This window comes from Fulvia fulva, chromosome 11 (genome assembly GCF_020509005.1).
Source record: "Fulvia fulva chromosome 11, complete sequence".
NCBI classification, from domain to species: domain Eukaryota; kingdom Fungi; phylum Ascomycota; class Dothideomycetes; order Mycosphaerellales; family Mycosphaerellaceae; genus Fulvia; species Fulvia fulva.
This window is the reverse complement of record NC_063022.1, coordinates 1-137,071: the sequence shown is the minus strand read 5'-3', so window position 1 is coordinate 137,071 and position 137,071 is coordinate 1. Positions and strand designations below refer to the sequence as shown.

At 49.8% G+C, this 137,071-nt stretch overlaps 34 protein-coding genes across 34 annotated transcripts; 17 read left to right on the top strand and 17 right to left on the bottom strand.

Moving 5' to 3' along the window:
- Positions 1–100: 100 nt before the first annotated feature.
- On the bottom strand, positions 101–1,500 carry CLAFUR5_12549 (uncharacterized protein; the record flags this gene model as incomplete). Its single annotated transcript, XM_047911697.1, is given in 3 exon segments — positions 101–1,173; positions 1,221–1,283; positions 1,302–1,500. The coding sequence occupies 3 exon segments, from the start codon at positions 1,498–1,500 to the stop codon at positions 101–103; spliced, it is 1,335 nt and encodes a 444-aa protein (XP_047768297.1).
- A 388-nt stretch (positions 1,501–1,888) lies between these two features.
- Positions 1,889–3,352, top strand: CLAFUR5_12548 (uncharacterized protein; the record flags this gene model as incomplete). The annotated part of the gene is made up of 2 exons (XM_047911696.1): positions 1,889–2,331; positions 2,365–3,352. The coding sequence occupies 2 exons, from the start codon at positions 1,889–1,891 to the stop codon at positions 3,350–3,352; spliced, it is 1,431 nt and encodes a 476-aa protein (XP_047768296.1).
- Positions 3,353–3,492: 140 nt separating this feature from the next.
- On the top strand, positions 3,493–8,874 carry CLAFUR5_12547 (NFX1-type zinc finger-containing protein 1; the record flags this gene model as incomplete). The annotated part of the gene is made up of 3 exons (XM_047911695.1): positions 3,493–7,485; positions 7,531–7,989; positions 8,038–8,874. The coding sequence occupies 3 exons, from the start codon at positions 3,493–3,495 to the stop codon at positions 8,872–8,874; spliced, it is 5,289 nt and encodes a 1,762-aa protein (XP_047768300.1).
- Positions 8,875–8,952: 78 nt separating this feature from the next.
- Positions 8,953–10,644, bottom strand: CLAFUR5_12546 (Lactose permease; the record flags this gene model as incomplete). The annotated part of the gene is made up of 3 exons (XM_047911694.1): positions 8,953–9,086; positions 9,136–10,147; positions 10,189–10,644. 3 exons carry the CDS (start codon positions 10,642–10,644, stop codon positions 8,953–8,955), a joined length of 1,602 nt encoding a protein of 533 aa, XP_047768367.1.
- Positions 10,645–11,192: 548 nt separating this feature from the next.
- On the top strand, positions 11,193–12,269 carry CLAFUR5_12545 (uncharacterized protein; the record flags this gene model as incomplete). Its single annotated transcript, XM_047911693.1, has 3 exons — positions 11,193–11,580; positions 11,631–12,067; positions 12,117–12,269. The coding sequence occupies 3 exons, from the start codon at positions 11,193–11,195 to the stop codon at positions 12,267–12,269; spliced, it is 978 nt and encodes a 325-aa protein (XP_047768299.1).
- A 631-nt stretch (positions 12,270–12,900) lies between these two features.
- Positions 12,901–14,009, top strand: CLAFUR5_12544 (uncharacterized protein; the record flags this gene model as incomplete). The annotated part of the gene is made up of 4 exons (XM_047911692.1): positions 12,901–13,113; positions 13,162–13,289; positions 13,363–13,593; positions 13,682–14,009. 4 exons carry the CDS (start codon positions 12,901–12,903, stop codon positions 14,007–14,009), a joined length of 900 nt encoding a protein of 299 aa, XP_047768298.1.
- A 245-nt stretch (positions 14,010–14,254) lies between these two features.
- CLAFUR5_12543 (uncharacterized protein) lies at positions 14,255–15,293 on the top strand (the record flags this gene model as incomplete). The annotated part of the gene is made up of 3 exons (XM_047911691.1): positions 14,255–14,461; positions 14,512–15,050; positions 15,143–15,293. The coding sequence occupies 3 exons, from the start codon at positions 14,255–14,257 to the stop codon at positions 15,291–15,293; spliced, it is 897 nt and encodes a 298-aa protein (XP_047767860.1).
- A 154-nt stretch (positions 15,294–15,447) lies between these two features.
- CLAFUR5_12542 (Cytochrome P450 monooxygenase alt2) lies at positions 15,448–17,159 on the bottom strand (the record flags this gene model as incomplete). The annotated part of the gene is made up of 3 exons (XM_047911690.1): positions 15,448–15,637; positions 15,690–17,010; positions 17,066–17,159. 3 exons carry the CDS (start codon positions 17,157–17,159, stop codon positions 15,448–15,450), a joined length of 1,605 nt encoding a protein of 534 aa, XP_047768303.1.
- A 1,452-nt stretch (positions 17,160–18,611) lies between these two features.
- On the top strand, positions 18,612–18,860 carry CLAFUR5_12541 (uncharacterized protein; the record flags this gene model as incomplete). The annotated part of the gene is made up of 1 exon (XM_047911689.1): positions 18,612–18,860. One exon carries the CDS (start codon positions 18,612–18,614, stop codon positions 18,858–18,860), a length of 249 nt encoding a protein of 82 aa, XP_047768302.1.
- A 62,672-nt stretch (positions 18,861–81,532) lies between these two features.
- CLAFUR5_12540 (uncharacterized protein) lies at positions 81,533–82,365 on the bottom strand (the record flags this gene model as incomplete). Its single annotated transcript, XM_047911688.1, has 2 exons — positions 81,533–81,786; positions 81,912–82,365. 2 exons carry the CDS (start codon positions 82,363–82,365, stop codon positions 81,533–81,535), a joined length of 708 nt encoding a protein of 235 aa, XP_047768301.1.
- Positions 82,366–82,821: 456 nt separating this feature from the next.
- CLAFUR5_12539 (uncharacterized protein) lies at positions 82,822–84,294 on the top strand (the record flags this gene model as incomplete). The annotated part of the gene is made up of 2 exons (XM_047911687.1): positions 82,822–82,836; positions 83,350–84,294. The coding sequence occupies 2 exons, from the start codon at positions 82,822–82,824 to the stop codon at positions 84,292–84,294; spliced, it is 960 nt and encodes a 319-aa protein (XP_047767947.1).
- A 1,393-nt stretch (positions 84,295–85,687) lies between these two features.
- On the top strand, positions 85,688–86,995 carry CLAFUR5_12538 (uncharacterized protein; the record flags this gene model as incomplete). The annotated part of the gene is made up of 2 exons (XM_047911686.1): positions 85,688–85,885; positions 85,982–86,995. The coding sequence occupies 2 exons, from the start codon at positions 85,688–85,690 to the stop codon at positions 86,993–86,995; spliced, it is 1,212 nt and encodes a 403-aa protein (XP_047767948.1).
- A 270-nt stretch (positions 86,996–87,265) lies between these two features.
- Positions 87,266–88,413, bottom strand: CLAFUR5_12537 (uncharacterized protein; the record flags this gene model as incomplete). The annotated part of the gene is made up of 4 exons (XM_047911685.1): positions 87,266–87,415; positions 87,472–87,691; positions 87,747–88,059; positions 88,119–88,413. The coding sequence occupies 4 exons, from the start codon at positions 88,411–88,413 to the stop codon at positions 87,266–87,268; spliced, it is 978 nt and encodes a 325-aa protein (XP_047767953.1).
- A 1,479-nt stretch (positions 88,414–89,892) lies between these two features.
- CLAFUR5_12536 (uncharacterized protein) lies at positions 89,893–90,310 on the top strand (the record flags this gene model as incomplete). The annotated part of the gene is made up of 2 exons (XM_047911684.1): positions 89,893–89,941; positions 90,006–90,310. 2 exons carry the CDS (start codon positions 89,893–89,895, stop codon positions 90,308–90,310), a joined length of 354 nt encoding a protein of 117 aa, XP_047767954.1.
- A 169-nt stretch (positions 90,311–90,479) lies between these two features.
- Positions 90,480–91,490, bottom strand: CLAFUR5_12535 (Atrochrysone carboxyl ACP thioesterase; the record flags this gene model as incomplete). The annotated part of the gene is made up of 1 exon (XM_047911683.1): positions 90,480–91,490. The coding sequence occupies one exon, from the start codon at positions 91,488–91,490 to the stop codon at positions 90,480–90,482; it is 1,011 nt and encodes a 336-aa protein (XP_047767951.1).
- Positions 91,491–92,050: 560 nt separating this feature from the next.
- On the bottom strand, positions 92,051–94,744 carry CLAFUR5_12534 (uncharacterized protein; the record flags this gene model as incomplete). Its single annotated transcript, XM_047911682.1, has 3 exons — positions 92,051–93,186; positions 93,235–93,414; positions 93,466–94,744. The coding sequence occupies 3 exons, from the start codon at positions 94,742–94,744 to the stop codon at positions 92,051–92,053; spliced, it is 2,595 nt and encodes an 864-aa protein (XP_047767952.1).
- Positions 94,745–95,720: 976 nt separating this feature from the next.
- On the top strand, positions 95,721–96,140 carry CLAFUR5_12533 (uncharacterized protein; the record flags this gene model as incomplete). Its single annotated transcript, XM_047911681.1, has 2 exons — positions 95,721–95,734; positions 95,783–96,140. 2 exons carry the CDS (start codon positions 95,721–95,723, stop codon positions 96,138–96,140), a joined length of 372 nt encoding a protein of 123 aa, XP_047767950.1.
- A 516-nt stretch (positions 96,141–96,656) lies between these two features.
- Positions 96,657–97,284, bottom strand: CLAFUR5_12532 (uncharacterized protein; the record flags this gene model as incomplete). Its single annotated transcript, XM_047911680.1, has 3 exons — positions 96,657–96,858; positions 96,908–96,985; positions 97,046–97,284. The coding sequence occupies 3 exons, from the start codon at positions 97,282–97,284 to the stop codon at positions 96,657–96,659; spliced, it is 519 nt and encodes a 172-aa protein (XP_047768159.1).
- Positions 97,285–99,567: 2,283 nt separating this feature from the next.
- Positions 99,568–100,005, bottom strand: CLAFUR5_12531 (uncharacterized protein; the record flags this gene model as incomplete). Its single annotated transcript, XM_047911679.1, has 1 exon — positions 99,568–100,005. The coding sequence occupies one exon, from the start codon at positions 100,003–100,005 to the stop codon at positions 99,568–99,570; it is 438 nt and encodes a 145-aa protein (XP_047767949.1).
- A 6-nt stretch (positions 100,006–100,011) lies between these two features.
- Positions 100,012–102,108, bottom strand: CLAFUR5_12530 (uncharacterized protein; the record flags this gene model as incomplete). Its single annotated transcript, XM_047911678.1, has 1 exon — positions 100,012–102,108. The coding sequence occupies one exon, from the start codon at positions 102,106–102,108 to the stop codon at positions 100,012–100,014; it is 2,097 nt and encodes a 698-aa protein (XP_047768156.1).
- Positions 102,109–104,008: 1,900 nt separating this feature from the next.
- Positions 104,009–105,076, bottom strand: CLAFUR5_12529 (uncharacterized protein; the record flags this gene model as incomplete). Its single annotated transcript, XM_047911677.1, has 1 exon — positions 104,009–105,076. The coding sequence occupies one exon, from the start codon at positions 105,074–105,076 to the stop codon at positions 104,009–104,011; it is 1,068 nt and encodes a 355-aa protein (XP_047768346.1).
- A 252-nt stretch (positions 105,077–105,328) lies between these two features.
- CLAFUR5_12528 (uncharacterized protein) lies at positions 105,329–106,243 on the top strand (the record flags this gene model as incomplete). The annotated part of the gene is made up of 1 exon (XM_047911676.1): positions 105,329–106,243. One exon carries the CDS (start codon positions 105,329–105,331, stop codon positions 106,241–106,243), a length of 915 nt encoding a protein of 304 aa, XP_047768345.1.
- Positions 106,244–106,317: 74 nt separating this feature from the next.
- CLAFUR5_12527 (uncharacterized protein) lies at positions 106,318–106,683 on the bottom strand (the record flags this gene model as incomplete). Its single annotated transcript, XM_047911675.1, has 1 exon — positions 106,318–106,683. The coding sequence occupies one exon, from the start codon at positions 106,681–106,683 to the stop codon at positions 106,318–106,320; it is 366 nt and encodes a 121-aa protein (XP_047768352.1).
- A 1,196-nt stretch (positions 106,684–107,879) lies between these two features.
- Positions 107,880–108,635, bottom strand: CLAFUR5_12526 (uncharacterized protein; the record flags this gene model as incomplete). The annotated part of the gene is made up of 1 exon (XM_047911674.1): positions 107,880–108,635. The coding sequence occupies one exon, from the start codon at positions 108,633–108,635 to the stop codon at positions 107,880–107,882; it is 756 nt and encodes a 251-aa protein (XP_047768351.1).
- A 199-nt stretch (positions 108,636–108,834) lies between these two features.
- CLAFUR5_12525 (putative 20S rRNA accumulation protein 4) lies at positions 108,835–110,157 on the top strand (the record flags this gene model as incomplete). Its single annotated transcript, XM_047911673.1, has 2 exons — positions 108,835–108,951; positions 109,009–110,157. The coding sequence occupies 2 exons, from the start codon at positions 108,835–108,837 to the stop codon at positions 110,155–110,157; spliced, it is 1,266 nt and encodes a 421-aa protein (XP_047768354.1).
- Positions 110,158–110,467: 310 nt separating this feature from the next.
- Positions 110,468–111,412, bottom strand: CLAFUR5_12524 (Eukaryotic translation initiation factor 3 subunit K; the record flags this gene model as incomplete). Its single annotated transcript, XM_047911672.1, has 2 exons — positions 110,468–111,029; positions 111,243–111,412. The coding sequence occupies 2 exons, from the start codon at positions 111,410–111,412 to the stop codon at positions 110,468–110,470; spliced, it is 732 nt and encodes a 243-aa protein (XP_047768353.1).
- Positions 111,413–111,699: 287 nt separating this feature from the next.
- Positions 111,700–112,281, top strand: CLAFUR5_12523 (uncharacterized protein; the record flags this gene model as incomplete). The annotated part of the gene is made up of 1 exon (XM_047911671.1): positions 111,700–112,281. The coding sequence occupies one exon, from the start codon at positions 111,700–111,702 to the stop codon at positions 112,279–112,281; it is 582 nt and encodes a 193-aa protein (XP_047768348.1).
- A 100-nt stretch (positions 112,282–112,381) lies between these two features.
- On the top strand, positions 112,382–113,632 carry CLAFUR5_12522 (uncharacterized protein; the record flags this gene model as incomplete). Its single annotated transcript, XM_047911670.1, has 1 exon — positions 112,382–113,632. One exon carries the CDS (start codon positions 112,382–112,384, stop codon positions 113,630–113,632), a length of 1,251 nt encoding a protein of 416 aa, XP_047768347.1.
- Positions 113,633–115,025: 1,393 nt separating this feature from the next.
- Positions 115,026–117,076, bottom strand: CLAFUR5_12521 (SEC14 cytosolic factor; the record flags this gene model as incomplete). The annotated part of the gene is made up of 3 exons (XM_047911669.1): positions 115,026–116,132; positions 116,188–116,949; positions 117,020–117,076. 3 exons carry the CDS (start codon positions 117,074–117,076, stop codon positions 115,026–115,028), a joined length of 1,926 nt encoding a protein of 641 aa, XP_047768350.1.
- A 325-nt stretch (positions 117,077–117,401) lies between these two features.
- Positions 117,402–119,282, top strand: CLAFUR5_12520 (F-box only protein 21; the record flags this gene model as incomplete). The annotated part of the gene is made up of 2 exons (XM_047911668.1): positions 117,402–119,065; positions 119,117–119,282. 2 exons carry the CDS (start codon positions 117,402–117,404, stop codon positions 119,280–119,282), a joined length of 1,830 nt encoding a protein of 609 aa, XP_047768349.1.
- Positions 119,283–119,416: 134 nt separating this feature from the next.
- CLAFUR5_12519 (uncharacterized protein) lies at positions 119,417–119,837 on the top strand (the record flags this gene model as incomplete). The annotated part of the gene is made up of 2 exons (XM_047911667.1): positions 119,417–119,560; positions 119,619–119,837. The coding sequence occupies 2 exons, from the start codon at positions 119,417–119,419 to the stop codon at positions 119,835–119,837; spliced, it is 363 nt and encodes a 120-aa protein (XP_047767928.1).
- A 2,431-nt stretch (positions 119,838–122,268) lies between these two features.
- CLAFUR5_12518 (uncharacterized protein) lies at positions 122,269–122,772 on the top strand (the record flags this gene model as incomplete). The annotated part of the gene is made up of 1 exon (XM_047911666.1): positions 122,269–122,772. One exon carries the CDS (start codon positions 122,269–122,271, stop codon positions 122,770–122,772), a length of 504 nt encoding a protein of 167 aa, XP_047767906.1.
- Positions 122,773–123,229: 457 nt separating this feature from the next.
- Positions 123,230–123,412, bottom strand: CLAFUR5_12517 (uncharacterized protein; the record flags this gene model as incomplete). The annotated part of the gene is made up of 1 exon (XM_047911665.1): positions 123,230–123,412. One exon carries the CDS (start codon positions 123,410–123,412, stop codon positions 123,230–123,232), a length of 183 nt encoding a protein of 60 aa, XP_047767981.1.
- Positions 123,413–127,470: 4,058 nt separating this feature from the next.
- Positions 127,471–128,079, bottom strand: CLAFUR5_12516 (uncharacterized protein; the record flags this gene model as incomplete). Its single annotated transcript, XM_047911664.1, has 2 exons — positions 127,471–127,709; positions 127,755–128,079. 2 exons carry the CDS (start codon positions 128,077–128,079, stop codon positions 127,471–127,473), a joined length of 564 nt encoding a protein of 187 aa, XP_047767982.1.
- Positions 128,080–137,071: the final 8,992 nt, after the last annotated feature.

The window sequence follows — 137,071 nt, the reverse complement described above, 5'->3', positions numbered from 1 at the left end:
CACGAAAGTATGAAATTGCGTGAGAACAAGGCTATTCCCGAGCACCTTCTCTTTCTCCCTGATCTCAGGCCATATGGGACACACAGACCTTGCACGACCATCAGTACTTGCATCGGCCGCAGTACCCACAGTCTTCCGTACAGGCTGTGTAATCAGGATCTCCTTCAACGTCCGAGTCGACATCAACGCCGCCTTCAGCGTCAGACCCGGCCTGATCCCCTTGACTCTCCGAGCTGTCTGAACCCCCATCTGATTCTGCACCACCCCAAGCGAGCTTGAGGTCTTCTGGCATGACTCGTGGGAAGCTGCCATCCAGTTTGCGCATCTCGAGGACTCCTTGCTGTTGCGAGCAGACTTCGAATGCTTCATCGGGGTGATGCCTGGCGTACGACACGATCTCCGCCACCAGAGCCGAGAGGACACGAAGTTCGTCCACATGGTCGTTCTCCCACTGCAAAATCTGCTTACGAACATCTTTCACTTCGATGTCGTTGAAGTTGCCATGTTGGTGGTAAGCCATGATGAAGTTGGGAATCTGACGTACCCACAGTCTGTCAAGTTCGCCGCCGAGGATATCTTCTGACTTCTTCTTGTGTGAGCGTGTCTTGATGTCGAAGATGGCCTTCTGAGGGATGACTTTTCCACCTTGTTGCATACTGATGCCATCATGGTCGGGCAACATGGTCGATACAGCTCGAGAGTCGCTCGACGACTCTCCAAGGTACCCGTCGCCTTCATAGCGCACGACGCATGTGAAGCTATCAAAGTTGTATTTGATGAGACGCTGATGTGATACAGACTCGCGGACGCAGGATTCGAGAGGCGTGTACGCCTCAGGCATCGTATGACCATAGCCTCGGACATCTACAATCTTCTCGGTCGGGCTGTTCTCTCTCCGGATGAAGAACACGGTATCCTCTACCGTGTCGACGATGAATCGAAACGACTTGTCAGCTTGGCGGGCGAAGCGCAGAAGACTCCCCATTGTGCTTCCGCAAGCAAAAATGTCGATCTCGCGTGTATCGAGACCATGATTTTGTGCAAGTACTGCACGAACTGCGGGCTCGATGGGATGCTTCGGATACTGCGCGGCGTTGATGTCTCGAAAGTACTCGCTGGCATCTTCTTCAAGGTGTGGTGTATTTTCTGGGGGGGACCACTTTGGCGGTACGCCTAGGTATATCAGTCGCTGTACTGCCCTGGTCGTGTCGGATACTCACCTGGAATGACCATTGTAGGTACGTTTCTCTTCAGCCAATTGAACGAGGCCAGGTACTGACAATCTGTTATGCGAGACATACTGTGTTTGAGGACCTTCTGCTTGAAATCCTGCCATTGGTAAGTGCAAAGAGCAGCACCGAAAGGCGGCGCTTGCCCCCCAGCATTGTTTACAGATTTACTCTGCGTTTGACCGCCACGCCAGTTGTGCCCACGGCTGCCTCTTCCACGGTATCCGCCACGAGGTTGGAAACTATGTCCAGATGTCCGATTGCCGTACATCTCGATGGTATGTGGACAAGTGTACCTGTTGGAATTGAGTGTCTACACTAATGAAGAATCGCAGGAGTGGACATGTTTCTGTGTCACACACAAGCATGCCATATGCAGCTGTCTAGCTCACTGGCGGGCCCTTGCAGCATGCATATCCAAACTTGACGGCAGCTCGCGACAATGAGGGTTCCGAGACAGCGCATCCTTGCGCTTTGTGATCAAAGGCTTAGACAAGAAACGCGCTAGTTGTCCGTACGGTATTTTGGCCCAGCAAGGGCCGTTTTTCCTGCGTAAACACCAAAACGTGGACTTCCATATTGCTCGTTTGTCGGCTCGCCAGTCTCACAGTCCAATAACGACCTGCAAAGAATCACATTCAACCACCGGGATAATCATCATGGCCGATAACAGCCAGCCACGAACGACACATTCCCGCGCCGAGAAACTCACAAAGCTGCTTCATGCTTACATCGTCGGCCTTCGAGCTATTCAAAGCGTCCGAGATGTGCAGCAATTCATCCAGGCTATTTGTGACCAAGCAGATCACGCAGCATGCATCGAGAAGCTTGGGTGTAGTGCTTCAGGCTTGGAGGCACTACGCAAAGGCTTACGTTTTGACACCTCTATCGACTTCATCAACGGTCCATTGCACAACTTTCTCGTATACTTGGCTGTCCCAGAGGTCAAAAGACTCTGCAATGGTGACTTCCTCAAGCGGGTGCTCGAGGTGATCGTCTCGCCACCAAGCCTCTGGACTGTAATGACTCTAGCGCAGCAGAACGACGAGCTGTCCGCTCCTGCAGAGTTGAGCTACGCATGGCTGTTGCTAGAGCTCGTCGCGTGACCCGAAGGCACTCCCGTGGATGTTGACAGTATCGCGGCCAACATTGTTGCAGAGAAGACTTTCACGAGTTCCGACGATCGTGCATTACGTGCTATTGGTTATCGCATTGAACACATCCTGCAAACCAAGAAAGGCGGCCAATCACCTTCCATCGCTGGTCCTGGAGGTCGACATGACAACGATTTTGTAGATTTTCGCCGAATCGCGATATATCCGACAGAGGATGAGCTGACCAGCAAAGATCCTCCATACTACAGCGCCGCTCACGCGTTGACTCAACTTCCAACAGAAGAAAGGGTAGCACACCACCTCGACAACCAATTTCGCCTTCTTCGTGAAGACTTTCTGGCCGAGCTTCGTGATGACTTACCCAACAAGGCTCGCAAAGGAGGACCGCACCGTCAGAGTATGAGGCTCTCTCGCTTGACCTTTGCTGGAGTGCACAATGGCGGCGAGCGGTCTCGACTACCGACTTCTATCGCCATAGCCGTCAGGGCTGGGCTCGAACGCCTGACATATGCAGTCGATCGGAAAGCTTTCCTGAAAGACAACTACAACTTCATCAAGCATCAATCCTTCGGCTACTTCACTGATGGCGGCAAGCTGATCGCTTTCGGTACAATCTGGCGAGATCAGGACCTTTTATGTCAAGACACACCTGTCGTTGCCATTCGCACACCCGGAGCTGGTGCCTTCAAGAGAGTGCTCCTCCAGCTGGCCACGTCGGACACGCTTCAGTTCGTGCTCATCGACACTGCGGTGTTGGCGTATGAGCCAGTACTGCAGTGTCTGCAGACGAAGCTCGAGTTGCCGCTGTGGGAACAGATCTTATGCCCGGAAAGCCCACACAGTGATGTGGACCGCACACACGCAGAGAGAAGTTTGGCGGACATTGCAGATCAGATCGAGAGAAGCTCTGGGAGTGATCTTCAACTGATCTTGAGCCTGCCAAAGCCTTCACGCCTGGACACCTCACAGATGACATCGCTTTTGTCGGCCCTGCGTCAGTCTCTCTAAGTCTAATTCAGGGCCCTCCAGGTACAGGCAAGAGTTTCATAGGCGCGTTAGCAACCAAAGCTTTTCATGATAATACCTCGGAGAACATACTGGTTGTCTGTTACACGAACCACGCACTCGATCAATTCCTTGAGGATCTCATGGATATTGGCATCCCGTCCTCTAGTATGGTCCGACTCGGATCCAAGTCCACAGCTCGCACCCAGCCACTGAGCATCGGTCAGCAAGCACCACCTGGCTTCCGGAGCCGAGAGAATTGGGACACTATTAACCGACTCAATGAGGAGCTGACCAACCACGCCAATACACTGGATCAGTCTGTGATCACCTTTCGAAGCACAAGTGGATCCGATTCGCAGCTTTTGGAATACCTGGAGTTCTCCGAGGAGGACTACGACTTTTTTGAAGCGTTTGTCGTTCCGAAAGCCGATGACGGGTTCAGATACGTCCGTGAAGACGGTCGCGAGATCAACAGCCTTTACCTGCTGCGTAGATGGTACCAAGGCAAAGATCCAGGCATTTTCAGCCAGAATGTATCACCTTGGCACATTGACATCTGGAACATGGATGGCGCCTCCCGTCGTTCGAGAGTGCAGGAGTGGCGACTAGCTATGCTTTCTGAAGCAGCTGATAATATCGTCGCCCACGCACATGTCTTTGATTCAAGCCAGCAGACTTTGCAGGAGGCCCTGGGACGGCAAAAGACCGAGGTGATACAGCAAAAGCGCATTGTGGCTTGCACAACGACTGCTGCGAGTATGTACAGCAAACACCTACAGAGCGCCTCACCAGGCATCGTCTTGGTTGAGGAGGCTGGAGAGATTCTCGAAAGTCATGTGCTGACAGCCATGACATCTGGGACGAAGCAGTTGGTGCTTATAGGTGACCACCGACAGCTGAGGCCTAAAGTCAACAACTATTCCTTGACAGTGGAGAAGGGTGACGGCTTCGACCTCAACCGCTCTTTGTTTGAGCGATTGGTGTTGGCTGGTCTACCACACACGACTTTGACACAGCAACATCGCATGTGCCCGGAAATTTCAAGCTTGGTCCGGTGGTTGGCTTATCCAGATCTCCTAGATGCCCCCAGTAAAACACAGCGCGAGCCTCTTCGTGGGCTGCAGAAAAGAGTAGTCTTCGTGAAGCACGAGAAACTCGAGCTTCATAGCCATGTTGCAGATCGACGCGATCAAGGCGCAAGCACCAGCAAACAGAACGAGCATGAAGTGGCAATGGTCAAGAAAGTTGTGAAGTACATGGCGCAGCAAGGCTATGGCACAGCTTGCCAGGTCGTCCTCACACCCTACCTCGGACAGCTGGGTCTTTTGCGCCGAGAACTTGCAAAGGACAACGATCCGGTGCTCAACGACATGGACTCTTTCGATTTGGTTCGAGCTGGTCTACTATCTCCAGCCAGCGCATCTCAAAAGAAACAACCGCTCAAGCTCAGCACTGTCGACAACTACCAGGGTGAAGAAGCCGACATTGTTATAGTGTCGTTGACACGCAGCAACCCCAATGGTGACATCGGCTTCATGATCTCTCCAGAGCGTCTTAATGTGCTGCTCTCACGAGCTCGCAAAGCCCTCATCATTATCGGGAACCCAGCAACCTTTCTGGCCAGTAAGAAGGGAGGAGAATTATGGTCATCGTTCTTCGCGTTGCTCGCCGAGACAAACTCCATCCTCGATGGTCTACCAGTGCGATGTGCTCAGCATCCCGATCGAGAGATGATGCTGTGTTCGCCTGAGGAATTCGATCAGCTTTGCCCTGACGGAGGGTGCGCAGCTCCATGTGGCGTAACATTGAGCTGTGGACAGCACCAATGTCAACAAAAGTGCCATCGGAGAACGGACCACTCTCGCATGCAATGCAAACACCGTGTGCAGGACAAATGTCCACAAGGTCATAAGCTGACGTGGACGTGCTCGCAAGGCCACCCCGTCTCTTGTCGGACATGCGATGCAGAGGCAGCGGCTCTGCTCGCACAGCAACAACGTAACGCTGAATTGGACAAGGAACTTCAAGCACGGCAGGCGGCATACGCTTCGGAACTGGCTAAGATTCAGGCCGAACTCGACCACGTTCGCCTAGCTGCGAAGGACAAGCGTGAACAGGATGAGCAGAGCAACGAACTGACGCAGCGTCGCAAAGATCTTGAAAACGCCAAAGCTCTCGCTGCTCGGCAGGTAGCTGCAGCTGAGACGTCTAAGAAGCAGAAGTCGACACAGGCGGGTGCTGGTGCCAAACAACCGAAAGTCTCGTCCACGATACCTGAATCTAGCAGCAACGAGGGTGATCGCGATTTTAAGTCTGAGGCCACACTTGATTGGGAGCACCAGAAGACGATCGAGGGCGCAAAGAACGAGGCTATGGACCAGCTGATGGCCATGATTGGCCTTGAGGCAGTGAAAGAGCAGTTCCTGGAGATCAAGTCTAAGGTCGACCTTCTGGTCCGCCAAGATCTGTCAATCACTAAGGAGAGATTCGTTGCCGCTTTGCTCGGCAATCCTGGGTCAGGCAAAACAACTGTTGCTCGTTTGTATGCGAAGTTCCTATGCTCGGTGGGCGCTCTTCCAGGAGACAACTTTGTCGAGACTACAGGAGCGAAGCTGGCCAGTGAAGGTGTTCAGGGATGTAAGAAGCTACTTGAAGATCTGCTCAACCAGGGCGGCGGCGCCTTCTTTATCGACGAGGCGTATCAGCTTACATCAGGCTCGAACTTTGGTGGCGCAGCGGTACTGGACTATCTACTGCCAGAGGTGGAGAATCTTACCGGCAAGGTCGTCTTCATTCTGGCTGGATACAACAAGCAGATGGAGAAGTTCTTCCAGCACAACCCTGGCCTACCAAGTCGGTTCGCTCGGCGAATGCAGTTTGACGATTACGAAGATGATGAACTGCTAGCCATCATGAATTACAACCTGACAAAGCGTTACGAAGGCCGCATGAAGCTTGAAGACGGACATAATGGACTCTACGCACGCATCGTGGCGCGACGTATAGGTCGTGGTCGCGGAAAAGAAGGCTTTGGCAATGCGCGTGAAGTCGAGAACGTGGTTTCCATGATTGCTTCTCGGCAAGCAAAACGTCTTCGTAGAGAACGCAAGGCACGAGGCAAGAGAGAGTCTCCCGATGACATGCTCTTCACCAAGACAGATATGATCGGTCCCGAGCCAAAGAATGTCCTGGCAGGTAACAAGTCCTGGCTCAAACTGCAGAAGCTCATCGGGTTGGACAGCGTCAAGGAATCGGTGAGAGCGCTGCTGGCTAGCATTCAGAACAACTACCAGCGTGAGCTCGCAGAAGAACCATTGGTAGAGTACAGTCTCAACAAAGTCTTCATCGGTAACCCGGGATCCGGTAAGACATCTGTCGCCAAAATCTATGGCCAGATGCTTGCGGACATCGGTATGCTCTCAAGTGGCGAAGTCGTCATTAAGAAACCCGCAGACTTCGTGGGAAGTGTCCAGGGCGCTTCTGAAGCAAACACCAAGGGGATTCTGGATGCTGCTGTTGGCAAAGTGCTCGTCATTGATGAGGCGTACGGTCTCTACGGGGGCGGTCAAGGAAGCAACTCTGACCCATACCGCACTGCTGTCATTGACACGATCGTGGCTGAGATCCAGAGCGTACCAGGCGATGATCGATGTGTGCTTCTACTGGGTTACAAAGACCAGATGGAGGAGATGTTCCAACACGTGAATCCTGGACTGGCACGTCGCTTCCCTATTGCTTCTGGGTTCGTCTTTGAGGACTTTAAAGACGACGACATGGCAGCAATTCTCGACATGAAGCTGAAAGACCAAGGATTTGGTGTTACTGAGCGTGCTCGACAGGTAGCTCTCAGCATCCTCCAGCGTGCCCGGAATTGCCCTCACTTTGGCAACGCTGGCGAGGTCGACATCATCCTCAATGATGCCAAGATGCGGCAGCAAAAGCGCATAGCTGGAGACGACACTGCTGCTACCGGCATGTTTGAAGCTTCCGATTTTGATCCCGACTTTGATCGAGGTGATCGCGCTACTACGAACGTAGCAGCTCTCTTCAAGGACACTGTGGGCTGTGAGACCATTGTAGCACAGCTACAGGGCTATCAAACAGTCGCTGCTAACATGAAAGAGCTTGAGATGGTGCGTCGATCTCCAGACACTTTACGACTTGCTAACACTTCACAGGATCCACGAGAGCAGATACCCTTTGCCTTTTTGTTCAGAGGCCCACCAGGAATCGGTAAGACCACAACTGCCTCGAAGATGGGGAAAGTGTTCTACGACATGGGCTTTCTTTCGAAAGCAGAAGTGGTCCAATGCTCGGCCTCCGATCTGGTTGGTGAATATGTTGGCCAGACCGGTCCCAAGACAAGAAAGCTTCTGGAAAAGGCTCTGGGGAAGGTGCTTTTCATTGATGAGGCATACCGACTATCCGGAGGCATGTTTGCACAAGAGGCTCTTGACGAGTTAGTCGATGGGTTGACGAACGAGCGGTTCTTCAGAAAGCTTGTTGTCATTCTGGCTGGCTACGACGCCGACATCAATCGACTCATGTCGATGAACCCGGGACTCACATCGCGCTTTCCAGAGACGATCACATTCAAACCATTGAGACCAGAAGTCTGCTTGGACTTGCTGATCAAGGTAAGCAATTCTTCCCTCCCGGTTGGAGACTTGCTAACAATTGTGCAGACGCTTGCAAAGAAGAAGGGTCTGGACATCTCGCCCATTGAGAATCTGCCCACGCATGTGAGGGATGTAGTGCTGGAAAAGTTTTCGAACCTCGCAACCCAAGCCAACTTTGCCAACGCTCGTGACATCCAAACACTTTCCAAGACGATCTTCGGTACCCTCGTAAAGGACTTCAAGAAGAAGGCCGGTGGTATGACTGTGACACAAGACCTGCTTTTGAAAGCACTGAATGACATGATCGTGGAACGAGCCAATCGAGCAGCGGATGCGACGACTGCTGGAGCTTCGAACAATCTGTCATCGACAATGCCGCAGTTGCCGCGATCCCTGACGAAAGAACCTCAACCACAGCGGAAGATAGTGACGCGAAGCATGTCCACCGCGATGTCAGACATGGAGCTTGCAGATCAGGGGCGAGCGCCAGACTCGGCAAATCCTTCTCCTACCGAGGCCAACGACCAACCGCCTGCTTCATCCATCACCGTCCAGCGAGACCCCGGCGTCTCGGATGCCATTTGGACGCAGCTTCAGATCGACCGCATGAAAGCCGAGCAAGAAGAGCGTGAGTTTGAACGTCTCAAAGATGAAGAACGCAAATTGAGAGCATGGCTCAAAGCCTGCGCCGATGCAAAGCGTCAGAAAGAGCTAGAAGAGATAGAGCGGAAGCGGAAAGAGGCGGAGGAAAAGCGACGTAAGGAGGCATTGGCTCAGAAGAAGTTGGAACAGATGGGATGCTGTCCGGTGGGGTATCAGTGGATCAAGCAGCAGGGTGGGTGGAGGTGTGCAGGTGGGTCGCATTGGATGGATGATGGAGCTGTGGACCGGATGGTAGGATGACCGCTTGCGGGAAGGCAAAGGGGACTTTCGCAAGATGGGCGATATTCCAGCGACGGGCAATCACTTTGCGTAGAACGTCTACTCACACTGCAGTCCTCTCGATCTTGTCTTCTGCAACGATGCTTTGGGTGGCCACGGTGCATCGAAGACTTCTTGCAATTGCTCCATGGTCCGCCCTTTCGTTTCCATACCGCAGAAGTACCAAGCAAACCCTGCATGCCAACGTCAGTCCAGCATCAACCAGATTCGCCCAGCACTCACCATAGACCACATTGAGGCACACAAACACAAGATAATACTTCCAAGCTATAGCCTTGAACGCAACAGCCGTGATATACGTATTGTAGAAGTTGGCCGTGTTGTTCATAATGACATGAATTCCCATCCCGGTCGCGCGAGTATGGTTGTCCAGCGTCTCAGCACAATATGTAGGGGTTAATGGCGTGTACACGAAGCTGTAGGCGCAACCGAACAAGAAGATGAAGGCTATGCCCGCATTTGAAAGAGATTTTGCGTGGCTGGTGGGTGCTCTGGAATGCTCAAAGTACGATGAGAAGCCCGTGACTGCGGCAAAGAGGATGGCGAGAACGAATGACCCGACCCAGAGCTTGGTGCGTCTACCAATTTTGTCGTTGGTTGCTGATCCAAAGACGGCTCCAGTACAGCTCACAATGCTGTTAGCGAACGTCAGCAACAGTCGTCGATCGGTCGACGCCACACCAAGCTGCGTGTACATGGTCGGTAGGTAGTACGTCAGCACCGAGTTGCCTGACAGCTGCGAGCCGTAACTCATCAGCGCGACCATTGCTATTCTCCAGCAGGCATTGTGCGTCTTGACCAGATCTCTCCAGTCCCACCAGCTCCGCATCTTTTGTACTGCAATGGATTCTTCAAACTCCCTAAGCTCAAGCTGCACCATTGGATGCCGCATATCTCCAGCGCCATGATACTTTGCGAGGATACGGGCTGCCTCTTCGTGTTTACCACGACTGCAGAGCCACCTTGGACTTTCTGGTATCGAGAACGAGCCCAGCAAGATGAAGACGGGTGGAACACACTGCAGACCCAATGGTAGTCTCCAGCTTAGCTGCGAGGTATCCTTTGTTGTAGCGTAAGTGACACCAGTCGCCAGTATTGAGCCAGAATAGAAGAAAGTGTTGTAGTAGCCCGTAATCCTTCCTCGCCATTGAAGAGGTGCCAGCTCAATGGCATATGTCGGAGCAGCAGATGTCCCCAGTGATATGCCCAGTCCGAGCACGAATCTACCACGAATCTACCACCCAAGAGGTAAGCCTCGCTCTGCGCTGCAGTCACAAGCACAGCACCGATCATGATGATGACCGCTCCAATACCCATGCCAGCTCTTCGACCGAAGACGTCGCAGACAAAGCCGGTGAACACGGCGCCCACCATGCTGCCAATTGTGTAGATGGCGAAGATGATGCCAGTACTGGAGCCAGTCTCCTCTTTGCGGAAGTATGCTTGATACTGATTCATGGCGTTGATTGAACCAAAGATGGAGCCATCGAACCCAGATGCTGTGGCGTTGAGGCAGGCTGTGAGGAGGATGAGATAGAGTTGCAAAGACTCTTTTGACAGCAGGTTGAGAGGTGCGCCATTCGTAGTTGCTTGGATAAAATCGGGATTGCCTTGAACGTTGACCACTTCTGGGATCTGTTTGGCATCACCTGTTGTATCCTCGATATGGCTGATGAATGTGGCGCCTTCTTTGGACTGCCCGGCAAGACTGCTCTTCGTCACCGGCTCCATGTTTGATGTCTAAGATCTGGCCTAGGGGCAATAGGCAAAGCACTATATCGCGACCCCCGAAACCTCCCCAGACATCACAGACAGTGAAGCAAGGTAGCAGATAGCACAGCTAGTGCTCTTATCATGCACGATCCATGGTGTGGTTACATTTGTGGCCCCCAGCCTGCAGCCACGCGGGCACATGGTTCAAATACCGGCTTGGCTGGTATGATCTTGTACTGCAGATCTAGAGACCTCGTATTGTGCTTCTTGCTATCTGCCTGGGCTCATCCTGTTGCTGTCGTCGATGCAAATATGGCTCAACAGCTGCGCTCCAGCCATCGGCCTCCACTGGCCGAGATACTGCGGCAAACAGACATTCTCGCCATTAAGCTGTTGCGCCTGAAGCTTGAGTACAGCCATGATAGCCTGTAGTGATCTGCAGTGGTATTCGTCGCTTTCAATCTGGGATCACCGCAGCACATCTTTGTCAGCGCCAAGAGCCCCAATCATCACGACATCGGTACAACTAATCTTCTCTTATCACATTCCATACTATCATCATTGCCATGTCCAAGCCACAGCTCCTCGCCGATCTCGAAAGAGACGGCTACGTAGTCATCCCGAACATCATCCCCCAGTCATCCTGCGAGAACTTCGTCGAACAGGCATGGCAGTGGCTCGAAAGCTTCCCTCATGGCTTCAAGCGGGACGACAGAAGTACATGGACTGCTGAACATCTACCATCTGGTCATCGGAAAGGTCTATACAATCGCTACTGCGTCAATCATGAGGACTTTGTCTGGAAGATTAGAGCCGAGCCGAACATCGTCAAAGTGTTCGAGCAGGTATGGGGAACTGACGACTTGATTGCGAGTTTCGATGGCATGAATGTATCGTTGCCTGTCAACGACAAGACCGGGAGAACTGATGTTGAGATCACGGAAGCTTGGCCGCGTCAGTGGTTCTCGCTCCAGTCTGATTGTAGGCATACTGACTTCTTGCAGATATCGACCAAGACCCTCGCACCATTGAAGATCTAGAGCTGTACCAAGGCATTGCGAATATGGCTCCCAACGGTCCTGAAGATGGTGGTCTCGTTGTTCTGGAAGGATCGCACAAACTTCATCAGCAGCACTTCGATGAAGTAGGAGGCTTCAGATCCGAAGAAGACATCGGAGTCGGCAAGAATGGGTACAACTTCATCTCCAAAGATGCCGACTGGTATCGCGCCAAAGGCTGCAAGGAGGTGAAAATTTGTGCAAATGCTGGCGACCTGATACTGTGGGACAGCAGAACGATCCACTGGAACTGCAGTCCGACCGGGTCGCAGACTAGGTTTATCAGTTATGTCTGTTACTGTCCGAGGAACAAAATGTCGCAGGAGTTGCTTGCGAGGAAAAGAGACATCTTTGAGGCGAGAAAAGGTACTACGCATTGGCCTGTAAGTCGACTCGATCCCTATATGCATATCTTGATACTGACGACGCAAGCAAATGAACGTGGTTCCAGCAGATCTTCCGGAGTACCATGACGCGAAGCCTCGAAGACCAGATGGGTCCTTGGATACTGCTGACCGGACGCAACCGATACAGCAGCCAGAAGTGACACCTGCGGTGTTGCGACTTGTCGGCGTTAGAGCATAGAATCCTTCGTCATAAAATGGACTACCGAGAAAGACCATTTGTCTCCACGGCCAAGACGGGACTACGGTCTAGCTGAATGCAAGGCGTATCTTCATCCCGCTCTGTGCTGCGTCTTGAGGTTTGGACGATTTTCCATTTTTTGAGGCAGTCTAACAGCCGGCGCTCCGTCGATTCTTTCATGTTGGGCGATTGCTAATTCAGATACGTATTCACTCAATGGGACTAGGAGAGGCCGACAAGTCTCTAAGGCATGCCGAAGTTCCAGTGCGCTCGACCTGTGCGAAATGTAGGGACTGATATTCGAAGTATCAGTACAACGTTCACAGCCTAGAGTGCCACAGCAAGTCCACATGAAGAACAGAGAGACTTGGAGCAACAGAACAAACAATGTCGCGTCAAGCTGCGTGAGGTCGAACTTTAACTCGAGAGAGGTGAGCGTAGCAAGGCCTGATATGGGCGTGGGGAAGCTGTCACATGTAAAAGTGACGAATAGTAATTCACACCCACCACTAGCGCGGGCAACTTGGTGCACAGGCCTTGAACACACAAATACGTTTTCAGCTACACCTCATCATCTACCTTGCGTTTTAACACTGCGACCACACATCCGAACAACACCACGACTCTCGAGATGGCGAGAACCATGCAAACAGCGAGAAAGACCTGCCCGAGAATGAGTGTGGCGAGCACTGGTGCCTATTCGACTCGTTCCCATGCGCCAACTCCGAACGTACCAGCTGCAAATGACTATGTCAACAAGGCTATCGAGTCCACCGAGGATGGACGAGACGATAGCCCACTCGACATCATCGACATTGACTCCTTGGACTCAATGAGCTCCGAAGTACGTGTCTCGGCCATGCGGATTGTATCTTCATATGGATGCTAACAGTCTCGATCAACAGCCACCACGAAAGCCCATCAATCGTCCACTGACTCGATGGTCGCTGTCGAGGTGGGCACTGGAGATGAAGCGCAGACCTTCCATGTGCATGCTGCGCAGCTGTGCAAGTCGTCTGAGTACGTCCATGCGCTATGCATATCATGGACCTCATTTCCACATGGGTATGACTGACATGATACCACTATGTAGGTACCTCAAAACAAAAGCCAAGCCGGAGTGGTCCAAGGGCAAAGCAACCGTCGACCTCTCATACCAAGATCCCGGCGCTTTCAACATCTACGTCAACTGGCTGTATACCGGTCAGATCCTCTCCACAAATGCAAAGAAGTCAAACACCTCGGAGGAGTGGCTCGGGCTGGCACGTGCCTTCACACTCGGCGAGGAGCTCATTGACCAGGACTTCAAGAACGCAATCATGAGGTGTGTTGGCGTGCAGTGTGTTGTCTTGGCGACAAATGTTGCGGATTCATCCAGAATTCGACCCATATTGACCGTCTTCCTCGTACAGCGCCCTCAGCACGACCGCATCCGGTGCTCAGGTCACCGACTTCCTCGACCGCCTGGGCGAGATGGTCACCGTCATCTACGAGGGCTCTGTTGAGGGCTCTCCGGCTCGTAACTTCCTTGTCGATCGAGGACAGTCCCTCGAGCGCACACAGCTAAGTAAGCTTCGCGGCGAGCTTCATGCGGACTACACGTTCGATCTTGCTTTGGCTCGTGCGAAGGTCGATACTCTGGTCAAGGGCAGCAAGAAGCATAAGCGTCAGCCGATCAGCACTGTCAAGGAGGGACTGTGTGACTACCACGAGCACGGAGATGGAAAGGGGTGTCTGTGAATGGTCAGGATTTACCCGTCAGGAGTGTACTCTGAGACACGATGCGATGAAAGAGCGCAGATGTACGCCTAAGCATACGTCGAGATCGAGAGCAAAGCTGAGTTTGTAGACCGAAACAAGCCCTCCATACAGCAACATGGAGGAGTTGCTTACCCACGAACTTTGAGCGTGACTCAAGCCCTGCTTCTCCATAAATTCTCTTGCCAACGCACTACATCATACGCTACTGTATAGTGTAACGGATCATGTACCCGCACCCATACAGGTCCGGAGGTTTGCGGGAAGGCGACAACCCTTCCAGGATCATACAGCGCCGCCCACCTTTACAGATGGCCGGGAACATTGGCTACGTGCCGATTCCACCATACCCACCACAAGCAACGAGTGATCGCATGCTGCTAGATCCTCTCTTCTTATTGCAAGCCCCCTATGGAGGTCAAACCGCAAATACGGTGAGCATACACCACAGCCTTCTATGAGCAGTGCAGCTGACACATCTTAGCACGCAACAGCGACCCCTTCGAAAAAGCCTGACGGAGCCGACAGGCTGGCCGCAGACAAAGCCATAGACGCTACAGAGAGGACGATCTCCGTCATCGTCGGAACGTCTCCAGACCGCAAGACTTTCCACGTCCATGCTTCCGTGCTTCAGAGGTCATCGGAGTACATGAGATCCAAAGCAAAGCCCGAATGGTCCAGGGGATCTGCTACCGTCGACCTATCTCACCAAGACGCCACAGCCTTCAACATCTACATCAACTGGCTCTACCAGTCTCAAATCGTATCAGCAACCGATGAAAATCCCAGGACTGAGTGGATGGGTCTCGTCCGCGCCTTTGCTCTCGGCGAAGAACTCATCGACCAAGCGTTCAAGAACGCCGTGATGAGCGCACTAAGTGCAACAGCACACGAGAGTCAAGTCGAAGATGTGCTACCATTTCTGGTGGAGATGGTTTTGATCATCTACGATGCCACGCCGGAGAAGTCGCCGGCGAGGTTCTTCTTGGTCGATGTTGGGAAGAGTGTGGAGAAAGAGCAGCTGTAAGTACTGAGACATCAGTGACACTGAAGCGGCATGCCTGTCGATACCTGTGGCAGCCAACTTGGTATCTCGGACTGACGAAACTGTTTAGAAGGAAGCTCCGCGGTGAGCTCCCTCACGACTTCATCTTCGATCTTGCAGTGGCGCAAGCAACACATGATACTCCGACGAGGATAGGAGACAAGCGAAAGTTTCAGTCTATCTCGACCGTCGCGCACAATGTTCAGGCATATCAGAGATAGGTGGATGAGCCGGTGACGACGTCCGTCAGGAATAGATGGGAAGTCTTTGGGGAACTTGGCCGAGGAGACTAGTGTGGGATGAAACTGCTTTGAAGTGTATCCGTAGATTGTACCTTACATTCCTCGACTCCCGCTACTGTGAGGGTTTCGGTCTTTAGTTCTTCGCTTCCCGCAGCTTCAACGTGACTGGGTTTGCAGGACAACTCGTCAGTGTGAGGTTGCTTCTCACCGGGCCATCAAGTTGACCTGGCGCAGCCTCGAGCTTGTCGTACTTCTGCAACAACCTGACCATAACATAGCTGGACTCAGTAAGAGCAAACTGCTGTCCGATGCAGATTCTTGGACTGTCAATAATGTCAGCACGAGCGTCACGGAAGATGCTTACAATTTGCTTACCCTCCGTTGAACGGCAAGAACTCCCAGCCCGCCCTCCTTCCAACGAATCGCTCAGGCTTGAACTCGTCGGCATCTTCGCCCCAGAGGTCCTTGCGGCGGTGCATGATGTGGATTGAGTAGTCAACACCGGTGTCAGCCGGGATGAAGACGGGCGAATTGCCGTCTGGGCCACCACCACGAGGAAGTGTGGTGGGCTTGTTGCTTCTTCGACTGTTTCCAGGCACCACAGTCCAGAGTCGAAGCGTCTCGTTCAGCACGTACTGGAGGTATTGACATCCCTTCAAGGTGGCGAAGGAGATGTCCTGAGGATTATCATATGTGCCGAATGTTTCCACGACCGTGGTCCGGAGCTTGTCAAAGACTTCTGGGTGACGAAGCAGCTGGTGGAAGCACCAGGACAGCAGAGAAGCAGTAGTGTCACGGCCGGCGAGGAGGATGTTCAAAAGCTGGGCACGAATCTCGTCTGGGTCGCGAGTCTGCTGTGCGATGGCCTCGAGGAAGACATACTTCTCCTTCCCAGCATGACCCTCTTCAGCTTTCTTCTCGGACGTTCCCTTGGCAAGTGCGATGTCGACGTAGTGTCTGACGAAGTCGTTGACTATTTTGTTGTTGACCTTGTACTCTTTGGGACTGTGCAGCCAATGCATATCGGCGAGTCTGAACTTCTTGGCCATAGTGGCTTGTGCTTGATCGAAGTTCTTGGAGAAAGCACGCTCGTCCTGTTTCTGGGAATCAGACTTGTTGGGTTCTGCGTTCGAAGCTTCCGCGAGCTGGCTGTCCACACTCTGGCCGAAGAGGAATTCCGTGGCAGCATCGATGGTGAGACGGAAGAATAGTGTCTGGATGTCCGTGAAGTTGGTCCAGCCGTCATTCTGTACAGGCATGACGTTGATAAGACTTTGAACATGTCGTTCTTCCATATCAAGGTCCGAAATCTGCTCACGGACGAAGTTGGGTCGAAGCATAGCTCGAGAATGGCTCCACTTCTCACCATCCTGGACGAAGATGCCATCACCGAGAGTCTGGCTCATGATCGCGTGTCGGGTTGAGCCAAGATCGTAGTCGGCGAATTGTGTAGCAAGGATAGCTTGAATGTTCTTGGGGTCAGATGTAAAGTAGACTTTGGTGCCCAGGACATTGAACGAGAATGTCGTGCACTCCCTTCCATGCAGCCTGCTCATGTTCTTTTGCCTTTCCTGGAGGAACTCCAGGAACTGCTGTTTGGCGTCGGCTGCTTGAAGCTCCTTGACATGTCGTAGACCAAAGAAGCCGCAGTTGGGGTATGCTGGAGCATCTTTGCAGCCGAGTTGTCGTGCTTTCGCTGTTGGCGTGATCAGTTGAAGAAACGAAGAAGCATATGTAATACCCGAACGTACAGCTATTCTCGATGGAAGTTACCACGATAGTCACTACCTTGTACAACGCCAGGGCCGCAAAGCCCAGCAATGGGAGGAGGATTGCTGAATGCATATTGCTAGATGCTGACTTTGAAGGTGTTGCTACACGAGCAGAGGGTTCTGTGATCCCTTTGAAGGGCGCTGGGTACCAAGCGCCCAGTACAGCGTCTTCAGGGCTGTGGGTGGAGTTGTCCAGTGCGTTGGGGCCCGTTCTTGATTTATGCACCTGCTACGCGACGATCGTCCTTGGCCATCGGAGTGTTGCGAACGGCGGCTGTCGTAGTCAGCGGAGCCATTCCTGCTCCACAAGGTCGCACTCGCACCACCGGCAGGATCTGCACTAGAGCGGAGTACCACGTTGACAGCTGTTGGCGATGACATGGTGATTATTGTGGCGGGCTATGTTCTCTCGGCTTGAGATTGAGGCCGATGGTCCCAACACGATTGCAGATGAAAGCGCTGTCAGGAAGCGTCTTGCCACTGTATTCGTCGTTTGCGAAGTCCTCGTGCGACAGGACGTTTAGACGTCAAGCAAGAGTCTGTATCGTTGCTCCAACGCAGATTACCACTTTCTAGATATCGTGGCTTGACGCCGTCGTGAATAGCCCAGAGCTACTATTATGCCGTTGCGATATTGTCGTGTGTTACGGTGTGTATCGTTGTTCGCCTAAAACCACGCCGAGCGCTGCTCGACTGCATAGCGACGCGCCGCGTTGGCGTCAGAATAGTCTAAAGATGCACGGAGCACAAGCACACACCTTGCCCTATTAAGCCGCCGTTACAGCTATCCGTAAGCTCCGAAAGCCAAAACAGGCTGGAAAATGGGGGGCAATATTAGCTAGAAAGGCCGCAGATGCAACAATACGGACACGGCATCATTATTACCAACGACAATATCCAATATCGACGTTGGTCGGCGAGAATTGAGGTTGGAAGGCGTGCAACTACGGTGTTGCCCTATGTCTGCCCCGCAAGAGAGGGGAAGCCGACCGACGGGAAGGATTCATCCGAATGCCAAGCAATGTCGGCGCAAACCTGCAACACTCGGAGCCAACTCTGGCATCCTCTGCCGTACCGTCGACCTCCCCCTCCCCCTCCAGCTCCCATGCCGACCGGCAGATCAGTCAACCATCATGGACCAGGCTGACATGCGACCTTCGCTCGAGCGGATGCATTACGCGCTGGGGACTGCTGTGTGACACCTTTATGAGAACGGACGACCCAAACAGAAGACGCGACCCGCCCGGAGGCCGTTTCCTTCCGCGACGATTCGCAAGTGTACGAGTCTGTGGAACTGATGGTTATTCTATCCCGCAAAAGGGCCAGGACAACTCGGACCCTGCCCCACCAAATTAGTTAGCAACTTGATCTTTACAGTCCCATTATCTCATTTTGACCTCACCGTCGCCAACCTCACAATGAAGCCTGGATATTAGCGGTATAGACCAATCTGAGGTGTAGCTATCCAGCGCAGCAATCAGCTTGTCCGGACACCTCACCGTTCTTGCGCGCTCGCTGCTCGAATATGGCCCCCCTTACCAACCAGGACCGCAATCTCATTCAACACTGCCTTGACGACGATTGGAAGGGTCCTGAAGTGGTGAAGCTGTTGCTAGGTGACAATAGAGGCACGCGGACTGCCATCTACAACCTGATCAAGAGATGGAAGGATACTGGCACCGTGATTCCTGCGAAAGGTGGACGGCCGCGCGTGATTACGCCTGCTATGAGGGACTTCTTGGAGGGTGTATTGGCGGAGCGAAGCACATACTAGTGTGATGAGCTGCAGGTGATGCTGGCGGAGGAGTATAAGGTGTGGGTGTCGTGTGATACGATCGAGCGGTTGCTAGAGGATACGACCTTCACGAACAAGGTGTTGTCGAGGTTTGCTAAGTAGCGAGATCCTGTCGTACGGTCGATGTTCGAAGGGCTCCTGCATAGCTACTAGCCATATCAGTTGGTGTATGTGGATGAGACATATTGTAGTGATAAGGTCACTCACCGGCGCCGTGGATAGGCGCCCAGAGGCATGCCTACGTACGACAAACAGCACCTTCACTATAGTGAGCGATATAGCCTACTACCGGCCTACACCCTCGACGGATACCTCCCTAACCCCCTTATCAAGCAGGGCAGTGTCAAGAAGCAGGACTTCATCGCGTAGTTGATGGTGGACGTGTTGCCGTGGTATGAGCCCTTTCCAGGCCGTCGCTCGGTGATAGTAATAGATAATTGCGCAACGCACGACCGTGTCGAAGTAGAAGAGATGTGCTTCGAATATAGTGTCAGGCTGCTCTTCCTACCGCCCTATTCGCCGGACTACAACCCCATCGAGAAGACCTTCCGCCTGTTGAAGCAGTAGATGAAGCGCTATTGGCGGCGGTGCCCTGAATACGGTGATGTTGGTTCGTGTGAGAAGTTCGAGCTGTTCTTGAAGGAAGCATATAAAGGGTAGGCTAAGGGGACGGATCACGCGAGTCTCTTTCGTAGCTGCTATATATATATATATATTATTCATTAAGCTGTTGTGGTGCCTCCTGGCCCATGCAGCTGTTCTACGTACTTCTGTCTTTCGAAGGGGAAACCGCTCGCGTTGAAAACCCCTCTCCTCTCCTATGCTACTGTTGTCCGTTGTTTGCCTTCCCGCTTTCCTTATAAAGGGTGCACTAGTGTCATGGGCCTGCCCTGATGACTACCTTGTCTGCATCCCCTTGGTCTCCCTCCTCTTCTCTATCCACTCCTCTGTCTCGTTGGCTAGTTTAAACTGGGTAAGGTATCCTTGTCTTAGGACCTAACGTGCTATCCTCTATACGTCGCTCTTGTTCGTAACGATCGACTAGTAGTCGCGTCTAGCTGCTCTCGCTCTCTATATGCTCCGCCCTTCTACCTACTATAGGCACCGTACGACTATATATTTCGGGTTCTACGACGGGTAGCCACACTCGTACGCTAGGTTGTCTATGTCTAGGACGTTCCTCCTATATAAGTAAGCCCGAAGCCCGATATATTCGGACCGGATTTAGATTATTACGCTTGCTTCTGCCCTTATAAGGTCGCGGTATAGGAGGTAGTTGTGTCTCTAGAAGGTTCGTAGGGCTAGGGGGCCTATTCTCGCTAGCGGGTTGCTGTTCCATCCCTATTCCTATAGGTAGCCGGCTACCTACTCTACGAGGCTCTAGGACTTTCCCTTATTCCCCTTCCTTTCCCGGGTTCTTCGTCCCTCCTCCTCCCTCGCTAGCCATTCCGGCGTTCCTTATATTTTCCTAAAAACCCGTACGTCGTCCCGCTTCTAACTCCTCCTTACGTACGGTCCTATATATAGCCGACTGTATCTCTATACGATTCGTACTATCTTATCGTAGATAGTTTACTGTACTAGGTACCCTATCGTCTTCGCCGTATATTAGATCCTTATCCCTTAGATATAGTGACGGATAGGTAGTGTCCCGGTCTCTATCTCGGCTACTCTCGTCGGTATAGTCTTATACGCTCCGAGAATTCTTCTTAAGTTGCCTACTTAGGTTCGATTAAGAGGCTGTTCGATCCGTCGCGGCACTAGCTTATCGACTCCCCCCGTGCCCTAGATTTATACCCCGTAAAGTATCGCTAGTTGAACGATTACTTTATATATTATTCTTGCTTTGTCGAAGGTCGCCCCCTATGTTGACTTAGTAAGACGTGTTATTAATGCCTCGTTTACTTATACTCTGTTATAGGCCTTCTTAATCTATAGGTTCTAGCTTAGCTTTGGGTCTAGCTAGATTCCTAGTACTCGGAGTTCGGGGGAGGGCTTCGTCTCGTATCCCTAGATTATTATAGTTGCCTATATATTATAGTAGGTCCTCGCTTTACTAAAGTGGATTAGCTAGTATTTCTCTAGGGCAAAACGGACGCCGTAGCGTCTAGCCTAGTCCTCGTATACTCTATGTCTCTCCGTAAGTAGTCTATAGTTTTCCTCTATTATTGCGGACTAGGCTAGGATGTTTATGTCGTCTACGAAGCCTAACGCCGAAGTCTAAGGGGACGTAAGTAAGGGGATAAGGTCGGCTATAAAGATTAGGAATAGGATCGGAGATAGCGTAGATCCTTAGGGGATTCCGGTCTCTACGTATACCCTATCGGATTTATACCTCCCGAGGACTATTCTCGTAGTCCTCTCTTTAAGGAAGGAGTATATAAATTTCGTGGCCTATACGGAGACTCCCTTCTGTCGGAGTATATAGAGTAGTCTTTCGTAGGAAACGTTATTGAATACTCCGGAGATGTCTAGGGAGAGTAGTAATGCTATTCTATTCCGTCTATAGTACTAGAGGGTTTAGATCTGTTCGGTTATTAGTTCTATTACTATAAGGGTTAAGCGGTCACTTCTCCCTCCTATCTATATCTCCGGGAGGATGTTATTCTCCTCGACTAGTTTTATAAGTCTCTAGGCTACTACCTTCTCTAGGATCTTCCCTACTATATTTAGGAGCGTAATCGGTCTATATAACTTAAGCCTATTATAGTTTTCCTACTATAGCTTCCGGATAACTACTATTAGGGAGTCTCTATACGGCTTCGGATAGTAGCCTTTCCGTAGACAAGTAGTAAAAAGCTTAACTAAACTCGGGGCAATTTCCTCTTTATATTCCTTTAGTAGGAGGGTTAGGATTTTGTCGGACCCTAGGGCCTTTCTTCCCTTAAGCTGTCCTATTACCGCCTTAACCTCGCCTAGCTAGACTGTCTAGTATATATCTAGTAGTTCCGGGTACGACGTACCTACTATATCCGTTAGGTCCGCGTCGACTTATATTAAGAAGAAGTAGTCCGTAAACGCCTTCGCTTTTTCCTCCGGCGTTAACCTTAGCGTTCCCGTTATATCGACTATAGGCGGGAAGTGAGGCGTCTTCTCTATCCCTCTAGCTCTTGCCTACCTTGCTAGTCGCTATATCTAGTTAGGGTTCTCTATTACGAGCCCTACCGTCGTTCTCTAGTCTAGCTATTTGTCCCGACGTATCTAGGCTTTCTTAGCTTAGCTAGCCCTTTAGTTTACGTCCTATATTACTTATATATACTCCTTCGTCTACTCTCGTCTAGCTCTCCTCGCCTCCTTTACCCTTTCCGTACACGCCGGGGTCTAGAATAGCTTCTGTCTTTAAGAAGGTCGAATATAGGGTATATACTAACGAGCTACCTCCTATACGACTATCGTTATCTGTTCGGCTTCTTTGTCGAGCTCGGCTTCTTATTCTGCTTCTGTTCCTACTTCTAGTCCCTTATTTACTCTATTATTGTATAGTCGTACCGCTAGTTCACCTCGGATTTCTTCCTACGGGGCCTTCTTCTAGTTTAGGTACGGCTCCGCTATAGGTTCCTCCTCGACTCCTACCTCGATTATTGTCTAGATCAGGATATAGTCTAATCCTACTTCAAGTAAGAGGTTCGAGCGGCACTTGTCTAGTCTCGTTACTAGCTCTCTCGAGAGGAAGTATAGGTTAATCGTACTTACGCTTAATCTCGCCTTCTATATCTCTATACCCTTTAGGGTCGCTAGTTCTATATCGCGGCTCGCGGTGATTTTAAGTAACTTGCCTCCTAGGTATACGTATAGGGGGGTGAAGTCTAGACCCTATTACGGGTAGTAAAGGTTAAAGTCGCCTACTAGGACTTAGTATATATCCCCTTATTCGAGTATCCGGTCTAGCGTAGCTAGGGTTCCTAGGTCTCTACTCGTTCGTCCTTATAGGGGAGGGTTATAGACGTTATAGATTCGGACGGTTCCCTAGCCTATTACTATTTCGATTGTCGTTGTGTCCCCCTAGTAGCCCTCCGGCTATAGTACGACCTTCTATACTTCTATACTAATAGCCTTACTTACGTAGGTATATATTCTTAGGGTGTATCCTATACCCCTACCGATTACCGTATAGTATCGTTAGTCGTTATAGGTTACCGGTTTGCTTATATATAGGTTAGCCTAAGGTTCCTATAGCGCTACGATATAGTGCTTTTAGTAGTCGAGTTCTTATAGGAAGTAGAGTTAGACCTTATCTTTACTCTTATTAACGTTATACTATATAATAGTAAGGTTGTCCTGTACTACTATTATAGGCTAGCTAGGATAATGTCTATAGGGGTACTCCGGGCTTAAGTAGTGCCTACGGTTATCGTAACTTCCTCTTAGGTTAGTAGGCCTTCGGTCGGTAGGGGTGTTCTAAAAATCCGTATCTATCCTGTCTCGTTTGCCGCCCTATTTAGCCCCCTTAGCCGTCCTAGCGGCGGGTACGTACTCGGTAGGGTGCCCCTTATTACCTCCTCCGTTCTCTTTCTTTTTGCCGCCTTGAAGCCTTTATATTAAGCGCTACCTTATAGCGGGGTAGGGTACCTCGCTAGGGTCGTTATTCGTGCTTAGTTAGCCTTCCCTTTCGCGGCGATCCGGGTTAGGTATTAGCTTAAGTACGCCGGGTGTTTCCGGCTATAGTATACGTACTATTAAATAGGTACGGGTAGATAGTAGCGGAGTAGAGTAAGAGATCAATCTTTAACTAACTAATAGCACAAGCATATAGCAATATATTAGGAACTAATATATTGATTGTATTAGATGTCTATCTAAGCTAAAGGGGAGAGAAGGTATCTCCCTATAAGCTGAGTTATTGTAGATGCCTTAGGCTACTAGATCACTTCCTAATTGTTGACTCCCTTTGAGATACTATATCTTAACACTCCTACTTATCTCGTATAGGAGGTTATAGTCTGCTCAATTCCTGTTAATTGTACTTAGACCTTTTTATGACAGGTTAAGCTAGCTTATAAACCTCTAGAAGTGTAGACTAGTCTTTGGTTTTATAAACCCGTCTATAACTATCCTAGAGGTTAGGGTGTACTTAATAGCAATAAGCCTCCTCTACTAAAGTTTCCTAACAGCGTTATAGGCAATATTAATGTGCTTCGACTTGTTATAAATATATACATCTTTTACTAGGGTGAGGGCAGCTTGATTGTTATCTCCTAATTAGACTGGTCTCAAATTTGATATAGTCTCCTAGTTTCTAGTGACTCTTAGTTAATAGGAACAGTCTCCTACTAACTCTAGATAATCCATTTCTCTTAGTAGTAAAGCTAGGAATTAGGACTGCTTCGTATATATATTTATAGCTATAAATTCAGCCTCTATTATAGATGTTGCTACAGACTTTTGCTTCTTACTTATCTAAGAAACTGGTGCCCTATAGAGGAAGAAGATATACCTAAGGATTGAGACTCTGTCTACTTTGTCTATAGTATAATCAGAATTATAGTATCTAATAAGGTGTCCTTTTCTAGACTTTAAGAACTGAAGTCCTAGATTAGGTTATAATCTTAGGTACCTAGTGATCTTCTTTAAAGCCTTTATATAGTAGGTAGATAGGTCACTTATAAATAAGCTTATCCTTCCTAAGGCAAAAGCAATGTATAGCCTTATAATTGTTACTAGCTACATCTAAGTACTATTAATACTCTAGTACTCTACCTTGTCACACCTCTTATCTATATAGCTTGAAGTTTTAAGGGCTTTATAGCTGTCTATAGGTAAGTGTGTAGGTGCTGCCTTCTTATAGTTTATTCCTATCTTAGCTAGGCTATCCCTAATAAAGTGTCCTTAGTTAAGTTTTAGAATTCCTCTCTTCCTGTCCCTTATAACTCTTATACTTAGGATCTTTTTAGGTTTACCTAGATCTTTAATCTTGAAGATCTTGCTAAGTTCTCTTTTGAACTAGAGAACATCTATTAACTTTAGTATAGTAATTAGAATGTTATCTATATATATAAGGATTATAATCTCTCTCTTCTTATAGATAAGTAGGTATAGATCTACTTCTGACTATGTGAATCTAATCTCTCTAAGCTTTAATACATAGAGTTGATTCTAATCTCTAGCTACTTGCTTAAGTCTATATAAGCTTTTAAGGATTTTAAACACTATGTTTAGTAGAAGCTCAACTCCTAGTAGTGGTAACATAAAGATGTCTTTATAGAGGGTGCTTTCTATAAATGCATTGTTTATATCTACTTAGTAAAGATGAAGATCCTTCTTATATATAATAGCTATAAACACCCTAAGGGTGTCCTGTCTTACTGTAGGTGTAAATGTCTCTATAAAGTCAACACCAAACTTCTGTAAGAAGCCCCTTATAACTAGTCTAGCCTTGAACTTTTTAATAGCTCTACTAATGCTTCTCTTAATATTAAAGACCTATCTTAATATAACTAGATTTGCTCCTTTTAGTAGAACAGAAATTTCCTAGGTGTTATTACTCTATAGAGCATCTAGTTCCTTTTAGATTGCTTCCTTCTAAAGATGTCCCTATTTCTTATTTTTTATAGCATCCTTATAGGATTTTAGAATTAGGACCTCTTGCTTGTATATAATAGCTTCTATAGTTGCTACAAAGGCTATTTCCTTAACTTCTTCTAGGAATTCGCTATCCTATAGTATTGAACTGTCTACTGATTATATAGCTACAAAGAAAGCTTAGTGAAAAGCAGCAAGGTTCTCTAAGAGGTCTATTACTTCTCCTACTTTAGTAGTTAGTTCGGGCTTAAGGACTATAGATTTTAGGGCTTTCTGTTTTATATTATAGCCCTTAACATTATAGTCAGGCTTTCTCTTTCTAAGGGATGATATAGGCACCGTTACTTGTGACCTAGTAACGTCTATTTCCTAGGGATCTAGGGAGCTTCTCTTAATTAGCTAATCGATTTTCTGAAATTCCCCTACGTTCTCCGGAGGTTAGGGAAGTTATACAAATAGCTTTCTCGGCTAAGCGACTTTAGGGCTCTTAATTAGCTGATCTATTTCGGGGGTGCTTTAATAGACGCCTAAATAGTAGGTAGATTGTCCTAAGGATACGTTCTTCCTCGGCCTTCCTAAGGGCTTCCTAGCTAGTACGCTACTTAGTAGATTTAATGTTAGAACATTAAGATCTATATCACCTCTAGGCTAGTCCTTAAAGAAGTCTACATATATGTGTTGTTTAACAGCTCTTATGTCTAGTTCCCAAAAGAGCTAGGCTTTAGCTATGTTTTTAATATACCTAATAAACACTACTTCTTTACCCCTATTTATTAGCTTGTTACTTCTTGCCTATTAAGGTTAGGATCTTGTGTCTATATAGACAATAGCTTTACTCCCTAAACTTTCAAATAGTTAATAGTCGGTTTGATACTATTAAAAGCCTTATCTAGTGAAACCTTAAACCTATCGTAATCTAGGCTATTTAGCAGTTTGTTCCTTATATAAGTTTAGGCCTCTAGTGCTTTAGGCCAAAATTTAACCGGCATTTTAGCCTCTTTAAGCATTGCCCTTATAGAGTCCTCTAAGGTTTGTATTGACCTCTTAACTAGTCTATTCTATAGAGAGTTGTATACCTTAGTCGGCTCGAGCCTAATCCCTAAATTCTTCTCCTACTGCTTTACTAATATAATAAGTTCTTTTATATTGTTAAGCCTTACTACTTTCAGCTACGCTAATGATTTCATCTCTACTTTAATCTTCTAGTTCTAGAGAGCAACTAGAGCATCTTCTCTTTTCCTAAGAGGAAAGGTCTACTTCTTCCTAGAGAAGTTGTTAACAATCTTAAGCTAGTATTTAAATCCTAGTCTTGAGATTAGTAGTAGGCTATATATGTCAATAGATACAAGGGTAAGTCTTTTAGGTCTTCTCTCTATAACTTTGCCTTTGTACTTCTTCATCTTTGCTATTAAATATACTCTATACTAGTGAAAGCTATCCTTAGGGATAGGAATAGGTTCTTTTAAGTCTATTACCTTATAAAGATTCTAGAGCAAATTCTTCCTAAAGTATGTAAATCTTCTATACTAAAGCTCCCGCTACTTTAGGTCGGTCTCTAATTGAGCAGTCACAAAGGCATTCTCTATTAGTAGTGTATATAATAAGTAATATACCCGTTCTTATAGGAGAGGAGAAATCTCATTAATAAATAGAACCCCCCTAAGGAGCTTTGTCTAGACAACAGTCTTACTAGAGGGGGAAACAAGAGAAAATGATAGAGGTTAAACACTAAACTACTTACTAAACTAGTTCTATAAAACTAGGTTTACTCTAAGCTTAGGTATAAGTAGGACATCTTCTAAAACAACTTTTCTACTAGCTCTTCTACTCATCTCTACATTCCTAATATAAGTGGCTAATAAAAACCCACCTCCTACTTTGATCTATTTCTTCCTTATTAAGGGAGTTATAGATCTGAAGAGATAGCTTTAGTCAGTTATATAGGATAAAGCATAGGAGTTAAGTAACCACTCTGACGAGGGGAACTTGCCTTAGACTTCTATAGTTAAGTAAGCCACTTCATTATACTCATTATTATTAGACATTGTCTCTAGGGATGAGCTGTATAAGTCACGTGACTCTTAGGCGGAAAAACCTTTTCTAGTCTTCTTTGCTTTAGAGGTATAAGACTAGGCCTAGTTCTTCTAGAGCGTCAGTATATTAGAGCTGAGTTTCTTCACTATTTTCTTAAGTTCTTCTATAGAGGACTTCTCTCTTAGTGTCCTCCTTGAAGTAGGTAGTAGAGTTCTCTTCTCCTTAACATATGTTATATTCTAGGAAGATAGTGGTTAGGAATGAGATCTAAGGACCTTTCTTGCCTTAGGTAGACTAGGGTAGTCCTTAATTAGATAATCCTTCTTATAGAGAAGGTAGGAGAGTAGTCTTACTAGACCTAAGGGCTTGACCTAGGTAGCTGCTATACTATACTTAGCCTTAGAGGGATCTAACCTAGCTTCTTAAGCTTTAAGGATCTTTAAGGTCCTTTTATGATCTATCTTTAGCCAAGCTATAATAGTATCCCTAGCTATATAGTAGTTAGGTAGTAGTGAGCTTAAGAGCTAGGTCATCCTTACATTAGCTTTCCTATAATACTGACCCTCTAGGTCAACATTAGTAATCCTTTTTCTAAGAGAAACTAGGTGTGTCTATATAGATCTAATAGTGAACTCTTTACTCATCTTAAAGGTCATAAATTGCTTTATAAGCTCATATATATAGGTTGGTAGCACCTAGCTATACTTGTTCTAGAGATACACCTACTTCTTAGCAGCTCTTCTAGATTTACATAAGCCCTTAAGCTCAAATTCATCTTCTTCTATAATCCTACTAAGGATACTGAAGTTGTATACTATATTATGTCTTGTCTATATTAGCGTATTAAGGATCTCTTTAGTTATAGCCTCTTCTTAGAGTTTTAGAGTCTTGCCCTTAATGTTGTTAAAAGACACTTCTATTAGGTCATCAATTATAAAGAATGCTAATTGGCTCTCTATCTTATATCTCTAAAGGTTGAACTATCTCTTCTAATTGTCCCTCCTAAGAATTAGGATTTTGCCTCCCTTCTCCTCTATCTTCTCCTAGTATAAATCTATAAATGATTAGATATAATGAAACAAGGTGTATATGTTCTAAAGTAGTAGCTCAGATCCTACTAAGGCTTCTAGTATAGAATAGGAAAGTTCGTAGGTGTAGATACTAAGGCCTACTTAGTAAAGTAAAGAAGGAGCGGTATAAGGTCTTAGGGCTAGGACATAGGTCTGTCTCTCCTAGTAGAGCTTTAAATGACTTACTTAAAGTCCTTCTTAATAGTATCTCGATGCAGTTCTGCCTATAGAGTATCTTTAAGGTATTGGCTTTAAGTAAGCTATATAGAGTCCTTATCTAGGTTACCTATTACTTAGTATCGAACTAAGCTCCTTAATAGGATAGACGGGGTAGACTTCTAATTCCTAGATGTTTTCTACTACGATAGTAAGGGATATAAGTAACCTATACTAATATAGGTTGCTCTTATTCCTATATAAACCCGGGCTTATAACCTATTAAATAGGTACGGGTAGATAGTAGCGGAGTAGAGTAAGAGATCAACCTTTAACTAACTAATAGCACGAGTATATAGCAATATATTAGGAACTAATATATTGATTGTGTTAGATATCTATCTAAGCTAAAGGGGAGAGAAGGTATCTCCCTATAAGCTAAGTTATCGTAGATGCCTTAGGCTACTAGATTACTTCCTAATTGTTAACTCCCTTTAAGATACTATATCTTAACACGTACCTTACTTCTTCTCGTAGGTATTGCTTTCCCTAGTATAGGTGTGACGGTTTATAATTGTGTTAATATAAAGTAGCTAGGTACGTAGGAAAGAAGAGCGCGAGGTACGCCGAAGATATATATAGCCGAGGCGCGCTAGTGACGCGCGGTCACGTGACCTATATACTAGCTGACTATTTACTAGGCCTAGGGCCGTAACCCTACCCCCCCTTCAAAATCGCGCTTAGTCCCTTAAGCTCGTATTATTGCTACTACGAAAGTAGTGTTATCCTCTATATCGTGATTTCTATTACTTCTATTATATATTCTATCCGCTATCGTATCGTCGTTACTACCTCGGTCGGTATTATCGTATCCTCCGCGGTAGCTAACCTAGCCTATATAAGTCGTAATCTCGTGCTTACTGTAGCGATTCACGAACTCCGCAAAAGAGTTCGTTATAGCTTCTATTACTTATATTAAGGAAGAGCTATAGTACCTATTACTAACTAATATTAGCGGTATAGCTATAGTTACTAAGTTAAGGGAAGATTACTGTTCGCGTTAACGCTTATCTTATACTTACCTACTATCGGTTATCTTTCTTAAAGTAGCCGCCTACAGGTCTTTACTTATACTAGTCTTAGGCTCGTAGCTCTTAACCGGTAGTAGAGCTATAGGTACCTACGTAATTAGTATACGTAGCCCTCCTATAGTTACTAGGTTAGACGTAGCTATTAACGAAGCGTTTATAGTATCGCTAATTATATAGTCTTCGGGTATATCCTCGTTCGGAATCTACCCTAGTAGTAGTATAAAGCCGGCTAGCCTGTCCTTCGTAGGATAGTTATAGTAGAAGTCCGCGATAGAGGCGGCGATAGTATCTATTAACTCCTTAGCGGGCTCCTAAGTAGGCTTACTATAACTAACCTATTATACTAGATACTCGTATCGTCTCTCCTTCCTTCTACTACGTAGCGCTAGTCCCGGCGGTAGTGTACTCTTTATATCTAGTATTGTATCTAGTAACTAATACGTACTTATATCGCTATTATCGTCTTCTAACTCTATAGGTACTAGTAGTAGTTACACTTAGCCTAGTATCGGTTCGTATACCGGTATTAGTAGGCTAGCGTAGAAGCCGTTATATAAGCTGCTTAGCGATCGTAGTAAATCTAGGCGATACGTATTGTATAGTAGTACTTTAGTGATCGTATAAGGTCCGGTATAGCGGTAGTTAAGTTTCTTTAACGGGCGCTTAGTACGCTAGTTACGAGTACTAAGGTATACTATATTACCTACTTCGTATCGTAGTACGATCGTACGGTGTTTATTCGCGTACTCGGCTTACGACGCTTATACTATCTCTATCGAGTCTCTTAGTCTATAGCGAAGCTCTATTATACGCTATACGAAGGCATTTACTAATTCCGCGTCTAGGCGTTATTTATATAGGAGTAGCTATATAGGTAGATTGAGCTCTATATCCGCGTACCTCGGATTCTTGCTATTATTAGCTATAAAGGGGCTTATACTAGTCGTTTTAGAGACATATGTTAAACAGGTACGAGTTGCGTAGCAGTGGAAGACGGCGGATCACATAAAAGACGAAGAAGGACCCAATGGGATAGCGTGTATCTACATACAGTATCGCCGGTGTTGGTGTAGGTGTTTCAGGAGGGACAGCTGTACTCAGGACTTGACTAGCAAGCCCTGATTACTAATCCCCCTAAGCACTCAATGTTGACCCTATGACCTGCATATTCTCAACACTCCCACTCAGGTCAGAAGGTCTCAAACAATCCCTTATACAAGCTAGAGCTGCCTCACAAAGTTTTGAAACTGCTGGCCATTGAGGGGCTTAGTCAGCCCATCAGCAACTATGTCCTTTGTGTGGCAGTAATCCACTGCAATCTTCTTTTGCCACTAGAGATTCCTGACATAGTAGTATGCCACATCAATATGCTTTGACCTGTCATGGACATGGGCATTTTTGACAAAGGTCAAAGCTGCTTGGTTGTTACCCATAAGCTTCACGGGTCTCAGCTCATCAACAGTACTGCTTGCCTTCATCCTAGGTTGGAATGAACACTCTCCAACCAGGTCAGGACACCTCATCTCTCTAAGGACTGCAGCAAGAAACTGTGACTACTTAGCTGCTGCATTCATGGCCATGAACTCAGCCTCCATTGTTGATGTGGCAACAGACTTCTGCTTCCTACTCATCCAGGACACAGGTGATCCACAAAGGAACCACACATGTCCAAGGATTGAGACTCTGTCTGCCTTGTCTATGGCATAATCAGAATCTGAGTATCCCTGGAGAATACCTCCTCCTCTTCTGTACATCAAGCCCAGGTCTGGGTATGATCTCAGATATCTGGAGAGTTTCTTCAAGGCTCTAAGATGTTGCTTTGAAGGGTCAGCAACATATGAGCTGATTCTTCCAAGGGGGAAAGCAAGGTCTGGCCTTGTCATTGTCATTGGCCACATCCAGGTACCATTGCAACTCTGGTACTCCTGTTTGTTGCACCTCTCATCCATAGTAGCTGAAGGTCTCAGATCCTCATAGCTGTCCATAGGTGAGAGTGTGGGTGTGGCCTTCTCTGGAGAGATGCCCATCTTGGCAAGGTTAGTTTGGATGTAGTGTCCTTGATCAAGCTTTACAGTACCTTGGGACCTGTTTCTGGTAATCCTCATTCCAAGGATCTTCTCAGGTTCCCCAAGATCTTTGATCTTGAACACTCTTCTAAATTCAGCCTTGAACCACTGAACATCTGACAGCTTTGGAGCTGCAATGGGGATGTCATCCACATAGGTGAGGACCATGATGTCTCTTCCTCTGTGGATGAGTAGGCATGGATCCACCTGGGACTAGGTGGATCCAATCTGTTCTAGCTTGGCAACACAGAGCTTGTTCTAATCTCTAGCTGCTTGCTTCAGTCCATACAGGCTTCTAAGGACCTTGAAGACCATATTTGGTGGAATTTCGACACCTGGGGGTGGGATCATGTAGATGTCTTCAAGAAGGCTGCTTTCGGTGAAAGCATTGTTCACATCCACCTGGTGCATCTCAAGATCTCTCTCACATACTACAGCCATGAAGACCCTAAGGGTATCATGCCTAACAGTAGGTGCAAAGGTCTTTTCAAAGTCAACACCATATTTCTGTGAAAACCCTCTTACAACTAGTCTTGCCTTGAACTCTTCAATGGCTCCACTGATCATTCTTTTCACATCAAAAACCCACTTAGATGTAACCAGGTTTGCACCCCTTGGTAGTACAACTGGATCCAAGGTGTTGTTGCTTCCTAAGGCAATAAGTTCTTTCTGGATTGCCTCTTTCCACATATGTCCCCAATTGGGGTCTCCCACTGCCTCCTTGTAGGACTTTGGGATTGGCACTTCCTGCCGGTAGGCTATGGCCTGCCTAACAGCAGCAAATGCATATCCCTCCACATCATTCAGGATTTCCTCAACCCAGCTCATAGTTGGATCAAGATGAAACATCTGAGCAATCAATGCCCTATGATGCTTGGCTTCATGCTCAGCAGAGCCATCATCTTCATCCCCCCTTGACCTCTTGTTGCCTGCAAGCTGAGGTGGCTGTTGAGGTTGATCCTCCTGAACAAGTTCCTCTTCCTTTTCTTTTCTTGGAGTCCCCTCTACTCCAATCTTCTGGTACTCTCTAATGTCTTTTGGAGGTTGGGGAAGTTGCACAAACATTGTTTTAGCAAGGAAAGAATTTCCCTTGCACCATCACTACGGATTGCAGATAGAAAACACCTTGAGCTGTTCTCTACCTGAACCTTCCATTCCTTTAGAGCTGTAGGAGCATCACTCCTAGCCTTCAAAGGGACCACCCACTTCTTCCTCAAGAAGTTGTCTACAATCTCAAGCCAGTACTTGAAGCCAAGTCTTGAGACTGCACCTTGAAAAGGCCCACAGATGTCAATGGAGATGAGGGCCAGCCTCTCTCCTTTCCTCTCTGTGGCAGGTCCTTTGAACTTCCTCATGTCTGCAAGGGAGCAGACCTTGCAGTTCTGGTGTTCAGAAGGAACAGGAATGGGATCTTTCTTGTCAGTGACTCTATGCAGGTTTCTTAGCAGTCCCTTGCTAAGGTGTGCACATCTTCTATGCTATAGCTCCCACTGGTCCTGGGACTCAGTGGCAGTCATAGCCTGTTCCAATTCACACTCAAAATGTGTACCTAACTTGGACAGATCCAAGTCATGCTCCTATAGAGAGGCATATGCTTGAGGCATAGCTTCAAGCTGCTCTGAAACACTTTGAATGAATGGAACACCCCCTCTCAGCTTTGTCTGGACAACAGGTTTTCCAGGAAGGGATTTGAGGGTGAAACTGGGCGGTTGGACAGCAAACTGTTGGCTGAACTGATTCCAAGAGACAAGGCTAACTCCAAGGCCAGGAACAAACAAAACATTCTTCAAGACAATCTGCTTCCCAGAAGGACCACCCATCACTGCACTCCCCTCATGTGTGGCATGTAGGTAGCCACCCCCAACCTTGATCCACTTCCTCTTCTGAAGAGGTTTCAGGGTCCTGAAAAGTGAATCCTGGTCAGTCATATGGGATGAAGCACAAGAGTCAAGCAACCACTCTGAGGAGGGGTACTTGCTTTTGGCTTCCACAGTTGAATGGGCAACCTCATCAACTTCATCATCCTCTGATGGTGTCTCAGGGTCTGATAAGTCTTCCTGGGTTGCACAGGCTCTTCCTTGTAAGGTCCTTCATCACCACTAGGATGTCCCTCAGGCTTGGGGATGGGGACCTCGTTCTCGGTGGTGATGATTGTCTCTTTGCAACAGAGGTGTTTCCTCTGTTGAGCTTGTCCTTCCTGACAGCATGCTTGGCTCCAGAGAGGTGTGGGCAATCCTTGATCACATGATCACCATCACAGAGATGGCAGGTGATCTTGCCCTGGAAACCTCTTCCTACAAACATTGCTGTTTCCTTGGATGCAACTTCCAGCCTGGATTCATGTGACTCAAGCAGTTGTAGACAATCTTCATATGACAGTCCTGGCTAGGCCAGGATAGTGTTCTTGGTCCCAAGATACACCTCAGGCAGGGCTTGAAGCAGATGCTTCAGCTTCCTTGTAGGCTCTCTGTAGTGAGCCTCTGCTGGGTCAACTTCAGCAATCCTTCTTACAAGATTGCCAAGGTGGACCCAGGCCTGTCTGATGGTCATGCCATCTATCATTCTGAAGTTGATCAATTCTTGAACAACTGTCATTGCATATGCAGCATGAACCTTGCTGTACTTTGCCCTCATCTTGAGCCAGATCTCTCCAGCTTGTCTCATCTATTTGCTTTCCTCCCAACTGGACTGTATCTTGACTCTTCAAGTCCAGGTAAGGGATCTGATGACTCAGATGGTGTTGAGGAGCTGGGTGTGCTTGATAATAGATGGCCTCCATCTACAACCCAAAGCACATCTTGAGCTTCAAGATGGTCTTGTATCAATGAGAACCATGTCCTCTAGTTGTCCTTGGTTAGGATAGGTGCTGCTCTCCTCCTACCAAGGGTGCTGTGTCCGGTTTCCTCCATGCTTTTATATATAGGACAGGATGGCTGCCTACAGAAGAAAGGTATTCGTTCGTACGCGATCAGATCGATAGGAGGTGAACCGAACGCGAGGTTGATAGTGGAGAGAATGGCTGTCCACAAGAAAGCGAGGAAAGTCGGTCGTAAGGATCGTGTTTCTGAGACACTGTCTGTAGCTCTCTCAGGGGAGGGTGTTCTGAGACACTACGGCTCTCTCAGATGGAACAGTTAGTCGATGCGAACGCGATGTCCGGAGAGCGACTCTTCTCAGTAAGCTCGCCCACTTGTCTGAGGTATTGGCACAGGCTCCCTGACTCGGAGTCTGACAGTGCCTCACTAGGCTCTTTCACGTCTTATATGCACCTACAGCGCGGCTGTAGCTTCCTGTGCAATGCGGGTGCGGCCTCCAGTCTGCCTTCCTTTTGTTCTGAAGAGGAATAACTCCAATACGACTTTGTCGAGGGTGAAACACCGAGTTGCTAACCCGGGCTCATAACCTGTTAAACAGGTACGAGTTGCGCAGCAGTGGAAGACGGCGGATCACACCAAAGACGAAGAAGGACCCAATAGGATAGCGTGTATCTACATACAGTATCGCCGGTGTTGGTGTAGGTGTTTCAGGAGGGACAGCTGTACTCAGGACTTGACTAGCAAGCCCTGATTACTAATCCCCCTAAGCACTCAATGTTGACCCTATGACCTGCATATTCTCAACAACATAGTTATTAGCTATAAATTCTACGAGCGGTAACTAGTCCGGCTAGTCATCTTATATATAGCTAATAAATACGCGTAGATATTACTCTATTATCTTATTCGTATTCTCGCTCTATCTATCGGTCTTAGGATAATACCCGGTAGAGATCTTACGCCTAATCTATAGTAGTTTATAAAGGCGTCCCTAAAAGGCTGAAATCTATTAAGGTCCGCGGTCCAATATAATCGTCTTTAGTAATCCGTAGCGTAAGAAGATATACTTAATATAGACGTAGGCGATGTATTTAGCTATTATTTCGAGAACTAGAATATAGTAGCGCTCCTTACCTAGTCTATTAGTTACCGTAAGGGCATTCTTGTACTATTAACCGTCGGCCGTATACTTCGCTCTAGGCAAGTCGATAACGAAGTCTATAGCGACATTATCCTAAGTATCGAAGGGGATAGGTAGTAGGGCCAAAAGTCCGTGCTATAGTTCGTTAATACTACGGCTATTACGATATGTCCGGTAGGCGCGTACGAAAGATCTAATAAAACGGGTTATCCTTAGCTATATATAATATCGCAATACGAGCCTACTCGTAGTAGTCTTGCCTAGGTGTCTGGCTACCGGTATATCGTAAAAGGCTTTAACTATACGTATATAGATAGTGTTCTCCTTATCCTCTATAGGTAGAACGAAAAGGCTATACCCGCTATATCGGTTCTTAATATATATTATACCGTCGACTAGTATTACGTACTTATCGTCTATCTTGTTCTTTCGGAGTAGTTTTACTAGTTCTCCTACCGCGAGTTAGGTAGTAGCTTCGACTACGTTATCTTGTTCGTATAGCTTACTAATATCTACTACTAGGGCTTTGTCTATAACTACTCCTTCTACTTCGGATACGGATAGTCTTAGGATCTAGCTTACGCTAACCGATAGGAAGTGTTCTAGTTTCAGTAGCACCCTATCCTATTAAGCATAACGCGGATCTGACTTGTTATATAAGATAGCGTCTTAGGAACGTCGAGTAAGGCTGTCTAGCTTCGCTCCTTGTCAGGGCGAGAGCCTGGCCTGTGAGATGCAAGGGTGAAAGCGAGAATGCAGGTGCGAAGTGCAGATGCAAAAGGGTATGGTATGATTGCTACACAAAACAAAAGACGAAGAAAGCAAGAGAGGCCTGGGGAAGGCCAGATATTTATACGCGACCCTCGCGAGTGCGTGTCCCCGCATCAACAGGGCTAACCCGTGCGAAGCCGCGCTCAGCAGCTTTGCTCAAAACCTTATTCCAACCTGCCCTACGTTCCGAGTCTTCCACGTGCTTCTTCTAGGGTCCAGCGCAGTCGCGGGTGCTCGCGGGAGTGCCGTGAGTCACACAGTCACGAGCCGAAGTGAATCTGTCAAGGTTTGGTAGAGGGGTGAATTTGGAGGGCTGGGTCCCGTAGTGAATGTTGCGGGGCATGTGATTCTTGGTGCTCACACACCAAGCTGGACTATCACTTCTTGACGACTTCTGAGCACTCTGAGGCTCTTCTGTCCCCACCTTCTGTACACTCTGTGGGGAGACCATGACAGTAGCCCCCCCGAACAAAGCTGAGTTCCTACGAAGCCGTAGTAGTTCCACATATCGAGGATGTTCAGCTTCAGTACCAGGCCTAGGCCTGATGTCATGGTCGATACACCATTGGTAAGCCCCGTCGAAAAGCTCAGATTCGAAGAGCCTGCCGATGTTGACTTCTGGGCCGTCTGCGCGGGCGTGGTATTCTTCGATTGCTTGACGATTGAAGATGATATGTTGGATAGGTTCCCATGAGGTATCCCACTCAGGGCAACCTTGCCATTCGACTTCATACTTGATCGGCGGTAGTCCTTCAACGTCGTTGGGCTCTACGCGGATTCCCCGGATCTTGCGGACGGCATAGTCGTCAGAAGGTAGGTTAACAGGCTCGTCGACTTCTACTTCATCGGGAGGACCTGGCATGTCTTGGTTTTGGTTCGGGAATGGGTCCTCAGCCGACGGCCGAAGGCGTACGGGATGGAAGACGTCGTGGATCTTTATGTTCGCAGGAAGAGCTAGACGGTAGGCGTGTGAACTGATACGCTCGGTGATCTCAAAAGGACCTAGGTTCTTCCAGTTCAGCTTCTTGGAGGGGCGGTCTGTCTTGATGTTCTTGGAGTTGAGGTAGACCATATCGCCTACTTGGTAGTCGGGAGCTGGCTGGCGACGACGATTGGCTTGATCCTCGTAGATTGCTTGTGCGTACACCATCTCGTCGTGAACTTCTTCATGGATCTGTGAGAGCATAGTAGCGAACTCGTCTGCTGCTTGCTCGTTTGCGTCTTCGGTAGGCGGGAGAGGTTCTTCTGGTTCCATGCCTGTACGAGGGTGGTAACCTCTCGTAGTATAGAAGGGAGAGTAGCCAGTAGTCTCCGAGTCCCAGTTACGAGTAGCGAACTCCACCGCAGGGATATGCTGAGGCCAATCCTTCTGGTGGTAGTCGACGAAGCAACGAAGGACCTGCTCGAGGATAGCGTTCGTAATTTCGGTCTGGCCGTCGGTCTGTGGCTGAAAACTGGTCGAGAGGTTATGCTTGATGCCCAGGATAGCACACAGACGCTTCCAGAAGTGCGAGATGAACTGGGTGCCTCTGTCAGAGGTGATGCTATCCGGGAGGCCTTGAAAGCGCCAGACGAATTCGTAGAACAAGCGAGCAGTCTCCTTTGCGGTCATGCTCCAGCACGGGATCATGTACCGGTCCTTGGAGTGACGGTCCACGATCACTAGAAGGGCCTTTGCTTTCACGCCGCTGAAGGTCTTGCCGTGAGGAAGATCGGTGATAAAGTCCATAGTGATGTGCTGCCACGGACGATCAGGAGCCGGGAGAGGGTGCAAGAGACCGTGGGGACGGTGGCGGTTAGCTTTGGCTCTTCGGCAAGCAGCGCAGTTCAGCACGTAGCGGCGGACGTCCTTCCAGGAATGCGGCCACCAGTAATACCTAGCGAGGAGCTTGTGGGTCTTGGCTACGCCTAGGTGACCCCCAGAGGCGGAGTCGTAGATGATTTGAAGAATCTCAGCTCGGATATTAGAGCCTTCGGGCTGCGGTACGTAAAGCTTCTTACGGAAGTAGACGACACCTCCCTGGAGCTCGCACTCGGACAGCGAGAAGCCCGGGAATGTCCTCGCGCCAGATTCAAGGGCCTGAACTAACTCTTGGGCGTCTATGTCGGCATCGTACGCTGTTCGTACTCGTGCCATGATGCCTTCGGGCTGCTCCTCATTATCAAACCCCTCAAAGTCTGATTCGGATGAGCCGTCGGTCGTTACTGAGCCCTCTTCATCGTCGTTCAAGTCCTCAGCGTCCGAGGCGTATTCTTCAGGCTCGGATTCATCGTCACTCTCGTCAAGGTAGGCAGGAGCGAGCACGAGAGTAGCAAAGGAAGCGGCGAGCGTAGGCTGGCCGTTCGATAGGTACTCTCGAAGCTCGGAAGAGAGGTTGTGCTCTTTGATGACTTGTTGCCCTGCGATTTGCCGGCCCCCTCTTCGATCAACTGGAGAGTCACCAGGGCGGCGGGTAAGGGCGTCGGCCATCGAGTTGGCCTTGCCGGGCGTGTGCGAGATCACGAAGTTGAACCGGGAGAGGAACTCGCTCCAGCGGGCCTGGCGACGATTGAGCAGCTTGCTCTTCATAAAGTAGACGAGGTTCTTATGGTCGGAGCTTACTTGGACGGGCATAGCAGAGCCTTCGAGCTCGGGGCGCCACTCTTCGAAAGCTTTGACGATGGCGAGAAGCTCCTTGTCGTAGATCTCGTAGTTACACTCCGTGGCGGTCATCTTCTTGGAGAGGAAGGCGACAGGTAACCAGGGGGATTCAGGCGAGCGGCGTTGTAGCAGGACACCGCCCACCACGCCGTCGGATGCGTCGGTCTCTACACGGGTCTCCAGTTCGAAATCGAAGTGCCGTAGAAGCGGGTTCTCAACAAACTTCGCTTTGAGCAAGTCAAAAGCCTCCTGGCATTCGTCGGTCCAGGCGAACTTCTCACCCTTGCGCGTGAGCTTCGTCAAAGGGCGTACCACGCCCGAAAATGCGTGGATGAAGCGGCGGTAGAAGTTGGCAAAGCCTAGGAAACCCTGGACCTCTTTGACGTTCGTAGGAGCATCCCATTCGACGATAGCGTCGATCTTCTCTTGGTCCATCTTGATGCCGTCTGCGGTAATGATCAAACCAAGGAACTTGACTTCGGTCTTCTCAAACTCGCACTTGTCGATGTCGAGCTGCAAGCCGGCGTCTGCGAGCTTCTGAAGGACCTTACAGACGTGCTCGCGGTGCTCCTCCTTGGTCTCGCTGTAGACTAGGATGTCGTCGATGTAGGCAGTGCAGAACTGATCGAGGAACTCCTGAAGGATGTCGTTAATGAAGTTCTGGAAGGTACTAGGCCCGTTACAAACGCCGAAGGGCATAACGAGCGACTCGAACAGCCCGTAGCGAGTACGGAAGGCTGTGAGATACTCGTGTCCTTCTGCCATTCGTAACTTGTTGAACGCAGCGATGACATCGAGCTTGGTGAAGTACTTGGCCTTAGAGAGGCGCTCGAGCGTCTCCTAAATCAACGGTATTGGGTAGCGGTTCTTCTTTGTAACAGCGTTCAAGCCTCGGTAGTCTACGCAGAAGCGTAGACCACCGCCGGGCTTCTTGACGAACATGACGGGACTGCTAGCGCTGGAACGGCTCGCTCGAATGAACCCCTTCTTTAGGTTCTCTTCGAGGTATCTCTTGAGGACGATAAGCTCTTCTCGGGACATGGAATATAACGGTCCGAACGGTGTCTCTGCACCTTCTTCTAGCTCAATCTTGTGGTCGTGAGGGCGATGAGGAGGCAGCTCGTCTGCGGCTTTAGCATCGAATACGTAGAGGATGTGGTGTGCCTAAGGAGGGACCTTCGTAGCAGGGTCGGTAGGTGTACGCTTCTTGTCGAGCTTCTCGAGGGCGATGTCGATATCGCGGAGAGAGGCGGCGAAGACTTGAGCTTTGGGCTGCTTAGCAGCAGTGGTGAAGGCAGCGGCGTTTACCTGGAAGATCTTGGTATACTCAGGACCGCGCTAAGGCGGCGGAGAAGGCGGAGGTGCCGGAGGAACTTCTGGAGGGAAGCTGACAGTAAGGGAAGTCCAGTCGATGATAGGTCGGTGTCGTCTGAACCAGGGGAGGCCGAGGATAAACTTCTGATGCGGTAGGGACGTAAGGAAGCTGGTGATCGACATACGCTTGCCTCCGAGGGTGATTGACGTGTGTACAACATGAGTAATCTTACCAGTGGTAGTCTCCGTGCCGTCAAAGAGTTCAAGGGTGCGAGGGTACTTCAGTTCCTGGGGTTCGAGGTTGAGAGAGGTCGCGAGTTTATAGTCTATAAAAGACTCGCCTAGTGCGCCAGTGTCCATGAGAGTGAGATTGGAAGAAGAGAGTTTCTTTGAGCCGATATTTACATTCGTGACGAACGGTTTGCAAGCGTGGTCCTTGCCCGTCTCGTCGTACAGGTCTAGCTGTGCTGTATTGATCCTCAACTTCTTTCCTCTCTTCACTTTCGGTAAACGTTGTTCTTGGTCTTCATCGCGTCGATGAGGAAGACCTAGGCTTTTTCCTGCTCAGCGGGAGCAGCAGGAGCAGGCTCGATAGCGCCGACAGCGCCGCGAACCGGGTTGCGGGCGTTACGGGCAGCGAGCTGCGGACAGTTGGCTGCGATGTGGCCTGGACCGCCGCAGTAGGTGCAGAGTCCGGCCTGGCGACGGCGAAGCTTCTCTTCGGGAGTGAGCTTACCGTTGACGAGGCCCTGGACTCGAGGGACGGCGGCACCAGCGCTGAGATCCATAGCGTCACCTACAGAGACGGGAGGGAGAGCCGTAGGAGCGGCGGCGCCTAGTGGAGCAGCGAAGTGGCTTCCGGGACCACGAGGCTGACGACCTTGAGAACGGGAAGCGAGGAGAGAGGCGGTGTGTTTCATGTTGGAGTCGAGGCGCTGGCAGGTCTCGACGAGCTCACGGAAGCTCATAGCACCGACGTCCTTGTCCTCGAGGGCTCGAAGAAGCTCTGCTGACAAACCACGGCGGAGAGTGCTCTTCTTGGTCTCTTCGTTGTAGCCGGTGAACCCGATGTCGCGGTTGAAGGCCGCGAGGTACTCGGCGAAGCTCTTGTTCTTCTAGAGGAGGTTGTGGATGGCGTTCTGGGCGGTAGCTCTACGGTCTGGATCACCAAAGGCAGCACGGAGGTCCTGCATCAAGGTGAGGACGTCCGGGCAGCCGATAGTCTGCGTGGCGTTGTCGATGTAGTGTTGTACCTGAGCCGCGGCGTCTCCCCGAAGGAGGGAGAAGACGTACGTGACTTTGTCCTTCTCTTGCGGAAAGTGGTCGGCATTAGCCAACAGCTTGATGGTGAGCTGTGTCTCAAATGCCTCAAACTTGCTCTTGTTGCCGTCGAACTCGTCTGGGTCGTTGACCTTCTTGGAGAAGTGCTGGCGGCGGTTGTCGTCGGCGTGCGGGGCGAGGTTCTGGAAGGTGTTCACAATACCTTGAAGGTATGTTGCTTGGTTGTTTGCTTGCTCGACCTGCTGGGCGGTCTCGCGGAAAGAGGAGACGGTGCGGTTGATGAGAGCGTAGGCGGTGTCGGGGTTGGCGTTTGCCCAGGCACCGAAGGCAGCGGCGTTCGAGAAGGGGATGTCAGTCCACTCACTGAAGTGGAATGGAGTGTCTTGGTTGTCGAGGTTGACACCTCTATCGGTGGCGTGGTCACCCATGAGGATGACTCGAGTGGTTGACGGTTTGTTGGTCTTTTGTGATGTCAGGGCGAGAGCCTGGCCTGTGAGATGCAAGGGTGAAAGCGAGAATGTAGGTGCGAAGTGCAGATGCAAAAGGGTATGGTATGATTGCTACACAAAACAAAAGACGAAGAAAGCAAGAGAGGCCTGGGGAAGGCCAGATATTTATACGCGACCCTCGCGAGTGCGTGTCCCCGCATCAACAGGGCTAACCCGTGCGAAGCCGCGCTCAGCAGCTTTGCTCAAAACCTTATTCCAACCTGCCCTACGTTCCGAGTCTTCCACGTGCTTCTTCCAGGGTCCAGCGCAGTCGCGGGTGCTCGCGGGAGTGCCGTGAGTCACACAGTCACGAGCCGAAGTGAATCTGTCAAGGTTTGGTAGAGGGGTGAATTTGGAGGGCTGGGTCCCGTAGTGAATGTTGCGGGGCATGTGATTCTTGGTGCTCACACACCAAGCTGGACTGTCAGTTCTTGACGACTTCTGAGCACTCTGAGGCTCTTCTGTCCCCACCTTCTGTACACTCTGTGGGGAGACCATGACACTCCTTATACTCCTAGTCGGTATACGATCTTAAAGAAGAACTGTAATAAGAACTCGGCCTACCTAGCTTGGCGTCTGTTTAGCTACTTAGATGTTATAAAGTATTCTAAGTTCTTATAGTCGCTATAGACGAGCATAGGGTAGCCGCTTAGGTCGGTAAAGTTCTCGAAGTCTAGTTTATCGATGTCGCCGGCTATTAGCTCTAGCTTCTATTCCTTAAACGCCTTAACGATTACGATCAACTCCTTATCGTAGATGTCGTAGTTATACTCCTACGTGCTTATCTTTTTCGATAGGTATACGATAGGGCGGAGGATATTGTCCTCGTTATATTACGATAGGACTACTACGGTTATAAAGTCGCTTACGTTAGTCTCTAAGACGGTACGTCTCCCGGGGATAAATATCGCTAGTACTATTCCCTTAGCGTCGGTAAATACTTGCTTTAGTCCTTCGAACGTATTCTAATATTTGTTTGTCTAGTACTATAGGTTGTCCTTTTTAGTTAGCTTTACTATAGGTAGAACTATCTTGCTATAGTCCTTAATAAAGCGTCGATAGAAGCCTAAGAATCTATTAAACGTAAGGATGTCCTTTACGTTAGTAGGAGTCCCCTATTTACGTATCGCTTATACCTTAGCTAGGTCTATTAATACGCTATCCTTACCGATAATCAATCCGAGGTACTTAGTAGACTAAGTATAGAACTCGCATTTAGAGATATCGAGCTAAAGGCCTACCTTACCGTACTTATAGAGCACCTTCTTTATATACTCGATATGTTCTTCAAGCGTATCGCTAAAGATTAGGATATCGTCGAGGTACGCGGACGTAAAGTCGTCGAGGAACTCTCTTAGGGTATCGTTAATAAACGATTGAAATGTCCCGGGTGTATTATATAGTCTAAACGGTATTACTAAGTACTCGAACTAGCTATACCGTGTCGTGAACGCCGTGAGCTATTCCGACCCTTCCGCTATACGTATACGGTTAAAGGCGGCGATAATATCTAGCTTAGTAAAGTACTTCTTCCCTATAATACGGTTGAGTATGTCCTATATTAGGGGTATAGGATACCTAGATTTTATCGTGCGTTCATTTACCTATCTATAGTCAATACAAACTCTAAGTTCTCCGCTAGGTTTCTTAACGATAAGTATAGGTAAAGATACGTCTACCCTTCCTTCGTATCTACGGATACCCTTCTAGGCCAATTATTCTTAGACCTAATAAGCTATTACCTCGTCCTCTTAGTTTGATATACGGTAAGGTCGGCTAAAGGGCGGAGTCGCGCTAGGCTTTAGTTTAATCTTATAGTCGATACCTAGCCTATACGGTAGGAGCTCCTTCGTATCTTGCTTAGAAAAGATGTATATAAACTCGTAATAGATAGGTAGGAGGTGATCCTTCGGATCGATTATCTCCTCCTTTTTCTTTATAAACTTGTTAATATTAGACTATACGTATATCTTATAAGCGGATAGTATCGGGCTAGTACGCTACGCTACTAGTACGAACGCCGCTACTCGAGTATCTAGTCGTTCGATAGTCTTGTTATCGGATAGTATCCTATAGCTAGTATCGGGCCTATATACTACTACCTTACGTATATTCCGAGCACTTATAGTATAAGCTATTAAGGGGTCCGTTACGCGGAGATCCTCTAGTTACTATTGTTCGTTCTTATCGAAAATAAACATTATATATACTTTGGCTCCCTTTTGCCTAGCTATCCTATCGATAGCCGCTTTGCTAACTTCCTAGATATCGATGTCTAGTAGTATCGGTACGGGCGGCGTCTCGGTCGATGTCTCGGGCTTAGGTCGTTACTTTATAATTACGTCGGAAGTTATAGTCTAGACTAGATCTCCTTTATCGTCTTCTTTAACGGTAGCTTAATATAGTGATCGGGTCTTTAGAGCTACTTCGAAGCTTTACTTAGTAATTATAGGCTCCTATATTACGGGTAGCCCGCGACCCCCTACTATAGCTACGTCGGCCCGGCTGAACCGCGGACCTTCCGTATCGGGTTAGCGCGGCTTAGCTTTACTTTATAACTTCGCCGCGCCTCGCGCTCCTCTTTTGTAGCTTTGTAGAATAATAGCTATCTCGTTCGAACCCTATAATACGCGCGCCCTTATAGTTTGTTCTACTACCCTACCTAGATCGCGGATCTAGGTAAGGGACGCGTAACAATAGGAATAGACAGAACCGTAGAACTCGAGAACGCGTAGAGTCGTATTAGAATATAGAATACGGTAAGGCGTATAGCGCGTAGATGCCTAGAGAACGTAACGTAGCGACATTATTAGTAGGTAGTCGCGCGCTCGTAGATAGTTAGGATATAGGCACCGTCACGCCTCCCCCGAACCTAGACAATATAACTTTATAAATAGCGAACGACGGCATACTACCGCTACCTAAGCCTAAGGGCAAAAGTAAGTAGCGTATATCTCTTTTCCCTAACCTCTCCTCTTTCCCTTAGAGTCAGACATAGGACGACAACCGGCGGGTCACAGTAGACACCGGTGTCGCGCTATAATAAGAGATTAATAAAGCTTACTAGAAGGCCTTCGAGCGAGAAGGAGGTAGTAAGATTGACTTTATAGAACTATTCGAGTTCAAGCTCGAAGAGAACCTAGGCGGCGACCTAGACGAGGTGTATCTATTACTCGACGAGGCAGAACACATTCTCGTATCCAAATACTAGAATGTTACCCTAGACAACCTTACGACCCTTATATCCTAACACCCGAAGACTACCTACGACTTCGTACTATAAGTAGTTAACACGGCGATTACTAAGGGTAGATAACTCGATATAATAGAGCGAGCTAACGACCTCTAGAACACTTAGTACACTACGCTATATACCGAATACGACCGTATCTATAAGATACTACGAGGTAAAGAGCTTGTTATATAGAAAATGGTAGTAGATCTTAAGAGTAAAAAGGATTACGACCTAGCTAAGTTATAAGAGCTAGAGAAGAAATATAAGGAAGCTAACAACCTATATAAGTAGTTTAGCGAGATCTACGAGAAGGAGAAGAAGAAGGCATAAGATACTAAGGTGAAGAACTAGGCCCTATAACAAGAAGTCGATGACCTAAAGGCTCGGCTTAAGGTAGGAGACACTATATAGAACGGAGGTAGGGGCCGCTTAGGCCGCCGACCCTCTCATTCCCGCCTACGCGAGACCTTACTCGAGTAGCTGTTACGTAGGTATCGCGAAGCTACTAGTAGAGGTGGCGGTAGCGGTAGTAGTAATAACGATAGAGACGACTATAACCGTAGTAATAATAGCCGAGGACGTAATAACGACCGTCCGCGACTAGGACCTAATAATAGTCGTGACTCGAGAATACGTAACACCCGTACCTAGACACTACTAGTTGACCTTCTAGAACGTCTCTTCACTATTAACCGTACCCTTACTCGCGGTATAGAGATCGGCAAGGGTATGCCTAACCCTAAGTACTTCAAGAACGATAATGACCCTAATTTCGATAGCTAGTATAGTAGTGTTCTCCTAAAGCTAACTATAGTAACCTTCCGTACTAAGGTAGATAGTCTACGCTTCGTGTATAGGTAGACGTAAGGTGATCCTTAGCGAAGCATTAAGCCGAGGATCCCTATGCCTAGACAGTAGTCCTTTAGCGAGTTTAAGACTAGAGAAGAGTTATTAGATTAGATAATACGCTAATATAGTATACGTAATAAAGGAACTAAGGCTATAGTTGACATTACTACCTATAAGTAAGAACAAGGCGAAACCTTTATAGCCTTCTATACACGCTACTCGAAGTTACGCGCCTAGATGTTATAGACCGATAAGACCGAGCTTATACTATTCCGTAACCGACTAAACCGCAAGTACTTTATTAAGACCTTCGGCGACCGCGAAGTCGACCGCCGCCTAGACAGTATATAAGACGTTATCGAGGAGTGTACCGTACTAGACGAGAGCTTCTACGAGACAGATCGACTATACCCGTAGAAGGAGCGCCCCCGTAGTAATAGCAACTCGAACGGTAATAGCGGCTAGAATAACTAGAATAACGGTAACGTAGTTACTAGTACCGCTACCGGTATAGTAGGTGCCTTAGTATAGCGCCTACTATAGTACGCTAGTACTAAGAAGAAGGAGGATCTACCGACATATCTATAGAACCTACCTACGCTTAACCGTAAGTAGCGCGAAGACCTTAAGAAGTAGGGTAAGTACTACCGCTACCGTATAGGTTCTTACGTATCGACTAACCCTAAATGCCTAATATATAGGTACGATAGCGACTATCGCCTACCGCGTCTACGTAATACTACGCCGAATCCGAACGCGAACCTTAGTTCCCTAGCCGCCGATCCGTAGTAGGGAAATAGTACGACCGCTACCTAAGCGTAGTAGATAGCGGTCACCCGAACTTCCTAGGACAGAAAGAGCATAAGATTAAGAGACACGGAATGCAAGAGACGGTAATAGACTATAGTAAGGAGCTTAAGATATTGGTATACGTACTAGATAAACAATAGCTAGCTATATACCCTTATATATTGTTACCCGTAATAATATAATATAGAAAGGCTCGAGGCCTTATAGATTCTGCTTCTACCTCTCTCTTTCTTGACTAGAAATTTATACGCAAATACACAATACCCCTAATCCCTTTGACGCAAAGCCGACGACTAACACTAGGAGATAGAACGGCTACTACACGGCAGATTATACACGCGGCCCTTATAGACGTAGTTATCGGCGATTATTACGAGCAAATGTTATACTACGTCACCGACCTCGAATATAACATCGTCTTTAGCCTACCGTGGCTTATAGCGTACAACCTAAACATCTTCTAGGAGATAGGCGAGGTGGCATTTAGATCGGATTACTGCTTTAGTTACTATCTATAGAATAAGACATCGATAATAGTATAATCCCTAAACTATCGCGAGAAGAAGAAGTAGGCACTAGTACGGTACGGACTAGAGCCCTTCACTAGAGAAGTAGCGAGCTTCATAGTAGGAGGGGCGGAGCTAAACGTCTCATTATATAACCTAGAAGACATAGACGATAAAGAAGTGGACTACTAGGGCGTTTCTTAACGCGCGTAGGGAATGTACGCGTACCGGCCTACGGCTAAGTACTTCTACATTATACCTACTAGGCGTAAGAGCGACGACGGAGAGCTTAAGCTAAGTGTAATAGCTACTAATGATCTAGACCAATTCTTAAACAAGCAGTTCAATTACAACCCGAAGGAGAAGTTACCGCCGATATACTACGATATTACGGACGCTTTCTTAGCTAAGGATTAAAAAGGACTCCTACCTTACCGACTAGGCGTAGATCATAAGATTCATATTAAGCCTAATAGTCTATAAGAGCTACTATACCGCAAGCCCTACGGCCTAGCTAAGAAGGAGAACGAGGCAGTTAAGAAATGGCTAGACGAGTAAACATCTAAAGGGAAGGTACGGAAAGTAGGGCAAAAGACGAGCTAGTCTCCTACACTAGTGCTAGTGGTACGTAAGCCTAGAGGTAGGCTACGTATTTGTATCGACTATAGAGGATTAAATGCGATCACTATTAAGAACCGGTATCCGATTCCCTTAATATAAGAGACGCTTAACCGTATATACGGCAAGAAGTACTTCACGAAGCTAGACATTATAGTAGCCTTTAACAAGTTACGGATAGCTAAAGGGCACGAGTAGTTAACGGCGTTTACGACACGATACGGCATCTACGAGTGTCTAGTGCTGCTATTCGGCTTATGTAACGGACCAGTATCGTTCTAATTATACATTAATAAGGTCTTATAAGAACACCTAGATGACTTTGTGTCGGCCTACCTAGATGACGTACTTATCTTTAGTAACACCTTAGAGGAGCATATTGAACACGTACGGAAGGTTCTTACTAAGCTACGCGATATAGGACTTATAGTAGACATCGACAAAAGCGAATTCTACTAATAGAAGGTGAGGTATCTTAGGCTAATTATAACCCCTAAGGGTATCGAGATAGACCCCGAGAAACTCGAATGTATTTAGACATAGGAAGCTCCTAAGAACCTAAAGGATGTCTAGGCCTTCCTTAGATTTGCTAACTTCTATAGGCGGTTCATCGAAGCATTTTCGCGTATAGCTACTCCTCTTATAAACCTAACTAAGTCGGACGGACTAAGTAATCACAAGAACAGAAGGATTCAATAGTCACTAGATTGCTAACGAGCCTTTAACAATTTGAAAGCTACGTTTAGTAAAGCCGGTATACTCGTACATTATATACTAGGTAGGGAAACGGTAGTAGAGACAGATTCTTTAGATTTTATAAACGCCGGCGTACTTTCGTAGTATAACGAGAAGGGTGTACTACATCCTATAGCCTTCTACTCGAAGAAGTTAAGTCTATAGGAGTGTAATTATGAAATCTATAACAAGGAACTATTAGCTATTATTAAGGCTTTTGAGGAATAGAGACCCGAGCTCGCCTACGAAGCAGATAATAAGGACTTATAGCTAGTCAAGATTTATACCGACTATAAGAACCTAGAATACTTTATAAAGACAAAGTAGCTAAATCGGCGACAAGCGCGTTAGGCTAAGTTCTTATTACAGTTCAACTTTAAGATAATATACCGTCTAGGACTTTAAGGTACAAAGCTAGATAGCCTAACGAGACGTAGCTAGGACCTTCCGTAGGGGGTAAACGACCCTCGGAACTAGTATTAGCATTAGACATTGCTGCCTCCTAAGCGATTCCTTAAGATCGCCTTACTATAGGTAATAGTAGAAGATGCGCCGGAAGAAGAGGAACTAGTATAGCTAGACCCTAAAGCTAAAGAGTTTATACCTATAGAACGAGATACGCCCACTAAACAACCGGCGACGCGTAAAAGTTAACGGGAAGCCGAACTCGAGTATCGAATATCGACGGCGTACGTAACCGATAACGAGCTTAAGACCGCGATTAAGGACCTATAGAAAGACCGTACTCCTATACTGCTATAGAGAGCGAAGATTTACCTAGCATACTATAAAGTAGATAGCGACCTACTATATATTCGAAATCAATACGACGGCTAGAGCTTATAGGTACTAAATGACCAAGCCTTATAGACTAGGATAGTCAAGATAAACTATAACGCTCTAGTAGTAGGCTATCTAGGACGAGCTCGTACTTATAAACTCGTAGTACGTAAATTCTACTAGCCTAGATTAGCGAGATCCGTACGTAGATACACCGTAAATTGCCGTACCTACCGTATAACAAAATCTCTACACTCCTAGCCACTAGGATTATTATAGCCACTTCCTGTTCTAGATCGGCCTTAGAAACATATTGTAGTCGACTTCGTTATCGGACTCCTAGATAGTACTCTTGACGGCATAGTCTATAACAACATTATAACCGTTACTAATAGGCTTACTAAGGAAGTCGAGCTGATCCCTATTAGCGTAATAATAGTACAGAATACGGCAAGGCTTTTCCTTAAACATATGTTCTGTCGGCGCGGGTTTCCTAATACTATTATATTAGACCGTAGTAAGTAGTAGGTTACTACCTTCTAGAAGAAATACTATAAGATACTCCGTACAAATCGTAAGCTAAGTTCTTCGTATTACCTAGAAACTGATAGATAGTCAGAACGTACTAACTAGGCAATAGAATAGTATCTCCGTATGTTCACTAATAAGGCATAGGATAACTAGGCAGAATGGCTGTGCCTTGCTTAGTTCGCGATTAACAATCACCTATCTAAGACTACTAGTATGTCGCCGTTCTACGCTACCTTAGGATATAACCCTAAGTTTATAGAGCGAGTTGACCTGAACGCTAGAAAGGAGGGAGGACTGACTACTCTCTAGCGACTAGATACGCGATCAGTAGAAACCTTTATACGTCGAATTTACGAGCTTTATAAGCACCTTTAAGAGAATATACGAATGTCGTAAGCTCTCTAAGTAGAAGTAGTAAACCGCTACCAAAGCATTCCTCTAGACTATAAGGTAGGTAATTAGGTATATCTTAGTACTAAGAATATCCGCACGACTCGACTATCTAAGAAGCTAGACAGGAAATATGCCGGCCCTTACTAGATCACGGAAGTTATGCCGGCTAGACTCTCTTATCGACTGAAACTATTAGACGCTCTAGTAGGACTTAATAACTACTTCTACACCTTACTACTATAACGAGCCGACCACCCCGATTTCCTACTACTTAAAGGGCAGCATCTAGCGCCGCTACTACCGATAACTATCGAACCTAATACTACCGAGGCTAATATAGTAGCCGATATAGTAGCAGCACCTACGTATATATACGAGGTAGGAAAGATCCTTAATATGTACACCCGTAAGCGGGCAGGTAAGGTGAAGAAGGGGTATAAGCGTAAGGTAGATATATAGTATAAGGTGAAATAGGCTAGATATTAGAACGAGGAGGATAGTAAGACCTAGTAACCTATAGAGGACATACTTAAATACGCGGCCGCCGCTATTATAGACTTTCACTATAACCGGCCGGAGTTGTCTACGCCTATAGACTTCGTAGCTCTATCTAACTAGTCCCTACTAGCTACTAAGGTGCTCGGGCTCAACATAATTAGGGTTATTCCGAAAGACACCGTTACGAATAAGTCGCCTCGAGCCTTACCTCTAATAGAATCTGCTCCGCATATATTTAATACTCGAGTAGAGCCTATAGAGCCTATAATAATACCTAACTTTATTTATAAGGATTATACGCGAGTGCTAGCCGAAGACAGACGTAGGTCTAGGGCAAGCTAGCTAACTAGGCAACATGTTTCTCGAAGGAAGCCGGTCGAGGATAGTCTTAATAGAGCGAATGCGATGTTATCGGATGACGATAGGGTACTAGAGGATAATTAGGCGTTCGCGCGATTATAGAGCTCGATAGGTAAGTAGCCTTATAAGGTAGATAACGCTTAGAGGACTAAGGCGTGTTTTAGGAGGGGGGATACTATCACGGGCAGCCCGCGACCCCCTACTATAGCTACGTCGGCCCGGCTGAACCGCGGACCTTCCGTATCGGGTTAGCGCGGCTTGGCTTTGCTTTATAACTTCGCCGCGCCTCGCGCTCCTCTTTCGTAGCTTCGTAGAACAATAGCTATCTCGTTCGGACCCTATAATACGCGCGCCCTTATATCCTACTTATCGTTAATACTCTATATCTAGACTAGCTTACCGTTCTATAGGTAATGTTCCCTATAGTACTCCGAGTCGAGGGTTATTATACTAGAGGCAAAGTAGATGCCTAGCTAATATTTATCGTGCTAAGGTCTACCTAGTACTGTATCGTATTCTAGATAAGTAACCTAGAACGTTCTCGTTTCTCTATAGCTATTACTAAGCGTAAATTCTATAGTTATACGGTGTTCGATCATTTCCGTAGCTATAGACCTATTAGCTAATCCGAGTACTAATAGGTTATTAAGCTTAGTTAAGGGTAGGTTATGTTTACGCGTATAAGAAGAGTTAATATAATCTAAGTTAGTACCGTTATTAAGGAAAGTCAATACATATTACCTATTAGCTACGCCCGGTATTACTAGGTATAAGCTAATAACTAGGTTATATTCTATTTCTACTATCCTAAGAACATATAATAACAGCTTAAGTCCTTCTAGTAGAGGCTCTACTAGTAGTACTTCTCTCAATTCTTTATATGACTGTTCTTGTTTATATCTACTTACTTCTACGCTTAAGTAGTAGACTACGTATTTCCCGCCGGTAATTCGACGACGTTAGTACCGCTAGCGTTAGTACCTAGACGTACCGGCATTTCGTACTCGAAGAGCTCGTAGGTACGCTACTATAAGCGGTAACCGGGCTTACGGTACTTCTTATAGAGGCTCTCGCGTATATAGCGAGTGTTCTCGGCTTCGTCTAAGGTCTTACCGAGACTACTCTTAAAGGGCTTAGGACGGGTCGACTAGGCCTTACGAGGTGGCTTACCGGGAGCTACGCCTACTAGCTTATCGTCCCTATCCTTACCGTCCTTCTTATTATTCTTAGGCTTCTTATTACGGGAGTAGAGGCTGTCTAAGATCTTAAAGTCTTTATCGGCTTAATAAAGGTTGTCGATTATGTCGCTAAGAGAGGCTAGCCGATACGTTAGATACTTATTAAGGTAGCGGACTATTAGCTTACGTTATAGGTAGTCTATCGCGTCTTTACCCTTTAGGCCTAGGATGTTTACGTTCTAGCGCTACTTCGGGTAGAAGGACTAGAAGGTGTCCTTACCGTCTATCTTTAGAGAGTATATACGCTCGCGGGCTCGGCCGATAGGGTTACGGTCACTATAGCGATTAGCGAGCTCTTAAATTAGGTCGTTAATACCCTTATATAACTTCTTATTACTCGTAAGGACGCTAGAGATAGTAGGAATCTTAGGTCCGACTAACTCCTACGCGTCGCTAGGAGAAGTAAGGAGGTTATAGACGAACTTTAATACTACCTTCTTATTACGGAAGACCGTATAGTCGACGATAGTCTCTAACTCTAAGAGGAACTTCTTAAGGGAGGGTCCTAATAGCTTACTATCGACAGTACCGATAAACTTCTCGGGCTTATTAATACCGCGCTAAGTCCTAAAGGGCTAGCTAAGTTCGGTATCGTACTTAACTAGAGACTCGAAGTCGTATACCTACTTCTTCTTCTTAGAAGAGCGGCGATAAGTACGGGCATCGCTATCTAACTCCGAGTCTTCCTCTAACTCTAAACCTTCGGATAACGGATCCGAGTCGTTATTATCTGTCTTACGAGAGTGTTTCTTACCCTTCTTAGTTACTCGTCTACCTTCCGCCTTATTATCCTTACCTCTTAAAGAGTCACGACCGTTCTATAGTACGCGGCGTTATAACATTACGCGAGATAGCGACGAGCGTACTATAGACCTACTACGATCCTCGAGTTACTTCTTAAGCTTGTCGACCTAGTTTTACTAGGATTAATTTAGCTCCTAGATATCGTTCTAGTAGGTTTGAGCCTCTATCTTATATATGTCGAGGTCTAATTCAAGTGCCCTAATCTTAGAGTCGTTATTGTTAAGCTATTATAGGGCTTCCTTAGCTTACTTCTTTAGAGACTTGTTTTGTACTACGAGTACGGCGCTAGAGGAGGGTTTAGGTTAAGCCTTTAGGTTATCGAGTTCCTACTAGACCGTAATAAGCTACTACTTAGCCTAATTCATCTCTACTTGTACTATACCTAAGTCCTTCTAATATATATTACGGTACTTAGTAGCTTCCTTCTTTTTAGTCTTCTATATATCGCGGTCCTTAACTAATACGTTATACTCGTTACGTATCTACTATTTGTAGCTCTTCTATTTCCCGAGTTCCTACCCTACCTTACCTAGTTGTTCGTAAAGGATAGTAGCTATCTATATTACATTCCTACACTCTTACTCGGCGCGGCGTAGGATAAAGTAAATAGCCGCTACTATGTCGGGATCTTATATTAGCCTAACGAGCTAGTTAGCGTCGAGTTAGAGGAAGTTATTAACTAGGATACGGAGGGTTTTCGCGACTTGTTATATTTCTTCTCCTTCGCCTTCCTCGGTCGCGCCGTCGTTATCGTAGTCGACTACCGCTATAGCTATACCGTTAACTTCTTAAATCTCGTCGTCGGTAAGGAGGTCGTACAAGTTAAACTTAGTAGGGAGGTAGGTAACTAGGCGCTATAAGTTCTCGAGTCTCTACTAGATAGCGTCGTTAGTAGCCTACTACTATTCTTAACTTTGTCCTTAGGTCTGTATATTTAATATAGACTCGCGCCGTACTACTAGGCGTATAGCTAGTAGCGAGCCTCGCTATCCTTAGGGTCGTACTATATTAGGTACTACTTAGCCTAAGGTAGTCTCTTATACTACGTCGTACTCTTCTATCGTACGCCGCGATTTCTTATCGCGGTTGTTAATAATCTACGCTCTTATAGATCCCGTCGTAGCTCTTCTACGGATATAGGGACCTAGCTAAGTATAACGGTTCATAATCGTATTAATATAAAGTAGCTAGGTACTGTTATAGTCTCCCTATAGAGTGTATAGAAGGTAGGGACAGAAGAGCCTTAGAGTGCTTAGAAGTCGTTAAGAAGTGAAAGTCTAGCTTAGTATATAAGCGCTAAGAATTATATACCCCGTAATATTTACTATAGGACCTAGCCCTCCAAATTTACTACTCTACTAACCCTTAATAGATTTACTTCGGCTCGTAACTATATAACTTACGGTACTCCCGCGAGTACCCGCGACTACGCTAGACCCTAGAAGAAGTACGTAGAAGACTCGGAACGTAGGGTAGGTTAGAATAAGGTTTTGAGCAAAGCTACTAAGCGCGGCTTCGTACGGGTTAGCCCTATTAATACGGGGATATATACTCGCGAGGGTCGCGTATAAGTATCTAGCCTTCCCTAGGCCTGTCTGACTTTCTTCGTCTTTCGTTTTATATAGCAATTATACTATACCCTTTATATCTATACTTCGTATCTATATTCTCGCTTTTACTCTTATATCTTATAGGCTAGGCTCTCGCCCTAACATTACGAAAGACCAACAAACCGTTAACTACTCGAGTCATCCTTATAAGTGACTACACTACCGATAGAGGTGTCAACCCCGACAACTAAGACATTCTATTCTACTTTAGTAAGTAGGCTAATATCCCCTTCTCGAACGCCGCTACCTTCGGTACCTAGGTAAACGCTAACCCCGATATCGCCTACGCTCTTATTAACCGTACCGTCTCCTCTTTCCGCGAGACCACTTAGTAGGTCGAGCAAGTAAACAACTAAGTAATATACCTTTAAGGTATTATAAACACCTTCTAGAACCTCGTACCGTACGCCGACGATAACCGCCGCTAGTACTTCTCTAAGAAGGTTAACGACCTAGACGAGTTCGACGGTAATAAGAGTAAGTTCGAGGCATTTAAGACATAGCTCACTATCAAGCTATTAGCTAATGCCGACCACTTTACGTAAGAGAAGGACAAGGTTACGTACGTCTTCTCCCTCCTTCGGAGAGACGCCGCGGCTTAGGTATAATACTATATCGATAACGCTACGTAGACTATCGGCTACCCGGACGTCCTTAACTTAATATAGGACCTCCGTACTACCTTTAGTGATCTAGACCGTAGAGCTACCGCCTAGAACGCCATCTATAACCTCCTCTAGAAGAATAAGAGCTTCGCCGAGTACCTCGCGGCCTTTAACCGCAATATCGGGTTTACCGGCTATAACGAAGAGACTAAGAAGAGTACTCCCCGCCGTAGCTTATTAGTAGAGCTTCTTCGAGCCCTCGAGGACAAGGACGTCGGTGCTATAAGCTTCCGTAAGCTCGTCAAGACCTACTAGCGCCTCGACTCTAATATAAAATATACCGCCTCTCTCCTCGCTTCCCGTTCTTAAGGTCGTTAGCCTCGTAGTCCCGGAAGCCACTTCGCTACTCTACTAGGCGCCGCCGCTCCTACGGCTCTCCCTCCCGTCTCTATAGGTGATACTATAGATCTTAGCGCTAGTACTACCGTCTCTCGAGTCTAGGGCCTCGTTAACGGTAAGCTTACTCCCGAAGAGAAGCTTCGCCGTCGCTAGGCCGGACTCTATACCTACTACGGCGGTCTAGGCTATATCGTAGTTAACTATCCGTAGCTCGCTACCCGTAACGCCCGTAACCCGGTTCGCGGCGCTATCGGCGCTATCGAGCCTACTTCTACTACTCCCGCTAAGTAGGAAAAAGCCTAGGTCTTCCTTATCGACGTAATAAAGACTAAGAACAACGTTTACTAAAAGTAAAGAGAGGAAAGAAGTTAAGGATTAATATAGTATAGCTAGACCTATACGACGAGACGGGTAAGGACTACGCTTATAAACCGTACGTTACGAATATTTAATATCGGCTTAAAGAAACTCTCTTCTTCTAATCTCACTTTTATAGATACTAGCGTACTAGGCGAGTCTTTTATAGACTATAAACTCGCGACCTCTCTTAACCTCGAACCCTAGGAACTGTTAAACAGGTACGGGTGGATGGTAGCAGAGTGGAGTAAGAGATCAATCTTCAACTGACTAATAGCACGAGCATGCAGCAATATATCAGGAACCAATATGTTGATTGTGTTGGATGTCTATCTAAGCTAAAGGGGAGAGAAGGTATCTCCCTACAAGCTGAGTCATCGTGGATGCCTCAGGCTGCCAGATCACTTCCTGATTGTTGACTCCCTTTGAGATGCTACATCTTAACACTCCCACTCATCTCGTATAGGAGGTTACAGTCTGCTCACTTCCTGTCAATAGTACTTGGACCTTTTTATGACAGGTTCAGCTGGCTTACAAACCTCTGGAAGTGTGGACCAGTCTTTGGTTTTGTAAACCCGTCTGCAACCATCTCAGAGGTTGGGGTGTACTCAACAGCAATAAGCCTCCTCCACCAAAGTTTCCTAACAGCGTTATAGGCAATGTCAATGTGCTTCGACTTGTCATGAACATGTGCATCTTTCACTAGGGTGAGGGCAGCTTGATTGTCACCTCTTAATTGGACTGGTCTCAAATTTGATACAGTCTCCTGGTTTCCAGTGATTCTTAGTTGATAGGAACAGTCTCCCACTAACTCTGGACAATCCATTTCCCTTAGCAGTGAAGCTAGGAATTGGGACTGCTTCGCACATGCATTCATGGCCATGTATTCAGCCTCCATTGTGGATGTTGCTACAGACTTTTGCTTCTTGCTTATCCAAGAAACTGGTGCCCCACAGAGGAAGAAGACATACCCAAGGATTGAGACTCTGTCTGCTTTGTCCATTGCATAATCAGAATCACAGTATCCAATAAGGTGTCCTTTTCCAGACTTTGAGAACTGAAGTCCTAGATCAGGGTATGATCTTAGGTACCTAGTGATCTTCTTCAAAGCCTTCATGTGGTAGGTGGATGGGTCACTCACAAATGAGCTCATCCTTCCTAGGGCAAAAGCAATGTCTGGCCTTGTGATTGTTGCTGGCCACATCCAAGTACCATTAATACTCTGGTACTCTGCCTTGTCACACCTCTCATCCATGTGGCTTGAAGGTTTGAGGGCCTCATAGCTGTCCATAGGTGAGTGTGTAGGTGCTGCCTTCTCATGGTTCCTTCCCATCTTGGCTAGGCTGTCCCTAACAAAGTGTCCTTGGTCAAGTTTCAGGATTCCTCTCTTCCTGTCCCTTGTGACTCTCATGCCAAGGATCTTTTCAGGTTCACCTAGATCTTTGATCTTAAAGATCTTGCCAAGTTCTCTTTTGAACCAGAGAACATCTGTCAACTTTGGTGCAGCAATTGGAATGTCATCCACATGTATAAGGATTATGATCTCCCTCTTCTTATGGATAAGTAGGCATAGATCCACTTCTGACTGTGTGAATCCAATCTCTCTGAGCTTTGACACACAGAGTTGATTCCAATCTCTAGCTGCTTACTTAAGTCCATACAAGCTTTTGAGGATTTTGAACACCATGTTTGGTGGAAGCTCAACTCCTGGTGGTGGTAACATGAAGATGTCTTCATGGAGGGTGCTTTCTGTGAATGCATTGTTCACATCCACTTGGTGAAGATGAAGATCCTTCTTACACACAATAGCCATAAACACCCTAAGGGTGTCCTGTCTTACTGTAGGTGCAAATGTCTCCATAAAGTCAACACCAAAATTCTGTGAGAAGCCCCTTGCAACTAGTCTAGCCTTGAACTTTTCAATAGCTCTACTAATGCTTCTCTTAATATCAAAGACCCATCTTGATGTAACCAGATTTGCTCCTTTTGGTGGAACAGAATTTTCCTAGGTGTTGTTACTCTGTAGAGCATCTAGTTCCTTTTGGATTGCTTCCTTCCAAAGATGTCCCCATTTCTTGTCATTCACAGCATCCTTGTAGGATTTTGGAATTGGGACCTCTTGCTTGTATGCAATGGCTTCTACAGTTGCTGCAAAGGCCATTTCCTCAACTTCTTCCAGGAATTCGCTATCCCATGGTATTGAACTGTCCACTGATTGCATGGCTGCAAAGAAAGCTTGGTGAAAAGCAGCAAGGTTCTCTGAGAGGTCCATTGCTTCTCCCACTTCAGTGGTTAGTTCGGGCTTAGGGACCATGGATTTTGGGGCTTTCTGTTTCATGTCATAGCCCTCAACATCATAGTCAGCCTTTCTCTTTCCAAGGGATGATTTAGGGACCGTCACTTGTGACCTAGTAACGTCTATTTCCTGGGGATCTAGGGAGCTTCTCTCAATTGGCTGATCGATTTTCTGAAATTCCCCTACGTTCTCCGGAGGCTGGGGAAGTTGCACAAACAGCTTTCTCGGCTGAGCGACTTTAGGGCTCTCAATTGGCTGATCTATTTCGGGGGGGCTCTGATAGACGCCTGAATGGTAGGTAGATTGTCCTAAGGATACGTTCTTCCTCGGCCTTACTAAGGGCTTCCTAGCTAGTGCACTGCTTGGTAGATTCAATGTTGGAACATTGAGACCTATATCACCTCCAGGCTGGTCCTCAAAGAAGTCTGCATGTGTGTGTTGTTTAACAGCTCTCATGTCTGGTTCCCAAAAGAGCCAGGCTTTAGCTGTGTTTTCAACATACCCAATAAACACTGCTTCTTTACCCCTATTCATTAGCTTGTCACTTCTTGCCCATTGAGGTTGGGATCTTGTGTCCATATAGACAACAGCTTTGCATCCCCAAACTTTCAAATAGTTGATGGTCGGTTTGATACCATCAAAAGCCTCATCTGGTGAAACCTTGAACCTATCGTAATCTGGGCCATTTGGCAGTTTGTTCCTCATATAAGTTTGGGCCTCTAGTGCTTCAGGCCAAAATTCAACCGGCATTTTAGCCTCTTCAAGCATTGCCCTTATAGAGTCCTCTGAGGTTTGTATTGACCTCTCAACTAGTCCATTCTGTAGAGAGTTGTATGCCTCAGTCGGCTCGAGCCCAATCCCCAAATCCTTCTCCCACTGCTTCACTAATACAATAAGTTCTTTTGCATTGTCAAGTCTTACTGCTTTCAGCTGCGCTGATGATTTCCTCTCTGCTTTGATCTTCCAGTTCTGGAGAGCAACTGGAGCATCTTCTCTTTTCCTAAGAGGAAAGGTCCACTTCTTCCTAGAGAAGTTGTCAACAATCTCAAGCCAGTATTTGAATCCTAGTCTTGAGATTGGTAGTGGGCCACATATGTCAATAGATACAAGGGCAAGTCTTTCAGGTCTTCTCTCTGTAACTTTGCCTTTGTACTTCTTCATCTTTGCTATTGAGCATACTCTGCACTGGTGAAAGCCATCCTTAGGGATAGGAATGGGTTCTTTCAAGTCTGTTACCTTGTGAAGATTCTGGAGCAAATTCTTCCCAAAGTGTGCAAATCTTCTATGCCAAAGCTCCCACTGCTTCAGGTCGGTCTCTGATTGAGCAGTCACAAAGGCATTCTCCATTGGTGGTGCACATGATGAGTAATGTGCCCGTTCTTGTAGGAGAGGAGAAATCTCATCAATGAATGGAACCCCCCCCCAAGGAGCTTTGTCTGGACAACAGTCTCACCAGAGGGGGAAACAAGAGAAAATGATGGAGGTTGCACACCAAACTGCTTGCTAAACTGGTTCCATGAAACCAGGTTCACTCCTAGCTTGGGTACAAGCAGGACATCTTCCAAAACAACTTTTCTGCCAGCTCTCCCACTCATCTCTGCATTCCCAATATGAGTGGCCAATAAAAACCCACCTCCCACTTTGATCCATTTCTTCCTTGTCAAGGGAGTCATAGATCTAAAGAGGCAGCTTTGGTCAGTCATATGGGATGAAGCACAGGAGTCAAGTAACCACTCTGACGAGGGGAACTTGCCTTGGACTTCTGCAGTTGAGTGAGCCACTTCATCATACTCATCATCATCAGACATTGTCTCTGGGGATGAGCTGCATAGTGACTCTTGGGCGGAGAAACCTTTTCCAGTCTTCTTTGCTTTAGAGGTATAAGACTGGGCCTGGTTCTTCTGGAGTGACAGCATGTCAGAGCTGAGTTTCTTCACCATTTTCTTAAGTTCTTCCATAGAGGACTTCTCTCTTGGTGTCCTCCTTGAAGTGGGTGGTGGAGTTCTCTTCTTCTTGACATATGTTGTATTCTGGGAAGATGGTGGTTGGGAATGAGATCTAAGGACCTTTCTTGCCTCAGGCAAACTAGGGCAGTCCTTGATCAGATGATCCTTCTCACAGAGAAGGCAGGAGAGTGGTCTTGCTAGACCTGAGGGCTTGACCCAGGTGGCTGCCATGCCATACTCAGCCTTAGAGGGATCCAACCTGGCTTCTTGAGCTTCAAGGATCTTTAAGGACCTTTCATGATCCATCTTTGGCTGAGCCATGATAGTATCCCTGGCTACATGGTAGTCAGGTGGCAGTGAGCTTAAGAGCTGGGTCATCCTCACATCAGCTTTCCTGTAATGCTGACCCTCTGGGTCAACATCAGCAATCCTTTTTCCAAGAGAAACCAGGTGTGTCCATGCAGATCTGATGGTGAACTCTTCACTCATCTCAAAGGTCACAAATTGCTTTGTGAGCTCATGTGCATGGGTTGGTAGCACCTGGCTATACTTGTTCCAGAGATACACCCACTTCTCAGCAGCTCTTCCAGATTCACATGAGCCCTCAAGCTCAAATTCATCTTCTTCTGTGATCCTACTAAGGATACTGAAGTTGCATACTGCATTGTGTCTTGTCCATGTTGGCGTATTGAGGATCTCTTTGGTTGTAGCCTCTTCTTGGAGTTTCAGAGTCTTGCCCTTGATGTTGTCAAAAGACACTTCTATTAGGTCATCAATTGCAAAGAATGCTGATTGGCTCTCCATCTTGTATCTCTGAAGGTTGAACCATCTCTTCCAATTGTCCCTCCCAAGAATTGGGATTTTGCCTCCCTTCTCCTCTGTCTTCTCTTGGTATAGATCCATAATAAATTGGATGTAATGAAACAAGGTGTGTATGTTCCAAAGTGGTGGCTCAGATCCTGCTGAGGCTTCTGGTGTAGAATGGGAAAGTTCGTAGGTGTGGATACCAAGGCCTGCTTGGTAAAGTAAAGGAGCGGTGTGAGGTCTCGGGGCTAGGACACAGGTCTGTCTCTCCTAGCAGAGCTTCAAATGACTTACTTGAAGTCCTTCTTGATAGTATCTCGATGCAGTTCTGCCTACAGAGTATCTTCAAGGTATTGGCTTTGAGTAAGCCGCACAGAGTCCTTGTCTAGGTTACCTATCACTTAGTATCGAACTAAGCTCCTTGACAGGATAGACGGGGTAGACTTCTGATTCCCAGATGTTTTCTGCTACGATAGCAAGGGATACAAGTAACCTGTACTGATATAGGTTGCTCTTATTCCTGCACAAACCCGGGCTCATAACCTGTTGAACAGGTACGGGTGGATGGCAGCGGAGTGGAGTAAGAGATCAATCTTCAACTGACTAATAGCACGAGCATGCAGCAATATATCAGGAACCAATATGTTGATTGTGTTGGATGTCTATCTAAGCTAAAGGGGAGAGAAGGTATCTCCCTACAAGCTGAGTCATCGTGGATGCCTCAGGCTGCCAGATCACTTCCTGATTGTTGACTCCCTTTGAGATGCTACATCTTAACAGGTCTCAATATTCTAATATTGAATCTACTAAGCAGTATACTAGCTAGGAAGCCCTTAGGAAGGCCGAGGAAGAACGTATCCTTAGGGCAGTCTACCTACTATTTAGGCGTCTATTAGAGTACCCCCGAAATAGATCAGCTAATTAAGAGCCCTAAAGTCGCTTAGCCGAGAAAGCTATTTATACAACTTCCCTAACCTCCGGAGAACGTAGGGGAATTTCAGAAAATCGATTAGCTAATTAAGAGAAGCTCCCTAGATCCCTAGGAAATAGACGTTACTAGGTCATAAGTAACGGTCCCTAAGTCTCCCTTAGAAAGAGAAAGGCTGACTATGATGTTAAGGGCTATGACATAAAACAGAAAGCCCTAAAATCTATAGTCCCTAAGCCCGAACTAACTACTAAAGTAGGAGAAGTAATAGACCTCTTAGAGAACCTTACTACTTTATACTAAGCTTTCTTTATAGCTATATAATTAGTAGATAGTTCAATACTATAGGATAGCGAATTCCTAGAAGAAGTTGAGGAAATAGCCTTTATAGCAACTATAGAAGCTATTATATACAAGCAAGAGGTCCCGATTCTAAAATCCTATAAGGATGCTATAAATAACAAGAAATAGGGACATCTTTAGAAGGAAGCAATCCAAAAGGAACTAGATGCTCTATAGAGTAATAACACCTAGGGAAATTCTGTTCTACTAAAAGGAGCAAATCTAGTTATATTAAGATGGGTCTTTAATATTAAGAGAAGCATTAGTAGAGCTATTAAAAAGTTTAAAGCTAGACTAGTTATAAGGGGCTTCTTACAGAAGTTTAGTATTGACTTTATAGAGACATTTGCAGCTATAGTAAGACAGGACACCCTTAGGGTATTTATAGCTATTGTGTATAAGAATGTAAGGGCGCGCGTATCATAGGGTCCGAACGAGATACCTAAAAAAAATACTGTTACGGGCAGTCCGCGACCCCCTACTATAGCTACGTTGCGCTCTCTAGGCATCTACGCGCTATGCGCCTTACCGTGTTCTGTGTTCTGATACGACTCTACGCGTTCTCAAGTTCTACGGTTCTGTCTGTTCCTGTCGTTACGCGTCCCTTACCTAGATCCGCGATCTAGGTAGGGTGGTAGAACAAACTGTAAGGGCGCGCGTATTATAGGGTCTGAACGAGATAGTTGTTGTTCTACGAAGCTACAAAAGAGGAGCGCGAGGCGCGGCGAAGTTATAAAGTAAAGCCAAGCCGCGCTAACCTAATATAGAAGGTCCGCGGTTCAGCCGGGCCGACGTAGCTATAGTAGGGGGTCGCGGGCTGCCCGTGATAAAGAAGGATCTTTATCTTCACTAAGTGGATATAAATAATGCATTTATAGAAAGCACCCTCTATAAAGACATTTTTATATTACTACTACTAGGAGTTAAGCTTCTACTAAACATAGTGTTCAAAATCCTTAAAAGCTTATATAGACTTAAGCAAGTAGCTAGAGATTATAATCAACTCTATATGTCAAAGCTTAGAGAGATTGGATTTATATAGTCAGAAGTGGATCTATGCCTACTTATCTATAAGAAGAGGGAGATCATAATCCTTATATATATAGATGACATTCTAATTACTATACTAAAGTTGATAGATGTTCTCTAGTTCAAAAGAGAACTTAGCAAGATCTTCAAGATCAAAGATCTAGGTGAACCTAAAAAGATCCTTAGTATAAGAGTTATAAGGGATAGGAAGAGAGGAATCCTAAAACTTGACTAAGGACACTTTATTAGGGACAGCCTAGCTAGGATAGGAATGAACTATAAGAAGGTAGCACCTACATACTTACCTATAGATAGCTATAAGGCCCTTGAACCTTTAAGCTATATAGATAAGAGGTATGACAAGGCAGAGTACTAGAGTATCAATAGTACTTAGATGTAGCTAGTAACAATTATAAGGCTAGACATTGCTTTTGCCCTAGGAAGGATGAGCTCATTTATAAGTGACCTATCTACCTACTATATAAAGGCTTTGAAGAAGATCACTAGGTACCTAAGATCATACCCTGATCTAGGACTTCAGTTCTTAAAGTCTAGAAAAGGACACCTTATTAGATACTATAACTCTGATTATATAATAGACAAAGTAGATAGAGTCTCAATCCTTAGGTATGTCTTCTTCCTCTATAGGGCACCAGTTTCTTAGATGAGTAAGAAGCAAAAGTCTATAGTAACATCTATAATAGAGGCTAAATATATAGCTATAAATATATATATAAAGTAGTCCTAATTCCTAGCTTTACTACTAAGAAAAATAGATTGTCTAGAGTTAGTAGGAGACTGTTCCTATTAACTGTTAAGAACATATAGGCCGCAGGACAAGCATATGGGTATAGGTGTGTCATGTGACTAGATCACGTGACTAGGGTTTGCTAGCCTATAGGCTAGCAAACATCCGGACACCTAGTATCTACCTATACTAACACCGGCGATACTATATATAGATATACGCTATCCTATTAGGTCCTTCTTCGTCTTTTGTATAATCTGCCGTCTTCTACTACTACGTAACTCGTACCTATTTAATAGGTTATAAGCCCGGGTTAGCAACTCGGTATTTCACCCTCGACAAAGTCGTATTAGAGTTATTCCTCTTTAGAACAAAAGGAAGGCAGACTGGAGGCCGTACCCGCCTTGTATAGGAAGCTATAGCCGTGCTATAGGTGTATATAAGACGTAAAAGAGCCTAGTAAGGCGCTATTAGACTCCGAGTTAGGGAGCCTATACTAATACCTTAGACAAGTAGGCGAGCTTACTAAGAAGAGTCGCTCTCCGGACATCGCGTTCGCATCGACTAACTATTTATTCTAAGAGAGCCGTAGTGTCTTAGAAATCCCCTCTACTAAGAGAGTTACTGTCAGGGCGAGAGCCTGGCCTATGAGATGCAAGGGTGAAAGCGAGAATGCAGGTGCGAAGTGCAGATGCAAAAGGGTATGGTATGATTGCTACACAAAACAAAAGACGAAGAAAGCAAGAGAGGCCTGGGGAAGGCCAGATATTTATACGCGACCCTCGCGAGTGCGTGTCCCCGCATCAACAGGGCTAACCCGTGCGAAGCCGCGCTCAGCAGCTTTGCTCAAAACCTTATTCCAACCTGCCCTACGTTCCGAGTCTTCCACGTGCTTCTTCCAGGGTCCAGCGCAGTCGCGGGTGCTCGCGGGAGTGCCGTGAGTCACACAGTCACGAGCCGAAGTGAATCTGTCAAGGTTTGGTAGAGGGGTGAATTTGGAGGGCTGGGTCCCGTAGTGAATGTTGCGGGGCATGTGATTCTTGGTGCTCACACACCAAGCTGGACTGTCACTTCTTGACGACTTCTGAGCACTCTGAGGCTCTTCTGTCCCCACCTTCTGTACACTCTGTGGGGAGACCATGACAGTAGCCCCCCCGAACAAAGCTGAGTTCCTACGAAGCCGTAGTAGTTCCACATATCGAGGATGTTCAGCTTCAGTACCAGGCCTAGGCCTGATGTCATGGTCGATACACCATTGGTAAGCCCCGTCGAAAAGCTCAGATTCGAAGAGCCTGCCGATGTTGACTTCTGGGCCGTCTGCGCGGGCGTGGTATTCTTCGATTGCTTGACGATTGAAGATGATATGTTGGATAGGTTCCCATGAGGTATCCCACTCAGGGCAACCTTGCCATTCGACTTCATACTTGATCGGCGGTAGTCCTTCAACGTCGTTGGGCTCTACGCGGATTCCCCGGATCTTGCGGACGGCATAGTCGTCAGAAGGTAGGTTAACAGGCTCGTCGACTTCTACTTCATCGGGAGGACCTGGCATGTCTTGGTTTTGGTTCGGGAATGGGTCCTCAGCCGACGGCCGAAGGCGTACGGGATGGAAGACGTCGTGGATCTTTATGTTCGCAGGAAGAGCTAGACGGTAGGCGTGTGAACTGATACGCTCGGTGATCTCAAAAGGACCTAGGTTCTTCCAGTTCAGCTTCTTGGAGGGGCGGTCTGTCTTGATGTTCTTGGAGTTGAGGTAGACCATATCGCCTACTTGGTAGTCGGGAGCTGGCTGGCGACGACGATTGGCTTGATCCTCGTAGATTGCTTGTGCGTACACCATCTCGTCGTGAACTTCTTCATGGATCTGTGAGAGCATAGTAGCGAACTCGTCTGCTGCTTGCTCGTTTGCGTCTTCGGTAGGCGGGAGAGGTTCTTCTGGTTCCATGCCTGTACGAGGGTGGTAACCTCTCGTAGTATAGAAGGGAGAGTAGCCAGTAGTCTCCGAGTCCCAGTTACGAGTAGCGAACTCCACCGCAGGGATATGCTGAGGCCAATCCTTCTGGTGGTAGTCGACGAAGCAACGAAGGACCTGCTCGAGGATAGCGTTCGTAATTTCGGTCTGGCCGTCGGTCTGTGGCTGAAAACTGGTCGAGAGGTTATGCTTGATGCCCAGGATAGCACACAGACGCTTCCAGAAGTGCGAGATGAACTGGGTGCCTCTGTCAGAGGTGATGCTATCCGGGAGGCCTTGAAAGCGCCAGACGAATTCGTAGAACAAGCGAGCAGTCTCCTTTGCGGTCATGCTCCAGCACGGGATCATGTACCGGTCCTTGGAGTGACGGTCCACGATCACTAGAAGGGCCTTTGCTTTCACGCCGCTGAAGGTCTTGCCGTGAGGAAGATCGGTGATAAAGTCCATAGTGATGTGCTGCCACGGACGATCAGGAGCCGGGAGAGGGTGCAAGAGACCGTGGGGACGGTGGCGGTTAGCTTTGGCTCTTCGGCAAGCAGCGCAGTTCAGCACGTAGCGGCGGACGTCCTTCCAGGAATGCGGCCACCAGTAATACCTAGCGAGGAGCTTGTGGGTCTTGGCTACGCCTGGGTGACCCCCAGAGGCGGAGTCGTGGATGATTTGAAGAATCTCAGCTCGGATATTAGAGCCTTCGGGCTGCGGTACGTAAAGCTTCTTACGGAAGTAGACGACACCTCCCTGGAGCTCGCACTCGGACAGCGAGAAGCCCGGGAATGTCCTCGCGCCAGATTCAAGGGCCTGAACTAACTCTTGGGCGTCTATGTCGGCATCGTACGCTGTTCGTACTCGTGCCATGATGCCTTCGGGCTGCTCCTCATTATCAAACCCCTCAAAGTCTGATTCGGATGAGCCGTCGGTCGTTACTGAGCCCTCTTCATCGTCGTTCAAGTCCTCAGCGTCCGAGGCGTATTCTTCAGGCTCGGATTCATCGTCACTCTCGTCAAGGTAGGCAGGAGCGAGCACGAGAGTAGCAAAGGAAGCGGCGAGCGTAGGCTGGCCGTTCGATAGGTACTCTCGAAGCTCGGAAGAGAGGTTGTGCTCTTTGATGACTTGTTGCCCTGCGATTTGCCGGCCCCCTCTTCGATCAACTGGAGAGTCACCAGGGCGGCGGGTAAGGGCGTCGGCCATCGAGTTGGCCTTGCCGGGCGTGTGCGAGATCACGAAGTTGAACCGGGAGAGGAACTCGCTCCAGCGGGCCTGGCGACGATTGAGCAGCTTGCTCTTCATAAAGTAGACGAGGTTCTTATGGTCGGAGCTTACTTGGACGGGCATAGCAGAGCCTTCGAGCTCGGGGCGCCACTCTTCGAAAGCTTTGACGATGGCGAGAAGCTCCTTGTCGTAGATCTCGTAGTTACACTCCGTGGCGGTCATCTTCTTGGAGAGGAAGGCGACAGGTAACCAGGGGGATTCAGGCGAGCGGCGTTGTAGCAGGACACCGCCCACCACGCCGTCGGATGCGTCGGTCTCTACACGGGTCTCCAGTTCGAAATCGAAGTGCCGTAGAAGCGGGTTCTCAACAAACTTCGCTTTGAGCAAGTCAAAAGCCTCCTGGCATTCGTCGGTCCAGGCGAACTTCTCACCCTTGCGCGTGAGCTTCGTCAAAGGGCGTACCACGCCCGAAAATGCGTGGATGAAGCGGCGGTAGAAGTTGGCAAAGCCTAGGAAACCCTGGACCTCTTTGACGTTCGTAGGAGCATCCCATTCGACGATAGCGTCGATCTTCTCTTGGTCCATCTTGATGCCGTCTGCGGTAATGATCAAACCAAGGAACTTGACTTCGGTCTTCTCAAACTCGCACTTGTCGATGTCGAGCTGCAAGCCGGCGTCTGCGAGCTTCTGAAGGACCTTACAGACGTGCTCGCGGTGCTCCTCCTTGGTCTCGCTGTAGACTAGGATGTCGTCGATGTAGGCAGTGCAGAACTGATCGAGGAACTCCTGAAGGATGTCGTTAATGAAGTTCTGGAAGGTACTAGGCCCGTTACAAACGCCGAAGGGCATAACGAGCGACTCGAACAGCCCGTAGCGAGTACGGAAGGCTGTGAGATACTCGTGTCCTTCTGCCATTCGTAACTTGTTGAACGCAGCGATGACATCGAGCTTGGTGAAGTACTTGGCCTTAGAGAGGCGCTCGAGCGTCTCCTGAATCAACGGTATTGGGTAGCGGTTCTTCTTTGTAACAGCGTTCAAGCCTCGGTAGTCTACGCAGAAGCGTAGACCACCGCCGGGCTTCTTGACGAACATGACGGGACTGCCAGCGCTGGAACGGCTCGCTCGAATGAACCCCTTCTTTAGGTTCTCTTCGAGGTATCTCTTGAGGACGATAAGCTCTTCTCGGGACATGGAATATAACGGTCCGAACGGTGTCTCTGCACCTTCTTCTAGCTCAATCTTGTGGTCGTGAGGGCGATGAGGAGGCAGCTCGTCTGCGGCTTTAGCATCGAATACGTGGAGGATGTGGTGTGCCCAAGGAGGGACCTTCGTAGCAGGGTCGGTAGGTGTACGCTTCTTGTCGAGCTTCTCGAGGGCGATGTCGATATCGCGGAGAGAGGCGGCGAAGACTTGAGCTTTGGGCTGCTTAGCAGCAGTGGTGAAGGCAGCGGCGTTCACCTGGAAGATCTTGGTATACTCAGGACCGCGCTGAGGCGGCGGAGAAGGCGGAGGTGCCGGAGGAACTTCTGGAGGGAAGCTGACAGTAAGGGAAGTCCAGTCGATGATAGGTCGGTGTCGTCTGAACCAGGGGAGGCCGAGGATAAACTTCTAATGCGGTAGGGACGTAAGGAAGCTGGTGATCGACATACGCTTGCCTCCGAGGGTGATTGACGTGTGTACAACATGAGTAATCTTACCAGTGGTAGTCTCCGTGCCGTCAAAGAGTTCAAGGGTGCGAGGGTACTTCAGTTCCTGGGGTTCGAGGTTGAGAGAGGTCGCGAGTTTATAGTCCATAAAAGACTCGCCTAGTGCGCCAGTGTCCATGAGAGTGAGATTGGAAGAAGAGAGTTTCTTTGAGCCGATATTTACATTCGTGACGAACGGTTTGCAAGCGTGGTCCTTGCCCGTCTCGTCGTACAGGTCTAGCTGTGCTGTATTGATCCTCAACTTCTTTCCTCTCTTCACTTTCGGTAAACGTTGTTCTTGGTCTTCATCGCGTCGATGAGGAAGACCTAGGCTTTTTCCTGCTCAGCGGGAGCAGCAGGAGCAGGCTCGATAGCGCCGACAGCGCCGCGAACCGGGTTGCGGGCGTTACGGGCAGCGAGCTGCGGACAGTTGGCTGCGATGTGGCCTGGACCGCCGCAGTAGGTGCAGAGTCCGGCCTGGCGACGGCGAAGCTTCTCTTCGGGAGTGAGCTTACCGTTGACGAGGCCCTGGACTCGAGGGACGGCGGCACCAGCGCTGAGATCCATAGCGTCACCTACAGAGACGGGAGGGAGAGCCGTAGGAGCGGCGGCGCCTAGTGGAGCAGCGAAGTGGCTTCCGGGACCACGAGGCTGACGACCTTGAGAACGGGAAGCGAGGAGAGAGGCGGTGTGTTTCATGTTGGAGTCGAGGCGCTGGCAGGTCTCGACGAGCTCACGGAAGCTCATAGCACCGACGTCCTTGTCCTCGAGGGCTCGAAGAAGCTCTGCTGACAAACCACGGCGGAGAGTGCTCTTCTTGGTCTCTTCGTTGTAGCCGGTGAACCCGATGTCGCGGTTGAAGGCCGCGAGGTACTCGGCGAAGCTCTTGTTCTTCTGGAGGAGGTTGTGGATGGCGTTCTGGGCGGTGGCTCTACGGTCTGGATCACCAAAGGCAGCACGGAGGTCCTGCATCAAGGTGAGGACGTCCGGGCAGCCGATAGTCTGCGTGGCGTTGTCGATGTAGTGTTGTACCTGAGCCGCGGCGTCTCCCCGAAGGAGGGAGAAGACGTACGTGACTTTGTCCTTCTCTTGCGGAAAGTGGTCGGCATTAGCCAACAGCTTGATGGTGAGCTGTGTCTCAAATGCCTCAAACTTGCTCTTGTTGCCGTCGAACTCGTCTGGGTCGTTGACCTTCTTGGAGAAGTGCTGGCGGCGGTTGTCGTCGGCGTGCGGGGCGAGGTTCTAGAAGGTGTTCACAATACCTTGAAGGTATGTTGCTTGGTTGTTTGCTTGCTCGACCTGCTGGGCGGTCTCGCGGAAAGAGGAGACGGTGCGGTTGATGAGAGCGTAGGCGGTGTCGGGGTTGGCGTTTGCCCAGGCACCGAAGGCAGCGGCGTTCGAGAAGGGGATGTCAGTCCACTCACTGAAGTGGAATGGAGTGTCTTGGTTGTCGAGGTTGACACCTCTATCGGTGGCGTGGTCACCTATGAGGATGACTCGAGTGGTTGACGGTTTGTTGGTCTTTTGTGATGTCAGGGCGAGAGCCTGGCCTGTGAGATGCAAGGGTGAAAGCGAGAATGCAGGTGCGAAGTGCAGATGCAAAAGGGTATGGTATGATTGCTACACAAAACAAAAGACGAAGAAAGCAAGAGAGGCCTGGGGAAGGCCAGATATTTATACGCGACCCTCGCGAGTGCGTGTCCCCGCATCAACAGGGCTAACCCGTGCGAAGCCGCGCTCAGCAGCTTTGCTCAAAACCTTATTCCAACCTGCCCTACGTTCCGAGTCTTCCACGTGCTTCTTCCAGGGTCCAGCGCAGTCGCGGGTGCTCGCGGGAGTGCCGTGAGTCACACAGTCACGAGCCGAAGTGAATCTGTCAAGGTTTGGTAGAGGGGTGAATTTGGAGGGCTGGGTCCCGTAGTGAATGTTGCGGGGCATGTGATTCTTGGTGCTCACACACCAAGCTGGACTGTCACTTCTTGACGACTTCTGAGCACTCTGAGGCTCTTCTGTCCCCACCTTCTGTACACTCTGTGGGGAGACCATGACAGTTACGCTATAGTATCTTAGTACTAATACTATCCTTACGACCGACTTTCCTCGCTTTCTAGTAGACAGCCATTCTCTCCACTATCAACCTCGCGTTCGGTTCACCTCCTATCGATCTAATCGCGTACGACCGAATACATCCTATTACCTAAGGGTAGCTAACCTGTCCCTTAACTTATAAAAATAGAGAACGAGACTGGGTTTATAAGAAAGAGAGCAGCACCTCTTCTAATAAGAGAGAACTACAAAACATGGTTCAAGCTAATAAGAATACACCTAGTATTAAAGCAGGTTGACTAGGTCCTCGAGGACATTATTACGGACATTTCCGCTACAACCCTAGCGACACCCTTTATATTATCGGAGTCATCCCTTCCGTTAGATCAAGCGATAAGAAAGGCATCGTATAGACGGCACAATGTAACGGCCCTATATAAGATATACATCTATCTGTTAATAGATGACTAAGAGATGACATACGAGATCCGGTATATAAAGGAGTTATAGGAATAGGCTAAAGTCAAATACAAGAGAAGACTTCTCGCTACTAGAAGAAGTTTGCTTTAGCAATACACCAATTTCGTGATGACAGAGGACTAGTTAATAGATGACGCCTAGTAGGAGCTTAGCTCAATTATAAGGAGGGCTGTTTTAATCTCGCCTTAGTTCTAAGACAGTAAGACTAAGGACAGAAAGATCTAGTAACTCTTAGCAGCTCTACTAGACTCATTTAGCTCAATTCGCGATATAATTGATGCCTAGGTGAATCTCTTACTATAAGACATTCTTATAATCCTTAGGGAGAAGCAAGAATCAATGATTTATTAAGGGACAGCTATGTTCGCTAAGAAGGGTTTCTAGGGCAAGCTCACGTACTATCTCTACAATAGTGACCATTTTATAAGCAAGTGCCTATACCTTTCTATAGCTTAGTAGGCTGTTAGGAACAAGGACAAACTAGCTAGGATTACCTACCCTACTAAGAGACAACCGTCACTACCTCGTAGGAGGTTATTATTACTAAACCTTCGTAATGTCCTTAAGGTAATAACGGACCTTACAAAGTAGATGAAGGAGAGCCGCAAGCCAAAGGCCTCCTCTAGTAAGCCTATAAGGGCCTATACGACCTAGGAAGACGCATCAGACTCTAAGATACTATTAGAAGATAATGATGTTGATAAGGTTGCCTATTCTACTATAGAAGCTAAAGGCAAGTACTCCTCGTCCGAGTAGTTGCTTAACTCTTGTGCATCATTATATATGACTGACCAAGATTCACTATTTAGGACACTAAAGCCTCTTTAAAAGAGGAAGTAGATCAAGGTTAGGGGTGGCTATCTATAAGCTACATATATAGGAAGTGTAGTAATAGGTGGTCCTTCTAGAAAGTAAATTGTCTTAGAAAATGTCCTGTTTGTTCCTAGCCTTAGAGTTAGTCTTGTTTCGTAGAATTAGTTTAGCTAACAGTTTGCTATCTAACCACCCAGTTTCACCCTAAAATCCTTGTCTAGTAAACCCGTTGTCTAGACCAAACTTCGAGGAGGAGTACTGTTTATCTACTCGATCTCGGAAATTCTTAAGCTATAGTATACTAGTATACTCTCTTAAGAACGTAACGGTACCGCTATAGCTAACACTAAGTCTAAAGATCAGTAGGAGCTATAGTATAGAAGATGTACACACCTTAGCAAGGGACTACTAAGAGACCTATATAGAGTCACTAACAAGAAAGATCCCATTCCTGTTCCTTCTAAACACTAGAATTACAAGGTCTGCTCCCTTATAAACATAAGGAAGTTTAAAGGACCTACTATAGAGAGGAAAGGGGAGAGGCTAGCCCTCATCTCTATTGACATCTGTGGGCCTTTTTAGGGCGTAGTCTCTAGGCTAGGATACAAATATTGGCTTGAGATTGTAGACAACTTCTCTAGGAAGAAGTGGGTAATCCCTTTAAAGGCTAGGAGCGACGCTCCTACAGCCCTACGGGATTAGAAGGTCTAGGTAAAACGGTAGTCAAGGTGCTTTCTGTCTACGATCCGTAGTAATAGTGCAAAGGAAATTCTCGCCTTGCTAAAAGAGTAGGAGAAGGAGTTTGGCACTTAGATAGACATAACTAATACCTACAACTCTCTTTAGAATAGACCTATAGAAAGGTTAATTTAAGCCTCTAAGAACGCAGTCCGGGCTATGCTTAAAGACTCTAGTATGCTAGTTGAGTTCTAGCTAGAAGCTTTATAAGCATAGACTATAATTAGAAACAGACTGCCTAATAGTCCGATCATTGATAGTATTGCTCTTTTACTAGAACAAGCCTTTACTAGCCAAGTACCGTTAGTCGACCATTTCCGCGTCTAGGGATGCAAAGCTATAGTCTATATAGACCTAAGAGCCTAACCTTAAGGCTTAAGGAGAGACAAGTTGATAAACCGAGGAAAAGAAGCCGTGTTTATAGGCTACTTAGAAAACACTACAAAATAATAGCTGTTCTAGGATCCCGACATAAAAGCTATAAAAGCGTATAGTCACGTCGACTAGTTTAAGAATAAGAAGGGGGGAGATATAGATCTTAGTATCACCTTTACTAACCAGCCGAGTCGAGCGCTATAGCGCAATCCTGTTAGGAGGAAGCCCTTTAGGGCGAAATTTTCCGATAGGGGATTATTAGAAACACCGTTACGAAGGCTAGGAGAAAATATTAAGGCGGTTTTAACACTATCGAAGGCCGATAACGGTGGATCTATACAGAACCTACCTGAGTTATTAATACTATAGCAACCGCTATCTATACAACTTCCCCCTCCCCTAAAGGACATTAGGGAATACTAGAAGTTTAGAGATTAGGGTACTCTAATAAAAGAAAAAGAAGATGTCGTTCAGTTCGACCTATCTAAACACCTAGCGCTACCTCGGGTTATAGGTAACAAGAGGTTAAGGGGGGACGGAGATAATAACTCTAAAGAGCATAAGAATAAACACTATAAGGCTCTTATCGCCTAGATGTTCTATCTAGACCCTATAATAAGCTAGGTAGAGGAGATTCTAAACGACGTGGAAGAATGTACATTTGCTACTATTGGGCAGGCTATAGCCTATTAGTAGGAAGTGCCAATCCCAAAGTCCTATAAGGCAGCCGTAGGAGACCCCGAATAGGGACATATATAGAGAGAGGCAATCGAGAACGAACTTATTGCCTTAGCAAGTAACAACACCTAGGAAGCAGTTGTACCGCTAAAGGGTGCGAATCTAATTACTTCTAGGTGGGTCTTTAATATAAAAAGAATGATTAGTGGAGCTATTAAGAAGTTTAAGGCAAGACTAGTTATAAGAGGGTTTTCATAGATATAGGGTTGACTTCGAAGAGACCTTTGTACCTACTATTAGACATAATACTCTCCGAGTATTCATAGCAGTAGTGTGTAAGAGAGATCTCGAGATACACCTAGTAGATGTGAATAATGCTTTTACCTAAAGTAGCCTCCTTAAAGACATCTATATAATCCTACCCCTAGGAGTTAAAGCACCTCTAAACATAGTGTTTAAGGTCCTACGAAGCCTTTTTAGGCTTAAGCAAGCAGCTAGAGACTAGAATAAGCTCTATATTGCGAAGCTAGAGAAGATTAGATTTACCTAGTCCTAGGTAGATCTATGCCTACTTGTCTATACGGATAGAGACCTTATAGTCTTTACCTATATAGATAATATACCTATTGTAGCTCCAAAGCTATCAGATGTTTAGTGGTTTAAGGCTAAGCTTAGAAAAGTGTTTAAGATTAAAGATCTTAGTGAACCTACGAAGATCCTTAGAATAAGGATTATAAGAGACAGGTCCTAAGGTACTTTAAAGCTTGATTAAGGACACTATGTCTACGCTAACTTAGCCAAGATGAACATGGCTAGAGAGAAGGCTACGCCAACCTACTTACCTATAGAGAGCTACGAGCACTTAGTGCCTACGGCACCTATAGATAAGAGGTGCAACAAACAGGATTACCAGAGCTATAATAGTACCTAGATGTGGCCAATGACAATGACAAGGCCAGACTTAGCATTCCCCCTTAGAAGAATTAGCTTATATGTTGCTAATCCCTCGTAGTAGTATATAAAGGCTTTAAAGAAGCTCTCCCGATACCTACGGTCGTACCTAGACCTAGGTCTTATATATAGAAAGGGAGGGGGCAATCTCTAGGGATACTCGGACTCTAACTACGCTATAGACAAAGTGGATAGAGTCTCAATTCTAGGATACGTGTGGTTCCTTTATAGATCACCTATGTCCTAGATAAGTAGGAAGCAGAAGTCTATTATAACATTAATAATAGAAGCTAAGTTTATAGCTATAAACGTAGCCGCAAAGTAGTCACAATTTCTTGCTACTATCCTTAGGGAAATGGGGTGCCTAGAACTAGTAGGAAAGAGCTCTTTCTAGCCGAGTGTAAGGGCAAGTAAGGGCACTATTAACGAGCTAAGGCTAGTCAAGCTTATAGGTGACAACTAAGCCGCTTTAATACTTGTTAAAGATGCCTATATATATAAAAGGTCAAAGCATATTGATATTGTATATAACTATGTTAGACATCTCTAGTAGTAGAAGAAGATTGTAGTAGACTACTGCTATATAAAGGACATAGCTACTAATAGGTTAACAAAGCCCCTTAATAGCCAGTAGTTCTAAAACTTTATAAGGTAGCTCTAGCTTACGTAAAGGGATTGTAGGAGACTATATAGCCTAAGTAGGAGTGTTGAGAACATATAGGCCGTAGGACAAGCATGTAGGTGTAGGTGTGTTATATAACTAGATCACGTAACTAGGGTTTACTAGCCTATAGGCTAGCAAACATCCGGACACCTAGTATCTACCTATACTAACACCGGCGATACTGTATGTAGATACACGCTATGCTATTAGGTCCTTCTTCGTCTTTCGTATAATCCGCCGTCTTCTACTACTACGTACCTATACTAACACCGGCGATACTATATATAGATACACGCTATCCTATTAGGTCCTTCTTCGTCTTTCGTATGATCCGCCGTCTTCTACTACTACGTAACTCGTACCTGTTTAACATTAACTAAGAATCACTAGAAACTAGGAGACTATATCAAATTTAAGACTAGTCTAATTAAGAGGTAACAATCAAGCTACCCTTACCCTAGTAAAAGATATATATATTTATGACAAGTCGAAGCACATTAATATTGCCTATAACGCTATTAGGAAACTTTAGTAGAGGAGGCTTATTGCTATTAAGTACACCCTAACCTCTAAGATAGTTATAGACGGGTTTATAAAACTAAAGACTAGTCTATACTTCTAGAGGTTTATAAGCTAGCTAAACCTGTTATAACAAGGTCTAAGTACTATTGATAGGAAGTGAGCAGACTATAACCTCCTATACGAGATGAGTAGGAGTATTAAGATGTAGTATCCTAAAGGGAGTCAATAATTAGGAAGTAATCTAGTAGCCTAAGGCATCTACGATAACTCAGCTTGTAGGGAGATACCTTCTCTCCCCTTTAGCTTAGATAGACATCTAACATAATCAACATATTGGTTCCTAATATATTGCTATATACTCGTGCTATTAGTTAGTTAAAGATTGATCTCTTACTCTACTCCGCTACTATCTACCTGTACCTATTTAACAGGTTCTTCTATTATATTATATACTATATAGTCTAGTAGATCGTTCTTAGGGTCTAGTGTTCGAGTGCCTTAAGTATACTAAGGAGCTACGCGATTATATTTTTATATACTCGGGCTAGGTGTTCGTCTTCGTCTAGTATTGCCTAGGCTTCTTTATATAATTCTGTCTACGCGGAGGGGCCGGGGGCGGCTAGGGTTTGTTATGCTTTTCCTAGGCCCTTAGCTTGTTATCGTTAGCCGTTGTCTTACTGTTGCTAGGTTAGTTATTAGCTAAGCTGTTAATAGGTTAGTTGCTACTAGCTAGGTTCCTATGTCGCTTCCCCGTTTATAGAGATTTAGGTGTCCCTCGCGAGCTGCCTAATGCTCGCGAGTTAGGCCTAGGATCTAGTCTCTATGTCGCTACACTTTAGCTACGGCTAAGGTTAGAAGTTGCCTAAATAGACAATTTACCTCCGCGGCTCCGCAATTTTAGGGACCTATCGGATAGGAGGTAGATTCCTGTTTTCTAGTCGCTTTCCGTAGTAATTACGTAGCCGCTAGTATAGGCGCGCTACTCTTGTTCTCGTTAGGTGATAGCCTTAATAGGCGCTTTCAAATAGTGCGTCGTACGAGGTCCTTATAAGGAAGGTTTCTTGATCGAGGGTAGCTACTATATACTTGATCAGCCCTACGACTATATAGCGGACGATATAGACATACTATAAAGGTGTATAAGGGCGTAAAATGAAGCGACGAGTCGACTCTATAATATAGGACAACGTGTATATACCTCACTGTCGTGGTGTTACTGCTTTCCTAAGGCGATGTTTTTCGCCTAAACTCTAGCATACTACGGCGGCTGTCGCTATGCCAAGCTTATAAGCCCGCTACGGAAAGTCTTAAAACAGCTGCACAATGTTACTATCTACAACGTATGTTTTCATATATTTCTTTTTCCTAATGTCTAAAGTAGCATTATCGGTAGAGTCTACAAAAAGAATCGTGTTAATCGGTGCAGTATTCATATTATTGTCGCAATTGGTGTAAAAAATCCTGCCAGCCCGAGCTACTAAGCTTCGTAGGCGAAGCTCAAAAGCTGGGCTGGCCGGGAACTTTGCAGTCGACCTAAAAACATTATAACCACTGTACCGATTGACGCGATTCTTTTTTTGTGATATACCGACAGGCCTGGTTCGATAGTTAGGAAAGTATATATAACAAAGAAATGGGCGTGAGTGTGTGCTGTTAAGGGTGCAACATTGGAACCTTTCCCCGGCGCTAGTCTCGGCTGCTTCCGAGTATCGGTCCGACTGCGATGCTACGGCCAGCTGTGCTTCGAGTATAGCCCTCAAAAACCACCTCCAGCTGGCAGCGACAGTGAGGTGCATCCACAACACCATTAAAAATACACTATATACGCCTTCTATATATCTCGACAATGCTTAACAACCTCCTACAAACCGCTTGTTTATATATGTTGTGGTTGTGATATACGAAGCCCAAACTTTTTCGATATCGTCCTAAGCGCATGTCGCCCACATAATCTTCCGCAGTGCCCGAGTTAGTCGCCAAAGTCACTATCCTCATTATTAGAGTTAGCAATATCACCGTTCTCTTTGCCGGTAAGGTACAACGACAACGCCTTCAACACCACCTTACGAACACTACGTTGTGGTATCACCTCTACTAGGTGTTCCTCGGTCTCGTTCTTCACTATATAAAGGTCCCAATAGTCCTCTACGAGCTTGTCGCGAGCCTTACGGAGTACAAGGTCTATATCTACCTCACGACGGCGTAACTAGTTACAGAAGTATGTGACCTACGAGCGGTCCTTCAATAGAGCCTTGAACAACGGCGGTGTAGGTGAAGAGCGATCTACTATAACCGGCGGTGTAGGAGCTTATGGTAGATGTTGCTACTGATATAGCGGTAGATAGAACGGCGGCGGTGGATACGTATATAGATACGGCGGCTGTTGATACACTAGTTGCTGCTGAACAACACTAACAGGTGTTGATGAAGGGGTAGGTGTATCCGGTGTTGCCTTCTTGCTTCGAAACCTCGTAGCGACCTTGTGCATCTTCCTTACCTTCTCGGCAATAGTAGTAGGTAGTCCTTCCTTAAGAAGGGCGATAGCATTAGGCTTGCTAGCGTACTTGTCGATAAGGGCATACCACTCATTTATGTGACTGCCGAGAATATCGTAGTGTTCACCGTCTTCTACAAGGCAGCCAACATGACCCTAACCGCTGAACTTGACGTTGTTGCACTGCCTGTCAGAACACTTATATAAGCCTACGATATCACGATCGTCTTCCACCTTCGTAGAGAGCTTCTCAACAATAGCTATATTGGCCCTAGTAAGAGCTTTCTTGCTTAGACGCTTCGGGTCTACTGCTTGAGGTGAAGACGGCTCGTCGAATGTCTCCTTACTTCGCATAGGCGGTGATGAGGACAGGACCTCAGTGGCTATGTTGTGCCACTTCTCCGTGATGTGAATAGTTAGTATATGCTTCTTATCATACAGTCGTAGCAGTGGCAATAGATTGAACTACTAGTTAGTGATATCACTTAACTAGAAGTGGTCCTCTTGCTAAGGGCGCCCGTGCTTTTGAGACAATAGCTTGCCAACACGTTGCTATAGGAAGAAGTGCATACCCTTCTTGGTTACATACTTCTCGACGAGCTTCTCGTTATCTTCGAAGAGCTTCATTATTAGTGTAGATTCACCGGTCTATACGCGTGTTGTAGTAGGCAGTGACTTGTCTAAGAAGCTAAGCGCCGTAGTGATGCGAATAGGCTCTGTAGCAGAGCTTAGAGCCGGTGTCGAGGTGGCTGTCGAAGCCACCGGAGTAGCTTGCAAATCGGCGACTTTCGTCGACGGCTGTTGTGACTGCGTTTCTCGCTCGATTTGGTCCATTCTTTTTTGAGGTTGTTCTTCTGATGGCGTAGATGAATCCTGTGTCTTCCTGGGTTTTTTTGACCGTGTGGGTGGCTGCTTTCCTTGTGTCGAAGGTGTTGGCCGTTTACGCTGTTGCGCCGGCTGCTTTCCGCCGATCTTGAGCGTCACTCGCGGCTGCTGAGGAGTTTGCTGAGGAGCCTGCTGAGCAGCCTGCTGAGGAGCCTCAGCAGTGTCGCCCTTCTTAGCACTGCTAACAACGGTGTAGGGTATATTGGAAGGGCCTTTTTAGGCGCAGATCTGGCCTTCTTCGATACCTGCTGCCCACCGGTGTGAGGTGTCTGTCGCTGCTGCTGCTCTTGAGCCTGCAATTGAGACTCTAGCGCATCTTCCTCAGCAGCCTGGCTACGAGTCCTCATGTTCTGAACCAGCCCTATACACCCTCGATTCAAATCGTCTTCAGTACTGTCACTGGTGATATTGCTGCTGATATATTGAGGCTCTGACTGTGTCGTCCACCGCCTGCTATCGCGTTGCAATGCGTCTTCCACGGGATCATAACTTTGAGGATATTCTGGCAAATCCTGCTCTTCAGACTCGTATTCCGTCTCTTCATCCAAGAACTGCTCGTCCCACTCTTTCTGTGTATCAACAGGTGTATCAATCGGTGGCGCAGGCGGCAGCGAGAAGTCCAATAGGCGTTGTGTCTGTATGGTGGGTGTAGCGACAGGTGAATGACCTGGTGGAAGTGGAAGTGGTGACGAGGAGACGCGGGCTTGCACTTTAGCGGGTTACGCAACTTGCGACAGTGGTGAATACGACGGCCTGACTGGATCAATAGATACAACAACTTCAGGCGCATCAGATGAACACTCAATGAACATGATAGGACTGCTGTATATAGAGAAACAAGGTGGTGGTGGTGTATTGCTATGGAATCTTGAAGTTTGGTGACCCCGGGCCAAATTCGTCCAGACCCTTTTGCGGGCTTGAATAGTATAGTGAGCTCCATCTGGCTCCTCGGAGTGGCCGACACACCGTTTCGAGTATGTGACGCTGTACCTGCAGCTCGCATCGGACTCAGCTTCGTCCTCGCCAAGGCGTCAGGCCTCCTGCCACCGTCAGCACAGGAGATGGCGATGCATGCGATCAAGTAAGAGATGGATGTTTCAAGTGCTATGCGCCTCGCGTGCAGTTCGTAGGCATGTGCCCCAAAGCCACGCTCTCTCCATGCGGTCCATGCATTCCACCATTGCCGATATTGTTCCCTGCCTCTGAACGTCCCGAAGCACGATCCTTGTAGGGAAGCAGCCCAGAAACACTGCTTCCACCCATGCTCTCTGCTCTACTGTATTGCTCGCTGCACTGTCACCCGCCGCTGATAACGAAGAAGATCATGGGCTCACTTCATACTTACCACGCCATCGCCATTCTCATCCGCCACTATCTCCGCCAAATGAGTCTTGATGTCGTCTACCCACGCCTTGAACTTCTGGTCTTTGGATGTGCTTAGCTCAATACCAACTGCGGTCTTTACATCGATCCTGACCAACTGCGTCTCTTCACCGTCAGGCACGATCTTGATGATCTCCAGGATATCTGTGATTTTGCTCTGCATGCGTGCGTTGTAAAGCGTCCGTACAAGTGGCAGAAGGTCTTACGAGCAGAAGTGTGTTAGCTGCGATCGAGATTTGTGCGTTGGTGACATGGTAGGTGTGGGTCATTTTGAGACATCTCGCTCACGCCCTGGTTATGGCATCTACAGGTATTGAGAGACATACCTGAAGCAATTTCTGGCGCCTCATCTGGATAGTATCGCGATACTCTGATAGTCAAGCAAGAAAGTGCGGTTACTTGCGTGAGCATGTTTGCCGAAAAGCGGAGTACATCACGCTCGCAGTCAAGCGCGTCAAGTGTGACGGATCTGAGACAGCGCGCTGAGCGGCTGACATGCGCTAGGAAGACCGTCAACGCTCTTGTTGACACGAAGAGAAAGGTATTGTTGCCATAGAGGATTGCCGCCGCTTCTTGCTGCACTTGGCGGTTCGTGGCGATGATGTTCGTGGTCTGGTGGCTGGGGTCTTCGTTCGGGAAGACGAGCTTGCATGGCCGCGGCCTGGTGATCCCCTCGTGTGTCACTCTGATGGTGGTGGATGAGGAGAGGAGGAGGCTGTAGATGTGGTTACGAAGCTCGGGCGGGATGGCGAGGAGGCGGCAGGGCTTGGAGAGCGACATGCTGTCTGGACTGCTATCTGTTTGAGTCGATGAGTGGTATGGAGGAAAGAGTGGTGTGTAGGAACGAAGCTCGCGTAGGATTGATGATCGAGGTGAAGTTGGAATTGTGTTCGACGTTAAAGCTTGGCTTCACATGGTGGCAAGGATGGCGGCTACGGGCCGGAAGCTGTTGTTCCATGTCACAACGGTCGCTCGCTGGCGAGGGCGCGGTCAACTCCCGAAATGGCTCTGCTCTCCCTGCTACACGATCACGCCCCGTCGAACCTGAAGAAAACAGCGATGTCCGAGCCGCGCGTGCGCGGGCTCACTGAGGACTCATTCACAGGTTGATCTGTGCTCATGGCTTAGGTGGCAAAGCCGAGAGGCGACTATTTAGACTGCTGGAACAGGACTGATTCAGCTCCACCTCGAACAACGACCACCACAACCACCCAACAAACTGCAGATACAACAGTCATGCAACGCGCTGAGGTACACAACGGCATGGTGACTGTGAGCTTCGGCAACGGGGAGCGAGTAGCGTTCTTGCAAGCAGACGACTCCGGCCAGGCAGGACGATCTGCGCCTCAAGACGATACGGAGATGAGGGACGCCGAGATGAATGAGTACGGAAGCGACGAGGGTGATGACAGTGTCCACCACGACAACCACGACGATGCAGATGAGGCCGGGGAGATGGACGAGAATGAGAACGAGGACCAGGACGATTCAGAGGAGCAGCAGTTGGCGCCGTCAACTTCACAAAGCGACGCGGAGGCGGTCGATAACCACCTCAGCGATAACCAGCTCAGCGAGGACGAAGAAGACGAAGGCGACGATGCAGACGAGGCCAACGAGGACGACATTTCATTTCCACCAACACAGGTACGCGACAAAGAGATGGTATCGTGCGAGCGCTTCGCGAACTTTCTGCACACCACTACCAGTTGCCTAGGCATTACGTGGTGTTTTCTTTAAGCATAGCTAACATGTTCGCGTCGATAGTCTGGTGGTGCTTCCACTACTGCGTCCCAGCAGCCTGCCTACATCCAACTACCACCACTACCCACCGATCTCAAGATCCCCGAGCCCACCAAGCACAAGGGTGAATCCGCACATCGCTGGAAAAATCTTTCGAACTTCGAGCACATCGACAGCGTCCAACTGCTCTCCGGTGCACTCCACCCCAATGGTCTCTGTGGCACTTTGATGTTGGACCGACTCGTCAAGCAGTTCACCCACAGTCAGCTCGAGGACAGAATTAACGAGCTGTACGCACTTGTGGATGGCGAGAAGAAGAAGAAGCCCCTTTCGAGCTCAGCAATAACCAAGCGCTGGACTGTGCTACTTAAGGAGAGGTATCCTGACCAGACCGAGTACAACAACAAGAAGCAGGAGATCAAAGACTTTCGAAAGACCATCCGCGTGGCGCCGCGCTTTTCTGTTACGACACCCTCTCCAGCTACTACTCCAAGCTCCATTACCTCTGCTCCAGCCACTCCAGGCGAGAGCCCTGCCACTTGCGAAGACCATATCATGGAGGATCAGGAAGATGAGAGCATCGACATCGTGTCAGAGTCCGGCGGCCAGATCACGGCGGTTAAGGAGGGAAATGAGCCGGACAGTCCAGCCCAAGCTCAACAGATCGATGTCATCCAGGCTGACAACAACGTCAAAATCGTTCGCGCCGCCAGTACCAACAACGCCACCCTCACCACCAACACCACCACCAACACCATCAACGCCACCAATACCGCCAACTCACTACCACAGGGACAACCTTCAATCAGCATCGCTGCCAATCTGTCGGCCGCCAGGAAAGCCAGAATCATTTTCCTTGAGGGCAGGATCGCGAGAAAGTCTGCTAGGATAGCAACAGACATTGCCAGTATCTCAAGCGATAATGCAGAGGCGGCCGAACTGAGGCAGCTGGAGAGGAAGAGCTCATGATTGGCTTCCCAATCTCGACCAACAGCGGATGATTCCTCACACGACTACAAGATATTGACAGGGCGTTATTAAGTTTTGCAAAAGTCCCAAGACTTGGGCTGGACGACACGCTGGTGGCCTGGAAACCATCATCAGGAGACCCGCAACTCATGACGCCAGGCGAAAGGACAGCATACGCTAGTAGCTAATAGATAGAAGATACAAACAGGTGTAGTCTCTGGCAGAGATGAGGATGACATGTCCCGTCAGACTCTGTTCAGCATGGGACTTGCCTGAAGTGATTGCAAGACCCGCCCCGGAGACTGTTCTGCTAGTGTTGGCACAATTAGACACATTGTCGTCGATGTCTCGAGCACATTCGCGAGACTTTGAGCACGTGGATAAGCTAGGAACGAATGGCTAGTGACGTGATCGTGAGATTACTGTAAGACGTGAACAACTATCTCAAAAGGCTCGGGCATGTTGTTCCTGTGTGCCAAATTGCTAGAACATCATTGGATCAGAGGGCTGTCTGACCGCAGCCGATGAGTTCAAGAGGGTAGTAGGTGTTGAGATTTTCTGCGATGCCGTTTAGCGCTAGATAACCTAACGGTCAATATCCATCTTGCGTGGTCTGCGACGTACTCCGATGAGTACATAACAAGTCTCGAGTTCATGGCTCCAGAGAGTGATCTGCTGATGGTCTAGATGAGGTCGGGCGGCCTGCGTAAGCCCGTACGGCCCGTAAACCTCTACCGTCGAGGCAATACGTGAGCCCACGCCTGATCGCTGCATCAACTTGACCACAACAGCATCATTGCGATGCCTCTAAACATTGAGATGCAACGTCTCTCTGTTGTGACAAAATGTCGACCTTGTAAGCAAGACGCGGCTGCTACCTTCATAGAGGAGATGATATCAGGGGACTGGTGATTTCTACATATGAGACATCGAACCGAGTCATAAAGGACCAAACTGGGGTGCGGATGCTATGTCGTTGATTGGTGGTCAATCCGAGGCAAGAAGCGCGAACGTCAAGTGCCGTTTTGCCTGCCTTGGGCATTGCATGGGCAATTGGCACAGTTGTCAAGAGGACGAAACAGGTTGGCAGGAGATGATTACTTATGGCCGGCCACGAACAGTGCTTGGTACCTGCGATCAATGCGTGCACGAACTGCTAAGCAACAGCTGTCGTCCAACGATGACGCGACGCTTTCATTCACCGATCGCCGCCTTCGACTTCTGCTTACTTGGCATCCGTGTGCCGCGTAGTATCTGTACCGCGCTCCAAGAAGCATAATACAATCATCGTCACGTCACGGATCGCCTCTCGACATCCGCGATCATATCTCAGGACAGCGCAAGCCCAGATGAGATAACAGAAGTGGTTGATCTGACTCTGGTCGCGAATGAGATGGTGATCGAGGGGCAACGCGAGGATTTGGGGGAGATTGACTACGCTGAGGACTCTGATGACGAGCGCTCCTCAGACTCGGCAGCAAACGTGATATTTTCTGGAAGCGCTTCGAAGGTGGATGTGATCGACCTCTGCAACGACGAGGATGACGAAGACGACGAAGACGACGAGGGGGAGTCAATGCAGCACAGGAACGTACTGACGCTTTGTATCACTGTTCTTCGCACAGCCAACCATTAGATCAAATCTGTTGGTTTCCAAAACTATAACTAACGACCTTACGTCTGACAGCATCAGAGCTCCCTTCCCGGCGAAGGTGAAGCAGAGGATGGCATGCCGGCGAACGCCAGCAAACGACTGCCCCATCTCCCTGCCAATCTGTCCGTACCTGATGCCACCTCACACAAAGGATCCGACTTCGCTTGGGATAACGAACACCTCGAGCATTTCGCAAGCCTTAGCGTCTTCGAGCTGCTCTCAGGCAAGGTCCACCCCGATGACCTCTGCGGAACCCTGATGCTTCGCATCGCTCCTCACGTCGTCCACAATGAGCTCTGGAGAAGATTCAACGCGCTGTATGAGCGCCTCAACCTCCGAACCATCTCGACCCACGCCGTCAGCAAGCGCTGGCAGAAGGCGCTGGAGTTCCTTCACCCCGACAAAGCCGAATACGACGCCAAATGCAAGGAGATCCGGGACGCACGGACAAAGTTGCGCGCCCATGGATTCAAAGCGCAAGACAAGCCTCCCAGTGGCGGTTGTAACGATGGTCGCCGCAGTCGCCAGCAAGAGGAGCGGGCTAAGAACAAGGCTCGAGAAAAGACTGTGCCACCAACGGCAAGTGGTGTTTCGAAGGCAACAACTACTTCCTCGAAGCAGTCTGCCTCCTCGAAAACCCTTCCATCGGCAAGTCCGGAGGTTGGCAATGCCTCCACTGCCGCTCGTGATCTTCAGCCTCCTACGAAGAGGGCGAAGACACAGAAAGCTCCAGAAGCCCAACTGGCCGGAGGAGACGTCGAGACGAGAACTACTTCACCAACACAGCCTCGCAGTACCGCCCATCGCCTTCAGTTGCCAGGCTCTCAGGCGACACCCATGGCTTTCACCATCCCTGGTCTACAGGGAGCAAACAAGCAGAATGATCCAGAAGTCCAAAAGCTCAATGACGACGAAGAATTGCCGCAGTACCAGCCCAAGAACACACCAGACTTGTCAGCCAGGGATCAAGCCAGGATCGCTGTCCTGCAAGCTGAGATCTTCGAGAGGATGGAAGAAGTTGGGAGGCTGCAGGCGGGGTCAGCCTAGCTGAATTGCGAGGAGGCGAATGAGGCTATGATACCAGCGAAAGCACACAATGTGCTTACTTGATGCACGGATGGGGATCGAAGAGGTGCTGCGTTTTCAATTGTTCCAGACGTCTTGTCCGGGCTGAAGACATATGCTCAGGACACTGGAGCTTCCGGCGAGCAAGCATGCGTCGAGGTAGTAGAGGCGACTTTATGGCGTGTTGGCTACTAGGTCCACACTCATTGACTACCATGAGAAACTTCGTCAGCGCCGCCTCCTGGCTCCAGATCAATGGTCACCCGTAATCTTGTACCCCTTCTCAGTCATCTTCGTAATCCACTCATGGTTTCTATCAATCACCTCCCATCCCTCCGCCGGTGTATGGCGCTGCACCGCATCGTCAGGCTTCAGGTAGTGCTTTGCTGCATACAACATGTCCTGCACGCCGACGCGTCAACACCATCCTCAGAAGGACTACAACAAGCTCGACTTACCTCGAAAGGAATTATCCTCCGTGACAACATCTCCTCAAGGTCATCCCAGCGTACACATCTCTTCTGAGTGTGGAAATCCGGGTAGAAGACTTCCTGGCCCTCTTGCCAGACCATGCTGTTCAGATGCATGGAGGGTCTGCAGTGCAGTTCTTGGCGGATGATCTCAAGACAATGCCCCCAGTGGGTCCAGTGGATGGCGTTCAGGGTCTCGTCATCCTTGCTACAGATTGTGTTAGCAAGTAGGTTGGCCTCAAGACAGCTGTGAGGTGCCATACTGATAATGCGGGAAATTGTGATATGCGTTCCTACGGAGCACATCCAGACAGTGCATTACATGAGGACCATTCAGGTGCATGAGGAACTTGTCAGGTTCGTCGGGCCATCGTACAACGGGCTCGATCGGCTTTCCCATCTTGATGAGTTCCTCCTCCGTCACGAGCATATATTTCGGATGACTGAGTTTATGCCATGCATCGTCTACGGCAGGTGATGGGTCTTGGCGGTATGGATTGCTCCCATTGGACCAGAGCTCCTCGCCAGTTAAGACCTGGTCGACGTGAAGTTGGTCGAAGTCTCGATATAGGGGAGCTGTTTCATGATCAGCGATTCGCACGATACAAGGGCGTGGTAGTGATGCTGCAACTTACAATACACATCTGCCATTTCGAGACGTTTGTTCCATGACGGATGTACGTAGTAGGCTCGAGTGGCGAGGAAGATGGCCACAAAGAATAGTGAGTCCAGCCATAGCCGCCGCCAGAAAGGCCTTGGGCGGGAACGGGGCCGATAGTGTTGGAGGTGGCTGTCGCGGTCCTCGACGTCTGTGTCAGTGTCTGAGACCAGACTCTGTTTGCTCTGGTGCTTTTCGGGCTCAGACATGTCGTGGTGATGTGCACAGCGTCCAGAGGGAGAGGTAATGTTTAACGCAGGTGCTGTGATCATGCAAGTGTTTGCTCGTCGAAAGTGCGCTGCGGTCTGTCAGTCGGTGGTCCAGCAAAGGGTATGTGCAACCCACTTGTTGTCACAAAAGCTCTCAGGCCTCCCACGCGGCTATTGCTGAGTCTGTCGGCAGTTGACAATGTCCAACCTCCTAGAGCTATGATGCTTACCCATATACACTAGCTCCTCAAGCTCCAGCATCTGATAAGCCTGGTAGATCCCCGAGCTGCGCTTAAATCGACCTCCCTTGTCCATCGACTCGTTGTAGAGATTGGTCTGGCGGAGGAGTCAGTGACCCTATGTGGCACCACGTCTGCCATGGGCCTTTTGACAACTCATGTGTGGGGGCAAAGTTCGGCGCTGGACGGTAGCGAAGCCATCGCTCGATCCACGGCGGTGAGCTCAATCCTCTTTATCAGAGTTCGGATCGAGCCATACTTGTGACCAGAGCTTCCCAACGCCAGAGAGGACGTGTTCCCACCGCTTCGTATGATCGGGACCGACCATGTTTCGAGAATGCAATATGTCGTCGACCGACCACGTGGAGGTCGTGTCGTTGTATCCTGCCAAAGTTAAACGGATTACGAGTTCGCGATCACCTGTTCGACGTTTGTAACGTTGGGCGCTGGAAATTGTGTCGTGGGTCTTGTGGGCTGATACCAGCCGCAGCAGCAAGATGAGGCTGGATGCGCAGTCGCAGGACACACAGATTGGTGCATGAGTAGTTCTAACTTGGAAGTCAAGAACCCCCCGGCGAAGTCACAGATTGAGTTTGTGGCCCTCGTTCTGGCCCAGATAAATCAGCGGTAGACCAACGCTAAAGTACAATCTTCGGGCCTGAGCTCAGCTCGGACATATCAGATGATCATATCTAATCAGACCAACACATCACACCATCTTTGTGATCGATGCGGCCGTAGTAGCACAGTTGCACTGCGTTCGCTCTCTCCCTGGGACGTTGTGTTTTGTACACTCTTCCACCGGCTATTGCAAACCTCTACATGTAGCCTTACCTTTCGCGAAATGGCATGCAATAGACTAGCTGGAGCTCTAAAGCCAGGAGGCAGCTACGAGCGTTCATGTGGGCTCCAGATGGCGTGCAATGCCTTGATCTGGGGTATCGTCGATGAATCAGATTTGCCGCAGACATGGGAACAGCTGCTCAGTGCTAGACAGGTGGAATTCCGCAGCCAGTGGGCAGTTGCGAGGGTCCGAATAGGCTCAACATGGCAAAGTTTGTTCACGATTCCAGGTAGTGTCGATGCAGCTGCCCATGACACCGACGGCGAAGTATGTCCACGATTCCATGCAGTATCGGTGAAGCTGCCCATGGCGCGAGCTGCGAGGTTTGTCGACGACTTCAGGGAGTGTCAGTGGAGCTACTCATGGCACCGTCTGGCTTGTAGGATATAAAAGAGATGGTTTTCTTCTAGCGTCGATCAGGTTCTTGCCACATCCTTCTTTGAAGCATATATCAATACAATGCACGCCCACAAACTGCTCTTGACCACGATTGCCTTCGCAGCTTGCGGTAAGAGATCTGCAGCTACATCGGATGAAGGCAAGCATTCACTAAAAGTCCGTCTCGCATGTAGATGCCGCAGTCATCTTCGGCCAGCAGCTAGAGGGAGTGTTACCGCGTGTTGCAAACCCCGTCTACAACGCCCCCTACGACAGCAACTACGGCATAGCAGGTGACGGCTTAAAGGAAGCCGAGAAGGACAAGCGTACTGCAAACCCCGTCTACAACGCCCCCTACGACAGCAACTACGGCATAGCAGGTGACGGCTTAAAGGAAGCCGAGAAGGACAAGCGTACTGCAAACCCCGTCTACAACGCCCCCTACGACAGCAACTACGGCATAGCAGGTGACGGCTTAAAGGAAGCCGAGAAGAACTAGAAATCGTGGTCTTGTTGTGTGTGGGGGGGGGGGGGGGTATTTCATACCGTTCATCAAGCTTCCCTCTCAGAATTCCTGCCAGGATCAGCCAATGTATCATCCACAGCAACTCTCCATCAAAACCCTCCCTCCCTCCCTCCCTCCCTCCCCACCTCCCTCCCCACCTCCCTCACAACGCCGCCTTCTCCCCCAACGTCCACCTCCCACCATCAACCTGCTTCACCTTCCTCTCCCCCTCCAACTTCCTCAAAACCTGCTTAACCCCCCCCTCCGCCGGCGCCCACAAATGCTCTGGGTAGTTCTTATAAACCACCTCCACAACCTCCCCACTCATCCACCCCTCCTCTCCCCCCGGCGGCGTTCCCCTCAAAACCTCCAACACCTCCACCTCCCGCTGCTTCCGATGCGCAATATACTCCATAATCTTCGCCTTCCCATCTTCAATGACAGCGCCGTGGGCGGAATACGCCCTCCCCGCAAATTCCTCCTTCATCCGCTCCAAGCTGTCGATGTACACGGCCAAATCCTCAAAAACAGCAGTCCCATGTCCCAGGACATTGTCACCCGTAAACATCGCCCCTTCCTCCTCGAGGATAAACGCCATATGATCCAGCGTATGGCCCGGTGAATGGAACGCCCTCATCCTCGCGCCCTCAGTGTCAAAAACGTGGCCGTCATCATAATTCGTCCACTCCCCCTTCCGCATGGGATGGAGTTGGTTCTTCCATACCTTCACATCTGCATCAGAACCCAGGCCCAGAACCTGCGCCACCCCACCGACATGGTCGGGATGCCAATGCGTCAAGATCACATCACTGATGGATGCCTTCTCGTCTTGCAGTGTACTTTTGAGGGAGGCGAGCCAGGCGTCTTTCCCCTCGCCAGTATCCAGCAGCAATCGCTTCGGGCCGGTGCCGATGAGGTATGTATTCGTGCCCTGGAGCGTAAACTTGCTCGGATTATGGCCTAGGATCCTGATAACTCTTGGACTCAACCGTTCCACCTCCGGCAATTTCGGCAGTTGGTCCATCTTCACCGCGTAAAATCTGACTCCAAATCCACTGATCGCTGGGGTCCTAAGGTGCTGGGCCCCGATGCAAGATCGAGATCTGGCAGCGTTTGAGGTCAATGGGGGTCGTGATATGGAGCTTCGCTGAGTAAGGCCAATGCGAGAGAACATATGCTGAGTGATCTATGATAGACTCTCGAGGAAGGCGAGAGAGCGGATGTTGATGTTTCTTTCAATCAAGCATCGAACTTGGTGAGCACATCATCAGAGGTGAAGTCGGCCTCCGGCACCAGCTGCCGAGCTCAGCCGAGGCGAAGGGCTCACAAATCAAAGGCAGACAGTCACGAAGGATCTGATAGATCGAGAGGATCCAAGTCACATTGATCCAGTGACCATCACACACATTCGCGTACAACAGAGCTCCACACACTCGCATGCTCATTCATTGACTCGGTCTGAGCCGTTGAAAGCTCAACTCGCAGCACAATCCAGCCAAGGTTGAAGGAACGCCCATCGCTCCATGTTACGCCCCCCCCCCATCCCTTCCCGTCCACGCCATATTCCATGCGTCCATACCATCATTATGATGCCCGCCTCTATTTGACTTGGACCGAAAGTATTTCTGAATCTGTTTCTACACGCTGATTTCGAACTCTGCTGGAGGGGTGAAAGTGCTAGCAGCACTTCTCACGCATACTCTTGCGAGCATGCACTGATGTAGTAGGTATGCTTCACCTATTGTAGGTACCCAGCCTAGCAAGAATGTCCTGCATGTTTGGCGGAGGTTGGCCTGGTGGAGCGCCAGCAGCTGCAGGTGCCTGCGGTGGTGCTTGTTGGGGAGGATATCCCGGCTGCTGAGGTTGACCACCGTATTGCTGCGGTGGCATCGGTGGGTAGCCAGCAGGTGGTGCGCCATACGATGGTGTGCGACCATGCTGCGATGCATGAGATGGTGGCTGATTCAATGTCGACAGCAAACTCTGCAAGTTGTTCGGATCTCCTTGAAAGTTCGGAGCGTTGTGCTGCGGAGGACCAGGTGGCATGCCATATGGAGTAGGAGGTTGACCATAGCCTGGCGGATAGCCGGCCGGTGGTGGGAATGGTGGAGGTTGCTGCTGATAGCCATACTGCGGCATCGGTGGTTGTGGAGTAGGAGCACCATACTGAGGCGGGTAGTTGCCATAGCTCGGAACAGTACCCTGAAGTTGCTTCTCTCTGAGTACGAGCTCAGTGCAAATGCCTGGGTCCAGGTTGTCGTACTCTTCAAACTGCACATCGCGAGAGCCGGCCTTGCGCTTGAAGATGGTCAAGCCGATCTTTGCAGAGTTCTGATTCTGACGGCGGAGCTTAGACACCGCCAGAACGCCCTCCATGATCTGACGTCTGACCACTGCCTCCTCGCTCAGACGTGGTGACAGTATCAATACATCCACGCGAACACCTTTGCTTGTGAACGCTTTCTCGACCCAAGATAGGAAGTCGCGCTCCAGCTGGTCGAGTGCGATGATCTGCACGTCTGGCACATCGCGAGGTTCGCGGCGTGGTAGAGGCAGATCGTCCTCGGGCGTGCGACGTGGACTGCTGCCGCGGTATCTGTCTCTGCCATAACCTGGCGACCTCGATCTTGACCTCCTATCTCGATATCTGTCTTCGTATCGGTCGCGGTACCCACGTGGTGGTGGTGATGGTGATCGGCCATAGTTGGCTCTGTATCCTCCTCGATCTCGGCCGTTGTCTCGTCCGTGGTCTCGTCCGTTGCGATTACGATCGTTGCGGCCGCGGTTGTTGTGGTCGGGAGAGCGAGATCGGCGACCATTGTTCTGCTGCTGTTTGTTGCCATTCTTTTGAGGCTTGCTGACCTCAAGATCTAAATCATGTTAGCCAGGTGTGCGCTAGTCCTTCGAAGTCGACTTACGAATGCGCTTGTCTCTGATCTGTCTGCCTTGCTCTTCGTGGAGTGCGCGCTGGCAGTCTTCGGTACGCAGGAACTGCACAAAGCCATAGGCTTGCTTGATGGAGATCTGAGCGAGATCGCCGTAGGTGTGGAAGACGTGGAAGATGTCGCGCTTCGTTACCTTCTCCGAGCTGAGATTGCCTGAGCACTCTGTCAGAAGCTGTGAGATGTTGTGTTCAGGGCCCAACCTACCGACGAACAGGCGCGAGCCATTCGGAAACTGGTCCCAGCGTGCCTCATTCACGTATCTTCTCTCTTCTTCCATGAAGTGATCGTACTTGCGCTGGATGTCTTGTGTCCATGGCTGATCGTCTGATGTGAGTGTCTGGCCAGCATTGACCTTGAACTCTCGTCTGCTCTCGACTGACGTGCCGCTCGTGGTGTACTGCTGTTGCGCAGGTGGGAAGGTCTGGGTCGATGGCGTAACGATGCCGTTGCTTGGAGGCTGACCATTCGGATAGTTCTGAGCGTTCACGGCAGGCTGCTGGATCGTAGCTCCTGGCGTAGACTGTGCGAAAGCGGCATTACTCTGGTCGGCATTATCGGAGCTGTTGTTATGGGCATGCGACTGGACGGCTGGGTTGGCGGCATGAGGGTGATAGTCTCGAATGTGTTGGGAGTGGACATAGTTTGGGTTCATGAGCGGCGCGTCTTGGGGTGGAGGACGAGCGGGGAGGCCGCTGGGTGGTGCACCAAGACCTGGTGCTGACAGAGACGACGAAGCCTCGGTGCCGGTGACTGGCGGCTGGGCTTGGGCATGGGATGAAGACAGTATGGCAGCTAGGCCTTCGGCACTGGGCGCAACATTTGCCGCATTAGAGGGAGCGGAAGGGTTTTGCGATAACGTGTCCAGGAGTGCTTGAACGTCAACAGTGCCTGGGATGGGCGTGGGCCGCGGTTCTGGGTTGACCGCATCTGACTGGACTGGGACATCGTCTGCGGTGGGTGCAGACGCAACAGCGGAAACGGTCTGATGTGGTGAAGCTTGGGGTGCTTCCACAGACGTGGCATCGGGCGCGGCTTCTGCCTGGAGGTGGGAGTCTGCATCATTAGAGATGCCATTGAGAAGCGATGAGAATTGTTTGTCATCGTCATTGGTTGGTGACTGGTCGCTATGTGAAGCAGTACTCGCATCAAGTGGTCCAGAAGGTTGAACGCCGTCAATTTGCTTCGCTGCATCGATTGCGTCGCCACCGGTCGAGAAGGGTGAAGCATGATCGGTGGCCTCGTTCTGCTGTTCATTCGGATCGCGCCAGGCATCGGCGCGAAGGGTGGTGTCGCGCATGGCCGGATCGTTCATGTGAGCTTCAGTCTGGTTGAAGCCGACGTCCATCATGTTCTCCAGCACTGGTATGTTGGTCGGGTGTGGGAACTGCAGTGGCTTTGGTGAGGTTGGAGATAACAAGGCCTCACTTCTGAGATATGGTTCGTCGGGTGGCTCTGAGCGTCGAGCGGATTCATTCATCGGCATCGATCAGCAGCGCATTATCAGCGCGAGGGTAACGACAGTGGGGATCAGGCGGAGAGCTCGTGCATAGCAAGAGGAGAAGACCAAGAGGGTGGGCGACTGCGGAGAGTTAGGTGGGTATGATGGCGGATGTGGTGCCGCGCTGCTGCAGCTGCCGGTCGACGACTGATGGCAAACACAAGGGAGAGGAGCAATCCTGTTCCAGTGTGATTGTGTGTGAATTTGCCACGGAACTACTGCTGCTGCCGCTGCCGTTGATATCGCCACGCCGCTGTCGCCTGAACACACACAACGCGCAGAAATTTACCTTGAAGAGATTCTCCAGCCAGGGCGGCTGGCGCGTCTGCTGGGATAGCAGAAAAGAAGGCGGCTGATTGAGCTGGGCGTGGACGACCGGGGCCAGGTCTATGTAGGCGAGATATCACTGCTGAGGGACTTTGTTGATGGCGGATTTGGTGTCTGGATGTGGAAGAAGAGGGGGAGGGTGAGGATGATGCGCGAGTGCAGTCATCGTGGATCATGGATGGACGACTTTGCACTTGGCCACATGCACACTTCGGGCTAGCTCCCGCCTTCCCGTGGAGAGTGGAGCATCCTGAAACAGATAGAACTTCCCCCACTAAACTTAGGCCTGCTCGACAATCACGTATCGACTAATGTCACCTAGGCAACACTTGACTTTCATCGCAACAAACTCTTATAACTACTGTATGTACTTCATGCATCGTCGTTCTGTATGTGCGTGCAAGCTAGTAAGGTATGCTTCAGCGCAATGCTCTCCAGCACGCCATACGGTTGAGCTCGCCAATATGCAGACTTCATGTCACCACCAGATCGTTCGCGGCAAGACGTCCAGCGGAGACGGATGAAGCTGAACTGGCAGCAGCAAGGCAATGGCTGGCCAAGCTCGACCCAGATACCATCCCACGCGACATCTGCGAGCTGACCTTCAGCAGATCGTCGGGTCCGGGAGGGCAGAATGTCAACAAGTGTGTATGATAGCAGGTCAAGCTACCCCTCAAAATGCTTATAGCCTCCCAGGGTATCCTCCAAAGCCACCCTCCGCATCCCGACCACATCCCTCCTCAACATCCTTCCCAAAGTCCTCCATTCTTCCATCTTGACCAGCCGGTATCATGCTGCAAAGTCGAATGACCTTGTCATTCAATCCGACGACTCGCGTAAACAAAACGACAACGTGACCGGCTGCTTCCGCAAGCTCCATGAATTGATCGTTCAAGCCGGCCGCGACGCTGTGCCTGGCGAAACCAGTGTGGAGCAGACCAAGAGAGTGGAACAGCTGCAGAAGGCAGAGGCTGCAGGAAGGAGAAAGATGAAAGAGCTCCAGAGCAAGAAGAAGAGTGCACGAAGAGGCGGCGGTGGCCGCGGCGATGATTGAGCTTTCGTATGGACAAGAACTTTTCCACACCCGCGCGATGCGACCGAGCAATGCTTAAATGTTGTGTAGCGATCTTCCTACAACGCATGCCTCAGGTCGCCATTATCTGGCGCCAAGCATTTGAGAAGTATGGACGTACTCCTGGTCGCCACGCAGAGCCGCCCATCTATGCTGTACAGTATGCTCTCACGACACGCTATGCACACAACTGCTTCTACAACAACTTTGCCCCAACTCGTCTTTGCACCATCTCTTATCAGCTACGACTACAGCGTGGGTCCTTACTGCCGGAATGACACCGATCGCCGTCACGCGCTACCATGGCTACAACGCTCGCTCCTCCAAGGATTGCCTTCCTCCATCGCCATCAGCTCAGCGTATCCAGGGCTGTCGTCGTCCCGTGTACAACCTCTGTTGTTGTATGTGTGGTGGAACCCAGGCCGAGAGACTGGCTGTAGATCCGCCGAATCACCACTATCCACATCCTGCAAGGTAAACCGGTGATCTGACTGCCCACTAGTTCTGACCTCCGTTCTCGGGATAACCATTACCGAGCTCAGGAAGACTGAGACCAGGGACAGAACAAATGGTAACAGCATCGATAAGGCCGGTCTGAGAGGCGTTCGTTTCCGAAGACGTGTTGGCTTCGATGAGTGTCGAGACCACGGAGCTCACCACGTATATCGAGATCGTCACGAGAACCAGCGACCAAGTCAGCCTATCATGCGTCAGCCACGTTGCTCACCCTCCAGTTCCGATCTATCTACCTACAGTATCTTACAAGCACCAGAAGGTATGTGTTGGCGATATAGTTGACCCACACCGAGAGCCACAAGCACCAAGCGCTATCGATATCAGTATAGCCCAGAAGATGCGAGCCGGAACGAAGACTGGCGAGAACTTACACCTTCGTAGCATACGCCTCCTCTGAGCCCTGCGAGAAGAGAACCCAAGTGACGCCAGAGAGGACTACAGACACGACGTCAAGGTGTTTAATCGTTGGGGGCTGTTGCAATCGCCGAGCCCTATACGTTTGCCAGCCAGCCAAGCATATGCCATCGGTGACGATCGTCGGCGGAATCGCGGGCCCGGCTAGGCTGATGGCGAATAGGGTCGCCTCCTTGAACCACATCACAGCCGCCATATCGTCTGTTATGGATTGCTGTCCAATCCGTTGGCCGATCCGGAGGTGAAGCAGTGTTCTCACGAGCCGCTGACGCTTCTATCAAGCTTGACGGTGTCTGTTGGTGACGACTCGAGCGCCCAGGTCGTTGGGAAACTTCAATGGAACAGAGATCCCTTGCTTGCTTGAGCGCAATGGGTTCCTGGATTATGATAGTCGTGCTGGCGTGCTTCGAAGTCGTTGAGCTATCCTGTAGATCGAGGAATGCGGCAGAATGGTGGACGGGTGTCTGTTCAGTCTTGGAATGGGAGCTTCACGACACAGCCTCATGCGGCACGCCGCTGCAGAAGATAGTATCCAGATCAACATCCGAACTCGCACGCACGCACAGTGTGGTGACTGTGCCCAAGCGTGAGCTTGGTGGCCCACAGTACGAAAATTATTGCCTGGCCTCTCGATGCATGATCACACGCACATTCAAAGCCCGAAGGCATAGGTGGGACCTGGTGGTGTATCGTTGCGTACATCAGCACTGCCACAGCGGTGTGGTTACACAATAGCTCGCCTATGCGACTCGTCCCACATCGAACCGGGACCACTCTACGAAAGGCGACGACGATCGAGGGTGGCTTAGCTGGAACACTGCTGCGTGGTGACAATTCTAGTCGTACTCAGGGCAGGCCTCGGGGCGCAACCAGCTGAGGGTGCTACGTGCTTTCTGCGCCCTCGAAACCGAAGACAATACCTCTCGCGCACGCTTGTTGAGCGTTTGTATGTATATCAGCTACGACTCACATTGTAGAGGGAGCATAACCCGCTCTGATACATTCGACGGTCTGTCGACACCATCACTCGGGAGACTTGAAAGTGATGGTCACTTGATTACGGCGATCCTCAGAATGCGGTTCCTGGTTCTCGACAGCTCAACACCGACGACAGGCTTGATCATTTCCAGGAACCTATAACATGGAAACCCGAGACGACTTTCCGACAGCACCAAGTTTGGACGTCTTCACGGCCCGACGCCAGCGATACAAAGCACACCTATGTTGACGAACGGAACTCAGATTGTCAGACATGCGAATATATACATGTCCAATCGCACATGATTGCCAGCATTCAGCACCTACGCAATCGTCACCATGGATGCTACTGCTCGCAGCTGTGACCCTGTCTCTCTCACACTGTCAAGCCTAGATCAGTTGAATGGCAGAAGCCGCTTACAGAAATGGACAATACTAGGATCGCAGCTTGTAGGTCTAGCTGCTGGTCTTGTTCTGGAGATGGAGTGGCTGGCAATCATGTTGTACATACTACCTTGGGCAACGATTTGTGGAGCTGCAGTGTCACAAGTCTGGCTGTTGGCAATTGGGGACTAAGCGACGAAGCAGATCGAACGAGCCAGCGCTTCCCGAAGCAATATGGTCCGAGAAGAGCAGCATCAGATTGCCAGAGGCTTAGGGGATGTCGTACTCCTCCTGGGAAGTTCCAAGTCAAAGGTTGCCACCAGATGTAAACGTATGAGGGAATGGCCAGAGTATTCGAGACTCGATCGGACTCGAATCATACTGTCACGGTGTTCAACTTCACAGGTTCTCATCCCCCTTAATACTGTTGGCATGTACGCAAAACTTCCCAATGGTGGTGGTACTGCTATATGGAGCAGTAACAATGCTATATCTCCCAAATATGCCGTGTGACCGTCTCACAGTCGCATCATCTACACAGCCTCAATAACTATCCGACCACGACGCAGCTCAGCCTCCTACTTTCTTCGCCGGCAGTGAAGCACCATCTAAGGCAACAGTATCCGCGGCGACAAGCTGTGCATCCGGTCATGGTCTGATTCACAAGCCTACATCTGGGCACGATGGTTCGCATGTCTCGGCCTGAGGCTGGAAGAGGCACTCTCTCGCGTGGGTAGATGGTGATACAAGCCGCAGCAACAGCTTCGCCTGGATGCACAGTGCAGAACAGTGGAGGCTAAGCATTAGGCTACGTGCTCAATGGTGCGGGCACTTCTTCACTAGCTAGGCATCCACGTTGGAATGGCTTGTGTGGTGCTCCAAGTGACCTGATCCCATCTTTTCTGAACCCGCTGGACCATTGGCGTTTGAGTACGCAGCCTCGCAGTCGTATGCCTGCACTACTTTGAGGCACATGTAACAAAGGGCACAATATCACTGTGCCTCTTATTCTAGTAGCTAAGGGGCGGTAATAAGAGGCTCTGTGCCGGTACCGCAGCTGTCTGGAAATACAGGCCTGAGCACAGAGCACTACCACCATGAGAACCGTGTGGAGACGTCAGCGTCTCGCCGTCGGAGTAGGTGAGAACTCTGCCGCCTGCGGGTCGAGACCAGAGAAAGGTCTAGCAGAGCTGACCTCCGGAGTGGGACGATCCATGGTTCCTGGCGGAATGGGTGTCGGCTTGTTCGGTGGTGACGATACCAGTATAGAAATGGCGCTCTCCGAGCTCTCTTCTTCATACTCGGGTTCATCTGGAATCTTTGGATCGGCTTCGAGTCTAGCGGCAAACTCCTGACTGCTGTCTTGCTTGAACACTTCGTGTGTGATTGCCCGTGACCGCAGCCTCATGAGCTTGTCGTAAACCTGCTTCAGGGCGTAGTCCAGAACACCTTGGGCGAGAGCCTTTGGCGTGGATGGTGGCAGCGAGACTTGTGACCAAACATTGTGATGACCTGGAGCTGCCAGCGTTGCCGTCTGACTATACTCATCTGACATAAAGCTCTAGAACAGCTGGATTAGCCTCCAGCAAGCAGGGCAGCAGCGTTTCGTGACGTCCACTAGCGGAAGCCAGCGGCGCATCGACCTGATCAGGTGCTCCTTCAAGGCGGAAGTCTCATTGTCCACGAGCCGTCCACCTAGGTGTCGGCATACATCATGATCTTCAAAACACGCCATCAGAGCGATGGCCGTGGCGTCTGCGTGAGGAACGATGTGAAAAGTCTCTGCCACCATGAGCTTCTCCTCGTATCTGATGCGATTGCCGTTCTGTACTTTGATGATCTCTTTGAGCTTCGAAATGTCCAGGCCTAGGTTCCCAGCCTTGGTCATTCTTGTGCCGAGTTCCTCTAAACAGTTGTTGATTGACATTTTCTTGTCGTCCGGGTCTTGCGTCCCGAGCTGCACTACAACGACTTCCGCAGCGACGATCTGTTTCGACATCTGCAGGCTTCGCTCAGATCGTTTTTCGAAAGAGGAGGGAATCGCGTTAAGCAGACCGATGTCATGCTGGCTCACAAGTGATAGCCACTTGCTGGCTTGTCGCATCCATAGAGCGAAAGCACCCTCACCAGGTCTGTTCAAAGTCGGATCTCCCTGCTTCTCAAGTTCTTCGTCTTCGTCGTCTGCGTTATCTGCATCTCCAGCGACGACCGTGGCCTTCTGCAGACTTTGATCTTCCTCAGCAGTCGTAGGTCCTGCTGAAGTGATTATGCTCAGACTCGGCAACGGTGACGATGACTTAGCTGGAGCCTGACTTTCGCTGGAAGTGCTAGGCTCGTTGTCGCTCCAAAGAGGAAAGTCCTTGGCATTAGTCGCACCAGTGACTTGTGCTAGCCAAAGCATGTGAGCAGGGACTATGTCCTTGAAGTAGGTTTGAAGGCAGGCCAGAAGACGAAGCTCATCTCGAAGCAACTTCGGTTTTTTTCTGTCTTTCGCGACTTTGGCTGGATGATCGTACTCAGCTTTCACATACGCTTGTATGGCTTCTCTCACGTCCGAAAGGTTGGTGCGTAGCTTTATGACTCTGAATGCCAACATATAGTGGAAGCGCTTTCTACCCTTCCGGTCGTAGACGGGCTGAGTCGCCAAGGCGTCTCTGCTGGCAGCTGGGTAGTTCGAGATTTTGGCGAAGCATTGCTGAAGCATCTTGCGTTGGTTAGGCTCTTGGGAAGGATTCTCCAGTGAGGGACATGGGATGGCATGAGCACGTTCCGGGAGTTTCTCAATCGGCATAGTGATGATGTCGAACAGATACCGCTGTTGAGGACGGTGTCCAATGCCGAAGTTGAGTCGACGCAAGGTCTTACCATAGCTTGTGAGGATCACATAGTCTGTCGAGCGCTCGCCAGCAATGGAAAGTTGCTCAGACGAGCTGGCTTTGTGACAATCCTTCAGCAGCTCCATGTAATACCCAACATGCCGAGGATATGGAACCTGCTTCGACTGCAAGATCTTACACTCGATGAACGTGCCAAGTACAAACGTGACGATGTCTTTCCCAGCCTCTTCGTGGATGCCTCCTGCGTATCTCTTAGTGTCTGTGGCATCGACAGCATACTTCTCGAGGAGCCGTAATGGGTACTCTTCCTCGTCAGGCTTTCGACCAAGCTTGAGGTGATCTTTTGACTCAGGGTTGCTTGTAAGTATGAGTCGAGGCTGCTGAACATTACCGAAGTCGATACTGGAAGCGTCCTCCACGTAGCCACCCATGGTCAGAGCAGCGATGTCATACTCCCGGGGCGTCGGGTTCAACACAATGCGGTTGGCAATCTTGTACAACGGCGTGGTCTTGTTTAATGTCTTGTTCCGCAAGTCCAAGTCGTCACCAGCCTTGCGTGCTTCGAGTATGTCGGTGAGTTGCAGGACCCGTGTTAAGCCTCGAAAGAACAACTGATCCTCACGGCTCATGAACTTGTTGGTGAGGTCTGTATGTTGCTCGGCCAGCTTTTTCTCCCACGCGGCGTCTTTTACTCGGCGTTCATTCTTCTCAAGAATGCTTTGCCTTACTGTGCTCTCGTGCTCTCCGGCTGGTGGCTTCACACCCATGCCGGTCTTACTGTCCGGGCCAGTGTCATCTTGCTCGCTTTTCTTGCTCGACATTGTGATATGCAGTGGGTAGTCGTGGGGTTTCTTCGACTTTCTGTTAGTGGTCCTCCGGCGATGGCTGTAGATTTTGTATGTGCTGCTGATGATCCGACAGCTGGTTGATCGCCGCCAAGCGCTTCGACTTGATATTGCGGCAAAGTCCTTTGCTTGAACACGCTGGCCGTTAGCGAAGTGGCGAGGTCATGCCGATGCACTCGAGCTTGCAGCGCGTCGCCGTATAAGGGCTCTTGACAAGTAGGGTAGCCGCTATGCTTCGAATGGCGAGAATGATTAGAACCTATGTGAAATGCTCCGGGCACCGCAGGCCTAAGCAGTTTTGTAGAGAGAGATGCATCGTGCAACGCTTCCGCTTCTACGCGGGGACCTGGAGCTCCTTTTCTTGTGTTTTGATAGCTGCGCAGTACTCGTGAAATCCTGATACATTGAACATCAGTTGCAGGTGAGGGCGTCGGAACAGAGATCATCGCTTCGTCCCGAGCCCCTATCGTCGGTCACAGCGTTGTCTTGACGCGGCCACTTCGCGATATGAATTACTGGTTCTTCCAGACGCTGACTCGCGCTTCCACCTTTCCCCAACGCGCAGCATCTCGCGCTGTGCAATGCCGCATCGCTTCGCATGTAGCACACTCCGCTGAAACCTCCCGCTCACGTCTCAACTCCCTGGTCATGATCTCCACCTTGAAGGTACCACCATAGGGGCCTTCCTTGATGAGCACTTCTCGTATACCGGGCATAGAGTCCAGCCGCTCATACAGCGACGTCGCCAATGCCCTGTCGTGGAACACGCTCTCCAGCGTCTGGGCTTCCTCCAGCGTTACACGCTTAGTTCTCAGACCATTGGGCGCAGTGAGTAAGTATCCGCAAGTGCGTGTATACGTCTCTACGTCATGGGGAGCAAAAGCAATGGTCTTGAGCTCATCATGACAGTTCTTGCACCGCGGATGGGTCAGGGCAAGAGTCTCTGCGGAAAAGCCGTACATAGGTCTGTCACGCCCGAGCGCTTATCTCAACCATGCAGGCCTCTCGTTCCGCTCGTAGGCTGCCTTCTCAGCTCATGTGCCGCGCCACAAAGTGCAGCACCTCTTTTCCTGGCGGTTGGCAAAGTTCAAGCGTCCTCCTCGTTTCCGAATGACTTGTTCCGCTATCAAGAAGTCGGTGTAGAGATCCCCCCACGTGACCAGGTCAATGTGCAGAGTGACTTTCATGGTGTGATGGGTATGCGTTAGTTCTCCCAGCAGGTGCATAACACTATGGCGCTCCCAGGTCCTGATGTCGAAGGCCAAATGCAAGGAAAGTTCGGTCTTATGGCTAAGCAAGTGCTTGACGGACGTAATGGCAGGCTGTACGGTGACTGAACCAGATGGCGTGATGAGCTCAACGCCATAGCCGCGAAATACCAGAGTCTCGAGGTTGTGAAGCTCATGAAGAAGCTCTGGATAAGCCTTCATAAGTGCAATCATTGCGCCGCCATCGATATTGGGATTGATTTGGGACACATCCCATCTGCAGTTTTCTCTGTCAGGATCTTGCCAGGTTGTGCAAGATCGATAAATCGCAAGTCGAATCTCTGCAGGAAGACGCAGAAACCGTGATTCAGATGCCATTACTGAGGTTTGCGAAGGCATGATTCCAATTTCGGGCGGCGAAGACTCAGTGTAGGGTGAATCGTTGCGCCCGTCAATTCGATGGATCGAAAGTCCAGAAAATTCTGCTGTCACGCCCGCCAGAGATGAGTCCATCATGAGTCTTCTTCGCCGCAGCTAAGTCATGACTGCAGAAATATGTGTGTCCATGTTGATGATCGTTGGGACGCAGCGACGGGTGTGAGCGGAAGATATGCTGCCATTTCTACTTACCACTTCAAAGTTCTTGAACCTCAGGCACCTCAAACACCTCAATCATATTCTCCAACGAACTTGATCCCAAAGTTCGGCATCTTCCCAATAATCTTCGCATACTCCGCTCTCTCCGCCCTCTCCTCATCACTCTTCGGCCTGACCAAGAACTGCTCCATCAGGTCGCATTTTGCAGCGAACCAAGCTTTCTGCTCAGCAACCTCACGATTCGAGCCCATCATGATTTCCACCGTCTCCAGAGTATTGAAGTTGAAGAAAGTCCTCCATTCTTGTTCGGAGCCAATGAGTGGCATACATGCCTCGTTTGAGATGGAGACTTTCTTGAGATGGGGAAAGCTTCGAGCGATCTGCTTGAACGCGAGGGCTTCCCAGATGTTGCGGACATGTATTGTCTCGATCAATGCCGCTTGATGGGGGTACAGAATTCGGGTGGCGAAATCGTTGAGCCAAATGAAGGGAATGTCGAAAGTGTAGCTGTCGAACGGAAGACGCCAAGCTTCGCGGTAGATTTGACGGCATGTTTGGAGAATGTTCAGATGAACGGCAGATTGAGCAAGTCTTTCGCTGGTCAGCTCTTCTGGCTCTGATCTGACCTGGAGGCTATTCGTATCGACTGCCGCCAGGTACTCAACCATGCTCGTGCAATCCGAATGGGCATAGCTGTAATGCTCCCGAGCACGATCTCCAGCATCTCGTGAATCAGGACGATCCTCTTCTGCCGTCCTACTCAACTTGTATGCTCTATCCCATTGATCGGGATGGTTGCACACAGCGTAGCTCAGCTTACTGTACTGGGTTACATCCTTCCACTTGGTGGCAATGTCAACAGCCAGCTCGCCCTTCTCCGGCGCTTCCCACTCTTCGCGCAGCAGGTGTCGAGACGAAGCGCTGCAATGTCTCAGGCGGACATGGATGGTGCCCGCCCCGAACAGATAATCATAGATGCGATTTCTGAGTTCTGCTGGAAGTCCAAAGAGTGGCGACGCTGCTTGCGAGACTGGCGACGAGGTATCGACGGCAGGCACAGCACTACGGACGGGCATACGCCTCATGGAGTTGCCTGCCTTGGCTTTCGGTATGCGTAGTGGCAAAGGCTCTAGCGACATTGTAATGTATGTGGTTATGAGAGAGTAAAGAAGACAACGTCAACAGCAACGAGAGGTGAGAGATGCTTGGCATCTATTGCTGCCTGAGGCTTTCCAATCTCCATACCAAAGATAAGCTTCGACCATGTTCAGCCCCATAACGGACTTAGATTAAATGATCGTCAGGGCTTAAGGAGGCATTGGACAAACGCTCACCTCGCGTCCAGGACAGTTTCACGCTTTCACCACACTTTCTACACATAGCTCTTCCACATGGCAGGACCGCCACGCAGCACCATGAACCTCACCGAGCTTCAGTCGTCCCTGGACTCTCTGTACAGGCACGATGAAGTCTTCGATCCTGACGTCGACGACTTCATTCCTAGAGATAGCAAAGTCGCAATTCAGCATGGCCAGCGACAGCGACCTAGGACGTACTGGCGAGCACAATGCAGTATGCGTGGACTTTCCGACCAGGGGACGATTCAGGATATGCAAGCCCGCTTAAGGAGCCGCAAGCAGGATGCGGATGCTTCACTGCGACAGGCGCAGTCGAAGATTGAGAAAATTGATGTCCCCAACCAGGCATGGAAACTTGTGGATCAAAGACTGGAGACCGAGAAGAAAGCCAGTCAACAGACGCATAAGAAACATGCCAGTATCTCCCGCGTAATCGCAAAGACCTCATCAACCCAAGACTTCGACATCACCGGAGACTGGACCATCTCCTCCAAACTCCAGGACCACCCAGCCTGCCCGCAAAACCACACCATGACCATGACCATCATGTTTGATCTGGACTGCCCACCTATCATCAACAAGCGCGGCAACGTCTTCCCTCAATACTGGGCGCGCTTCGACTTCGGAATAGTGCGTGGCGTAATGCGCATGTCGAAGAACAAGCCCTGGGCACTGGAAGGACCTGTTCGGGAAGACATTCAACGTCAAGGATGGGTGTACAGATGGCGCGGTCATGGTATCACCAATGATGCTCAGGATTCGGAGAAGAAGCTGTATCGTATCATTTTCAGCCCGGATGGGAAGGAGATGTATGGCAAGTTCTCCAGTGCGGAGACCTCGTTGGTGTCATTCTCGGGAAGGAAGGCGGAGAGTGGGATGGCGAAGGCGAGAGAGGAGGGAAGCCAGGCGGATTGGGATGCTTTCAGGAAACCGGCTTTGAGGAGATAGTGTGTCCATGTAGATGTCCTCGTATACAAAGTGTACGATAGAGTTTACGTTCGTATGTAGAATGCAAAACTCGGCTAGAAGCTTTCGAATGCTGCGTCTATGTACACCAGCTCTGAAATACCGACGAGCTCTCTTCTTTCGAAGATGTTGGGCTGGGACATGTTCACTGCGAGCGCAAGATATAGTCTGTAGAACTCATCAGGTGCGTGGCCATTGTTGGCGCCTCTGCCGCTTTCAATGCCGATGCCGTCGAAGCCTACACGTTCGCAGAATACGAAGTCAGCGCAACTGTCATCCTCGGTCCTTCCATCCAACTCCAGCAAGTACATCTTTCTGGAGGCCCAGTGTTCTCCAAGCGCATATGCGACACGTTCCTGCATAGCCGGACTCATACGAAGGACAAGTAGCGGGTCTCGCATTTCGAATCCGACGTTGGTCATCGCGTAAGGGCGGGTTCGAGGTGCGTCATATGAGAATATACTCCATGACATGAGAAAGTCCTTTGCGCTGCATGCCAGCAGCCCGTCATCATCCGTATGCTCAGACTAGGCAAACACAGTACTGTCGCTTGACTGCCTGATAATCTCTTCCCGGAGTCTCGAGAACACGCGATCGCCCTCTCCGTACAGCAGCGGCATGTTGACCCCGAATGTTCCCAGCAAAGAGTAAGCCTCGTCTTCCTCCCTGCTAGTCTCGCGCCGCGAAGCCCAGCTCATCTTCAGCGCAACGGTGGGCCAGTCCTTAGTAATGGAGGATCTCATGCAATCTGCTGGTATGCTTGTGACCTTTTTGATGACTTTGTCAAGATCGCCGAAAGGAACCTTCCCCTCGAGCTTCCACCATTTCCAGTGCGCCTCCAGCATATGTCCAAAGATCCGCCACTGTGAGTCGCAAAAGCACAGGTTGTGTGGCGCGAGCAGCTCTTGAAGTGTCCAGCCCCTCCGAAACCATTTGCATTCGCGCAGATGTCTTGCAGTCACAGGACATTGGTCAGACCAGTACTGCGCCAGATGCACAAAGCAGATGGCAGCGTTCTGGTAACCAAACATACATGGAATTGACTGCTTCAAAAAGCTCCGCACTACTCGTCTTGTTTATGCAGCAGGTGTCGATCCAGACCCATTGCAGCTGACACGAATTGAGGTAGCCGTCCAAGTCGGGGAACCCACTGGATTGATGTGACATGGCGCGCACAAGCCTGCAGAAATCCATTATTTTCAAGAACCTAGACCCGGAGAGGTTCCGACCGTTGAGCCAGTCTTTGTAAGTAATCTCGAAGGAGCCCCATCGGTGTGACAGAATGGCATATGGTGGTCGCTGAGCCGCGGGCAATGCGGAAAATTCGCCAAGTTTGAGGGTATGGACGTTGCTCAGGCGCATGGCCTCAGCCGGCAATGAAGTGGAGAATGGTGTTGCTGTACCGTTTGATTCCGGTTGAAGACTGTAGCCAGAAGAGCAAGTTGAGCCCACTCAATCCGAGACTGGTCTCATGCAGGCTATGCTCGGAGGCTGTGCGGGCACTGCATTAGCTGTGTAACCAAATGTCTGACTAGTGAACATTCAGAGGTGCCTGTATACTTCGTTGTGCAACTCGTCGATTCAGATCGCACAAGTCTAGGTCATTTTGGCCTCTGATTCAATATCCAGTGCAAAGCATATTGAACCCATCCATTAGCTCGGCCACACACTTCACATCGAACGGCCTGCCTTTCCTCGCCTCGACCATCTGCGCATACGCCCTCTTCAACTCGTCAATCGTGTTAGCCACCTCTGAAGGACAATCAATCGCAGCATAATCTCCATCATGGCTCTCCATCGTCAACGTGCCCTCCCTCAAATCCAAACCCACACGAATCCAGCGCCTCGACACCATCCCCTCTCCCGCAAAAGGCACTCGAGTCCAGCCACACATGACCAACTTCCTAAGATGCCGCACGTTGGCATCGCCAATGGCCTCAAGCCACGACTTGGCAGTCTCGAGGTCCTGGTCGTTGTCGAGTTGGGCGGTGAAGATATTGGCGGAGTAGAAGGTTGGAAGGGTCTCGGCGCGGATCTGGTGGCTGACTGAGCATATGGAAGGTGGACAGGCGGAGATCTCGTTGGCGTGGCAGCCGAAGTTGGGGAGCATGGTGATGGTGTTGGTGGGTTTGAGAATGATGTGCTCGGTGATGAGGTCGCGGAGTTCTCGGGGTAAGCCTAGGAGATGCGCTCGAGGGGGTCCTTTAGGTTGTTTCTGAAACGCAGACACATCGACCTCGGTCTCGAGTAGTGTGTTTGGGATTGTTGTCATGATGCTAATAGCAGGAGTGGCGGTGATCGGCCAGTCGGAAGGTGCGGGACCGGGGATTTTGATCATGAAGTTCAGAGACGACGGTGAGCGACAGTTGAGCATTTCAATCTTGAGAATTCGAGGGGGATTCTTGTTGCGATGTATCGAGAAGGATGTAAGTTATGTAATGGCGGGACAAGAGTTGATGTTATTCACAATCTCAAGCGGGCACATTTAAGCTTCGCGCTTCTTCTTAGCGCGACAGGGATATCTTCTGTCATTCACCATGTCTCTCAATGCCATCTTGAACGACTCCACCAACATGGCCGACTACGACTCCGACTCGTCCGGCGCTGAGGATATCGAGACCAACGTCCTCCTCGGCTACGCATCAAAAGAGCCGACCAGCGACGACTTCAGCCAGCTTGGAGGCCATCCGGTACGAATCTTGACAGGCGTAGAGGTATATGGAGAAAGAGGCTAAGAGTTGGAGTAGACATGGCTTGATGACAAGACTGCACCTTCTGGCGTGCTTGCGAAGTGCAAGGTCTGCAATGGCCTCATGAACTTGCTGCTCCAAATCAATGGTGATTTGCCCGATCGGTATCCTGAACACGAGAGGCGGCTGTACATCTGGGCTTGCAAGAGGAAGGCATGTCGAAGAAAGGATGGAAGTGTCAGAGGCTTCAGGGCGACACGTCAGACGAAGGTACAACCATCAGCAAGCTCCAAGCAGCCGAAAACTCCCCAGAGCACAACGGGCGCTGCGCAACCTGCCACGAACCTAGGCGAGACTCTTTTCGGTGTGAAACCGACAACCAACACATCCGCGAACCCTTTCGCTTCACCTGCAAGCAGCGGCCCCCAATCAAACCCTTTCGCATCGCCCAGCAGTCAAAGCAGCAACCCCTTCGCCTCAACCTCCTCCCTCGCCGCAAAACCACCCCAGAAGCCGATCGACGAGCCAGCCGAGTCCCTACCCCAAACCTTCGCCGACAAAACCCGCATATCAGCAGCTTCACCAGCAACCCAGACAACACCAGTCATCCCTCACGAACCATGGCCCGAAGCATCTGCATTCTCAGATCCATATCCAGCCCTCCATCTCGACGCCGACAAAGAGTACACCGAACCGGAAGCACCGCAAGCCCCCGCCGGCGTGCGTGTCGACGCTGCTGAAGGGAGTAGCAGTGCGGGCGGTGTAGACAAAGACCTCTTCGAAAGCACCATGGACCGCACCTTCCAGAAATTCGCAGACCGTCTCTCCCAGAATCCGGAACAAGTGCTACGCTACGAATTCGGTGGGCAGCCATTACTTTACTCGAAGAAAGATGCCGTGGGCAAACTCCTCACGCCTCCAGAGGGAGAGGAGGTCAAGGTGAAAGTGCAGAGCAGGGCTGGAGGGAACAAGATGCCGCGGTGTGGGAACTGTGGTGCTGAGAGGGTGTTTGAGTTGCAGTTGACGCCGCATTTGATTTCGGAGTTGGAGGCGGAGGAGATGGGGCTTGATGGGATGGATTGGGGGACGGTCATCCTTGGGGTGTGTAGTAAGGACTGTCAGGAGAAGGGGAAGACATACGGAGAGGTGGGGTATGTGGATGAGTGGGTGGGTTTGCAGTGGGAAGAGCTGGCTGGGAAGAGGTGAATGCCAAGAGCAACGGGACGATGAGGAAGATGTGCCATAAAGGCGGAGTCTGTTGATCTGCATTGCATTGCATTCGGCGTAGCTATATCATACGCCACGAACTCGTAACATGAATCATGACAGCCTTCCTCGATGGCGGCTGTTTTGGTTCCACCCGAACGCCTCGCTACCAATTTCTTTCATGTCGTAGAATGCTCTTCCATCATGCATCATACTTGCTTGGGAGTCTGGCGAGTAAGTCTCATATCCACGCCGGGACAAGACGGAATCGCTCAGGTCCGGCAGTGTCTTCCTGTCACCATCCCACCGTCTAAGCAGGCTGCTCATACGCCCTCTTCACCATCCTCGAGAACTGATCAAACTTGACCGTCTCCCTCTGCACCACACTCCGCGCCTCATTCTCCTTGTTGAGCGGCACCTTCACGCGGTCACCCTCTATCGACCACCCACACACATCCCTAATGAAATTCTCAAACTTCTCCCCCTGCAAATTCAACCACCCCGCAAGCACCTCCTTGCCCACCTCTTGCATACACTGACTCACCACCACCGCGATCCGCACCCTCATCGTATCCTCGAGTCCCACCACGTCGGCAGTGAGATCTGCGTAGACGTCGTCGTCGCTGAGGATCTCCCAGAATTGAGAGTATTGGGCGTTGTTGAGCGCGTTGTGGAGGAGGGAGAGGTGTTGGACTGCTTCTGCCAACGAGCCGGAGGAGGGTGGGCCGGATTTGTCGGTTGTGGTTTGGAGCACGTAGGGCGGGAGGAGGGCGAGGGCGAGGGAGAAGTCGGGGGAGGGGAAGACGGTGAGGGATTTGACGAGGATGTTGATGGCGGTTTCGTCGCGGGTGAGGTGGGGGTTGAATTGGTAGCTATCACAGATCTCGTGTCAGTTGGAGCGTCTTCCACGTGTGAATGTGTAGGTGAAGTGTGATGAGGTTGTCGATATCAGATAGAGCTAATATACTTTCGCTTCACCAGACTGAGGGTTCATTCTCGATGTCTTCAGGTAATAGGAAACGTTGTGGTTGTTTGATCATCATAGAGGGAGAGGATGCGCATGTGTATGCAGTGGTGATACTCACAGCTTCAACAGCGCCAGGTTCGCGTAGCAGTCGTATGTCTGACTCTCGCATTGTCCTGCCACATATTCCTGGAAGATGGTCGTTGTCTCCGGGTTGTAGCGGTCGAGGCCATTGAGGATTGTGTCGATGTTCTCTGGCCGGTCGGGCGAGTAGTCGAATGCGACACCCATCGTTGCGGTCTTGTGTTGTGCTGTCTTGTCTGGTGGTGGGTGATGGAGTGTGGTCGGATGAGACGCAATTCTAAGGATTGTGCCCTCCGCAGATTTTGAATTTGCTGATGCGCTCAGGCAGCAATTCAGGCAAGAAATGGGATGACTGGCAGGATCGCCATTCACTTCGGCTCCTCTGTCCCCGGTCAACAGACACGTCATCTGTCCTGCCAGGCTGCCATCTTTCACATCTTTCTTACAGAATATAATACATCCAGTCGATGCAGTGATCCGCACCCGTCATCATCATGCCGTGGAGAACACGTATCTGGGACGAACGCTGCGACGCTGCCACGAAGGAAGACTTCCGCCACGCTGCAGCACGGCATAAGGAACGAAGACAAGCATTGAGAGCAGCCCAACCCATCGATACGAGTGCCTTTGAGCAACAGCAAGAGTCAGGGCTGCTTTCTCTGCCGCCAGAGATCAGAAATGTCATCTACGAATACGTCTTTGGTCATGGCACAATCCACTTGACCCAAAGAAAGTGTACGGCAGCTGACAACATCTCGCTTCACTGGAGTGGCCCCTTTACGCGAGTGACCAGTATCGACGATGAGGGTCACCCGAAGCACGAACCTTACGTACAGTATCAGAAGTCCACGTATTCAGTCTGCCAACATCCTGGAGAGTGGGACACGGCTTATCGACTCAGCAAGAAGCCATTTGCTGAGAGCAATACTCCTGCCAATGCAGTGTTGGACATTGGTGTGGGCGAGTACGGACCTTCTCGTCGCAAGCTTCGCGCCTATGCGCATCGACATACCAGGTGCACCATTCCGACCTTCGAGATGCATGAACAGAACGGGAGAAGTGGAGATACTGGATGAGCGACCATGGAAGATATCCGAGCCACTTGACACGAAATCCCACCTACTAGCCGGCTACCACACAGTCTCCTATACTTGGGGCATCGAACGAAGTCCAAACATGTTTGGCTTCTCAGACGAGATATCCTCTCGCACCCGTGGAGCGCTAGAAGCCGCCATCAGAGCCAACACAAACTCCTACATCCAGGCTTACTGGATCGACGCCGTATGCGTACCTCGCTCAGGGCCAGAACGTATCGCCACCCTCGAAAGTATGGGTCTGATATACTCAAGAGCAACATGCTGCATCGTGCTCCTTGAGCGTTCGACCTTCTTCGCAGTCTGGCGTAGCGCGCGAGGCAGAGCCAGAGACACCGATATAGCGACCATCGATCGCGAGCCATGGATCCGAAGCGTATGGACATACCAGGAGGTTGTCAATGCAAGCACCATCACGATCACCACTTTTGACCTGGAGACTCCAATGCGCATGGACGGTAACGATCTCTTCAGTACCACTGGGAAAGCGCTGAGAGATGTCGAGGAGAACGCAGATGTTCGCGGCTGGGACTTAGCTCAACGCTATCCAGGCATCAGCGCTCTTGAAGGCACTCTCGCGGACTGGCAAGTCGGGGAGTATCTGGGCATGTCGGCTCTGACATGCCTGACTGGTATTGCTGGTCGGCACTGCGACCCCGAGCGGCCTAGCAACAGACTCTTTGCACTGTTCGGTGTTCTCACGAACGAGGCATCGTGGCAGACATCTGATGAGGAAGGTGTCACATCGCTCACGGAAGAAGCGATCCGACTATGCGAGAGAAATGGCGACTTCTCCTTCATCTACACATCGAATGTGAGAGAATCCAGCGCGAATCGCAGGTGGCGCCCACTGCCAGACCCAGAGCACGGCTTATTACCAATCCTCCGCTGGCACTCCTGGGGCGTTGGCCAACCTGGTACATTGACAGACTTCGGTCTTGAACTGCACGATATGGCTCCACTAGAGTCTTCATCTGAGCCTTCGTCCGAAGCTGTCAAGGCAGTGCAGTATTGGCTCCAGTCTTTCTCTGGCACCAAACCCCATTCAATCGAAGAGATCCATGCCCAGCTACCCACGGATCTTTCTAAGCTAGGTCTAAAGCCAGGCGCTAAGTGTACCACTTCAAATCACGGCTTCATAATGACAAGCTTCGATCTCACTCCTGCGGAAGAAGTTCACTACTTTGCAGCAGCTAGCTTGTGCTGGACCTTCGGAGCCCCTGGGATCGCCAAGATCGTGAAGCAAGGTGTCCTTAAGCGCTGTATTCCGATTGTGCATGTCGGGAGACAGTTCCAGGATGTGACGGATCGGGTCAGCGTGCAACTGTGGTGAAGAGCTTCCAACGACGAGTTACCCGCCCTGAAGTGCAAACAAACACCCAACGCTGGAGCTCCAACGAAACTTGACTGTGCGCGCTGCGCCTGGCCCATCTCATCTTAGCGCACCACCATGTGTCGTCTATCAAGCCCACTCCGCTGGCGCCTCATCCTCCGTCGGCTCGAGCTCAGCCGCGCTGTCGTGAGAGGCGGAATGGTGGAGGTAGATGTGGTATTTGGTTGGTATGGTCATTGTGACGGTGATGTTGGTCAGAGTGTTGGTTGGTCACAGAATGTTGTTATTGGCGATGTACGTATTGCTTAGTGTACTCGGTAAGAAGGGCCAGTGGAGGGGGAGGTTTAAAGTACTGCGGTGGACTAAGCTTGTGAAAATGACTGGTCTCATTCACTGACATGGCTCTTAACCAATCCGGCGAGCCACATCTTAGTGTACTTGTTTGTGATGAGGCTCCCAACCCAACGAACGTCTTTTCGAACGACAAATATCTCTCTTGTAAGAAGGCTTCCCCCTAACACACGGGCAATCGTCTTTTGACGAAAGGCTTGACAGCTACCATACAACATGAACACCGCTGTCTAGCGAGCACTTCGCTGGTCGACCAGGACTACGGCATCTGAGAAATGGGACGACGAGCGCGAGTCGGCAGTTGAGCTTGCACGGGTACGTTTGCGGGAGCACCGCGACATGTAGTAGGCCATTGACATTAACGTGGCAGATCAACAACGTATAGCGAGTCGGCTTAGGTGTATCGATGGGTGCAGCTGCTCTAAACACCAAGCTAGAGCAGACCAACAAGCAGGCGGATGTCAAAGGCAGAAACGGACTGTGCTACGATCTTGGGAGATGTCTGGCTTCCTCGGACCACAGCCTGGTATCCTTCCGCAGGGGGAACGAAGGACTGTGTCGCTGCCAGTTGCTGCGCAGCTGCGGTGCCGGCAGCTGGGCTCGATGCAGCAGGGACAGGACCGCCGGAAGGTCCAGCTGTGCCCGAAGCGCTGGAACGCAGTGCTCGTCTTTCTCGTGGTCCTGTTACTCCCTCCGGTCGACCAGCTTGTCAAGGTAAGCGACAAGATCCTTGGTCAGATCCTCGATCTTTGTCTCGCGCTCGGCGATCTAGAGGACAATCCGATCCTTGACCCGTTCATGCGCCAGTCTTTCAGCTCTTGCTGAAAACAAAAACTTCGATAGTGAAGTGATGCGAAGCGCTCAACAACGAAATCTCCCCACATGACAATACCAGCATTTCCCATACCTCTAAGTCCACAGCTATGTACATCTCCACCAACCATGACTATGCTTTGCACTCCTTCGCCATCCAATCCAGCATAGGTATCATTCATGATCCAAGCTCCGAAAGATCCAACATCCCAATCATGCAATGATCAACTCAAGCAGCAGCGGCAGCATTCTGCTTCACCGCCCGTTCAGCAATCGAACTTTTACTCTGCTCCCTCATAAACTCCTCCAACTGTTCCTGCGTCAATGCATCGACTCTCTCGTCGTCCTTCTTCTCCGGCTCTGCGGGCTTGACTTCCTCTGCTTTCTCACCCATGCCCACCGCACTCAGGACTGTAGCAGGAACCTGCTTTGCCGCTTCAACAGCCTGCCCCGCATACTCCTGTGCTTGCTCAACGATCGTAGGCTGTGGCTCCTCTTCCCGCACAAGGGGTGTCTCCTTAGGTGCTTGACCGACAGTCCGTGGCTCCATGACGGCGTGCTCACCCTGTAGGCCGTCTTCGCGTTTGTGAGGTGTCGAATGTGCGAGTTGACCCTCAGCGTGGGTGCCGCTCTGTTGTTCGAAGCGGGTGCTGCTCGTGCCTTGTCGTGCGTCGACTGGAGGGTGCGAAACTTGGTTTTCGTGGTCTCGATAGGGTACTGTGTATGTGCCCGCTATTGAGGATGGCTCGACGGCCGAATCAGGGCTCTTGCCAATGTTCAGGTCCGCGTCTGTGGGACGATTGGACGTCATCTTGTCGATCGAGCCGTTGGTGGTGTGTTTTACTGTTGCTGCTTTCGCTGCGGGTATACTGACTGCTGCTGCGGGTACTGCTTGGTCGGCTTTGGCTTCGGGGTGTTGGCCTTGCGATTGCACGGCAGTTAAAGGCTTTTGTCCGGATGCTGCTTTGAACAGGTCACTGTGTGGATTCCTTCCGGGAGACAATGCCAGCCTGGCCACGCCAGCTGAGGGATGCAGCTGGGCGAGTTCTTGTTTCCGCGGAGCACCATTCTCTGATCCAATGGCCACGGCCACGAGGTCTCCCTCGTCCGTGTACTCCCACTTCATTGGGCCTGCCGGGAATGTCTTGTGGCCCTTCTCGTTCTTTACGTCCTGCTTCCATTTCAACGCCGCTTCTAGTGCTGGGTCGTCGAGGTTTGGCAAATCTCCGAAAGACCAGTCGAGATCACCGCCATACTTCTTTGGGATGTTGGCTCTGTCGACGAACTTTTCGAGGGTGGATAGTGTGTTTGATTTGCTGAGGATTGAGATCTTGGCCTGTGAAAGAATGTCTTAGCTGGAGTGATGGATCGATTGAGCGTGCTTTACTCACCACTGTGATAGGATCAAACCAGTTCTTTGCCCAGTCCCAGATTGTAGAGAAGAACCCGGGAGCTCCAACCACGAAGATGCGATCTAATATTTCCGGATAATGTGCTGTAGCCAATGCCGACGAATCTTGTAAATGTGCCCTCAGTTTCCAGAACTGTGCCAGACCAACTCTATTCAAGTCCACAACATTGCTACTTTGGCTGACGGGCGTTTCCGAGTTGGGTCGATCCGGTACGGCAGAGCAAAGTGGCAGCACGAATCGACAAAGATTCTCGTACAAGGCAAACAGTCGCAGCATCTTCCTGGGCACTTTCGACTTGACGTCCACGGTCGAGTCTGAGGCATTCTGCCCGCCTTTCTTCTTCCGATCGGAGTCGTTTGCGTATGCATTCACGACTTTCGCGTCCAGGTTGGCCACCTCGAAGACATAGAAGGGTATGCCGCGCTTGTCCCGCCTGCCGGTCCATTGTGGGTATAGTCGCCTCGTCTGCTCATACTCATGGACATCCATAGTGTCGTACAGGGTATCAAGCTGGTTCTCTTGCCGCCAATCCTCGGTGTCCTTGAACTGCCCGAATGCATCCTTGGGAATGAATTTCCTCGCTCGTAGATATCGCAGTAGGGTCTCGTCGTCGTGGGAGGGCGGGACATTCTTTGACGAATGTCCCGGGTGATAGTAGCCCTTCTGCTCACACAGCTGCTTGAACTTGGCGAGTTGATCTTGGTGACCTTCACTGAGATGTCCGGCATGTCCGGAAGGCCACTGCAAAGGCATGTTAGCAAGTCGGACAACAAGAACAAGCGCATGCAAGCGCGACTCAAGGCGCACCCACTTGGTAAGACTCGACACGCGAGAGCTTTCCTCCCTCCTGCTGTCGCGCCGAGCTCATTGTGACGGCGGTATCCCGGTGGCGGAGCTGCTTGTTCCTGGAGGCCGAGACACGAGAGGGGCCCAGGGGGGTGGTCAGAAGGCGGGAAGATGTTCTACTTGTATAAGAGGGGAGAGATGGGTGTGCGAGACGGTATGACGTGTGATCGGTAGCACACGGGGAATGTGATGTGCTGCACAACAAGTCTGTTCGCGGACGAAGGATTCCGAGGATCCGACGGTCAAAGAGCACGCACATGTTCAGCCTCATCGTGTGCGGCTGGCTTTCATCTCCCCGCGATTGCCAGTGACGACCAAGGTGGTGTGTTGTGTCGCATACAACATGCATGTCCGTCCTCGCCCCTACATCCAGATTGACACCACCAACCATCATGGGAGAGACCACAGGACCCGCCATTCCGCCCATCTACTGGCTCCCCGACGAGCTCCTCGAAATCATCGTCTCCTACCTCCCACCACCAGACACAATCGCCTTGGGCGCCACCTCGAAGCGATCGAACAAAATCACACGTGGGCCACTTGTCTGGCGGCGACATTGCGTGCAGACATGGCGTCACTGGAATCCGCGACACGCTCTTCAGGGCAGACTAGATTCCCCACCCACACACACCAAGTGGCATCACCTCTTCCACGAGCGGCGGAAGATGGATCGGGATGTTCAGGAACTGTTCAATGAAATGCTGCTCACGCAGCAGAAGCGGTACGCCAGGATGGAAACGATCGCTGACCATGGATATGACGTGAAGGATCTCATCATGAGCATACGTGACACAACACCTGACGACGCCGAGGATGTGCTGGCGAGGAGGTACCATGCTGATCGCGTGCTGGGGCAGCTTCACAGAGCAGAAGCGATAGACAAGTGGAGGCGCGTGGCCAATCGACAGATGGTGAGGTTGGAGGAGGTGCTTGGTGCATATGACTTGTTCGTGCTGAATGGGAAGAATGGAGACCTGCGAGACATCGATCGGGAGTTCGATCGTCTAGCAGAGGGTATCAAAGCACGAGACGAGGACTGGGAAGAGTTGACCATACGGCGGAAAGCGGTACAAGTGTCAAAGTATCTTCGAAGTGAAGGACTGGTCGGTAATCCCAGCGAAGACGACTACCATGCCCTGCGGAACAACTTCATATCGATTGCTCTGTTCAACGAACCGCACACCTCGTTGCCGCTGCAGAGTGTTGCCATCTACTGCGCTGTTGCGAGGAGATTAGGCATCAACGCGAAGCCTTCAAACTATCCCCAGCATGTCCACGCAGTCATCGAAGCACCACCCGACAGGACTCTGGATGGCAAGTACAAGACCGCAATCCAAGGCGCTGCACCCGAGCTTATGCATCTCGATCCTTGGCGAAGCAGCGACGAGATACCCCATGAACATCTGGCGCTCAGGCTCCTACAGATGGGCGCCCCAGAACACCAACATGCCCAGCATCTTGGGCCAACTTCAACCATGGAGGTCGCGCTACGCACCTCGCGCAACATCATGAACAGCGTCCATCAAGCACGCGAACGTCATCGTGGCCCAACAAGACGTGGGTCATATCCTGATGTAGAAGCTTCGTGGTACGCGATGGTATGGTCAATGCTGGTGCTGGGCGACAGCAACTCAGCTTCCTCCCTCCACCGCCGCCGACAATGCCTACCCTACCTCATCCAACAGTTCCAAGCCCACTTCCCAGAAGACATGGGCCTGATCGAGAAAGAAATTGTCCCCATCTTCCGCGGCGAGCGCGAGCACGACGTCATGCTAGAGCTCATCGAGCGGAACCGCATCGACGACCGCAACGCCAAAGCCCCCTCACCCCGCAGCAACCTCACCTCAGCAGTAAAGTACAAAATCGGCCACCACTTCCGACACAAACGCTACGACTACGAAGGTTTCATCATCGGCTGGGACCTGAAGTGCGAAGCAGACGCTCAATGGATCCAGCAAATGCGTGTGGACTCTCTGCCCAATGGGAGGAATCAGCCTTTCTACAATGTGGTGTATCATGCCCCAAAGGTCTTTTACCGTGTTGTAGCTGACCGTTTGAGTAGTGCCGAGGACGAGTCGGTGAGATATGTCGCGGCGGAGAATATTGAGGTGGTGGAGGAGGAGCCGTCGCAGAGTTTGATGAAGATGGCGGGCAAGTATTTCAAGCGCTGGGATGGGGAGCGGAAGGTGTTTGTGAGTAATGTTAGGGATGAGTATCCGGATGATTGAGGGAGGTGGTGAGGAGGAGGTGTTGAGTGTGCAGAGCTGCAGATGTACCTGCCGCATTCGAATCACCCAAGGCTGCCACGTGCGTCGATTCTCGTCACTTCGCAACGACTTCACATGCAAATTCAAGAGACTACATGCTTTCTGCTTTTCTCGTACAACTTTTGCTCAACATCGACGCAACAACCACAAAACACCATCACCTCCAAGCATCTCGAAACCCCAAGCCCACCGGCAATACTACACCCAATATGGCTAACACCAACACGCTCAAGCCGACCGTAAGCATCTTACATCCTGAAAGACCTGCGCACTGAACCACGCTAACTCTCTCACCAGACCTTCCGCCTCCTCGACTTGCCCGATGAGCTCACCCGGCGCTGGCTTCGAGCTATCGGCAGCGAGAACCGACGACCACTCCGGACCGTGACCATTATTTGGAACCGCGCAGACGCGGAAGATGTAGCGGCAACGTACGTGCAGGAGAGTTGCGCGTACTGTCGGCGTGGATGTTGCGGGTTGGAGATGCGTGGAGAAGCATGTCGACTCGGGATATGAGGTGTTTGCCAATCGAATTCGCGTGATGGAGCGTGCGACCCTTGTCAGACTCGCGTGAAGGCATGTGAATACAGTACTTCACTTGCGCGAATGTAAGTAAGTGTGCCCCTTCCACTCCAGCTGCAACTACTCTCTAGCGACATGGCACCACTTCCAGATCCCACGACAAGGCGTGCAGCAGGTGAGAGGTGCTTAGAGTTGATTCAAATTCCCCGACAGTTCGGACTAACTTGACGGGATTTCCGTCTCCTCGCCCCAGCCCGATGGGCTATGGGTCGAGATCGGCAAGCTTGTCGTCGATGAGAGTCTGGCTTTCATACTAGGGGGGTAATTCTACCTGATCCACGAGAAATCGTAACCAGCTATTACTAACACCTGCCAAGCACTCAGATTCGAGCTACTACAACACAAAGCTCACCGTCCACCTTGAAGGCGGTATTGGGAACTTCCCCCCCCCCCCCCACGATACATCGTCCTGGCTTCAAGCCATTGGTGCTGAGAACCGGCGCTGCATTCGAGGCTTGCAGTTGCCGCTTGGGCGCATCTTTGTCCTGAAATTGGCGAGTATGAGAGAGATGATGGATGTAGTATTCGACTTTACGGATTCCGACGCTGAGAAGTTGGCGGTGGGCGTGCGTGGATGGTATGAGGGGAGATTTTCGTGAAGGACGAGTCTCATCGCATTGCATTGCATCGCATGCAACTTTCCGCCGCGCCTCGAGAACTAGCTATATGACGATTTGAGGTGCACCGTAAGAGATCCCAGTCCAAGTCATACGGGCACTGAGTTCTATGTACGTAGGTCAGCTGAACATGCTGGAGAAAGGAGTCTGGTCGGCAACGTTACGGAGATGGGTGCCAAGTGTGATGTGATGAGGCCCTCGTTTTCAGAGACTCTGACGGGAGCTTCCTGGCGACCGATGACTTCTCGTGCGCAATGACGGCCTATTGTACAGCAGAATACATCTACGAAGGATCACCATGGCCAATGATCCAAGTATCTTCTCACACAAACCTCCCGCGCAAACGCCTGGAGACATTCACCAACTGCTTACCAGCCCCGGGAAACACAATGCAAAGTCAAGAATGATTTGAAAGCAGTGAGCACCACTGGTCGGAGCATCCATCTTTCTAATAGTACTGCTCGCTATCAATCGCCTAGCGGGACTTTGTACATCACTGCCCTTCGCAATTTACGGTCGCGGCTCGCGGTCTCTAACAGTACTTGGTAGGTCGAAGGCGCTCGAGGAGTTTTCCGCCCCTCCTAAAGACTATCGCTCCAAGAGCGAGGTGACTACCCGCCTTGATGGTCGACTTCCGTCAAAAGTGGGTACAGAAGCTGTCGCTCTCACTCATGGATGAAAGCTGCTCGACGGAGGGGGGGGGGGTTGTCTATCGATGGACTGTCAAGAATCAGGACCATCCACCACCAAGCTTCCAACCGGGAGATGACCGGATTGATCCAGCAGCCGTCACCCAACGAAGAGCTTGCCGCTTGTCCTCGGGAAGCGCGAAGCACGATTCTCATCTATTAGAGTACAGCGGAATCTCGCATGATCTTTGAGTGAAGCAAAGCGAGCAAGAGAGTATGACCGACGGGTTTCGTAGAGTACCAAGAGATGCCAAAGATGTCCAGCGCGTTCTGGGGCACCTCAATGATGAGATTGATCGTAGACTCAGACAGTCGCAGCGCCTGGCATCGTCGTAACAAGATCCAGCAGCCACTGACAAAGACCTATCTGAACAGGGGCGAAAGTCGAGAGTATCAGCAAAGCAGTGCATGAGGTGAGCGTAGAGAACGGCACGAAGATTGACAGGGAAGATCTTAACAGCTCGAGATTGGAAGGGGACGTATAGACTAGACGTGAAGATCAAAGAGCACGTGGCAGGAGCTCAAGTGGAAGATGGTCGGGTTGATGGTAGAGCCCGATGACCACCGCGTGACAAGTCACACAGCCATTGGCAAGGATCCGCACGGACATGCAAGACCAAACCGAGATCGTCGGCTTTGAGAAGAGCAGAGCGGTGAGAAAAGATGATACGAAGATCGAGGCATAATGTGTGTCTGGATGAAAGCAGATGAGGGTTAGAGAGGACGAAGATGGGGGCAAACGTAGCAGTTGCGACATACGTGGACGCCGACTTTCAGCTCCCGGATAGAAGTTGGGCGAGAGATGGATGAAACGAAGGCGAAGGTAAACGTAGAAGCGAATCGGAGTTGGGCCATACTGGCTGACAGGCTGAGTTGGGCCATACTGGCAGACAGCCTGTCAGCTTCTCGACGTGGCTGTGCTTTGTCATAGACATGCTGTGACAGATCATGTCATCAAGGAGAACTGAACACGCCATGTCCGACTGAACCCACCGATACGCTCACATTGCTGAGCCTGGTCGAGCTCATGCAGAAGACGATCTACTCGAAGGCGAGCAAATGCCAATCATCAAGGATGAATACTACCACACAATCAGCACATCCCAGTCCCCTGCTCAACGAGTCTCAACAGTCGCTAGCGAAACTCTGGCTGGAAATGTCGAACGAAGCCGACGGCATCAGCTTAGGTATCGTAAAGAAGCGAGAGAGATCTGCGGTTCGAAGAACAATGCGTGGTTGGACGAGAGCGAGACGAGAGAGATGGTTGAGATGAAGACCAATGTACACGACACAGTGCCAGGCGCAAGAGCAGTATACGAGACTGCCTCCATCCGCATGGCAGAACTTTCCAGAGCCCCAAAAGTATCAATCGCGATTTTCAAGTGGAGGTCTGGGGGCACTCTTACAGGCACCGCTGTCCCGATGGACATGTCTGGAAACGGCAAGGATATTCATGATTTGCTCCTCAGGTGCCTGGCGAGCATCAAGACCGAAGGCCATGAGCCAACGACCGAAAAAGTCGAGCTTCGCTGGAGCGTCAGGGGGTTTACCGGGACAGAATGAGGCTACGCAGCTGTGTCTGTCTGTCGTTGGATCGACCTAGGAATGGTCCGCAGCTCATGATCTGAACACATCAATGTCAAGACCGCGTGCGAGTTCTGTCATAGCTTGACCGCCTACCTCTCCCCTGTGATGATCGTGCTTGATGATCTCACGATGTTCTTAGAGCGCCACGAGATCATGTCTTGCAGCTTCTACCGATGGCTTGATCTACGTAGTTTCTCCTCCCAGCTCTGCCAACTGATTCCTTGGCCCGGCGCTCATGCATGGCGCTCAGGATATCGTCATAACCTTCATCTGCCAGCGCTGCAGCCGACGAGAGCGCGCTCTTTGTCCGGCATTATCGGCGACCCCAATCTTGTACACTCCAGGATCAGGGTGATCTTTGTCAGTCACAGGCAGAAGTAGCTTGAAGAAGCCCTTCGAATCCGTCCCATCTGCAAGTGCCACAAATGTGCTCTCAAGCTCTGCTTGAAGAGATGTCGGGAGCTTTCTCAACAAGACTATAGTTGGATGCACTTTCCAGGGACGATCTGTCGATGTAGCGCTTCTTGATGAACTTCTGTGCGTGAGATTGCTCAGCGTCATCAATTTCATCATTCAGAATACCGTTGTAGCTTCCGTCCACCAATGCCGCGGCCATCTTTGCTTGGTCGGCGTCTCGATAGACGACATGGGCCGGTGGTGAAGACGTCATTGCGACTATGACATCATTCATCTCAGTCAACAATGTGGATGATCGTACGGTGTAAGTTAGAGAATGTTGCGATGTCAGAATAGCAAGCTAACAGCAATCTCGACCTGCATCCAACTCTTCTGGCAACTCAGTACATCTTGTCTCAACATTCTCGGCCCGACATGCAGTCACCGTGGCTCAACGTCGCTATCGCAGCGACAGACACACAGTTGAGCCCCCGTATAAGCGACCTCCTTGTTCGTCCACAGCCTTCAGGAAGTCGGCAATCGTGAAAACCAGGTCGCTCGTACGAAGTGATATAGTACTGGGGTGGCCGTGAGCGACAGATCCTGGCCAGTTCGTTCTCTCGGAATCGTGTCAGTGTGACCTGAACGTAAACGTGAAGCTTACATCCTTCCTACACCACAAGAACGGGGACACCCGGCAGCATTGACGTGAGCTCTCATGCGAGAAGTGCCACCAAAAGGTACTTCAATCGCGGCAAGCACAGGTCGCGTAAATTCGCGGTATCTGAGCGCGAGCAAGAGAGAACTACGGCCACGAGAACAGACTGACTGGGACGACGTACGTCACTTGCGGTCGTACAGTAGCGTGGACCCTTGCCTTTTGAATCCACGTCTATGAGTCGATCATGACCCAACCTGGTCTCAGGAAAGGTGTAGAGTACACTGACTAGTTTGCCATCGTCAAAGACTCTTCCTCGACTGCGGCAGCCTCATTCTTGACAAGCGGGTCAAGATTCTCGCGAGCGTAGGCACAATAGAGCTCAGCATGCTCGTGCGTCAACACACCAACGTATGGCCGTCCCATCTCCATAGCCTTCCCGCGCAGGCAAATCAAGTCTTTAGTTCGGGGTTCTGTAGGGGGACGATGACAGATCTTCTCAACTTCGCTCCTCGGTCTTTGAACAATGAGGTCGAGTAGATTGGCCGCCGGCGCTCGCTGAGATGGGTGAGACGGGTCGAATGCATCTAATGTCTTCCAGAAGGGCGAGGTATTCGAGGTTGACTAGGCGAAGCCTCTCTTGCTCGCGAGAAGAATGGCTTGGGGCTGATTTGACTGGATCTAAATGATTTCTGTGCAGGCAAGCGCTCAGCTATGTCCTGATTCCCACGCTTTCGCTACCTCAATGGTCTAGTAGTCGGCTGTTCGTCAGAAAAGGCATGATCTTCGGCAAGCTAGGCTGGTGTGCCAGACCTGCCAACAAGCTTGTGCGGGCTCAAGTCGCGGGCGTCGAACTTTCCCGGATGGCTTGCTGAGTCGGACAGTCTTCGAGTTGCGAGAGGTGCTGCTGCCCTGTGAATGACCTTCGTCGCTTTGAGCGCCCATGGCTTCTACCAAAGGAGCACTGCAGATTCACCGCAGAGATCCTGATCTGAAGAGGAGACCTGTCACCACCATCTTCTGCAACAGGGCCAAGGTTGCTGGAGAGCGCGGTGTAGCTCTGCACCAAACCAGATCCTCTCTTGCCATACCTTCAGAGACGACATCATCCAGAATGGGGGCCAGCAGATCCTGGATTGCGTGACAGGCGAGGAGAAATCTATCGTCGTCAACGAAAACACCAACGACCACAACACATGTAGTGCGGATGAATTCACGGCCGACGAAGCAGGAGGAGGTCTAACAATGCGGTAATTCGCGCCGTCTGCGCCTTGACAGCACGGAGACTGTGTGGACGTCGAGCGGGAGGGAGTGTAGTCATCTCGTGGTAGGCATGTATGTGATTCAAGTGGTAGTCAGGGCCGTCTTTCCAGGCCATCCTTCGCTCAAGCGGCTGTAGAAGCTGTAGCTAGTCACGATTCGTCGTACTATTGGGGTCAGGTTCAGCCATGATGTTCAGGATGACTAGAGATGCAAGGCAGCAACGGCAAGTACTTGATGCCGCTTATTGCTAGAACGACGACTTCTAGAATCCACGCTCACACAACCTCGGGATGCATGAATTTGAACAATGACTTCCAGATCTTGACAGCTGTCAGGTAAGCTGGTTCAGCATCTCCAGGCTGGAACGACCTCCTATTGCCGTATCGCGCCACATTCACATACCAAAGTTACAAGGCGTGGCGCTTTCATGTCTGCGTGTGAAGAGTTCGCAAGTCAGACACGAGCGAGCTATGCGTAGCGGCTCTAACCTACGACACGCATCCATTAGTCTGTGTGACCATCGTCATGGTGCGCGCCCCATGTAGGAGATGTTCTTACTCTGCTCTACGAATCATGCTGAGAAATGACAGATGCGACCAATGCATGTGGTTAGGATACCGGTTGGCGGATAGGCACTCAGCGCGACAGTGGAGCATCGACCTGTAAGTGTGCAGTGTAAGACAGTAGATATGACTTGGATCATGCTTTCAGGCAGGGAGAGTACTGGCATTTGCTGTAGAGTGGCGATGCGGTACCCAGATCCATGATACTAGAGATCAAACTCAAAAGAGCATGTCTGCTGATATCGGACGAAGACCCTTTCCACTATGCGTTGGAGCTGTGTTCGAAACCATGGTCAGCTCGTGATAAGGTGGTCAGGCGAGTTCTGCGTCAAGCCTGTGCATTCGTGAACAATTCACGTCTTCCGACTGATGATGCAGCGGGAAAAGCATCTTGCATGCCACATAACGATCCTCAGCTGCAGCTGTCCATTACACGCTGGGGAAGTAGGTACTGGATCTGGCTCGTCATCGGGGTAGCCAGCAAGCATAGGTATGGTCTCGCTCGATTACCGCTGATTACTTAGCCTGACATCGTATGTTCTTCACGGATTGAACTCCGTCGAAGCTGTGTAGAGAAGTGTGTGTGCCGATGATACCGATACCTACCGGTCGGCTTCCTAGGTCGCGATTAACGCTGATCTTGACTCCAGAATGGGGCCTACTGTTTCGACTTCTAGACCGCGAGGATATTGTTGTCAGGGGGATGGTCTCATCTGGAGTACCGCGAGGAACGTGAGCGCTTGGCAGCCTAAAGGCCGCGCCGCGAGCTGGGGCAAGCCCCAGAATCAGAATGAGGGTCTGCGAGAAGATTGGGCACTGGAGTGGGTAGACCTGATGTGCCTGTGGCAGTAGAGTAGAAGCTTGAAATGCTTCATACTGGAGGCTCAGCTTGACGTAGTGGAGCTGGAGCAGAGATAAGCGATAGTGTCTCTGGGTATGCGCATCGATTTTGCTCTTCGTTGCTGCCGGCTTTGACAGCGAAAAGGTCCACCCACTTGTCGTATGCTTTCGACAGTGAAGACCGGATCTCCCACCAAAGATTGCGTCTATCCGAGCAAGATAGATCGAATCCTCCTGTGTGCGAGGAGATCATGCAAATCTTGAAAGAGACGGCGAATACCTATCCGCTGCCAACTGATGGAGACTTTGGAGTAAGTCTGCCTCTCGTCAGTGCATAAAAGGAGATGTAACTTACTTTCCCGCTGTCCGAACGTGTTCGGCGAATCATGCTGACGTTAGCGATCCTGGCAGAATCCAATGCTGTATTCATCTCAAGCTTCTCGTCGCCAGTCCTAGCTTATAGAGACCGCAAAGACGTTGATCGGAGGAAGCTCCTGCAAATGTGTCTTCTCGTCCTGAAGATGGAGTGCAAATGTCCAATGTTCATGCAGACGCAGCCCGGTGGCAGCACAATCTGGAGTACCGCGAGGTCGTGGGCGCCCAGGACCCTAAAGGGCCCACCGCGATTTGGTGCAAGCATCGGTGAGAGCTTCCGGCTGCCGATTCGCCAGATACTCGATGAGCACAACACGATCTTGAGTACCGCGCGGTCGTGGGCGCTCAGGACCCTAAAGGGCCCACCGCGAATTGGTGCAAGCGTGTGCGAGATCCTCGTGTGTTGGAGATGTCGAGTCGGTGGAGGATGAACCTGAAGCTTGGCAGAATTTTGGTAGGATTTCTGTCGGGATGCTTCAGTAGTTCGCTGAAAGTGTAGCATCAAGCATTGCATGCATTTCTGGACTGAAGATGCGTACGTCAGGGTCAGGGTTTGAGAGTTTGGTGAGCGTGTAGGTATCAGGAGTAGATGCCAGCCGTCCCATCGGGCGTACGTAGCTTGAAGACTGTGCCGGCATACTCGGAAACGACTCTACCGAATTCATCTCTCGAACCTCCAGCTGTAGAATCGTGATACACGTCGCTCGAAAATGCTAAATGTCGTATCTTGATCTGCTGTAGATGCACCGGCTGTTGACGTAGAGTAGGGCAGGGATCTTTGTAGGGTGGGTGTGCCGTAGGCAGGCGGAGTCGTACCTCTCTGTCTTGTCAGCAGCATCAGCATGAGTCAAGATTAGGGTTACCTAGTTTCGTGCAAGTAGATGGGCATTCGATGTATGCATCGTTTTTTGAGAGCCGAGTGTCCACATAGTGACTAAGATCTAGCTCGTTGGAGACAGCGATGCCATCAGCATCCAAGGCGAGAATCAGGGTTAGGGTTACCCAGTTTGGTGCAAGTGGGTGTGCAGAACGTTCGTGTGCGAAGATCTTCTCGAGAGGCCGATCTCTAGTCAGTAAAGAGATTGTCCCCTGAACCGACATTCGGGCGTTGCGATACTGTCGGCCTGCCAGGCGTATCTCGAGGCCAGTATCCGAGATCTGCGGCGAAGGTACTGTATCAGACTCCATGCTCCTATACCAGATCTTCGGCAGCCAGATTGTTCACGTCGTCAGCTAGACTGTGCTTTACACCTCTAGGATTGTGGTCGGGGATGGCAGCGGATGATGTTTGATGGGACTGTCAATGTCGAAAGCACCTAGATTCGTAGACGGATAAGTTGGAAGGAGATGGACTCGACGTGACCTGTCGAGTGGGCGATGCGGTTCAGCTGCGTTTGATCATGGCCGGCGCGATGACTGTGGAATGCAACCTGCCACCGTTAGAGCTGTAAACTGCTTCATGTCAGGTTGCTCAAGTGCTGTGCCGTGGTGGCCCACCGATTCTAGTTCGCGGTAGTGAGCGGAGGCGTAAAATGTCTTACGACGTGGTAGCTCTGCTGGCTGTGTCCTCAGATTCGGCTTCAATTCCAAATACGAGGAGCAGCTTTCGCAAATCTAGATCCTCATCCCGTTTCTACCTCGACCATCGCTTGTGCATCGCGCGGTAGACGTGCTGTCAACATGCTGCGATCAACGTGATGTTGGCAATGTGCGCACCAGGTCTATTAGCCCCAGGCAATGCTCGCATGAAACAGCACTCCGCTCTTGCAGAACGCAGCACCGCTACATGCTGACGACAGCAAGATCAGATCTGGCCACCTCTCGTATGCCGAAGAATGTTGGAAGTCATATAAGCCACTCTGGACCTGACGCAGGGCGGCATCGTCGTTTGTAACAGAGACCATGGCTCATGGCACTTCAAATGGCGAGGCTCAATCAGCTTGTCGATCAATCATCATGCACTCATGTCGACCAGTCGGATATAATACCCACCCACCGATCCTCCAGAAAATCGCATCAGAACAAAAGTGTTACGCAGGCCAAGATGTTGAAGGTGGTGAGGAGTGAATTTGCTTCGCGAAAGCTGGCCGATCTCGTTGAGAAGCTCTCGGTGATTCAATCGCTCGATTCTCTTGCCACGCAAGTACTTCCACAAACCGGCGCTGGACTGAGTGGTCGACTTCAAGGGAAAATAGGCCAGTGATGGTTCTATCCTCAAGTAGTGGTTCGCCACCATTCATCTGCAGTGCTGGAGCGAGTCGAGCGCTTGGTAGCGTAGAGGTCGTGCCGCGATTCGGGCAAGCCTAGGTGTATCGTCTGTTGCGGTCGTCGTATTGGCCAGTACTGGTAAGAGGATGTAGTTCGACAAAGTTTCCCTCGCTCTGCTCCTTGCAGCGTGATCTTTGGCTTACCACCTTTCGAGACTGGGCGCTAGCCTTGACTTGGCTACTGCTGATAAGATCAAGGGCTTGCATCGACTGTCGGCATTGCTATTTCCACTGTCATGGGCAAAGCTGTCATAGTGACCATGGCGGGGAATGTCGAAAGGATGTCCGGCAGAGAGGGGATGATCGTGTTCGCGCCCTACTACTCAACTTCTGTCAAATGTCGTAGCGTGCCAAAGCGAGCCTACAAGGGAAGAGGAGAGTGGATAAGCCTTCTCTTGTAAGAGCTGATGACGGTGTTGCAGAAGGGGCACGAAAGTGGAGTGCTGTCTGCCGGATATTGGGCAGCTGCATCTGTGATTTCGATTTGCGGTGAGTTCTACGTACAGCGTTTGCGTCGAATGCTGCCCAAGGTACTGTATCGGGCTCCTCATCGAGTAGTCTCTTGCTCTTCAAGCAAGGATCAATTCAGCTGGCGTTCCAAGTGAGCGGATCATGGATGTTGCTGTGCTCTGATTGCTTCCTGGTATCGCATTGCTGCCGTCCGACTGGAGTACCGCGAGGATCGGTGGGCGCTCAGAACCCTAAAGGGCCCACCGCGAATTGGTGAAAGGCGTGAATTAGGACGAGGGTTACCCGAATTTGGTGCAAGTAGAGGGATTCCGCTGTCAGTCTCGCCGGTGGAGATCGTCGGCTCCATCAAGCTAAACTGCAGGAAGTCTTGCAGAATTATTCGCAGTTTGCATCATTTGATCGTCACGAGATCGCTCAGGCTCAGTACCCCAAAGGCCGCATCGTGTTTGATGAGATGCTTCAGTCGAGGACGAGGTTAGTGGCAATTTGATGTACGCGAGACCGCTTCAAAGTAATCTCATCGGTAGAGGTTGTCGAGCCGCTCGAGGTGTGAAGCAGGAAGTTTCGCATCGTTGACTGCTGCGAGGTCGTGTGAGCTCAGCAGCCTAAAGGCTGCACCACATTTCATGAGATGCTTCGATGGAGGACACGGGTTTACCCGAACCTGGGGCGAGCAAGAGTTCATCATCATCGCCGTCGCCAGTAGAGATTCTCGACTTCATGGATCCGGTTAGCAGAGTGTCTCACATCGTTGAGTACTGTAGGGTCGTGTGAGCTCAGCAGCCTAAAGGCCGCACCGGATTTGGAGATTCGATGTCAAGAGAAAGTTGGACATAGTTGCGTCCCACCAATGGTGTGACTTTAGGTGCTGGTCTCCTACTGGCAGATCTGTGACGGCACTGCTTTGCTTGCCACGTTGCTGATTGAGACGGTGGTCACCATAGCTGGGATCTCCATCGCCTAACTGACACAGTCATGCCTTTTCTGGGCTGAAGAGGAAGATTCGAGCTGTAGAGTGCCATTCCAGAACTTCTATCGGCAGTCGTTCATGCATCAGGTCGACTTGGCAGTGAAGCTCGGCATGATTGAAGGGATTGCTCAGGTGCACTAGCTGTGTGCGGACAGGACGTCTCTGCCGTGAACGAAAGCTGCTGATTGAGCATTGCTCCTTTGCTGGTCTTGCTTCACTTTCTGATAGGTTGGTCTGAGACGTCGATGACTAGGGTGAGGTAGGCAGTCGGTGTCGTTTAGAGCACTGCGACCGTCTAGCGTACTGGGGCAACGTGGGCACTCAGGAGAGACTGCGTCCCCCCACCGTGATTGGTGAGAGCGTTTGGGATGGAGGAGGTCGAGGGAGAGGGTGAGGGTTGGTCGAAGTTGTGGATAGGAGTGGAGGACCAGGGCTGTTCAGCTTGAACTCTGTGGCACGCCATTGAGACTACTGGTCGCGAACATTTCGATGATGGTGTGCTCGCTGTGTAGACGCATCTGTGGTGAAAGCAGAGTAGAGATGAGATTGCGGAACGATTTGTTAGGATGAGGATGGCCAGCGATGTGATGGGACGACTTTTGTAGGGATCCAGGTCTGGCGCTGGAGACATATTGCGTGCATAGAGAACCATCGATAGCGACCTTTTCCTGAGCGAGCTTTGGCTGTCTGGTGCGAAACTCCGTCAACCACGAAAAAACTCCCCTACTGTCAAGATCTCAAAGTATTGGAGAGACTTTCATGTTGATGGTATTGGGTTTTCGCGGGACTTCTCCAGTGCTGAGCCGACTCCATAGATGTGGATACTTGTTTGTCCATTTGATGGCCGACGGTTCGACACGGAAAGGTAGACGTTATCGATGTGCTGGAGAAGAAGATCTGTACAGACTTTGAAAATGTTCCCAGATGGTCAACCTTCCAGCAATCATGCAGCACAATCTGCGTAACTCGTGCTGCGTGATGCTCGGTCTGAGGACGGTGACACGTACTCAAATCTTCTTGAACTGGAGGATCCGGCGCGAGTGCATGCTCTGACCCGCTGAGTCTGCTCTACGAATCGAGCTGTGCAAGGGATCGGTGCATGCTTTCCTGCTGAAGCCAAAGCGAAAAGACAACGGCTCAATGGACGTCAGGACTAGGACTGGCTGGCGTTGTGGTCAAACAAACTTCGTGGTGGGTGACCTTTGAAGTGTCGAAGGTGTTCTATCGCCAAGATGCCACGGATGCCGAACTACCTCCTGGCAGGAGTGTGCTGTTCCGCTTCGAGTTGAAAAGTTCAGGCTCTGATTCCAAGGATGAAGGGTCTTTTGAGGAATTGATCGTGATTCGCAGCTACCTTGCAGTGGCCTTTACGTCTCTCTTTTGCTTGCCGAATGCCTGAAAAGTACTCGTTACCTGCAGGCATAATCTGCACAGCTCGACCAGCGTGAGAGCTCAAGATAGTTGAGCAGAAAGCGTAAGGATGTGTCGAAGTTTCGTTGACGCAACGATGGTCGGCTTCATAGTTAGCTTCAAGTGTAGAGAGAGAGAGAGAGAGAGCGAGCGAAAGGGTTAGGGATAGTCGAAGCTGGTGCAAAGAGTCGTGGAAACAGTATGGTGACCAGAGTATCTTGATGAGTGATGAGCTTGCCAGAAGTCACTAGTACAGGCTGAAGCTCGATGACTGGGTTACCTCCATAACGGCGAACTGTGGTCATTAGGGCAACGAATTGTATCGCGATGTCGCTGCTGAGACTCGGCCTAATCAAGGTGTGGTGATGAGCGTTCGACTGCCGCGCTCAAAGAATGTCCAGAACCGTGAATTGTACGCAATTGGAAGCACCGCGAGGTCGTGAGCGCTTGGGAGCCTAAAGGCCCCGCCGCGATTGGGGTCAGTTTGCGGGCAGAGGGAAGGCCTGACTGAGGAGCAGGATCGCGTTGAGCACAATACTGGAAGGTTGGTTCGAGACCGACACGTATGCCAGCTAGCATGAACGTGGCCGTCGTAAGCAAGTAGGCGTTGTCGAGTAATAGGGGCCGGTGTGATGATGACGGAGGTAAGTGGATCTGCAGCAATGCTACTGAACCCGGTGGCATCTTTTGGAATACAACGATCGGGCATGCTTGATGTCACCCCGTTCGCCGGCGTGTGTGGACGTCAGCAAAGACTGCTCGTTCGCCTTGACGAGAATCTCGACTGGTTGCAGCGTGGAGTCAATGAACTGGATCATAGATGCGACATCGCTTTCACGACCCTCTGACGTTGGCTGGACAGACTTTGCGTTCCTCAATTCGTCGTGGTCCGATCTTTAGTACCGCAATTATGAGTACCGCAACACTGAGCAACGAGATCTTGGGTACCGCGATCTTGAGTAAGGCGATTTTGAGTACCGCGAGGTCGTGGGCGGTCAGGACCCTAAAGGGCCCACCGCGATTGTGGTTGGTGTGTAGAATAAGGGTTAGGGTGTGTCGAAGTTGTGGTTGGGTGCACGGCTGATATCTCAGGGCAATCACGTGACTTGGCGGAATCACCTAGGGGTCGTTTTTCCATGTTCCCGGTCTACGAAAACTCTTTCAAGCATTGCCCCAGAATGAGAAACACCAGACGAGTCGATTGGTGCCTTCAGATTCGTATTGGGAGCAAGTTTGGAAAATCGTCTCGTGCGCTGGAATTTGAAGGTCTGTCGCTGGAATTTGATGACCCCATCAAAATTTGATGATCCCCGAAATGTCATTTTTCTCGCCTTTGCGATTTTCGCATATCTGAAGAGACGGATCGGTGCAGAATGAAGAGGAGAGTTGATCCGTATGTGTTTTGAGTGTGTAGGAGGCGTGGTGGTGGAATTGATGGTGTTCGCGCTGTTCTCTAGTACTATAGTACTAAGGAACTTTTCCCAAGCCTCGCCCTTGATCCTAACCTTTCCTCCTTCGGAGTACTTCGTATTCCTCAGTCGTCACCTCCCTCGCTGTGGGCTCAGTCGTACGCTGCCGCGGGCCGCTTAACAGCGCGTTCCCCGCCCCCATCCCCTGCCCAACCGCTACACGCCACCGCATCCTGGCTTCGCCAGCACCAAGGTACCGATTTACGAGCAAAACGCCTCTTAGTTGCGTGACACCACCCGAGCTTCAGGACTTGGATCGACGCAGGACGATGATACAACACAGGAAATGCAGTATGGTGATGATCGGATCGTCGGGGCGTGCGTGGTTGATGAATGAAGTCGGCGTTGATGTGTCGATGCGTCGTGCGAGGTTTGCGACCGGGAGGTGGTATCGCGAAACACCACCACCAGCTTCATGCAACGTCACATACGACATGGCTTCCATCTCCGAGTGGCCGGTACATTCGATACGACGTTCGAATCGTGTCGTGGGATGTCGTTGCTGGGTGGTTGCTGGTGTTGCTGGTGCTGGCATGATGGTGTGTGACATATCGGTGAGGCCGGAGATGAAGCTGACGGTATTGACAGATCAATTGTACACGGTGGTCGAAGGAGACGCACTGCAAGCAGCAGGTGCTTGGACGCATTGCTGCCAGAAGATCCTATCGACTAACCAGATATGTTGCCGGCGCGGAGAGGGGATCTCCACGCATTGTCGGCGTCCACGCAGCGGTACCGCATCACGCAGCCAGCCAGCATAGATTCCGGTGAGGTGGCCCCGTCTGCCAGAGTATCGCAGGACTCAGTCTGCAGATCCGTCGCCTTTTCAGAGCTGACATGACCAGCCAGAGATGTGTCCAGTTTGCGCCCGGCGGCTTCAACACCATCACTACCACCATCGTGTCATCCTCCTCCACCCTCTTTTCCTTCGACCCTTATCCGTGAGACCACCTCTTGTCAGTCAATGGAGCTTGAGAAGCGTGAAGAGTTGGCGCCATGATCGGTAGCAGAGGCAGAGAGTCGGCGCAGGTATCGCGGTGATGGCTCGGGGTTGGTGAGGATGAGAAGGATGAGATGAGGACGAGCCGGCGATGAAGGCAGTGGACATCATGAAGCATGAAGTGAGGTCGTGTCGCGCCGGTTGCTATAGCAACAGCCGCTCTCAGTCGACGACTTTCACAGCTACGACCAGCGCCGCGACACCTGCGCCTGCGCCTTGTCATGACAGCCGTTCAGCTTGCCGGTGGGCTGAGTGTGAGGGGTTTGATCCAAGGATAGCTGTTACTGCCGAAGCAGCACGTCAGCCATCGTCCGCCGCCGGGCTCTTCCTTCACGGTGCTTGACGGCCATCATCTCTGGACGAAGCCTGCTGCTGACAGGAGGCAGCGCCCTCAGCAGTATCACATCCCACAATGAACATGCTCAGCGGCCTGTCGTGGCCACGATGTCACTCATCCGGATCATCCGCTTCTGTTCAACACTCGCACTCACGCTGCGACGCCTGTACGTGCACCAGCGATTGTCCAGCAACCTGATGACGAGGGTTGGGTGATACTGCATACCAAGAGTACACCCCAGCTACCTGAGAAGCATCTTGAAGTGCCTCCTGTAGGTGGTGGACATGATATCTGCCTACTGCAACGTTCGTCTAGCGCAGCACCAACTTCTCTCGGTAGCAAAGAGTCGAACTTCGTCCTATCCACGCTACAACCCAGAACACATCGATGTGTCGGAGACCCCGATATCGATGATCTTTATGAGCCGGGGACTGCCAGTTGCTCGAAATCACGGTGACGACAGACCTTGGCACCAAACTATACACAACGCTGTCCACGGATCGTTTTGCATCAAGGTGCCCTTTTCGACACTACCGCACAGCATTTGGCTTCGAGCTCGAGTCTTCACGCCCATGTCTCCAGAGCAAGATTGGCCAGACACAACCACGAATGCGATAAAGTCATTAGTGCGACAGTAGGTGACAGGCGACAAGTGACGAGCCTCCAGCGCCCGCCCGAGCCCCACCGCCAACGAGTCCAGCAGGAAGAGATGGCAGATCATGTGGTCACCAGCTAAGGTTATCCAGCGGTGGCAGCTCTCCAGTTGGTACTATATGCGCGTGAAAGATGAGACGGGAAACGGCGGAGGTCATCAAAGCGAACGTGGACACCGGATGGCGCTTGTGGCCGATTCCAGACAACCTGAACTGCTTGTCCACGCAACAGTTTTGCTTACGACAGCGGATGTGGCAGCGCAGAGAACCAACCCGACTCCATTTCGTCAGACTACAAGCCACGACGCATTAGTACAGCTCGCAGCACCGGCAAGCAGCCTCGCAACGCACGACTGCAGGCAGAGCGTCGAGGAAAGAGCGCGAAGACAAGTTCATGCCACTTCTCCTTCCACCACGTTAGCGCCTGCACACTCAGTCGAACGACCGCTACTTCATGTGCTGGCGGAAGTGGTACACTGCAACTACAAATGCAATACGATGCCCTAGAGAGCCTTCGTCAAAGACTACAATGCTCGTTTCCCCACCGATCATCGTAGGCAGGCCAGCTTCCAAAAGAGGTCCAGGATACTCACGAAAGAATGAGGGCTTCACGGCAGACATTACTCTTGGCCGCCGGAGTTGTCGCCTTCTACGAACATCCTGTCTGCCAGCCCCCTCAACGAGCGCCCCATATCGTCTCACCGCCATAGACAAACTGGACTTCTAAGCACAACTCTTACGACCACTCCATGTCGTGTTCTTCTGACCTCTGGTCTTTTCACGCCGCTTATGCTTCTGTAACATCAACACTCCTAGCAATGAGTCTGTCTCTGAAGCCTTCTATACCGATCCGTTGCTATGAATCCGCCAGGACTAACCAGCTGTCAGCGTGTCAAGCCCAGCCAGGTTGCCACCAATCTCAATCTATCGGCGAGCTCCTCCTCAGGATTGCATCGTCCCCTCGTAGAGGCGAACAACCCGCACTTGCCTGTTCAAGCTTCGAACTGCTACCGATGGGACAATTTTCATCGAGCTCGTCAATTACCGTGCAGACATGGAAGCCTATCCGCGGCACAATCGCACTCACCCAAGAGCAGGAATGGACACTTGCGCCGAGGAGACTACGGGTCTTCCCCGAAGGCCTCCGAGCTTCCTAGGCACCTTAGTTAAAGGTCGGGGTGACGAGGTTGTTGGTGATTGTCTTCAGAAAGGTCAAGACGGTTGGTTTTGAGACGATGATACCTTCTCGAGCTCCCGCTCGGATCTCGTGCACCTCCAGACACCGGCTGTCGAGACGTCACAAGCGGCACGTTCCCAACGATGTGCGCTCAGCAAACCCTGTCACCCGACATTTCCCACAGGAACAGCTTCTCTGTTGGGCGCCGTCGCTCGGATCGGCAATGACCTCCGGTTAGGGTTAGGGTTAGGGTTAGGGTTAGGGTTAGGGTTAGGGTTAGGGTTAGGGTTAGGGTTAGGGTTAGGGTTAGGGTTAGGGTTAGGGTTAGGGTTAGGGTTAGGGTTAGGGTTAGGGTTAGGGTTAGGGTTAGGGTTAGGGTTAGGGTTAGGGTTAGGGTTAGGGTTAGGGTTAGGGTTAGGGTTAGGG